The sequence below is a fragment of the Diabrotica virgifera genome, chromosome 6, assembly GCF_917563875.1.
Source record: "Diabrotica virgifera virgifera chromosome 6, PGI_DIABVI_V3a".
In the NCBI taxonomy this organism is placed as follows: Eukaryota; Metazoa; Arthropoda; class Insecta; order Coleoptera; family Chrysomelidae; genus Diabrotica; species Diabrotica virgifera.
In genome coordinates, this window is record NC_065448.1 from 98,781,442 (window position 1) to 98,897,476 (window position 116,035).

General features: G+C 33.5%; 1 protein-coding gene and 2 long non-coding RNA genes across 7 annotated transcripts; all 3 read left to right on the forward strand.

Moving 5' to 3' along the window:
• Positions 1–3,421: 3,421 nt before the first annotated feature.
• LOC126886650 (uncharacterized) lies at positions 3,422–5,320 on the forward strand. 2 transcript variants are annotated; one of them, XR_007698735.1, is made up of 3 exons: positions 3,422–3,499; positions 3,675–4,265; positions 5,139–5,320. It is a non-coding gene; the product is annotated as an uncharacterized LOC126886650 (long non-coding RNA). The 2 variants fall into 2 exon arrangements; XR_007698734.1 differs by having other exon boundaries at positions 3,675–5,320.
• A 4,610-nt stretch (positions 5,321–9,930) lies between these two features.
• Positions 9,931–13,712, forward strand: LOC126886648 (uncharacterized). 2 transcript variants are annotated; one of them, XR_007698733.1, is made up of 2 exons: positions 9,931–11,141; positions 13,431–13,712. It is a non-coding gene; the product is annotated as an uncharacterized LOC126886648 (long non-coding RNA). The 2 variants fall into 2 exon arrangements; XR_007698732.1 differs by having other exon boundaries at positions 9,931–10,202.
• A 2,647-nt stretch (positions 13,713–16,359) lies between these two features.
• On the forward strand, positions 16,360–77,510 carry LOC126886647 (zinc finger protein 234-like). Of its 3 annotated transcripts, none has more exons than XR_007698731.1 (3): positions 16,621–16,767; positions 17,152–17,308; positions 75,018–77,510. XR_007698731.1 is itself a non-coding variant. In XM_050653641.1 (3 exons), exon 3 carries the CDS (start codon positions 38,026–38,028, stop codon positions 39,661–39,663), a length of 1,638 nt encoding a protein of 545 aa, XP_050509598.1. In that variant the 5' UTR covers positions 16,621–16,767; positions 17,152–17,308; positions 37,997–38,025; the 3' UTR covers positions 39,664–43,126. The 3 variants fall into 3 exon arrangements, 2 of the variants coding, with proteins under 2 accessions (XP_050509597.1, XP_050509598.1); XM_050653641.1 differs by lacking the exon at positions 75,018–77,510 and adding an exon at positions 37,997–43,126; XM_050653640.1 differs by lacking the exons at positions 17,152–17,308; positions 75,018–77,510 and adding an exon at positions 37,997–43,124 and having other exon boundaries at positions 16,360–16,767.
• Positions 77,511–116,035: the final 38,525 nt, after the last annotated feature.

Below are 116,035 nucleotides of genomic sequence, written 5' to 3' on the forward strand. Positions count from 1 at the left end.
AGCCCACAAATGTGATTGGACAGTAATACACGACCTGGGCTTCAGTGACCACTACCCCACAAAACTAGTTATACAAAATTCCATAAACATTAATCCGGAAAACATCAATCGGAGAATGAAAAATTATAAAAGAGCCAACTGGGAAGAGTACCAGGACATATTAAACCGAACAGCAAATATAGAACAGCTGGAATATAGAGAGTTAATTCAAACAATGGAGAGAGCAGCCAATATGACTATTCCAATGAAAAATCGAACAAAGAGAAGAATAGGATGCATCTGGTGGGATCAGGAATGCTCACAAAAAATAAGAGACAGAAAAGAAGCAATTTTAAGGCTCAAGACACAATTCACAGTTGAAAACTATGTCCATGCCAAAAAAATGATAGCAGCAACAAAAAAGTTTCTAAGGGAGAAAAAAAGAGACAGTTTTAGAAAGTTCTGTGCAACGCTAAATAGAAACTCCGATATGAGCTACGTATGGAGTACAGTTAAAAAATTCTATAATTCACAACAGGGGTATAAAAAAAAACTACCCAACACACAAATCAGTGAAAGTATCTTAACAAATCTATCAGTATGCAACATAGATCCAGAATTTACGATAGTGGCAAACAACAGCATCCAGAATCCTTTCTCCATGAGTGAACTGAAACAAGGTATAAACAATAAAAAGGACACAGCAACGGGCATTGATGCAATCACTTATTCAATGATCAAATATTTACCAGAGGCAGCCTTAAAAAGCTTACTTCATATGTACAATAAGGCACTAGAGGGAAAAGAGATTCCTGAGAGCTGGAAAACACAAATAATACTCCCGTTTCTCAAACCTACCAGAAATCCGCAACTCGTAGATAGTTATAGAGCCATAGCCCTCTCATCATGTGTAGGCAAAATAATGGAACACTTTATTAAAAACAGACTGGAATGGATATTGGAAAATAACCATACATTCAACAGCTTCCAATCAGGGTTTAGAAAAGGTATAGGAATTCAGACTAATATTGCTTTTCTTACATCTAATATTCAGGCAGCATTTTCAGAGAATAAAAGTGTGTTGGGAATTTTCCTAGATATAAAAGCCGCCTATGATCATGTAAACATTTATATACTTTATAAAAAAATGTTAGATTTAAATCTCCCAATAGAACTAACTAACCTTACATTCAAGCTTCTTCATAACAGGAAAATATATGTCAAAGATGAGGAAGAAAATCTCATAGGTCCGACCTTTACAACACAAGGTTTAGCACAAGGATCACCACTCAGTCCGTTACTATTTAACATCTATATACATTCGATTTATGAAATAATACCAGAGGAATGCATTTTATTGTCATATGCAGATGATCTAGTTCTGCTAAACAAACATCAAAACCCAATCCAAGCAGCAATAGGATCAAATTTAATTCTTGCAGACATAAGTGAATGGCTAGCGAAACACAGCTTCTCTATTTCAGTAAACAAGAGTGAAGTAGTATGGTTTGCAAAAACTAGTAATAGCTACATATATCCAGAAATCGTTATGGATCAGCAGATCATCCCTCGTAAAAAAGAAATTAAATATTTAGGAGTCACCCTCACAGAAAACCTTAACTGGAACCCCCACATAGAAAACATAAGAAGTAAGGCTATTAAAGGTATTAACGTAATGAGGGCAATAGGGAAAGTTTGGTGGGGTGGGGACCCTGCCACTTTACTACTGGTATATTATGGTCTGGTGAGATCCCATTTGGACTTCGGCAGCATATTCATAAAACCATCAAACAAAAACACCTTGCGTAAGCTAGATACAGTACAATTTCAAGCCCTAAGGGTTATCCTCGGATGCATGAAGTCAACTCCTACAACAGCATTGCTGGCAGAAACTGCAGAGATGGCACTAGAATTTCGAAGAAAATGGTTGGCAACGAAATTTATGACAAAAATGTACAGCATTCAAGATAATCCGATTTTAAAGGTAATCAAAGATATTAAACAAGCGTGTACTTATAAGATAGGATATTGGAAACAAAGAGAGAGACCATACCTAGTGGAGGCACTTGACCAACTAGAACCATACAAAAGTATAATTCACACAGCAAATGTGATACCCTGCTTCTCGTTCAACATGGACATACAATACACACGACTTCCCACAGTGCAATTAAAAATCAGCAAGTCAGATCATCATCAAAATATGATATTCAAAGCAGCAACAGAGAAATTAAGTGAAAACTACCTATTTATCTATACTGATGCATCAAAAAGTGGGAATGCTAAGGAAGCAGAGACAGGCTACGGTGTATACATTCCCAATATCAACTATTCATACTCATCTAGATTACCATCAGCATTGAATATATGCACAGCAGAAATAGTGGCTATTGGCAAGGGGGTAAAGGAATGTCTGAATCGAGGTATTACTGATTGTATTGTCTTTACCGACTCCAGAAGTGCTATACAGAAACTAACAAAAGTTGGCATAAATGCAAATAATGATCATACCACATTAGAAACGAAACAGCTATTAGTAGAGGCAAACTCAGATAACAAAAAATATAAATTGTGCTGGATCCCCGGTCATTCAGGAATAGAGGGAAACGAATATGCTGATAAGTTGGCAAATATTGGGAGAGTACTTAATGTCCCACAAAGTATGAAAATAAACTACACAGATGTTTGGCCAATATTGAAAAGTAAAATAAGGAGGGAACATGACATATGCTGGAAATCACAGACACAGACTAAAGGGAGATGGTATTCTGGAATTCAACCCTCATTTCCAGATAAACCCTGGTTTAAAAAATTTCCCTATATAGACCGAAGACACCTGACTAATATAATAAGGATGAGGACAGGGCACTGTTGCACAGGATCACATCTATATCGACTAAAAATAAAAGATCATCCATTCTGTGAATGTGGAAGAGAGGAGAATATAGACCATATTCTTTTGCAATGTCCCATAAGAAAAGGTACACAGTTCGATCTTAGAGATGAACTAAAAAAACTAGGGGTCCCAGTTAGTTTTAATATACAAGATATTCTTTGCAATCTAACTTTTGATCAACTAAAATTAATTGTTACTCATTTAAATATTAACAAGGTCAATTTGTGAAATACAAACTCAATTGTCCCATATTTCTTTATCCTATCCTTTCCTGAGTTCTAGTCTAACCGAGGTAACATTTCGGGTTGTGAAAGCTCTGCCGTTACCCCGGAGCGAGAAGAGTTTTATCCCTATGTTGTTCTATTTGTCTAAACTAACATCTCTCATCACAGGGTATATTTCTATACGTATAAATTTGTTAGATATTATGAACGTCTAAAGCAATGATTTTAATATTTAAGAATAAAGAAACAGGAAATAAAATACTAAAATCCGTTAGCCGAAACATAACCTATCATATTAAGTAATTGTCAAAAAAAAGCGTAGAATAGGCCGTTCCAAGATGCTGTCAAAATTAAATCAATATGGCTACTGGAAGGCAAACATTGAATATTATTCTATCAGGTTCAGGGGCGTCATTTGGGCGTCCAGGGGGGGGGGCATTTGCCCCCCCCGGCCCTAAAAAATGACTGAAATTTACAAAAAATACATCAATATTCATCATAACATCATATATAATGTATTGTATATATAGTGCTTGCCCCCCCCAAACAAAATTTCAAATGACGCTCCTGATCAGGTTCTTATGGTTTTAGATCATTTTAGTTGTTGTACAAAGATTAATTTAACATTTTCTCTGGAAGTATTAATTTAGAAAGATAATATGCCTCATTGGTGTTGTGTTTTGAAGTGTGAAATGCAAAGTAATCGTGATAAAGTTAGCTTTTACCACTTACCATCAGTGCTACATTCTAAGCACAAAACTGAACCAATTTAACTAAATAAGTTATAGTTATCATCTGAGAGACAACAACAATGGTAAAATGCAATAAAATATAAAGATTTTACTAGCAAAATGGAAATTCCCCTGTAATCATCTTATATCTGGTAAGTTACAACATTTGAACATTAACGATTTTTGAAGATGTTAACAGTCTAATCTTGTAGGAAAACCAGCCGACTTAACTGATAATAACAATCCAGATTGGGTTCCTTCAATAAATATGGGGTATATAAACACAATGAAATGAGTTCCCCAAAATCTAAAATGGGAATTAAGGTACCAAAGGAGAATTAAAAGAAAAGGGTACCTACAAGAAAAAATTGCTTTTTTATTCCTCTTGAAATGATTTATAAGACACTGGACTGTCTTATATTCTACAAATACTAGGTAGGTCTATGATTTTACACATTTTTCATTAATGATACATTACTGTTACTTTAGTAGATTTAGAAACAGTGGATAGTTAGTGGTAGATAGTAGTTATTTGGTATAAAAGTTAGTTTAGTAGAAGACAAGATTTTGCCAAATAGTCAAACATATATTACAATGGAAAAATTAACAAATACATTTTATGTCATTAACATTAACACAGGATTTTAAATATCAGCTTAAGAAATTAGCTTTATCTTGTGAAAGTATAGAAAATGATGATGCCAAAACTAAAAATTATACTGGTTTAGCAAATTACAATGTTTTTAAAATAGCTTTAAAGTATATTACACCATTTATCAAATACCATCAAAATACTGTTTTGTCACCAAGTGATCAAGTATTGCTTACTTTAGCTAAACTAAGCTTAAACTTAGATTATAAAGATTTGAGATATAGGTTTAGTATTTCACCCTACCCGGTATCAACTTATTTCAAAAATACTTTGTATATAATGTGTCTTAGGTTAAAAAAATTTGTGTTCTGGCCTGATAGAGATATTTTAAAGAAAACTATGCAAAATTCACTTAAAGAATCTTTTCATGGAAATACTACAGGTATAATTGACTTTGGACGAATGTTTGTATGAAACGAATTATTTATTGTTCTGAAGCTAGTTATTTGAGGCATTTTTGTAATTAACTATTCTAATTGGGAAATAAGCCACAATTTAACTTAAAAAATAATTTTATTAATCTTTCGACTTCCAAATCAGACGTCATTGTCAAAATACAAAATATTATTATTTATGCATATTATTACCTGTAAATATTTCTTCTGATTGTTAATTGTAAAGGATTGAAAAATTACCATTTATTTTATTTTTTTTAGAATCAGCTGAGAGAAGTGGTCTACAAAAACCCAGGAAGGAAACGGAATATGTGGCTACGAAAGGCAAAAGAAAGGTTTACAAAGCAAATGTGACACATTTTTTTGAAATATTTAGGAATATCAGTAAATTGCATTAAAAAAATGTATGAAAAGATTTTGTTCAATAAAAATGTTTATATTTATCAAGGATGTATTAATTGGTATGGCCACATATCGTCAGTGATGTAATAATACATCCTATCTGTTTTTTCATGAGTTTCGTAAGAGAGACTAAAAACTTGTCTTAGGGTCACCTGTTTTCATATGATATTTTTTGACTTGTTTTGTAGTAAATTAAACTATCTATGAACTACAAAACAAGTCAAAACTTACATATGAACACAGGAGGTGACCTTAAAACATGTTTTTCCATCTCTCCTACAAAACTCATGAAAAAACAGATAGGAGGTATTGTCACATCAGCAAGGATGTACAGTGATGAGTGCCCTAATAACCGGCAAAATAGCACAAAAGACGGGCAACATATTTAGTTGTGAGATAAAAAGAAATGAAACTAGTCGAGCTGGGAAATTTAGCGAAATTAACCTTTAAATTTTATTTTATATTGATTGTTTCCCACCTTTACACATATCAGAGGAGTATGTCAACTAAAACTGTGACAGTGGTAGTTTCCAAACTCGTCTGATACGTCTGAAGGTGGTACACAATCAATACAATCTAAATGTATAAGTTAATATCGCTAAATTTCCCAGCTCGACTAGTTTCATTTCTTTTTATCTCACTACTTAATAATTTTCCATCTTTTGTGCTATTTTGCAGGTTATTAGAGCGCTCATCACTGTATTTCTGGTATATCCAGGGAATGTCTACAAAATATATTTTGAATGTCCAAAGAACATTCGTGGACATTCATGGAATGTTCCAATAAGACATTCAAGTAATGTTTAAAATGCTGACACAGGATTTTCCTGGGATGTTCAGGAAACGTGTTTTCGGGGATATTCCAGGAATTTTTCAATGTCTGTGTACCTTCATATGGAATATTTTGGTGTTATTAGCACCGCACTCCACTTGCGATTTGTAATCAGGAAGATTGAACACATTGTTTCAAATACAAGTCAATCCATTTGTAACTAAATAATCATGGATTGACTTCTATTTGAAAGAATGTGTTCAATATTCACGACTACAAATCGCAAGTGGAGTCCGCTTAGAGCTACTTCCTCTTCGGTATTATGTATTATACTACAGAAATTAGGAACTTTCCTTCTAAATATATGTATGCATCTTGGCCATCAAACATTTTTTTAAGGGGTTACATAGGTCTTAGGGGTAAAAAAAGTGACTTTTTAAAAAAATTATATCTCGAAAACTAAAATTTATTTTTATTTATAATTGGAACATGTAAAAGTATAGTACTTAAGGTAGTCTCAAAAAAAGTTTCAGCCAAAAATATTCATTTTTGTAGGTTTTTTTGCGGTGGACAGCAAAACTAAGTCCAGTCTCATTTGAAATCAAAAAGTTTCTTGTAGTTTATACCTCTGGCTAGTAAATGAACGAAGGAATTAAAAAAAATGAAATTTGAAGATTTTACATAAGTTTAAACACATTTTTGACCCCAATTTTTCTCATTTTTAAAGTAGTTTTTTTTGATAAAACAAAAATGACCTCATCTAATAAAAAAATCTTTGTTCATTCACTAACCAGAGGTATAAACTACAAGAAATTTCAGATGAGACTGGACTTGTTATGCTGCTCACCACAAAAAAGGGCTGTTGTCGAAAAATTGCAGTCAACTCTACAAAAATGAATATATTTGGCTGAAATTTTTTTGAGTGTACTATACTTTTACATGTTCCAATTATAAATAAAAATAATTTTTAGTTTCCAAGATATAATTTTTTTAAAAAGTCACTTTTTCTACCCGCAAGACCTATGTAACCCCTTAATAACTGCCTTTCCATGCTGTAGCAAACTTAACAAATTGTTGATTTCAAATTGTAACAGTTAAGTTTTGCAAAGTATGCTGCCCTCTTGTATCTTCTGTGTTATCTTCATCATACAATTACTTCATCTAAAAACTTTCTGCGATATATTCATTTTGTTGCTAAAATTATTTCCTGATCCATGGGTTGAATAAGCGCAGGAGCGTCATTTGAAATTTTATTTGGGGGGGGCAAGCACTATATATACAATACATTATATATGATGTTATGATGAATATTGATGTATTTTTTGTAAATTTCAGTCATTTTTTAGGGCCAGGGGGGGGGGGGAAATGCCCCCCCTGGACGCCCAAATGACGCCCCTGAATAAGCGATGTATTTTTTGGCAAAAACATACAACTAAAGTTGCCATGTTTTGATCATAGAATATTTTCAGAGGGATGAGCAGGAGCGTTGTCTAAAATCAAAAAACATTTCACCTCTTCCGGCAGATTCTCAGTTTCTTCTCTTGAAATTTTTTCACTGCAGGTACAGTCGGAGAAATGAAAGAGTACCCATGAACGATCACATATTATTAACATAATTAATCTATATCGTTTATTATTTATAGAAAAAGAACAGCAAATACAAAATATGTGATTGTACCTGTTTGACGTGACCGTTCATGGGTATTCTTTCATTTTTCCGACTGTACAAATTCTTTAAAAGGTCCATTTTTTAAGATATCTGGGGTGAACCACTATGATGAAATTATTTATTTTTATAGCTCCACAATTATATACAAATCCTACCTCAAAATATTTGTAAGAATTTAAACTCTTGAATGCCTTCATTTGTTGACCTGTGTAAAAACTATTACTAAGCTCCAAATACAAAAAAAAACTATGTCCATGTAAGTAACTATATTTGTCCATGTTGTCACCCTTGAAAAACTTTTTCTACTGTAGGTTAACTCATACCCCTTGAGGGAAAATGGATCTATATACCAAAAGCTTTTGAAAATATTTACTTATGTTTATTTATTCACTGCTTACAACTAAATACAGTCGTTAAAGTACTTCTACAGCTAGAAGCTACAGAAGTCAACAGCAAAATGTTCGGAAAATACAACTATAAAAAACTATTATACAACGATTAAACTATTATATAAAAACAATTATATAAACCACTATTTTATAACAACAATAACTATTTTATAAAAAAACTATTAAACGTAAAAAACTTAAGAAACTCAATGCGGTACAAATATAAATAATTTCAATGTTTGCCTTCCAGCTTTCAATGGACAGCCTAAGTCTTGACGTCACAAAATTGGGAGGAGCTTATATTTGGCTCCAAACAATTCTGTTTATAATGTTAAACACTCATAAAGAGCGCTTTACAGCTTGCAATTCTACATGCAAGACGCAAGAAAGTTGCCTAAAGGCATGCGCAGTATGTCGTCAGTTGACTATTGCATGCAACTTCTTGCAATTGCGCGATAATCGGTTTGGTGCCATTTTTTCTGCAAGTTTTCATGCAAGTCTAGGGGAATTTGATTTTTCCACAATATCAAATGTCATTGACGACACGGATTCACGAATACATGCCGATCAGCTGTTTTCTGTTTGTGAAATATATCAACGATGGAAATGAATGAATAATGAAATGGCACTTTCTGAGATTCTATAATTATTGTAAATTGTATATTAAGCTACGGAAGCTCTCTCTCCTCTAGCTAAGTACCTTAGGGTAATAATTAATTTGTGTTTCGCAGAAATAGTATTTCGAAATATAGATTTCTTTGTAATTGTTCAATTTTTCCCAAGGGTTTATTAAAATGTACATTCATTCCTAGAAAATTAGAGTCATTTTCATCATCTACTTGGATAAATTCTGTTGGAGATACATTATTACCCCTCTTCTTGTTCAACTAAGATCTTACTCACCAGCTCCGATCTCGGTGTTCTAAATTAGTGACTAAAAGGCTGGCTGCAGTAATAATAATACTTAAAGTTGCTGCTACCGCCTTTTTCCTTTTATATTTGGTTATTTCTGATAGTCTTGGCATTTCGAAATTTACCAAGTTAAATAAACAGCAATAAAGTAATTAAAAAAAAAACAAAAGTTTATAAGTTAGGTTAAGGGTAAAATTTCAAATTGCATGCAAGCCGGGTTGCAAGCTGTAAAAGACCATGCAATTGACATGCATGAAAGTCTTGCATGCAAGAGTATTGCAGCAAGTTTTCTTGCAAGCTGTAAAGCGGTCTTAAGGAATTTTTAATTTATTGTTTACGTGGTTTGTGTGACAAAATAAGACTTTTCATTTAGGTATTTAGTTAAAGAAACGTGCCAAAAAAGAGATTTTTATTCGTTTTTGCCCAGGTGAGTTAATTTAATGCAATGATTAGAATGTAAACAGTTTTGAGGTTATGTTTATTTTCAATCACTAAGGAATAAAAACCACCTGAGCAAAAACGAATAAAAATCTCTTAATTAACACGTTTCTTTAACGAAATACCTAAATGAAGTCTTATTTTGCCACACAAAGCACATAAATGAAAAATTCCTTATGACCATTTAAGGTTACAAACAAAATTGTTTGGAGCCAATATAAGCTCCTCCCAATTTTGTGACATTTGTGACGTCAGACTTAGGCTGTCCATTAGTGTCATAAACGTCAAAGTCTTGAAATGGCCTATCTTCTTGTTTGTCTTTAGAGTGCTGCAGTATTGCTAAGAGCAAGACAACTGCAACACGAAAGAAATGTGCTGGCAGATGCACTTGTATGCAAGCCAAAAAAAAAGAAGTGGAAGTGGAACTGGAAACAAAAGACACGGTTAAACACAGTATAGGTAATAGGTATTTAGTCCATTCCGAAGTTGTAGTTTGTTTTGACATTTCCGTTTTATTTAACCTAACCTATGTTTTGTGTTTTATTGTGTTGTATACAAGGAGTTGTATATTGAAATTGAATTGATTCTTGTTTCATTGAATATAGAGGAGTTGTTCTGTTGCAAGTTGTTCTAGTTTTGTTGTTTTAAAATCTGCGAAAAACTATTTATAGATAATGGTGAACTTAAACAAGAAATGGACATGCAGTTTGCTGATTACTTAATTGTGTACTCACAACACATAGGTACAGGCATTATGCAAATACATACCATTTAGAGGATACTTCATTCAAATTGGAGGACTCTGCGATATTGGGCTTCCTTAATAGTTTACCAGACGTAGACACTGTCTTTTTCTTGGTAGAAAATGACACCTGTTTCACCCTTTCTGAATTTTCTCAAGTCTCATATTTGGATCAACGTGAAATTTGTTGGCTTTCACAGCTTTAATTTGATTAACGGCTGTCATTAAAATATCTTCACTGTTGCATTTTTGACCTAATGCAATTACTTACAGTGCTGAGCAGATAGTATCTCATGTAATTTCTATCTATCCCTCGGTTTTTGATGTGTGCGTAGGTGCTGAAGACTCCAGTTCTTCCCAAATATCACTGCTTGGAACTTAATTATTTAGTGTGACTCATGTAATACAAAGGTAGTGAATGTGCTGGCAAATATTTGATTGAATTAAAGATTTGATTGAATTTAATAAAATAATCAAGGCAAGTACATGAGTAGGAATGGTAGCATATTTTACATAGTATGTAGCTGACAAGATAACATACATTAAACAGTTTCTCTGTAACAGTACATATTTTTGAGTTTGTTTTATTTTTAATTATCCATTTTTTAAATTCATCATTTCCTTCCACACTTTCAATATCAAATTTATAATTTGTGGCTACAATTAATGGCAGTCAATCAATCAGTCCTTTTTCCTGAAAGCCACAAAAATGTTGACAAAATTAAATCAAAACATATTTACAAACCTTTTGTTATCTGAATTAGTCTTTCCACTTGTTTATCTCGAGTGTAGTGTGTCAAATTATGCATGCTTTTATCTAGTTGTTTCACCTTTTTATAATACTGTGCATACTCTCCAAGTACATATTTGTATTTGTTAGTAATTCCTTTCTATAACAGTAGAACCCCGACTTAGTATTCAAACTATAATTTTTACTCAGGTACTCATAAAATTTAACAGTACCAGAATCATTCTCCAGTTGGAAAATTCAACAAATCTATTTAAAAGTTGTTAACTTCTAAAGTACTTTGTATAAATTTCAAGCACTTGTATACATACTTCCATTCTTTTTTCAACTACAGAAATTTTTGTTAGATTAGTTTTCCAGGCACAATCAATGTGCCAGGAACAAAATAATCGATTAGACACAGCTGTCACATTATCACTGCTGTCCATCCGTTATAAAAAGTTTCCATTATATCTCTCATAAACATATCTGTAGTGATATTATTAGGTAGAAATTGTAGTATTCATTCTATTTGAAATCATGTATGTCACAGCAACGCCTTCACCAATATTAGTTCCATAGGTACCATCAATACAAACAATTTTTTTTGCAAATGTCATGACAGCATAACGTTGTACATATATCATTCATAATGATAATGCAGAAATCTGAGCAATCTAAATTATGCTGACTATCCTCAGAGCCTTGAGGTCTGTAGTATAATACACTGGCTACACACTACGTTTTGCCTGAGACCATGTCTGCAGAGACTCATTTGCGCAGGTAAGAGCAGCAAGACGGTATCACATGTAAGCCTCCAAGCGCCGCCTGTACTCTCGTCAACATGCTGAAGATTTTACCTGTGCAGTTTTACTTGAAGTGTGGTCAGAAGTTCAGTCCGGCAAAAGTTTTCAAGGTGGACAGTCGAAATGAGTGATATTAGAAGCATTGCAAACCTATTCTTAATTGAAGAGTTGTACAAATTTTTGAGCTGGCATGCATTATGGAAGGTGAAAAGTAGAGAATGAAGCATACACTTTAATGATTGAAAAATTAAAAGAGGCAATATTTTATTTTTATATTTTTAGTTCATTCTAAAATAGAGAATTCTTTTAAATCATATAAATTTCTTTTACCATTTTAGTATTTAATTTTCCAATATTGGGGTACTACTGCCAAAAAAAATTTATATACTTATAATAATAGAATATAATAATTAATCAACTTATGTATTTCTGCTAAGTTCTGACACTGTTTTCTTGTGGCATATTTAATGTAGTATTATGTTCATATGGGATTGAGCCACTGTTGTAGGTGTAAAGAAAATTGCATTTCTTAATTTACTACTGATTGGTGTTTCAATTTCCACTCCGGAAGTCTTTCTACTCTCTACAAAAATTTAAGCAGAATTTTGGGCATGGATGCCAAATTTTTGTCGAAATAAAAGATGCTAATCGAATTTCTAACTGTCTAAGAAATTTCCTGCTATTTCTATTGTTGACACTTGACACACATATTTGTTGCATATTTGCGTTTGTGGAATAATCATATCTACCTGAAAAGGTATTTTGTAAGTTTCTATCAATTAAAAACCATGATTAATTTAAAAAAATTTCTTTATTAAACTATATCTACGTTCACAATATTTAGAACTTGAATTAAATTCTATAATTAAACTATATTATGAATTACACCATGGCTATTTTGGCATGGTACACTACCTTCATTATTGAAATACCATAAAAAAAGTTTATCCTTAGTTTGCTTGGCGTCTCTGGAAATACTTATATAATGTTATCTCTGCATATCAATGAGATTAGAATCTTCTGTTCTTAAACCATTCCTATTGTCAACGTCTAAGCTTCCAATGGGAGTATAGGTTGAAGCATATTTAATTCTCAAAAAGTTATGGAGTACACAATATGTCATGACAATGATATATACAGTTTTTAGATTTAAATTAATAGTGGTATGGAAAATTCAAAATCTGTTAGCTAAAATACCAAAGGCATTTTCTACAACTCGCCTTGTCCTTGACAGGCGGTAATTGAATATTTTGCGTTCATTTGTTAATTCTCTTTGATTAAACGGTTTTAAGAAATGTGGAGCTAAGGCAAAAGCTTCAACACCAATAAACACGTCACTAAGCATTTTATCTGAACCACTGAGGCGATCAAAGACTGGAATTTGTAATGTATTTTCTTTTAATTTGTTGTAAAATATTGTTTGCTCTATAACACCTCCATCACAAATTCTCCCATTCACGCCAAATTCGTATATTATGAACTCATAATTAGCATTTACAACTGCCATCAAAACCATACTATGAAATCCTTTATAGTTATAAAAATAGGAACCTTGCCCATTTGGTAGAATACTCTGCACATATTTGCCGTCAACGGCACCGAAGCAATGGGGAAAGTTCAATCTTGCTTCAAATTCCTTTGCTATATGTTTCCATTATTCTTGTGGCTTTGGAATCTAACAAAAATATTTTTTTAGGATTTCTCTGACACAGTTTCCAGTACAGAACTGCCACAGGAATCTCCAGTGGAGTTGCAACCGCTCTCACGGACGTCCACAAATCAAGTTACAAAACTGTTACATGACTCTATTGGAGTTGCAACCGCAATTGGATAAAAGTGAAATTCGAATAATGCCAGAAAGACTATAACCGTCCAAAGTGATAGTGTGAAATTAAAATCAAATGATTACGTATAAATCATATTTATAATAATTATAAATAGTAGCTGTATTTTTTAAATAAACAGATTTGATAAGTTATATTATTTTTCTACAGTTGGTATGTTTTAATAAATATATTTTAAGACTACTGACAGTATTGTTGGTACTTTGGATCTTTTATTTATAGTAGAGGATCCAATATAATGTCGATCTGCACCGATCTGTTTAATAATGGATTAAAATTATTGGATATGTAATTTAGTATGGTAACAATTATAAAAAACAAGGGGTGCCCGATATAATTTTGTTCTGACTATAATTAACATGCATACATAATCGAAAACCTCTTATACCCGAAGGTGTCGAGGTGTACAAGCTCTCTTAAATTTTTTTCTACAAATGTACACCACTCTTTTCTGTCTCTAGCTAGTTCCTTCGGCTCACTCTATGTCTTCCCTCTTTCTTTGAGAATCTTGCTTATCCTATTGTTCCATGTTTTTCTTGGTCGTCCTGTACAGTGTATGCCAGTAGTACAGTCTCATTTACGCATTCAGTATTATTTTCTGTCATCCATGGTTGAAATTTAGCGTATTCCTTGTCATAGATACGTTTATTTGGTAATAGATTCTCAGTCGCTTTATTGGCTTTTTTTCAGAAATATCGAATTTCTCTTGCATTCTGACTTTTTTGACAATTTCACATAGAAAAACTTTGTTTATGTTAATACCAAATTGCTAACCAACATCACTTTTCTACCAACAGTACTAAATACCTGCTGCGATACAGTATTTCTTCTAATTTATTATATTATAAAATTAAAACTTTAACTGACGCAATGAACCGCTATGACATAAAATTTTATATTCACCACATGCATAATTATGTAATTTATAAGCTTGTCGCCCTTAGGGTATAAACATCTATTTAATGCCCTTGATACATAAATAACTGTTTAATATATAAAAAAAGTAATTTTTTAATTATTCATTAATTATAGTCAAAACAAAATTATATCGGGCACCCTTTTTTTTATAATTTGTAAACATACTAAATTACATCAAATAATTTTAATCCATTAAACAGATCGGTGCAGATGGACCTTACATCATATCTCATTAGACTATTAAAAGGCTATTAGATTAAATTAGAGGAATTAGGGATGGTGCCAAAAGAATGTGCAGATAAAATTCGATTACGAAAACGTCAAGAATTACAGAAAATTGGATGCATATGCAGTAGTCATATAATATTAAAAGTAAATAATGTCACAAATGAGGTTTCTATGACATTTCAAAACACATTATTATGGCGTGTTTTGGGCATGATATAGTGTTGAAACATATAGACCATTAGCACTAAAAACATAGGAATAAATCGACTTTTAAATACAGCACCTAGAGACTTTAAACTTTTCGTGTCTAGAGACTTAAACATGTCTATGGTCACGTCACCTTCTGGATGCACTACCTGGTGCCCAAGATCACTGCTAAGACATGTTGTCTTCTGGAGTGTGGAGGATTTTTGAGCACCGGGGGTCATTTCCACCCATTTTTCTATAGTATACCTTTTTTCTGACACCATCCTAAACACAATACAAAAAGTTGCAAATCTCTAGGTGCTGTATTTAAAAATCGATTTATTTTGTGCTAAATGCCCTGCTCTAATATTCGCATTTGGAATTACTGCTAATAATATAATAAATCCCTTTTAATGCACCAATTTAAATAAGACTCCTATTATCATTATAACAAACATCACAAATTTTAAAACAACAAAGCTAGAACAACCTTGGACAGTTTAAAAGTCTCTCTATATTCAGTAAATAAATAAAACAAAAAATCAATTCACAAGTAAGTGTAAAGGCAAAAAAGGCATAATATGCCTGTATATAATATATTATATCGTCGCCTTAATACTATAACTTGATAACTCGAAATTAGTAGTTTTGAGATAAACGAGTTTAAAGATTTTAAGGATATTTGTGCTGCTACCATGATGTTGGTAAATACGGAATTCACTCTGCGGCTCTAAAATACTGTTCCTTAACTTTTTGGCAACTGATCTATTTAGAAATATGGTGTAAATTTGTTTTCCAATATGGAAAAAAACATGAAAAATTAAAGTTATCAACTTTTAGCACTACCATAATGTTAACATTTGGTAATGTCGCATGTTGTGCTAAGTCGCATATAAGTGAACGTTTTAACACAACTAATATTTTAAACATTATTTTGTTGAAAATTAGCCCTCTGCCATGGAGGTTGCCAGATCTGCTAACAATTCTCGAATTTTTGCATTAAAATGAACCGAATAAACACATAGCAATTATGTGGTAAGTTCAATGGTTTCAGAGAAACCCGTGCTAAAACTAGATAACTCGAGTTATCTAGTTATAGCATTCAGTGTATGTCGTATTCACGATTATTTCGATTAAATAATAGCTTGATAACTTATCTTGTCAAGTTTTAGCACTGAATATTAGTGGCATTTGAGTTTTATCAACTTTCGTCAATCATAAATAAATACTTAACCCGTTTGAAGTGAGCTATCAAGTTTTTACACAATATGGAGGCAAATAAAATACATCGTGTGAACTAGTTATCTCAAAAACGTCAATTTTGGAGTTATCAAGTTATAGTACTAAGGCGACGATATTATTTTATGATACACATATAGGTTATGTCAGAAGGGAAATGTCAAAACAAAACTACAACTTCGGAATGGACTAAATACCTATTACCTATACTGTGTTTAGCCGCGTCTGAAACAAAAAATCAATAAATCAAATTAATTCTAATTTCCACCAATTCCAATTTATTGGCAGATGCACGGGAGGATGGAATTTCTTTTTCCCTGATTTACTAAATTACCAGTCATATTATTGAAATACATAAACATACATAAAATCAAGTGCCAAAAATGGAAGTAAAACAAGAAGTTAAGGAGGAAGGGTGTAATGTAGAAGTAGAGAATAATGGCTGGGATGCTCTTTTGGATGGCTTTAAATGTGAAATTAAAGATGAATGCACTAGGCAAAGTACATATGACACATATTATGATTCTTTAGACTTAAAGGAATATCCTGTAAATACTGAAACTGAACAACATGGGAATACATTTGACTCATTTGAAAAAAACCCAAAAATTGAAGAAGGTTAGTATTAACAGTGTATTTAAGCCTTTCTCCTATAATTTTTAGGCTCATTTCGCACCAAGCGAGTCCAGTCCTGTCGAGTCAAGTGCAGTCAACTCAAGTCAGTCATTAACTTTCACACTGAATGCGTCTTGTGGAGTCATGAATGTAGAGATAGATGTAGTTGTTCAAACAGTAATATTACTTCGCCTTCAAAAAAGGAGAATGAGGCAATGAGGAAAATTATTTTGGGTTCATCCCATAAATACTAGATCTGCTTTTGGTTGATTCAGTCATATGTTTTCAGATTTACCTACTAGATGATCCTAAAAAGCTTTACAACTATTTTTGAATGCACATAGATTTCTTTTTTCATTTAATAAATGCTTTATTTCAATGTTTCAGGGTTTTGGGGATTATAAATTTCATCATTCTCTTGAACTAATAATATCAGTTTTTCAATTTCCACTTAAATGTGAACCTGAAAGTAAGGCTGATGTCAAAATTTGACCTGTAGAAGAGTATTGACTTGACGCTGTCAAGTCCTTTGTACTTAAAGGATGTAAGTATTTGTAATGAAGTAATACTAGATGTAAAAATACTTTATTTTAAAGAATTAAGCACATGGTTTCATTTTATTATCCAAGTATTAGGTATATGACAGCTGTCGTTTAGCTGACAGTAGTACCAACTTACATTCATGCATGGTTAATGGAGTTTTACACGAACATAACACCTCCTCCCTTGACCATGAATTACAAAAGTTAACCAAAAGCATTGATTAATAAGTACCTAGATACCTCACCTTTAGGTAAAACCGAATTCAGTGTTAAACTCCGCCCACATACACCTCTTTGCCCCTCAAGTCTAAGTACTAACTGGCTGGACGGTGGCGACATTTATTGAAATTTTTGCCAAGATTGAAAAATAAATTTGAGTCGCTTGGCTGGCGTAATAGACAACGATATAAGGGTAGTATTCAGCATTTTAACAAATAATTTTAACGCGATTGTAATCTCTATTTTGGAATTCCGATTTTACTTCAGATAAAACGCTAAAAATTGATTAATAAAAATAGTGAAGAGGTGTCTTAAAAATTATTTAATTATTAATACACTACAAAAAAACAACAAAATAGAAAATACATAATAAAATTAGCAGTGATAATTCACATGTAAATTATTTTTTGCACTTTGTAAAAGAATGATATTTTCAGAACTTATGCGAAATAAACTATTTGAAGTTGATATACAGAATTTCTTTCTAGATCTTACTCATTCACCCCAGGTAAAATATTGCAAAACCTCCGAATTTTAAAGAATCCATTAGATTGGCATGAAATTTGGTATACATATATCTTGATAAAATGACAGGGAATTTCCAACATATAAATAGTTGAGGGCCATCTGCCTAGGAACAATAGGTAAAAGCTGATAAACGGACAGGATTAGAAAGTTTAAAACATCACTAATTAGATCATATTTCAAAACAAAGTAAATAAGTATATTTGAATGTTAATTCTTTTCAAACTAAGATAGTAAAATTAAAATTTTAGGAAAAAAAGATATTTATTATTTCTTGTTCTCAAGAAGTACTTTCATTATTGACAATATCGAAACATTTTATTATTAAAACTCGAGAACAATTAAAAACCACGTTCATGTTTATATGAAAGTACTTTAAAAATGAAGGTATATTACTCTTGAGAAGAATTAATATTTTTTAACAAACTTGGTATACGACTCATAATATTTGACATCTGATTCTTTCATTTTGAGTTTTAGGACGTGCAAGTTTTTATCAATAATACATTTTTCCCTAAACTGAATAAAAACGTTTCCATATGATTCCAAGGTTTTAAGACATACTGACATTGTTTTCCTGATATTATAAAATACTTGTTAATAGGGCTTTTCATTCACAGTCATTTGTTTCGAGCTTCTGTCATGTGTCACATAATATTAATATATCTACGTCATACGTTATTGGTATATAACAATGATACAAACCAGAGACGTATGACGTAGACATATTAATATTATGTGACACATGACAGAAGCTCGAAACAAATGACAATCGATGAAAAGCCCTATATCTACTGTATATATAAACTAAAGCTAATAGTGTAGTTTAACATTCAATTGAGTCCACGATTATTTACCCGTGCGTCATTAATACCTGACGAGATAAAACACATACTTTTGATCTAGCATCATTCTCTTCCACGCATGAAACTAAAGACAAACCAGCAACCGCCTGTTATTAAGTAAAAACACATGTTTTTTATAAACGCACTAGACTAACTCTATTGCGCAAAATAGAGAAAAAATTTCTAGAGGATTTTGGTTCAGAAAAGATGTTAAAAGATATGACACATTATATTATTTTTGAAGTTCCTCCCACAAACATAAAACTGACAAAATGGTCCACTGAAAGCCGTGTAGACAGTGAATATTATTTCTCTCTTTTTGATTTTCAAAAACTTTAATTTTTTTAAAATATTCTAAACTTGCTTTTAAGTTTTCAGTTGACTTGCTTAAAGTTGACATTGGCTTTCTGTTTGGATTACTATGACTACAATATTTGCTGTTAAGACCATCAAAATATTATTTATAATTTTCAAAAATTCGGCAGTAAGAGAAGCCGTTTTGGTGTGTAACTGCCCTACAGATATTGCTGTTGATATTGCTGAGGCAATTGAGTTGGAAAAAATTTGTGCTGCTAATTTTATACGCATTTTTTGAAAATTATTAGGGTTTATATGAACGCTTGTCATTTTCACCATGCATTGTGCTCTCACACTGGTTCTATCGATGTTGTATGTGTATTCAATATCTTGCCACGATATTTGTTTAGAATCGGCAAAAAACGTCAACTTTTTGTTAAGAAAATTATTTCTTAGACTTTTTAATAAGTGGGGTGTATCGAACACAGTGAAAATCCTCTGATTTCCTATTTCTATTTCAGGCTGATCCTTACATGCGCCTAACAGCTTAAATAAAGCTCTATTATTAGATGCTTGATCACACAACACTTTTGGTATATACCCAATATTTTGTAATTTTGAAACAACTTCAACTACAATCTTTTTTAAGTTGTCGCTATGTATTGGACCACCTGTAGCAAGCCGCGTAGCCTTATGTAGCAAGCTGCGCATCATGAAAACCAGACCTGTGTTGGCAAGTTTGTTTGTTCTGTTCTTCCTAAAGCACCTAAATCTTGAAACCCTTCTATAATGTCATCTAATTTATTGTACTCCAATTGTTTTTTCAAAGAAATTTCATCAAACATTAACACACAAATTTTTTCCCACTCATCCATTGTCTCTACTTTTTTCTTCAACTTGTCAATTTATAACGATCAGATGGACACGAGGTCATGAAGGCTGAACCAGAAGGATCAGGACGATATTATCCTTGGATGGAATAAGGAATGACCGAAGATGGAAAGGTCCAATCGTTTACATTGACGAAACAAAGGCCACGTTGCTCAGTCGGAAGAGATGTGGGCGCGGTTCTTTGGGTTGGGCTTCTGTTACAATGAAAGATGTTAAATGAATAAATAATGGTATGCGAATAGGGCTAATGGAACGACGATAGACAAAAGATAAATAGATAACATTGACTGATGGTTTGACTCATGGACTCTAAGGAAACGAAATACTTAATACTCAAACGAAAATATAGGGCGCCAGGTATTTTGACCAAAAAATACTCAAAGGAACAATAATTAACGAAACATAACACAACAATAACAAATTAGCAAGAATGCTACGACAAGACATCAATGTACTAATCTTGAGCTGTAAAAAAATTAAATAAAATACGACATCGTAAGTTTCAATGTAACATTTATTAAAATACTCTACGAAATCTCAATATTTACACAATACGTACAGTGTATACGCAGTATAAGATCGCCAACAACAAAATTAAGAAACCAAAAAATACCTAAACCGTTAATCTATAAGACAAAAGTTGGCGACATAATAACAATCACTGCATATAAATTGGTGTATTCACCAACACAGTAATACTAAAAAAATGGAATGTAAGTGAACGAATATAACTATTAATTATTAACTCAAAAAAAAAATGAACTGTAGTTACTCGAAAAAATAAAATATCCATACTCTAAATAAAAACTAGAAATTTTACCGTTCACTTACAACAAAAAAAGAAAGAGCTCTTTGTTTATATTTATACCTATCTAACAATACTTAATAACACTCTAATAATGCTCAGAAAAATATCTACATAATGTAAATGTTTATAGTTTAAATGATCACCCATTTAAAAATAAAAAGATAATCATCAACTTCATACTAAAAGTATGACCTACTTTTCAGAATGTCACTATCACAAACTGGGCGAAAAATTTAGGTCATTGAACTTATTTCACGAAAGAACACAAAATTGTCCTTGCCCTGGACATAACAAAGGCGTTTCTACTAACTTCTTCAATAAGTAAAAGATGAGTGACTTACTTAAAACATCTATTAGAGGGTAGGATGGCCCTTTGTAAGCCGGCAGGCTCTCAAGGTGTGGAAGATGGCCATGAAGAAATTCAACTTTACGACACAGTCGAAAGAATAATAGTATTTAACAGTGTTCATAAAATAGCAGCTGGACAACATAATGCATAGGTGGAAGGTGAAAGGTGGACCCTGCCTAATCGGCGGGGCCCACAATACACGAACAAACTTGATCTCACATAATGACTATATTAACTCTACTCACAAATGATGCAGAATTTTAAGAATTTGTGGTTTTTATGAATCTTTGGCGTCCTTTGAGAGTGGTGGGGTTTTGACCAATCAAAATTATGGGAAACTGTGAGAGATATTCAAGAACAGATTTCCTTACCACTCGTAAAAGGGCTTAGCGAACCTAATACTTAAGATGAGTTATGGGATGCAAGGCCCATATCATTCACCAGAAAGCTATTAAAGTCTAACATTCGACTCTATCGATAGCACATATGTGTTTCTAAGAAAAACACGGCGCTAGAGATTCTGGAATCTACAGGGAAATAAGTTAAAATCCATGTAGCAATGAAAACTGAAATAAATTCTACACTGGGAAAACTTAAACGTTATACAGCTTCCCCCCACGATTTAAACCGTGGTGCAATACCACTGTTTACAATCGGAGTCTGCAGTAAGCACCATAAACAAAAGACTGACCATCAAGCAGTAGCCTGACACAGTTGGTAATGGTCTAGACACACTAAAATAGGTTTTGGTACTTGAGGTGCCTGAACACAAGTGACCAAATCGGAAACAGCTAATAAGCAATAAAACTCAAACACCAAACTAAAAAGGGTTATCTCTATGATAAACTAAACGCAAATAAAACACAAAAACTATCAACTATATATACAAGGACTACTCTAATTCTAAACGACTAAGTCAGCAAACACCTACAGTGTTGCTTAAATCCTTAACATAAAACTAAACATTCAACTCGAAAGTCGACTCAAAGTATGGTTCGTTGACTCGCAAGTACAACAACCAATGACAGATATCTACACCGATGGCTCTAGCCAAACTAAAAAGGTGGAACATACCAATGTTGAAGTTTTGGACGCGAAAATCAAAGTTGCTCCAGCTCAACAAAGGCGATTGGCCAACAAGGTGACGTAGGCAAACTTCGTTATGGTTGTCCCCTCAACCGGTAACTAGGTAAGCGTCAAGCTATGCTAAGATTTTGACTGCAAGATCAAAGCAAAAAAGTCTCGAAATTTTATGACAGGGAAAGAAAACAAGTTGGCCAAAAGTTCCGTAAAAATCTTGTGGGGTTAGCCACGGCGGAAAATTTCCAATCGAGAAACTAACAGAAAAAACGAGGAATGTAATCAGGACAAGATATGTCTGAATACATTATAAGATATTATTATAAATAACTTTAATAATATCTACTCAACTAAAATAAAATCAACTCCATTGGAACTGACTCAAAACCAAACGCAAAATTAGCACAAGCAAACTCAACACAAAAATATTTGTCATAGTGCGTCCACTAACAACAAACAAACTCGAGTTCTAACAAACTCGACTATACGCATAGGTGCCTTGGAGTCTCTCATCCAGGACTTTATTAGGCAAACTCAAAAATTGTCACGGAGTCTTGCATCCGGGACTTCATGAGCTAAACTCAAAAATTGCCACGGAGTCTTGCATCCGGGACTTCATAAGCTAGACTCAAAAATTGCCACGAAATCTTTCATTCGGGACTTCACTAATAAACTACGCACTAGTTATAGCTAGTGGTTTGCTTATTTGATTTCACTTTGCCAGTGTCTAGGACAAAGCATTTCGCAATCAACCGTTCTCAAAATAAGTATAATGTTCACAGAACACTAACTCAAAAAAATTACTGCTATCCCGACAACATGTAGGTACCGGAAGAGCCTAAACACATAGAGAATACAAACGCAAATAAATACGAGTAATATATAAAATTACCAAAGCACAATTACTATCTCACGTAACAAATAAATTCGAACTCAAACAAAAGGGATAGAGGAGTTAGTAAAAGTTGCCAAGGAGTTCTCAACAAAGATATATAGAAGAAAATGAACAAAGGAAAGTTAAGATAATTGTCGAAATCTACCTTTAATTAGGACTGGAAGTAATTACGCATACTAGACGCCTTTCTATTAAAATATATATGATAATATATTATTATAAAGGTAATTTAGATCGTTAGGTTAAATCACAGGTAGCTCACAGGTAGGGAAGTGTCACAATTTAGTAGGGACTGATGTCCTAAATAGATACGACATTTTATCGAAATAGTATTTTATGTAAGCCGCAAGAATAAAATTTATTTTGCAAATACATCTGGGCCTAGTACGTGCCTGTGTTTAACAAAAAAATTCAATTCTTAATAGCCGACACAAAATTGCCAAAACGTTATCCTAATTCACCCAAACTATCGACAGAACTAACAATAATTACTCGAATTCTTTTCCTCTAAACAAAAAATATTCGCGTTATCTACTAACTAAACATCGAAAGTTTATATTCACGAGTCAAACTACTTGTGAGATATAAACAAGCAATAAGATGCTACTTTTTACATCTCATTAATACCTAAAATAGGGTCATAGCCCTTTAAAAATATCTACTATCAAAATAAGTGTATCTACAAGCTTTTGCGGTTGCAACATATGCTAAATAAAAGCTAATAAAAACATTACATCTCTTTATCTGAAATTAGGGTCAAAAGACACACTTAAATACCTCTAGCCCTGACAGATGTTATTGGGGGTGGGACAAGAATTTTGAAATGTCAACCACCTTATCGTAGGCTAGTCGAAAAATATTAAGATTACGTAACGGTAAACGAAGACTCTACACTGAAAAAAGGAATATTTTCTGGACTGGAAGTAGTTTTGTACCGAATAGATTTTAGAATGCTGATATTGGAATGGTAAAACATAATTTCTCAAACATATTTCACAACAGCATGCGCCGAGGTCTTTCACTCGCGACTAATAGCTAATTGTAAAAAAACAATTCCTGGAATGGACAGCTTAACTTCTTTCATTTAAGACTTAAATCACAAACCTAAAACAATATCATGACGGGAAGCTGCAGGACTCTTTCATTCTCCAGACTAACACCACGCCATGACTAAAAACTCTCTAAAACCACTCAAAACATTCTGGTACTGAAAAACATACGATATCAACTAAATAGGATATCATCAAAAATACATAACCACATAAAAATCCAAAAATATACTGCACAGAAATCATTACAACAATACTATTCTACGAGGTCAGAAAAGATTGGTCATAAAACCAGACAGAACAATATCGTTGAACGACGAAGAAGCATGTACCCGAAAATTTAGAAGACAACGCAATCATAATAGTGATAATTGCTACTTCTGAAAACAGTTACAAAGCATTTCATAACTCAAAAACGGTACCTAAATGCAATAAAATAAACGCAATACAGTAGAAAAAAATTAATATACCGCAACACAATACATATACCAAAATATAAAAAGTAAAATGCACAATAAAACGATATAAAGCAAACTACAATAAATCACAAAAGTTGCAAAGTACGGCACAAAATAAACGTAAAAATCAAAAAGTTAAACAATTACAACTTCTTCGTGATTTGCTACAAAAAATACACAGCTCAAGATCTAGATACCTTTACCTTAATTAGATACATAACAAAAGACGTATCCATTTGGCATAAGGGAAAGTAAAAAAAATGCTCAAATTTACTCAACTAACAATATATCTAAAGAAAAAAGATCGATACTATACTATATACTTCAAAGAATGATACTCTAGAATGCGAAAAGGCAGGAATGAAAGTGTAAGGTACTACACTGACATTTAAATACTAAAAACGGAAATAAACAAACTAAAATGTGTCAAACTATTATTATCTATTAGCGAAAAAATAACACAAAAATATATTATCAATAAAAATAGCTACAAATTAGCCAAACTTGAACAAAAAAAGAAAATCAGGTCTAATAGGAACATGATAAAAAAGAAAATCATGCTTCACGCATAGACAAGAAAATATATATAGCCCGTGAAAAGGCAATTGACAAAGCTCTACGAAATTATGTATAAGGCAACCATAGGTAACAGAAGAAGTCCCACGTAATTTGTATAAGGCTCCACGAGAGGGGCGCCAATTTGTATAACGATCAGATGGACACGAGGTCATGAAGGCTGAACCAGAAGGATCAGGACGATATTATCCTTGGATGGAATAAGGAATGACCGAAGATGGAAAGGTCCAATCGTTTACATTGACGAAACAAAGGCCACGTTGCTCAGTCGGAAGAGATGTGGGCGCGGTTCTTTGGGTTGGGCTTCTGTTACAATGAAAGATGTTAAATGAATAAATAATGGTATGCGAATAGGGCTAATGGAACGACGATAGACAAAAGATAAATAGATAACATTGACTGATGGTTTGACTCATGGACTCTAAGGAAACGAAATACTTAATACTCAAACGAAAATATAGGGCGCCAGGTATTTTGACCAAAAAATACTCAAAGGAACAATAATTAACGAAACATAACACAACAATAACAAATTAGCAAGAATGCTACGACAAGACATCAATGTACTAATCTTGAGCTGTAAAAAAATTAAATAAAATACGACATCGTAAGTTTCAATGTAACATTTATTAAAATACTCTACGAAATCTCAATATTTACACAATACGTACAGTGTATACGCAGTATAAGATCGCCAACAACAAAATTAAGAAACCAAAAAATACCTAAACCGTTAATCTATAAGACAAAAGTTGGCGACATAATAACAATCACTGCATATAAATTGGTGTATTCACCAACACAGTAATACTAAAAAAATGGAATGTAAGTGAACGAATATAACTATTAATTATTAACTCAAAAAAAAATGAACTGTAGTTACTCGAAAAAATAAAATATCCATACTCTAAATAAAAACTAGAAATTTTACCGTTCACTTACAACAAAAAAAGAAAGAGCTCTTTGTTTATATTTATACCTATCTAACAATACTTAATAACACTCTAATAATGCTCAGAAAAATATCTACATAATGTAAATGTTTATAGTTTAAATGATCACCCATTTAAAAATAAAAAGATAATCATCAACTTCATACTAAAAGTATGACCTACTTTTCAGAATGTCACTATCACAAACTGGGCGAAAAATTTAGGTCATTGAACTTATTTCACGAAAGAACACAAAATTGTCCTTGCCCTGGACATAACAAAGGCGTTTCTACTAACTTCTTCAATAAGTAAAAGATGAGTGACTTACTTAAAACATCTATTAGAGGGTAGGATGGCCCTTTGTAAGCCGGCAGGCTCTCAAGGTGTGGAAGATGGCCATGAAGAAATTCAACTTTACGACACAGTCGAAAGAATAATAGTATTTAACAGTGTTCATAAAATAGCAGCTGGACAACATAATGCATAGGTGGAAGGTGAAAGGTGGACCCTGCCTAATCGGCGGGGCCCACAATACACGAACAAACTTGATCTCACATAATGACTATATTAACTCTACTCACAAATGATGCAGAATTTTAAGAATTTGTGGTTTTTATGAATCTTTGGCGTCCTTTGAGAGTGGTGGGGTTTTGACCAATCAAAATTATGGGAAACTGTGAGAGATATTCAAGAACAGATTTCCTTTCCACTCGTAAAAGGGCTTAGCGAACCTAATACTTAAGATGAGTTATGGGATGCAAGGCCCATATCATTCACCAGAAAGCTATTAAAGTCTAACATTCGACTCTATCGATAGCACATATGTGTTTCTAAGAAAAACACGGCGCTAGAGATTCTGGAATCTACAGGGAAATAAGTTAAAATCCATGTAGCAATGAAAACTGAAATAAATTCTACACTGGGAAAACTTAAACGTTATAAATTAAGGAAATGTTTAAACCAGTTCTTAATTTTATGACACGCAACCAAGTTTGAATTGTTTTTAGTGAAGGTAAGGTTAAGTTAAGAGATCTAATTACAAATTTTTAACAACTAGGAGACTTATAATAAATGGCCAGAGCTAAATCCTTTTCATTGTGACTCCATTGTGAACGAGTTTTGTGTGAAAACTGCATATTAACAAAAGTGTGCACGTATATGCTTTTATTTTCTAACAGTACCTCTATCATGAATTTGGTTGCAGATTTTCTGTTTTTTGTTGTTCTTCTACAACGCTGACTGTTCTTCTGATGGCACTTCTTCTTTAAAGCATTTACTTGATACTCCAATTTTTTTACCTTCTCCGTCAATTCAGTTTTAAGTTTTGTGGGCAAATTAATATCAAAACTGGAAATATCACTGAGACTACTACTTGATCTCTTAGGCGATAGAGTTGACCTAACCATACAATCGCCACTTGTAGATTTTTTACGTTTCGTACCGCAATAAACGTATGTCGAGCATAATGCTGGTGGGGTATCACCTAAAATAGGTAATGATTGAAATGTATGTGTAATAATTTTAATTAAAGCAAAACAAGCATCTTCGTTATTTCTGGAGTGATACTAACAACGCATTCATATTTAAAAAAAATCTCTTTTGATTTAATTGTATAAAAAATATATAAATCACTCAATATCAACTGATTTTACATAAAATATATTTTAATAGTATTATTCTCATTGGCAAAGAGCATTAGGCAAACATAAAAATATTTCCAAAGTTGAGTACTCACCTAAATCAGTTGCTAACTGTGCAAATTTTAGAGGAACAGCATTTTTCCTTAATAACTTTGTTTGGCCACTTTGGTAAATATGTTCCACTGCATAATGATGCTGGCAAATTACCCTCTGTTTCAGGTCACTGATATCCATCAATATAATATCAATATTTCCGCAGTTTTTTTGCCAAATTTTTGTGCGCTCTACTAGTACGTTCTTTAACGGTAAAATATTGCAAAACCTCTAAATTTTAAAGAACCGCTTGGATTGACATGAAATTTGGCATACACATAGCTAACAAGTCAAAGAAAAAAAGTGATATTGTGCCGATATGTGCTTTTGCCCTGGGGGTGGTTTTCACCCCCTCTTATGGGTGAAAAAATATTCGTCCAAAGAAAGTCAGGAAATGGATAAACTGGCTAATTTTAAGTAACTTTTGTTCTATAGAGTTTTTTCACTAAGTCAATACTTTTCGAGTTATTTGGCAGTGACTATGTTCATTTTTTCAACAAAATAATCGCACGCTTTTAGACGGTTTTTCGCAAATAACTCAAATAGTAAGTATTTTGTCGAAAAAACATTCTTAGCAAAAATATAGCCTGTAAAAAATTTTAAAAAAATGGTGTATATATCACCTCTCTACACCTAGTAGAAGCAGAGTTATAGCTAATGAAAAATAGGTTCATATTCGTCAAATTCAAAATGGAATATTTTAACGTGAAATAACCAAAAATGAAGCATATTTCGGGGAAAACTCATTACAACTTATTTAAAGTGTTTAAAAATCTTCATTTTTGCTTTATAAAAAAAATTCTAGCACCAAAATTAAACAAGTTACGCTCAAAATAAAGTTAGTCCCTTTTGGTTTTGGTAAAAAAATCGAGAAAATCACCCCCTAATTAGCATCTTAAATGAACTTAATCGTTACGACTTCACAAGTTTCTTGACCTGTGTATATATTGTTTATATGATCTGTAAGTTTCATCGGTTCAAAGTCCTTATTATTGAAAGGGCTGTAGTTAAAAGGGGTTGAACGAGTCACTGATCACGAATGTATGCAAATTTAGAAACACCAAATCTTAATCAATTTTTGTCTAACAGTAAAACAAAAAAATACATGATATTCAGAAAAGCAAATCTGACTATTTTTGTTTTTCGAGATTTTTGGTATCTCTAACAATTTTTAAGTTATTTTGAAAAAAAGTATATTTTTCAAAATTTAAATTTTTAAAAATTTTACTTTACAGATCATATAAACACAACATAAGTAAAATAATTTTTGGAGCGGTGACGATTAATTTCATTTAAGTTGCTAATTAGGGGGTGGTCTTCCCGATTTTTTTTTTGCAAAAACACAAGGGACCAACTTTATTTTGAGCGTAACTTGCTGAAATTTAATGTTAGAAACTTTTTGTAAAAACAAAAATAAAGCTTTTTTTAAACACTTTAAAAAAGTTATAATGGGTTTTCCCCAAGAAGTGCTTAATTTTTTGGATATTTCTCGTCAAAATATTCTATTTGAAATTTGGTGAATATGAATCCATTTTTCATTGGCTATAACTCTAGTTCTACGAGATCCAGAGACCCAACGCGTACAACATTTTTTTTACTTTTTTATAGGCTATATTTTTGCTAAGAACGTTTTTTCGACAAAATACTTATAGGTCTGGATCCCGCGTATGAAAAAAAAGTTGATTAATAGCAAGCTGAAAATTTGTTAATAGCTTAAGGGTGTCTAGTCGGACAAACTTTGATATATGGGAACACTGGAACAGGGGCAGTTTTAATTGTGGAACAGCTTAAAAATTTGGAACGGTCAGACCACGAAAACGGCACATTTATTTTGTCCGACAGAACAGACTTAAACTCTCCGAACAGAGATTAAACTCTCATGCAAAAATCAGACTGCTATTTATCACCTGTCATAATTCTCTAATAGAACTAATAGAATAATAAAGCTCTATAGAACAAAAGTTACTTAAAATTAGTCAGTTTACTCATTTCCGGACTTATTTTGGACATATATCCTTTCACTCAAAAGAGGGGGTGAAAGTCACCCCCAGGGAAAAAGCACACATCGGCACAATATCACTTTTTCTCTTTGACATGTAAGCTATACGTATGCCAAATTTCATGTCAATCCAAGCGGTTCTTTAAAATTTAGACCAAAAACCGTGAAAGAATGGACTATACGTCTTTCAGGGGAAATTTAAAGAAAGATATATTATTATTTGTTCCATCGTTTCTTTCAAAACATCCCGCGTAAACACACTTATGCGTTACAGAGTCCATTTTATCTAAAATGTGAGTCCTTTTTTTTTAATTTTGCTATAACTTGTCACAACACTTGTCACAGATAATACACCTATAGGGTAAGTTCGGCCCTGACACTACTCCTACCTCCTCGCAAGTCAGAGAGGGAATGAGAAATCTCGATACGGTTTTCGAGTAGCGCCATCTAGTTGTTGATACGTCTTTCGGTTACCAAGAGGTGAGCTATCTAGAGGAATATTTATAATCAATGCCAAAAGTAAAAGTACTTACAAATTCAATCTTGTAACAGGTTTTCTTACTCTAGTGGAACACCTTAAAATGGGTTCCTCAGTTTCAGTTTGAGCCCCAGGTACACTATTCGAACTTTCCATATTGTTTGAAATTTCTGATTCATCAGTAATCACTTCGGTAGGTGGTGGTGAGACACTGTGCTCTGGAATTGATGCCTCCCTCGCAACCAAATTGTGAGTAATGGTATCCGGAATGTAACATGTCGGATTATTTTGAGATGGAGTATATTCCTCAATTTGCCATATTTGGTCTACATGACGTTTCCATGTTCTACCATCATCTAACTGAATTAAATAATGCAATAACCCTAATCTGAGTACAATAATGCCAAATTGCCATTTAGAATGAAAATAATCTCTCACGGAAACCCTAGGTCCTTTTCTGAAGTTTCCATGCTTGCTGCAATTTCTACGGCTGGGTCCAAGTCCAATCCCTTTTTTTCTAATAGCCTGGCTTGAATCCTCTTTGACTGTAAACCAAAAACAAACTGATTTTGTATAGCACTTTTTAATTATGTGGAAAAGTTGCAGTTTATGGCAAGTTTCTGTAGAGAATGTAGGTATTCTTGTATACTTTCGCCTTCTGCCTGTTTTTTGATTGAAACCTAAATATTTCGGCAATTTCAAGTGGTGCAGGGTTGTAAAAACTATCCATTAACTTAACTGTATCCTCATATGACTTGTCTTCAGTCAGGGACCTCTGGAGCTAGTTTATCACACAGTGTATCGTATGCTTCCGACCCCATGTAATGTAGTAAATAGGGCAGTTTCATTTCCTCTGGAATTTTAAAAACTTTGTATGCTCCTTCCAATCGTTTTACCCACCTGGACCATTTTGTGGCTGTCTGGTTAAAATGTTCAACGGAAAACTGGAATGTAGAAAATTGTGTAGACATTATTGGAGCTGTAGCAGGTGCAACTATCATTGTAGTTGTAGTCGAGGAACTCGTGGCTGTACCTGTACCGGCTGTAGTTGGAAGCGTTGTAGTTGATGTAGTGTCTGTAGTATTTGTATCCATTACCCTCGTCGCCAAATGTCAAGTCCTTTGTACTTAAAGGACGTAAGTATTTGTAATGAAGTAATACTCGATGTAAAAATACTTTATTTTAAAAAATTAAGCACATGGTTTCATTTTATTATCCAAGTATTAAGTATATGACAGCTGTCGTTCAGCTGACAGTAGTACCAACTTACATTCATGGTTAAGGGAGTTTTACACGAACATAACAGATGCCATTAGACTCGACTGGATGTGATTGGGTCAGTGTGAAACCAAACAAATGAATTTGCTTTATTTTCGTATTAACACAGCTGGATGAATCTTATAACATCTGACTGGATTGGATGTGACTGGACTCGACTTGTTTGGTGTGAAATGAGCCTTAGAAGTATTATAAATAGGAATAACTTTTTGACCAGCTTAAAAATTTTGATCCTAAACAGGATTTAAGGAGGTAATTTACAAATTAAGGACTTAGTTAAATGATTGTTAACAAACGAAGAAATGGCAACCACAGAAAAAGACAAATCTAATTTTCTTAAAATAATGCATGAAATTCAATTTACAGATAACAAGCACACTCTAATGTGGTCCAGTAAGGAATCTCTCTTTTCTATTCTCACTTTGATTTACCTTTACAACAAAATTTCAGTTAGTGAAGCAAGCTTGCAACATTGCAAAGGTATTTAATAGATACAGTATTTTTAAAAAATAAACGGAGTTTTTGTAAAAAAACCAAGTTTTTTTTCAATTTTAGTTGTTTACTGACTAGGTACTTACTTTTCACACTTACTGTTGAAAAGCACTCCTGTAAAATTGGCATTGCTTGTACCTACATTAGATGTTTTGGACGAGCACATTCAAAGAGTTTATTACCAAATTCAAATTTGGCTAGATGATAAAGCTCTAAATTGGGGATGGGATAATACTAAAGGATATTTGATAAATCACCAGGACCTCGATTTTTGACCCTTCGCTTCGTTATCAAACGTATTCACTTCGTATCTGTTTAGGGTACAAATAGCGAATGATCGATAACGAAGCAAAGAGTCAAAAATCGAGGTCTTGTGCCGCAGGAATTACTAGAAATACTTTTTTGCACCTGCAGAAAGATCAGGCTTTTTTGTAACACTACATGTGGAGAATGTGCATGTGTTAACTGACCAAACTATATCCATATAATTACTCCAATCTATGACAAAGATGAGTAAGGAACGAACGACAGTCATGACAGTGATGTAGATTAGAATATAAGTTAGTGACATGGACATGACTGAGTAAGGCACGAATGACAGTAATGTAGATTAGAATACGTTAGTGACCAGGGCCGGATTTACATGTTGAACCCTACTAGAGCTCAAGAGTAAAGTACCTTTATATTTCATAATATGGAAAAGTGTTATTAACTAATATGCAATTATTTTCTTCTAATTGAAAAAAAAAATTCAAAATTTATTCAGTTGTTCAACCTCAAAAAATGGCTCCACATGCTAGCGAAGAACTAAAAGCAAGAATTGTAACGAATTTAGACGATGGTTGGTCACTATCTGCCGTAGCGAACCATTTTAACATAAGCAGAAGAACAGTTTTTAATATTAATAAAAGATGGAGAGAACAAGAAACTCTCGAAAGAAAGCAAGGTTCTGGAAGACCAAAAATATCTATCGCTCCTGAAGATCGTACGCTTTTGGAGAGATTAGAAGAGAATCCTTTTGAAGATGCGAAAACTGTAAGAATTATGTCTCAGTTTCCGGGAAGAAAGACAACTGGGCACAGAATTAAAACATTGCGTCTTATGTACTGAACTGCAGCATATTGTTGAGTTAAGTCATTTGTTTTATTCTTTAATAATAATAAAAATAATAACAACAACCCTATTTTATGTAAAAACTATCATTTATATACTCTTTATAAAATGCAGGAATTCAGAATAATATCAAAATTTAGAGCTTAATAATTATTACAATTTATGAATTAAAATATGTAACAAATATACTGCTCAAAATGATCAAATCTTACTATTGTTTGTTTTTTAACCAAAAGGAGTGATTCAAATTTACCGCGCCGTAATGCTTGTTTCTAATTGGTACAACCGCAGGCAAGTTTACTCCACTGTTATTAAATTTTGACATTTATGAAATTTTGGCACTTCTGTCATTTTATAGGTTAATTAAGTATATCGGCGATTTTTTGTGTTTTCTGCATTATTCCTTTAATTTTTAGATTTTTAGTTGACTTTTATGCTAATACAAATTCTCCATTTTCGACGAAGAAAAAGTAGAATGCCCTGAAAATTTAACTAAATATATCATATTTTGTCCCGCAATAGACCTTTTATTACATGACATTAAAAAAAATTTGGTTAAAATCGGTTAACAACTTCAAATTTTATAGAGGTGTTTCCAATCTAAATGGGTCACACTGTACATATAAAAACAGTTGTTTTTAGAACTTTTTAGCGATGTGTTAGTATAATATAATATGTATGGATTATCATCGAAAGGTGATATGATCAACGAAAAAAGAAGATGAATTTGGTGACTTTTCTAGTAACTTTATTGGGTGTGAATTTGTCTTTTTAGTTTACTCCTCTTGGTTAAAAAATCAACTATAATGGCCGGTTTCACCAACAAGAAATAGAAGTTTATTCTATGAATAAAGTTATTCGACCAATAAACTGACATTTCTCCATTTTACTAACGTCAAAGATGATGAGGCTGGTAAATAGACCCCGTTTTAATGAAATTGTTCCAATCTCAGGTTCTATAGGTGCTGGTTCGCTGAGAAAGGTAATTACAGTAGGAAAAATGAAATAATACCCATGAAGGAACATATAAAACACGCTGTATTTTCCTGTCACCGTGTCACACAAAAAATTGGCCAGCGCAAGTACATGTAATAATTATTATTACATGTACTTGCGCTTGACCTTTGTAGAATGCTTCTATGCAATCTAGTAAACATAGAGGTCAATATTAGTTGGCTTTGTCTGGATTTTGAAAATATTATGAGTTTCGTCAATTTCTAATGTTTCTTTTAACTAAATGCCATAATTTCGGATTGGTCGTTCTTTTAGTAGTACATTATTTCAAAAAATAGAATCATTCTGGTACAGTCTAAAAATTTTGAACTGGGTCATTCCTCTAATTCCGGTTTAAAAAGGTGACTCATAGAAATTACACAGTCATCGTCGAAGTTTTCTGAGAACCACTTTGTTAAAACAGAACAAGCATGTTTTTTTTTGTTATTTTTTAAACCATGTAGATTTAAGCACCTAATTATTGTATATTATAATTGCAAAAAAGAGAAAAAAAAGGAAAAAAAATAGGAAAAGATCTAAGATGTAAATCTCCGAGATGTTGAATCGGTTTATGTCTTAGCGTAGTAAAAAAAAACAATTAAGAAAAAACAAATTAAAAATATAATTAAATAAAACAAAAAAAACCAAAGAAAAAACAATTAAGAAAAAACAAATTAAAAATATAATTAAATAAAACAAAAAAGGTACAACCAAAACGGTGAATTATTTACATAATAATTGTAGTATGTTAGTTATGTAGTATTTAGAATACTGAAAAATTCCTCTGATTAAAAAAATTGTTTGTTTTTAAAATAAGAAAATGTCTGGCTAGTTTCTAAAACATATTTTTGTATCCTTGAGTACACTTCAGCTGTCTTTTTATTAACCTTTAAGAGGGGTATGGTTTGAAATATTATTTTTTTTAATACATATTTTGTAATAAAAGTGCATAATTTCAAAGTTTCAAGAATATTCTCTGAAAATTTCATATTAATGTAAAATTACTCCGTAATTAAAATTACTGTAATTACACAACTGCAGATTTAGTCAACATCGTGAAGTGTCATCGTAAAATTGAAGAACGAAGAAGAATATCCTGGCTTGCTAACCAGAGAGCATGGTATAGAAAGACCTCAACACAACTATTCCGTGTAGCAACCAACAAAGTTATCATAGCCAGAATGATCGCTAGCGTTCGGAACGGACAGGCACCCTAAGAAGAAGAAAAAATTACTAAAGATACAGCATGTTGAATATTCTTACCTTCGACTCGCTTTGCCGCGGTTTCGTGCCAGTACGCTTGAGCGTAGTGAGAAACGTTCAACAAATGTTGGCCTTGTCCGATGTGCATCACTTTACGATTTGACAGACAAATAAGAAGTCGTCGAAACTTTCAACGTGTTTTTCTCAAAACTGCCTTTTCAAATGCGGTGGACATTGTAACTCAAAAACTACTTGACCGATCCACCTGAAATTTTGCATATTTTCTTCAGGCATTACGTGAGGTAACGCTGTCGAGATATATTTCAGTGGTCGTTTGCCAAAAGCTGATATCTCAATTTTTGGTACTTTTCAGGAGAGCAAATTCAAATTTCTACAACATTACAGTTTTTTCATAATGTCAACTCACATAAATAGCTGTATAAACATTAAACTCAAAACCCAATAATATATTTCTAAAACTGTGATGTTATGGACATCGTGGACATTTGAATTTGCTCTTCTGAAAAATATCGAAAGTGGACATATCGGCTTTTGGCAAACGGCCACTCATTTGTTTTATGCTTATTTTTTGTTTAGAAACAATAAATATGTTGATTTTCACTCTTTTGTTACAAATCATTTCGTTTTTTACTTCCGAGTGATACGAAGAACTCAAAACTCGTTATAAATAAAAAAAACTCGACAGCATTATCTTGAGAAACTCATAAGCTAATAAAATCTTTTTGAATTTTTTGTTTCACATAAGCCAGTGACGAGTTCTGATGTCCATCGCAAAATGCATTTTTTGGAATGTCTGTTAAAATTTGCCACTTTTGGATTATTTTTCAATATTTTTCCTTGAACATTTTTTGGATACTCTGTGAATTGTACTTAATATGCTTATTATTATCTTATGGGCTTATTAGCCCATCTTTTTTATCAGGTACTATAGATCCAAAATATCTACGTTACCATCTACTACGGTCTAATAGGCATCATCTAACACAAAAATTAATATCTTGCGTATTTGGAATAAATCGCAGTTTACAGCAGCGTGGTACAGTAAACACATTAATTTTAACTAAAGTTTATTCAGTTAATTACCAAAAACCAATACAGCAAATGGACTTAAGTCGACATGTACAATTTTATTCAATATTAAGGTATAAAATTGACATTAAAATGTAATAGTCCTTTTGATCTCGACGTACCTAGTGTTGTTGGATCCAGTAACTGTGCAACAATGTCACTTTTCTGAATAACGTCTACGTCTTGACTTTTTAGAAACATGTAGGTTGTCGTTTCCTTTCTTGTTAGGAAATTAACAGTGTAATTAGATTCCACAATTTTTTGTACTTTACCAATAAAATACCTGGTGCTGTTTTCAGGTGTTCTCTGTTGATCAATTGTTAACTCTGTTGCCTTTGGTTTGGGAGTAGTTTGTCCGTGTTGGAGTAAAGGCATTGACTCCGTAATTGTTGTGGTGCGCTTCGCAGTAACTCTACTTGGTTCCGCCGCTGGCGAACTTCTATTATCAACAAAGATAAGCGGTGTAGACCAATATCCGTTTTCCTCTTTTTGTTTCTCACCATATTTTTCTAAAACAGTTTATATAAAACACTGGAATTCTCTGCTGCAGTGGTACTGGTACAGCGGTCACTCCTCCCACTATGAGAAATTAGTGACCACGTACCCCTTTTATCAGGGTACAGTGGATTTTTACAGGGATTTTTTTGTAAAAATACAGGGAAAACGAAGTATTGGAAGAAGACGCATCTTCTGGCTAAACAATCTGAGAAAGTGGTATAATTGCAGTTCCATCGACGTGTTCAGAACTGCAGTCTCAAAAGTGAAAATAGCTGTGATGATTACCAACCTCCTTGAGAGAACGGTACCTAAAGAAGAAGTGTACCCCTTTTTGAAATAACCACTGTGCCCCAAAGTACAACTGTGTTTTAACTGTTTATATATTCAAATAAAAAGGTTACTCTTTATATTTTTATGGGGCAGTAGAATATTAATACATGCAACAATAAACTACATAAAAAAATAAACTTACTTTAATCTTATCCCTAAGAAATTCTACAAATTTTGGAGACCGAAAAGTTACTTGACGCTTACAAATATGAGGTTAGGATTTTTATCGGAAATCTGTTTTATTGTTCTTCCACTCTAACTTTTCCCATGCGTCACGATGTATTTTCAAAGAAATTAAGTCAAAATTACATTTTGTATACTGTATACTCTGGCTACTACAGGTAGCCAAAGTAGTAAGGCACTCCATTTAAAAGATATTTTAAGCCCCTATGTCCACTGTACCCCGGTATTCCCTACCATAGTTTCAAAAAAATATTACAAAAATGTGCTTGACATGTTGATTTCAAACCATACCTCCCCTTAATTTGATTATTCTTTTGTCTTTAAATTTATTTTTGCTTGTACTCAAATATTTATATTATAGTCAGTTTGGCTTTTAGATTATCTCCAAGACAACAAAATTGAAATTATGGGGGCACAAACTGAACATTTATCTCAGAAAGGAAATTATATGAATCCACATGCTGAAGGACCAACATTAGACAAAAACGTGAAAGTTATGACTGGAAAAAGACCTTACAAGTGTGATATTTGTTTTAAGCAGTTTACTTCACCAAGTTCTTTGAAAATACATTTGAGAGTGCACTCTGGGGAAAAACCTTACACGTGTGACATTTGTTTAAAGCAGTTCGCTCAAAAATGTAATTTCATAACACATTTGAGTGTGCACACTGGGGAAAAACCGTACAAGTGTGAAATATGTTTTAAACAGTTTACTTCAAAAAGTAATTTGAAAAAACATTTGAGAGTGCACACTGAGGAAAAACCTTATAAGTGTGAAATTTGTTTTAAGCAATTTACTCAAGTAAGTCATTTGAACACACATTTGAGAGGCCACACTGGGGAAAAGCCTCACAAATGTGAAATATGTCTTAAGCAGTTTAATACAAAAAGTGATTTGAAAAAACATTTGAGAGTGCACACTGGGGAAAAACCTCATAAGTGTGAAATTTGTTTTAAGCAGTTTACTGCAGCAAGTTCTGTGAAAAAACATTTGAGAATATTTCACACTTGTGAGGAAAAACCTCACAAGTGTGAAATATGTTTTAAGCAGTTCACTACAGAAAGTTCTTGGACAAAACATTTGAGAGTGCACACTGGAGAAAAACCTCACAAGGATGAAATAGGTTTTAAGCAGTTGCCTCGAACAGATATTTTGAAAAATCATTTGAGAGTGCATACTGGAGAAATGCCTTACATGTGTAAAATTTGTTTCAAGCGATTTAGTCAAACAAGTATTTTGAAAACACATTTGAGAGTGCACACTGGGGAAAAACCTCACAAGTGTGAAATATGTTTTAAGCAGTTTCTTCGAGCAGATGTTTTGAAAAATCATTTGAGAGTGCACACTAAGGAAAAACCTCATAAGTGTGAAATTTGTTTTAAGCAGTTTAGTGCGGCAATTTCTTTGAAAATACATTTAAGAGTGCACACTGGAGAGAAACCTCACAAGTGTGAAATATGTTTGAAGCAGTTTTTTCGAGCAGATGTTTTGAAAAATCATTTGAGAGTGCACACTGGAGAAACGCCTTACAAGTGTGAAATTTGTTTCAAGCGATTTAATCAAAAAAGTACTTTGAAAACACATTTGAGAGTGCACTCTGGAGAAAAACCTCACGAATGTGAAATTTGTTTGAAGCAGTTTACTACAGTAAGTCATTTGAAAATACATTTGAGAGTGCACACTGGAGAAAAACCTTACAAGTGTAAAATTTGTTTTCAACACTTTACTACAGCAACTCAACTGAAAACACATTTTCACACAGTGCACATTGAAGAAAAACCTCATAAGTGTGAAATTTGTCTTAAGCAGTTTAGTAAAGCGTATAATTTAGAAATACATTCTAGAGTACACACTGGGGTAAAACCTCACAAGTGTGAAATATGTTTTAAGAAGTTTATTTCAACAAGTGATTTGAAAAAACATTTCAGAGTACATACTAGAGAAAAACCATATAAGTGTGAAATCTGTTTTAAGCTGTTTTCTTATACTCTTACTTTGAAACGGCATTTGAAAGTACACGCAAGAAAAGATCTTAATGTGTAAAATTTCCTTAATAGGTTTTCTCTCAGAGATGAAAATACTTCGACGAATATCAGGGAAAAGTCTGTTGGATAGGGAGAGAAGCGAAAACATAAGAGAAGAGCATGCAATGTAGAAGACATAAATGGATGGGTGACAAAACGGAAACAGGAGTGGAACGAACACATCAGTAGAATGGCATAGGATAGGATAGTACGAATATCACGAGATATATATATATATATATATATATATATATATATATATATATATATATATATATACACCGTTTTTTAGGCGTCAACGCCCTTCCGGTAGGGATCTATGGAGGAGTGTCACCGAGCCGCAAGCCCTTATCTCTTGCCGTACTGCTCCTCCATAGGCCGATCAGACACCAGCTTATTCCAGACCAAGTCGTAGATTCTTTTTAGAATTTTAGACTACGACGTCAGCCTTTTTATTTTCTATTCACCGGCTGGGGCACGAACCTCGATCGCCTCGACCGCATATCCACTATAGATTTGTCAATCGTGCGCCTCAGTCCGCTTGGCTAATCTGATCGACGAGATAAGTCACCAAATAGACGAAGAAGTATTGGCAGACCAAGAAAAAGATTGTGCGATAATTTAAACAATTTAGGAGGCTAATATTGAAGATGAAACAGGCTTTGAAGCCTGCGTATAAGAAGGAAGAAGAGGGTTTTCTCTCAAATTGAATTTAACTCTCCAAAGACTGACCTTATGATTAAATTTTTAGGTTGCATGCTTTTTCTAAATGAAAAACAACTTACAGTAGTTGTCCACCTATACAAAGAGAATCCACCTATACACCAATAAAAGGAGAATAACCTTTGTTGTTATTCGCTCACTGTTAACCACGATTTTTTACCAAACCACGTATTACAGAATGTTCTCTTTCTCTTACCATCTGGTTGAGAAACCATTAGAGAGTGCACACTCGAGAAATGGCTTACAAGTGTGAAATTTGTTTCAAGCGATTTAATCAAAAACGTACTTTGAAAACACATTTGAAAACGACATGAGAAAAACGTCACGAATGTGAAATTTGTTTTAAACGCTTTACTACAGCAACTCAATTGAAAACACATTTTTACACAGTGCACATTGAAAAAAAAACCTCATAAGTGTGAAATTTGTTTTAAACAGTTTAGTAAAGCGTATAATTTAGAAATACAGTCTAGAGTGCACACTTTGGTAAAACCACACAAATGTGAAATATGTTTTAAGAAGTTTATTTCAACAAGCTCTACCACAGGCTCTAGGTCAAAACTATTCCTGCGACAATATAGTTAATTATCTAAAATCCATAAACATTCTGTACAACCTGTAGTTGTTTACTTTTGTTATTTATATTTTGTTCCGTCGCTAATAACCTTTTGGTGGATGCGACTTCTTTTTCTAATAAAAAAAAAATTTTTCTCTCAAATTGAATTTAACTCTCTAAAGACTGACCTTATGATGAAATTTTTAGGTTGCATGCTTTTTCTAAATGAAAGACAACGTACAGTTGTCCGCAACTCTTGATCGCGAAACAATAAACAATAAAAACAGAATAACCTTTGTTTTTCTTCACTCACTGTCAACCACGATTTTTTACCAAACCACGTATTATATGTTCCCTTTCTCTTACCATCTAGTTGTGTAAATGTTGATGCGCATATAGTATAAATCATTTGGTTGATGCGCACTTAATCGTTTAATTTCATTCTTTTCCTCTATCATTAACGTATTAAAAGGACTTTGTAACAAATAGTCTACCTTGTTCATTTTAAATTATGGTTGTCACACCGAAACAGCATATTAACTACACAGACTGGCCCCGTAAACAGTTTAAAGTTTAAAGCCTGATTTATGTTATAACGGGAACCTGGACGGGACGAAGCACCTTGAAGGATCGTCAGATATGAAAAACATTGGCTAATTTATCTTACGACGGAACGGGGCGGGACCGGAAAGTGCCGAGGACGTGCGATTTCTATTTTTCTGCGCTCCGTGCCGTCCACGTCCCGGTGTAACATAATCAGCCTTAACTGCCTGTCTGATTATTGCTGACAGCGGAAAAACATAAGCAATGCGATACAGCCGATAAGTGATTACAACGACGTTGTCAAGAAAATACTGTTAGGCGGGTTGACTCCTCGCACTTCTTTTATTAATAAAAGGTCATCAGCGCTTGTAAAACGCAGCCTTTTCGCTTTTTTTAGTATATCCGTGTTCACAGTTGATATTGATAAAAATATAATTTTTTTTAACATCCAATGTTTATTGCCATCTGTCTCATTACAAGCAATATATATATAATTATTGAAAAATAACATAGAGGGAAGCCGCCCAGTGGCGAGCACCCAGTAAGACACATAAGATTATAATTTTAAAATAAGACATAACAATTACTTGGAACATAATACAAAGATAAAATTTAGTATAGTGGACAATTCAGACAATAAATATGATTATTAAAAGTCTAAAAAACATGAATAAAAATACGAAAAAAAGTTTTAAAATCACTGAAACTAAAACTGATTATTTCACCGTACTATGACACTGCACTCTGTTTCTCCAGATGTACTAGAGGTCCAAACCCAGATAACATGTAAACTTGTGGCAAGTTTGATTCTTCTTTGATTTTAAATTACTGCGTCAAATATGACGAGTCAAGTTTGCTGCAATATTGTTATGACAAAGATGATGATTCACGTTTGTAGCAACTTTGCTGCAAGCGTACAGTTGCAAAGCCACGTCACGCGTGCCATCTATTTGGTTGACTTACACGTTACGGTCGGTTCGGTTCGGTTTCGTTCGTTACCCTGACTGATGTCACGCCCACGAAAACGAGAGTGTTGCCACCGGTGGTAAATTTCCCTCTCTGCGAGAATTTTCAACATAAAAGGGAATAAGTTAACTTATAAGGTAATCTTTGCTCCAGTCCAAATTGTAAAATATTTATAAAAATCAATATATCTGAAAATAATTCAACATATTTTCACAGATTTTTTAAATAGGAGCATAGGAGGGAATTTTATCATAAAAGTGGGAATTTTTAAGGTACGTTGAGGAAAAAGCTTACTCACTCGACAGCTGGCAACAAGGGAAAAGTAACCTGCCATCCTGCCAAGCGGTGATAATTTGTGGTTAGGTATGTCCTATCCTATGTTGATATTTTTCTTTGATTTTTATACAACATTTACCGTACAATTCTCTGAGACTATTACTTTAATTACTAAGCTGAAGCTTGTTTTCTTCAGTTTTTCATAGACCCACCTGCTTGTGGTCATTAGGTACAAATTGGTATTCTTTTTGCTTTAGTGAAATTGAGGTAAGTTTTTTTATGTTTTTCGTAGCTTCTAACTGTATTTACATACATTCTATCTAAAATAAACATATTATAATATATTATTTATAGTATAACTATATACTTATACAGGGTGTCCCGAAAAGATTGGTCATAAATTATACCACACATTCTGGGGTCAAAAATAGTCCGATTGAACCTAACTTACCTTAGTACAAATGTACTCATAAAAAAAGTTACAGCCCTTTGAAGGTACAAAATGAAAATCGATTGTTTTCAATATATCGAAAACTATTAAAGATTTTTTATTGAAAATGTACATGTATCATTCTTATGGCAGGAACATCTTAAAACAAAATTATAGTGAAATTTGTCCACCCCATAAAAAATTTATGGGGATTTTGTTCCCTTAAACCCCCCAAACTTTTGTGTACGTTCCAATTAATTCATTATTGTGGTACCATTAGTCAAACACAACGTTTTTAAAACTTTTTTCCCTCCTAGTATTTTTTCGATAAGCTAGTTTTTATCGAGATGCGGCTTCTTTTTCAATATATTTACGTAACATTTTTATGGGGGTTTTGTCCCTTTAAACCCCCCCAAATGTTTGTGTACGTTCCAATTAAACTATTATTGCGGTACCGTTAGTTAAACACAGTGCTTTTAAGACTTTTGTCTCTTAGTCTTTTTTTTATAAGTCACCTTTTATCGAGATGTAGCTTCTTTTTCAAAATATACCTAAAAATGTAAATTATAAATAAATTTTCAAATTATTAACAGGTCTCTATAACCGTACTTAACCATATACAAATATGTGGTGGATTCGACAAATATTCAAAATATCTCGATAAACACTGACTTATCGAAAAAGTACTAAGAGGCAAAACAGTTTTAGAAGCATTGTGTTTAACTAATGGTTTGGGGGGTTTAAGGGAACAAAACCCCATAAAATTTTTATGGGGTGCACAAATTTCACATTAATTTTTTTGTAAGATGTTGCTGCCATAAAGATGCCACATGTCCATTTTCAATAAAAAATCTCTGAGAGTTTTCGATATATGAAAAAAAAACGATTTTCATTTTGTAACTTCAAAGGGCTGTAACTTTTTTGTGTGCACTATTGTATATAGGTAAGTGAGGTTCAATCAATCTATTTTTGACTCCAGAATCTGTGGTATAATTTATGACCAATCTTTTCGGGACACCCTGTATATTACTAGTATTTATAGTATACTATAAATAAGTTTTAGGTTTTATTGTAAAATTGTTACTTTAACATGTGTTTATCTCTTTTAATAGCAAATATTAATTCTGTTCACACAACAAGACTATATAACAATTTCTTTTATTTGTTTCAGAGCTGAGACAAAACTGAGCATCGGATTCTGAAGCTAGTGGGTTTAATGTAAGTTCCAATAAATAATTTTAGACAATAGATTGTATTTTAGTTGAGTGATTACTGAATAAATAGTTATATAAAATGGTATTGTATTTTTTATTCACATTGTTTTATTCAAATTGTGGCTAGACGTATGTCAAAACAAACCTTAAGCAAGTTTGTATCAAGTTTGAAAAAACAAACTTCATGCAACAAAACAAAAACAAACCTTCAGCAAGTTTATTATATCAAGTTTGGAAAAACAAACTTCATGCAAGTTTGTCACACTCAAACTAGCAAGTTTGATTTAAACTTGCTGCAAGCTTGCGAAGTTGCCATGGCAAACCTGCAGCAAGCTTTCATGTTTGATGTATCAAACTTGTTGCAAGTTTGAAACAAGTTTATATTGCTATCTACTAACTCCTATTTCATCTACAATTGGTGGAGGAGTTAGTCAACCAATGGGTTTTGTAACGGTTCACGTTACGAAATTAGCTCTTTAATTCATCATCATCATTCTCTTTGCCTTATCCCTATGCGGGGCCGGCTTCCCTCTAATTGCATTTCTCCACACAATTCTATCCTGGGTCATATCAATATTAATCCCCTTTACCAACATGTCCTGCCTAATCGTCTCCCCCCACGTCTTCTTTGGTCTTCCTCTCCTACTCCTTCCAGGAATCTGCACTTCAGCTACTCTTCGTATTGGATGATTAACGTCACGACGTTGAACATGACCAAACCATCTCAACCTATGCTTTCTCATTTTGGCATCAATTGGTGCCACATCTAGACTTCCCCTAATATATTCATTTTTAATTTTATCCTTTCTTGTCACTCCACTCATCCATCTAAGCATTCTCATCTCCGCCACATGCATTCGTTGTTCCTCTTTTTTTTTTCACTGCCCAACATTCAGTTCCGTACATCATAGCCGGTCTTATGTCTGTTTTATAGAATTTTTCTTTCAGCTTCATTGGAACTTTTCTGTCACACAACACGCTTCCTTCCACTTCATCCATCCAGCCCTAATTCTACTGCATGCTTCTCCATCTATTTCTCCATTACTCTGTAATATCGATCCCAGGTACTTAAAACTATTGCTTTTTACAATCAGTTCACCATCCAAAGATACCATTTTATTTGTAGTAACTCCATCTTTAAATCAGCATTCCAAATACTCTGCCTTTGTCCTACTAAGTTTTAAACCTTTTTCCTCCAGAGCTCGTGTCCACTGTTCCAGTTTTTGTTTTAAGTCTCTTTCACTATTTCCTACTAACACGGCATCATCAGCATACATTAAGCACCATGAAATGTTACCCTGTAGTTTCGCTGTTATCTGGTCCAAAATTAATGAGAATAAATACGGATTAAGCACCGAGACTTGGTGCAATCCTACTTTCACATGAAATTTATCAGTCTCCCACACCTGTCCTAACTTTAGTCGTTACTCCCTCATACATATCCCTCACAATCTTTACATATGCACCAGGGACTCCTTTCTTATTGAGTGCCCACCACATAATCTCTCGAGGAACTTTATCATATGCTTTCTCAAGATCAATGAATACCATATGAGCGTTTGTTTCTTTACTCCTGTATTTTTCCATCAACTGCCTTATAATGAAAATTGCGTCTGTTGTTGATCTGCCCTGCATAAAGCCAAATTGATTCTCGGATATGTCGGTCTTTTCACGTATCCGTCTATCAATTACTCTCTCCCATATTTTAATGGTGTGGCTAAGCAGTTTTATAGCCCTGTAGTTTGTACACTCCTGTATATCTCCCTTGTTTTTGTAGACAGGTACTAATATACTGCCCAGGCAACCAAACGACGTTTTTATAACGTAGATAACACGTCATAAAAATGACCAATTGACGTGTTTCTATGACGTAGTACTGACGTTGAAAATCACGTGTATTTGTCTCATCGATTTGACGTCATAATTGTGACGATTTTAAAACGTAATCGTATCTACGTTTTTTTCACGTCGGTAAAACCACGTCTTTAATACTTTCAAAAAGTGACCTCTTTCAGATGTTTCAAAATAGTATAAAAAATAGGTACATAACATAAAACCTATAGGCCTACGTCCCATGTGTCGAAGATATAAGTACTATCACTTGTTTAAGATCGCTTGTGCGCTAACCTTGAAGCATCATTGATTCTGCCTGATTGTACCAACCTCACATTATAGAATTTTCACTAGTTATATACAGTAATCCCTCGTTATCCGCGGACTCATCAACCGCGGATTCACTTATCCGCGGTTGTAATATCTGTTGAATCTTTAATGAGAATATTTTATTATTTTTATATATTTTTTAAAATTTGACCAGTCGCGTTAAATTACTCATGATACGCCTCTGGCGCTTGTTATTAGTAGTAAGACTATGGCAATTAGTTTATAATTCGGAAGGTTTAAAACGCCGTCTACACTCTCGCTGAAGTCAATCGAGGTTCAAGAAGTAGGAGAGTGTAGATGGCCACCTTGTGCAATTTGCCTCGCTTCGTTCTACTTCCGTTCTCTGTCTGTCTCGAGCGTCCAAGTCAAAGGGATCTTTGTCGGTATCGCACCACTTGAATGTGTTCCTCGCGAAGTAGAACGAGTGTGTAGTGAGGTACTTCGGACAACTTTGGCGAAGTAACTTCGCCGAGAGTGTGGTGCGCGCATATAAAATACCGGCGAATTAGACGCTGATCTCAGCGTCTTTATTTTTATTGATATGATAATACTATTTCACAGATATGCAATTTCATCATATTTCTTTCTATGTACATACAAATATATGTACATACGTATCCAAATTGGGATTATGTCACATTCTTGTTTGGATCGTGGATCCCTCGCCAACCACGGTTTCACCAACCACACCTTTCTCTTCGGAACGTAACCCCCGCGGTTGAAGAGGGATTACTGTACGTACTTACTGTGTCAAAACTGAAACAACATATATATGAAACTAATAAATAATTTATTAACAAATTATCCAGCATACTAATATTTTAATTTAACGCTGTCTTAATATCTTCATTTAACGCTTAATTAAAAACAAATAAACATAACCTCAAATAGTTGTCAAGAAGAATTACTGCATTAAACTAACTCACTGAGAAAAAACACATAAAAATCTCTTAATTTACACGTTTCTTCAACTAAATATCTAAATTAAAAGTCTTATTTTATCACACAAGACACAAACCACGTAAACAATAAATGAGAAATTTCTTACGAACATTTAACGTTATCTATACCTAAACGAAATTGTTTAGAGTCAATACAAACAAGCAAGCTCCTCCCAATTTTGTGACGTCAGACTTAGGCTGTCTGAAATTAAAACGTTTTTTAAACGTAATTTTAACGTCATTAATCTTACGTATTTAAAAACGCCTACAAAAGACGTCTATATGACGTAATGTTCAAACACGTGTTATACTCAACCAAAAACTGACGTTTCCTCAACGTTATATGACGTCACTTGGTTGCCTGGGTGCTTCTCCATTCGTCTGGCATTTGTCCAACTTCCATAATTCTATCAAATAAACCTGCTAGCCTCCCAATTATTTCCATACTTCCCCAGGAATATCATGTGGTCCTACCGCTTTTCCTTTCTTTATTTTTTGAAGCGCTTGAGCCACTTCCTCGTTTGTTATTTTGGTGACCATTGCTGCTACTGTCTCCGTTGACTCCACAGGCTGTCTGTCAAATTCTTCATTTAATAAGCTGTCAAAGAACTTTCTCCATCTCTTTTTGACATCCTTTTCGTGAACTAGTATTTTATTATTTTCATCTCGGATACATCTAATCTGATTAAAATCTTTTGCTTTCTTTGCTCTCTGTTTGGCTATTTTATATATCTTCGTTTCGCCTTCCCTGGTATCAAGTTGATCGTATAGGTTTGAATACGCTTCTGCTTTAGCTTTTGCTACTGCTACTTTCGCTTCCTTTTTCGCGACCATATAGTTTTGAAGATCTGTGTTGGATCTGGTTTCTTGCCACTTTTTATATAATTTTCCCTTCTCTTTTGTTTTTCCTTGAACTTCGTTTGACCACCACCAAGTCTCTTTATAAACTTTTTTCCTGACGTTTTCCCCAGTATTTCAATAGCAGTCTCTCTAAGACTACTGGCCATTTTTCTTCAAATTGTAGTAGGGCTTCCTTTCATGTTCCAACATATTTTCTCTACTATTCTTTCCCTGAATAGACCTTCTTTCTCATCTTTTAGCATCCACCACTTGATTTTTTGTGGTCCTCTCCGATATTTTGGTTTAGTTTCACTTTTTACTTCGATGTCCAGAACAAGCAGCTTATGTTGTTGGCTTACTGTCTCACTAACTATTACCTTGCAGTCTTTGCATTCACGTATGTCTTCTTTCCTTATCATGAAATAGTCTATTTGGGATTGATGTTGTCCACTTTTGTACGTAATAAGTTGAATTTCTCTCTTTTTAAAGAATGTGTTAACAATCGCCATATCTAGTGCTGTTGCTAATTCAAGCATATCATCTCCAGCTTCATTTGTAGTTCCAAAGCCTAATCCCCCATGTATTGCTTCGTATTCTGCCTTGGCTTGGCCCACATGTGCATTGAAATCACCTCCTATTATAACTTTCTCCTCTGACGGAATATCACTCAGGACGTCTCCTAATTGGTCATAGAAAGCTCTTCTTTCATTCTCACACACACAAAGCATACACACACACAAACACACACACACACACACACACACACACACACACACACACACACACACACACACACACACACACACACACACACACACACACACACACACACACACACACACACACACACACACACACACACACACACACACACACACACACACACACACACACACACACACACACACACACACACACACACACACACACACACACACACACACACACACACACACACACACACACACACACACACACACACACACACACACACACACACACACACACACACACACACACACACACACACACACACACACACACACACACACACACACACACACACACACACACACACACACACACACACACACACACACACACACACACACACACACACACACACACACACACACACACACACACACACACACACACACACACACACACACACACACACACACACACACACACACACACACACACACACACACACACACACACACACACACACACACACACACACACACACACACACACACACACACACACACACACACACACACACACACACACACACACACACACACACACACACACACACACACACACACACACACACACACACACACACACACACACACACACACACACACACACACACACACACACACACACACACACACACACACACACACACACACACACACACACACACACACACACACACACACACACACACACACACACACACACACACACACACACACACACACACACACACACACACACACACACACACACACACACACACACACACACACACACACACACACACACACACACACACACACACACACACACACACACACACACACACACACACACACACACACACACACACACACACACACACACACACACACACACACACACACACACACACACACACACACACACACACACACACACACACACACACACACACACACACACACACACACACACACACACACACACACACACACACACACACACACACACACACACACACACACACACACACACACACACACACACACACACACACACACACACACACACACACACACACACACACACACACACACACACACACACACACACACACACACACACACACACACACACACACACACACACACACACACACACACACACACACACACACACACACACACACACACACACACACACACACACACACACACACACACACACACACACACACACACACACACACACACACACACACACACACACACACACACACACACACACACACACACACACACACACACACACACACACACACACACACACACACACACACACACACACACACACACACACACACACACACACACACACACACACACACACACACACACACACACACACACACACACACACACACACATACACGGCGCCGCATTTGTTGTGGCATCTGTGCTTCAGACTGCAAAGTGGCATCATCAAGTCTACGTACGTTAGGTTGATTCTAATTAGATGTGGATCAGTAATATATTTCTAATTTTGTTATACCCTCCTTCTAAACAAAACTACAGGGAAAACTATGATAACATTACTTGTGGCATCAGATGCCACATGTACCTTGAGATGTCATAAATACCACACTTGACACACCATGACTTAATACTTGAATTATGCCCGACATTTTTGGGATAATAAAAAACTAATAAATTACAGAACAAATTCTTGTTTTTTTAACTTTGTCAGTTATTTGCAAACAATTTGCATAAAATCTATGTTATTAATTTATTGTCATTATTATTTATTAGTCGCTTATTGCGGCTCTAATAGTTTTTCAAATAAAAGTTTATATCCGTAAATTTTCTCATTTCTAATACTGGGTATTTTGATTTGCCTATTCACATTTTTGTTTTCCTGGTAGTACTTCCTTCTTCAAATCAAATTTAAAGAAAGCCATTACGGATTTTATTTGTTCGGGCATCCATGGGGGTTTTGAGGTGTTTTAAGAGTTTTTACTGACTGCATTTCTTTTTTTCTTTTTTTTTTAACATGTGTTTCTTTTTTTGCAGATATTTATTTCTACAATTTTGTTTAATCTATTATTATTTTTTTTAATTCATATCACTCACACCTCTTCTATTGCCGATGATTTTCTCTTTTCTTGATTCTTGGACACCTGCTCTTTAATGTTTGACAATTGAACTAAAAGGTGATGCGAAAAAACTTACTTCTTTACTTACTTAATCAGTAGACTCATTGATACCTTTCGGTGTTGGGCCATTCATTCAATCTTAATCAGTGTCTTAATCTTCTGAGGTGTCGGGAGTTTCGTCTAACTCTCAATGAACTTCCTCCATTCTTTCCTATTGGTGGCCATTTGTGTTGCTTCTTGCCAAGTTTTTCTCTTACTTTCTAGTATCTGCTAGATGTGACTATTCCATTCTTTAATGCTTCGTCGTCTTCTGTTCTTCGCTATTGGTTTTGCTTGCCACATTCTTGATGCCACACTCAAAGAGTACCCATGAACGATCACATCAATCACTTTCCTTGTATTTGCTGTCCTTGTCTATAACAAACGTTTGTTATTTATAGAAAAAGACAGCAAATACAAAATAAGTGCTTGATGTGATCGTTCATGGGTATTCTTTCATTTTTCCGACTGTATGTATTATACATAAGAAACACATGTTCGGATTATCCGTGCTTCTCAATTATCCGTGCTTTTCAATTATACGTGCCACCTCCGGTCCCAAGGAGCACGGATAATAGGGATTCTACTGTAATTACTGCATTTGTCTATTGTCTGGGTATTACTTTTATTTTCCATATTAGGTTCTATATGCATAGTAATTTTTTATGAAAACAAATTAAACAAATTATAAAAATTAATTTTTTTTACTTCTATATATTTCATCATTTCTGGTGCTACTTCATCGCTTCCTGGTACTTCTCTAATCTTTATCTTTCTTATTGCTTCTTCCAGTTCTTCTTTTTCTAAAGTTTCTTGATTTTCCGTGTTTCTCATGGACCCTCGATTGATCTGGCTTTCTTTTTCTATTGTATTCCCTTGCTTTCCATTCAGTATCAGCTCGAAGTGTTCCCTCCATCTTTCCATTATTTTCTTATCGTTTATTATTGTTCCTTCCTTGTTCATGATTTTTTTCACCATTGTTTCTTTGTTGCTTTTTAGGTTCTTCAGTGTTCTATAAAATAACTTTACAGTTTCTGTGCTGTTTTCTTCCATTTTTTTTCCGAATTTTTCCCAACTTTTCTTTTCCTCTTCCTTCACTATCTCTTTCATTTTTGTTCTTTGCCTCTTATAATTTTCATATTTTTTTGTGTTTTGTCTTGTACGTATTGTTTTTATAATTTCTTCTTTTCTTTTATTTATCTTTTCACTTCATCATTCCACCAAGATGTTAGTTTCTCTCTGTTATTGTTTCTTGTAGTCCCACATATTGCATTAGCTGATTTTATCATCGCATTTTTAAATCTTTCCCATTCTTCTTCTATTATTTCTGTTGTTTCGTGTTCATTTTCCACCTCTTTCTCTAGCTCCTCTGTGTATATTATTTTCGTTGATTCGTTGATTCTTCCCTTGTTTATAATTTTTTTATTATTTCTTTGTGTTTTCTGTTTATGCTCTCATTCCTTTTTATTTCTTTTCTTTTGCTTTTGAATGTGGTTTCCAGTATATAGTGGTCGCTGCCAATTTCATAACACCTTTTCACCCTTACGTCTCTTATCCAGTTCTTCTGCCTTTTCCACTATAGTATAGTCCATAATTGATTGTTCTTCTCTTGATTTGACTTCTCTTGTGATCTTGTGTATACTTTTATGCCGGAAGTGTGTGTTCATAATCACCAGGCTATTGTCTAGACCTAGACAGAATTTGAGTGGTAATTTCCAGTTTTGTTTATTTTTTCCTCCCCATAAGGTCCAATGACATTGCTCCCTTTTTCTGCTTCTTTTCCCACTCTACTGTTCATGTCTCCTGTGATCATAATTTTCTCTGTAGGTACAAATATTTATCACTTCTGGGAACTTATCCCAGAACTCATTATTTTCGTTTTTGTTGCGTCTTCATCTGGTCCATAGCATATGATTAGTTTTGTATTGGTTTCCTCTGTATCCATATCTACGTCTACTCTTAGTATATGTTCGTTGTAATATATCCAATTTTTTACTTTGTTGATAATATTCATCTTTATTATGCACGCTACTCTTGCCTGAGCTCTCTTCGTTTCTACCACTTTACTGTATATTAGTAACATTCCTTTTTCTAATATTATTGATCCTCTTCCTTCCTTCTTTGTCTCTGTTAAAGCTACTGCTTCAATGTTCTTATTTCTAGTTTCTAGGTTCTATTGCCTTTCCATTTATACCTCTTACTTTCCATGATGCCATTTTCAGAATTGTTTTGTTTTTTTCTGTGCTTAACTTGTACTTTGTTTTTCCTTCCGTTTGTGTTATTATCTTTAGATCTGTTCATGTCCCTGTACTGTGCCTGTTTTGTTTCTCGTTCCGTCTTTGTGTTTTCTTCGGTTCCATGACATCTCGTAACGCGACAGTTCGTAACCGGACAAATGGTAACGGACAATTCGTAATAGCGACAGTTCGTATCGGCGACACTTCATAACGGCGACAGTTCGTAACTATACAAATTTGTAACGTCCAAATTGAATTATTCTGCTTATTTTTGTTAACGTTGAAACTAACTGTTAAACAGTTATAAATGAAATTATGTTTATCAAAGGTAATACCACGAGTCCTCTAAATTTTATCGATATTTTTTTTTGTTTTCACGAAAACTTCTTTATTTGGTAAAATTACGAAAACAAACCGAATGATAATTTTATCCATTTCGGTTTGTTTGAGTGATTTTACTCTAAATAAAGAAGTTTAAGTATGAAAACGAAAAAATTTATCAAGCAAAATTTAGAGGACGAGTGGTATTTGAAAACATTATTTTGTGAACCAATATGTATTATTAGTAAATACGGGCATCTGTGAAATATTTTTAAGACAACTAAGATCAATGTCTTAAGTAGGTTATAGATAAATTATTTTATGAAATAAAAATGAACCAATTTATTTATTATATTGTTAATACATAAAAAACTGTTTAAATCGAAAATGAACAATTATTAAAAACACAATTTTTATAACTAATATGAGATTTTCCAATGTCGTTCGTAATTAAGGTATGTACGTGTTATGTGAAATTTAGGGTACCTTAAGTTTTATTAGGGAAGAGACTGTTTTATCAAAGAAGAGGATGTTTTATCAGTATTACACTCAATGATTGGCTAGAAAGACGCGTGGTGATTGGCTGAAAAAGCAAAAACGTCAGAATTTAACGGGTGAAAAAAATAATCAATTTAATAAATCAGTATCAGAATAAACATTTTTAAAATTGAAGCGTTTATTTGAAAAACAATACATGTCCATTTTAAGAAAATTCGATTTTATGTATTCTTCTCATAGAATAGTAGTTTCTTTATCCATCCGACACATTTAGTTTTGTAAAAATCTATGATGTCCGGAGTAAACTACATAGAACATTTGGATGTTTCTATAGAAAACAACAGATGTCTGGGAAGTTTTTCTTGATTTGCCAAAATTTTAATTTTTGGACAAGTGTTGTTTTTCACAGTATCTTAATGGACAGGGTACAAAGAACGAGTGAAGAAAGAGGACTTGACCTCAACATAAATAAAACAAAATGGATGCTGGTCAGCCAAATTCAAAAACCTGCCAGAAAATTAAAAATAGAAAACCAACTAATTAAACACGTTGACTCGTATATATACCTTGGAACAGTCGTCAACTCCAAATGGGATCAAACAACCGAAATACGATCTAAAATTGAAATGCCAGAGCAACATTTAACAACATTAATAATATATTCACCCGATCCGACATATCTCTCCTACTAAAAATATGGCTGCAAAAGTGCTATTTATTTCCAGTCTTGCTGTATGGCGCAGAGGCATGGACACTGACGGAAACATTAATGAGAAAGCTGGAGGCATTCGAAATGTGGGTGTATCGACGTATCCTCAAAATATCCTGGACGACTCATACCACAAACGTAGAGGTACTGCACCGAATGGGAAAACAAAAAGAAATCTCTTTCACAATTAAGAAACAGAAACTTGAATACCTCGGTCATATTGTGAGACATGATAAATATTATATACTCCAACTAATAATACAGGGTAAAATAGAAAGCAAACGCGGACCCGGAAGAAGAAGACACTCATGACTTCAAAACTTACACCAATGGTATGGACTAACATCGATCGAGTTATTCAGAAACGCCGCAAACAAAATTAAAATTGCTATGATGATAGCCAACGTCCGCAACGGACAAGGCAAGTGAAGAAGAAGAAAAGTTGTTTTCCTTTACAAAATGTTTACTTAAAAAGTTGGGAATGTCTAAAGACGGTTGCCGGCTTAAAGATTTCATTAATTACTTCATTAGTCCTTTGTCTAGGTATATGTAAATTTAAGGAACAATGAGAGGGATAAACTTTTAAAAATATTGTTAAAAGTTTGTATGTATTTAAATATTTGTTTGTTATTAAGGACTTTTAATATATTATTCTGAAACACGAAATATAAAATGTATTAAACATGTTCATCCTGATTCATTAAATTGATAAACATTCAATTATAACTGTAATAACAGTTAGTTTTCACGTTAACAAACATAAACAGAATAATTCAATTTGGACGTTTACGAATTGTCCGTTACGATCTTGTATAGTTACGAACTGTCGCCGTTATGAAGTGTCGCTGTTACGAACTGTCGCCGTTACGAGTTGTCCGTTACCACTTGTCCGGTTACGAATTGTCGCGTTACGAGATGTCTGGTCACGGTTTTCTTCAGCTAGTTTTATGAACTAGCTGGTTCTGCATTGTTTGTTACTTTTTCTATTCTGCTTGTTTTTTGGTTCCATTTCCATTTAATGCCTTCAATAACTATGAAACCATAGCCAATTTTTGTCCTTTTTCCATTAGTCTTTCATTTGTTGCTATCTTCCTAAGGTTTCTTTGTACTTAGGTATTTCTATATTTTTTACTGTTAGGTCACATTCTAAAATTAAATTCTCTATGTTGCGTGTAGTTCATTAGTTTACCCTTGGCTTTCAGTATTTTCATTTTATATTTCATTTATTTCAAAGTTATCAAAAATAAGATATTAAAAATAATACAATAAAGGTTAGGATATCTCGAAAACTTGACGTGACACAACAATTTTGACCCCAGATTCACATTCAGTGCACCAACCACCAAAAACCTTCGAGCTTCAGTTGCCCCTGGTTGACCTGTGATATTTTTGAAGTTTACGTACATTGTCATGATAACATCACACACACTACATTATCTTTATAACGGCCACAACAACACCAACAAAAAACTAACAAAGTATAAATCGATATAATTCCGCAAATTAGGTACACACCACTCGCTTCTGATAGCTCGTACCTAATGGCATCATGTTCCAAAGGAGTGTAAATTATTTCATGCACATATTATTTTAATCGTAGGGGGCAGCACTATATACGCAGCGAGAATGATGCCATAACAAATACATGTGTGTGAATGTACAACGATATCATCTTATGGCGTCATACACACCAAAACATTACAAAATATTAAAATGACGCCATCTGTGACAATATAATGCCGTAGATGCTAAAAATCGACTTAAAATTTTATGGCATCGCGTGTATGATGCCACAAAGCTCGCAGATGCCATAACGTAGCAAAATGCACACACATGATGCCATAATAAATGTAATACAAACACACACACACACACACACACACACACACACACACACACACACACACACACACACACACACACACACACACACACACACACACACACACACACACACACACACACACACACACACACACACACACACACACACACACACACACACACACACACACACACACACACACACACACACACACACACACACACACACACACACACACACACACACACACACACACACACACACACACACACACACACACACACACACACACACACACACACACACACACACACACACACACACACACACACACACACACACACACACACACACACACACACACACACACACACACACACACACACACACACACACACACACACACACACACACACACACACACACACACACACACACACACACACACACACACACACACACACACACACACACACACACACACACACACACACACACACACACACACACACACACACACACACACACACACACACACACACACACACACACACACACACACACACACACACACACACACACACACACACACACACACACACACACACACACACACACACACACACACACACACACACACACACACACACACACACACACACACACACACACACACACACACACACACACACACACACACACACACACACACACACACACACACACACACACACACACACACACACACACACACACACACACACACACACACACACACACACACACACACACACACACACACACACACACACACACACACACACACACACACACACACACACACACACACACACACACACACACACACACACACACACACACACACACACACACACACACACACACACACACACACACACACACACACACACACACACACACACACACACACACACACACACACACACACACACACACACACACACACACACACACACACACACACACACACACACACACACACACACACACACACACACACACACACACACACACACACACACACACACACAACATTCAATACCACTGTATCAATTACAAATGTCACTGACATCATTCTATCACTCGTTCTTACAACTTCCACTACGTTATATTTCATTTCACTATCAGCAATTATACCAACTCCATTTCTAGTGTTACTACTCCCTGCATACCACAATTTGTATCCTTCACCTAGTTCTTTTGCCCTTTGTCCTTTCCACCTAGTTTCTTGAATGCAAGCAATTTGAACTCTCCTTCGTTTGAGCGCATCCACTAACTCCAGACTCTTACCTGTAAGACTACCAAGATTCCATGACCCTATCCTGATTTTTCTAACCTGCAATGGTGTTCCCCCTGAGGTAGTCCTCACCCGGAAATCCGAACGGAAGCTCATTTTACTTCCGGCACATTTTACCTCAGGAGATGCCATCATTTCAGTATAAGTTTTTTTATATCATTGGAGAAGGTCTTTTCATTATTATGGCCTGAACAGATTTTGTTTGGATATTTGATGCCTGAATGCCTTTTCTATCAGCACCATACACTGCCCTGCACGTTTAGCCAATACACCACCAATGCAACCAAAGTGCAGTATTGCCCCACACCCGCCTGCATTTTTCTGTATAGGCCAGGATCCCTACTGTAAGGACTGCCCTATAAGCCAATGTATTGTTGCCCGTATCCCGCCGCTAGGAGGCACGCACTTTATTCGGGACACTGTAACGAATTAAGAAGTTGTAACGAATAAAGTGTGATGTAACAGAATAGATATAAGCTTTGAAGGGGTAGTATACTTAGTTGTGGAAGTTTATGAAGCTAGGCTAGCTGGATATTTAAGAGACTTTATCAAGGGGACTCGGGAGAAGATCAGGCCGTATTTGCACGCCCGAAATAAGACGGTACATAATGAAGTACTGGAGTGTTAAAGAAAATAAATTAAAATAAGAAAAGAAATGAAAAGGAAAAGAACTACTGACCAAGAAGATATTCAGAAGAACGGTTTTGGGGCGCCAGGGAAGTATTTAATGAATGCTTCGCCGAGTGACTTATACTGCTGCCTGCACTTAATTATTACTATTATATTACTATTACTTTTATATAGATATTAGAAATTATAGGAAATAAAACATATATGTATTTACAACCAAATTTAATAAAAAAAATACCTATAAACCCTATATACAATTTTATACACTAGCTAACTACCCAACGTACTAGGCTAGTACGCTCCTGTCGATAACGCAGGTTTTACAATATGAAAAAAAATATGTAATGAATTTATTATATTAGACAGTTCATTGACCTAAAGATGTGTGTACAAACTTATTATTAATGAGGAATACAATATTGGCTGACAATCTCACATCTGATCGGAAGTAACAAACCTGAAAATACCTGACCAATGAAATAAATATTATTAAATAGGTTATAAACCGAGATACTGTGCACAGGACCTTCCCAGATAGTTTATAATCCTCAGACTATTTTAATTAAATGATATAACGGTGAAATATAAAATGTGTTTGTTAACAATTGAGTTAACCAAGTGTCCAAAAATCTTGAAAAGATCTTGGATTAGAGATGTACAAGCACAGGTGCAGGATCGTAAATAGAAGAGCTATTGCATTAATATCAAAATATCAATATTGTGCCTAAAAAGAAATACTGTAGATGGCAAAGGTACTAAAGAGAAAAATGAGCTGACATATAATTCCACTAAAGCTAAAGATAAATTAAAAAGAACGTATAACTAGGACAATTGTATATTGTAAATAAGAAAAACAAAATAATAGTAAACAAGAGTACAAAAAATATATAGTTAAATGAAAAAAACCTGAAAACCCTATTCTAGCTGAACTTTAGAAATAAATATAACAATAACTTAACTTACAGAGATGTTGTGAATAGTCCGTGACATAAACTTATACGAATAAACGCAAAAAATGTTCGTCTTTGGATCACAAAGGGTGGAGGCTGAGGTTGTCTGCTGGTAGCACAAAGTATTGTGTTATCTGGAGTACAAAATGTGAGAACAAGGTATTGCTTCTCACAGTCAGTGCAAAAAACTATATTCAACGCAAAGTATTGCGTAAAACTTGGAGGAACAAGGTACTGTTTCTTGAGGGAAAAACTATCTTGACTTTTACACAAAGTATTGCGTAAAATTATGTCTGAGAGGTATTGCTTCTTAAAAAAAGGGAAAAATTCAATTGACTTTTCTACTTGAAGTTTTTTTGTGACAGTCCAGAGCACGGTGAATTGTTTTCATTTTCTTACACATTGTCACTTATTGCTAATCTTAAACTATACATACAAATATATTATAATGACAAATTGACATTAAAGAAAATGGAACTTGACGAAATATTTTAAATTATTTCGTATATTTAAATGAAATTTAAACATACTCCCCACCGCCGAGAAGAGAAGAAGAAAACAAAAAACTAAATGTTAGCAATGTATTTTCAAGACATAACTGCTACTACTATTTAATCGTACCCTGTATCGATAGGGAGACGGGCGATCTTACGAATTGAGCGAGTATAATATTTGTCTCTAGATTTTAATCTAACATTTCGAACTAATCCATCTTTACTAAGAATTAATTCTGTAATGAGAGCGATATTCCATTTAAGTGGAGGGAAAAAATCGTCTCTGACTAAAACAACATCCCCAACTTAAGGTGTGTCTGTGATTTTTTGCCATTTTGGGCGATTTTGAAGTAAATTGAGATAATAAATTGACCATCTCTTCCAGAATAGCTGTTGTATCTGAGAAATTCTTTGATACATCGATAACTTGTTTGTTGGTGAATCTGTGACGTCTACTTCTTAAGGTGCCATGAGTGGTTTGCCTATAAGAAGGTGACCTGGCGTTAAACAACTAGGGTCAGATGGATCAGATGGCAGTTTGGTGATTGGACGGGAATTTAATATTCCTCATTTGGCACAAAATTGTATAGAAAGATTTAAAAGTAAGAATCTCCTTCCCTATGAGTCGTTTAATATGATATTTTGCAGATTGGATTCCCCGTTCGTGAAGTCCGAACTGTTCTGGGTGCAAAGGGGTACCAAATTTAAAATCTATATAATTACTTGTGCAAAAATCTCTGATTTCATCTGAAACATCTTGTTTTAGAAATAATTTGTATAATTCATGCAACTCGTTCTTGGCTCCGTAAAAGTTTGTGGCGTTGTCTGACCAAATGCATGATGGTGCAGAACGTCGAGCTATGAATCTTTTGAGACATAGTATATAAGCTTCAGCAGTAAGACCAGTCACCAACTCTAAATGAACACATTTGGAAGTGGTACATATGAAAAATACAATATAAACTTTATATACGGGAGCTTTACGAAGGTGAGAGGATTTCACATGCAAATATCCTCCATAATCTACCGAAACATACTGGAACGGACGTGTACCAATCACACGATTATAATGCAGATCTGCCATAAGCTGCGTGGAAGGTTTCGTGGAGAATCTGTGACACTTGACACAGTTGTGAATGACCTGTTTGACTTGACGAAGTCCATTCAAAGGCCAGTATTTCAGTCTGAAGTGTGAAAGAGTTGATTGAGCACCAATATGCCCTAATGAGATGTGTGTATTTTGAAGCATTAGAGAGACTATATAATTTTTTCCTGGAAGTAAAATGGGATGTTTTTGGTCAAAACAAATATTTGCATTCTCAAGGCGACCGTCTACTCTTAGGATAGAATCCGACGGGTTATAAAAGGGGTTCAAAGATCTGAAATTTTTATTCGTAAGTGGTTTATTGTTTTTCAGTTCTGAAATTTCCTTAGAGAATGCCTTAAGTTGTAAGTATTGAATAATAGTGAGTGTGGATTTATGGATCTCTTCGACAGACAAGGGTCCAACAATTAGAGCTGTTGACAATCTTCTATTTTTAAGATTAGTTATGAACCTCAATATTTGTGCCAAAACACGTTGCATTCTTATGAATGTTGAATAGCGAGAGAAAATCTGTTTAAGTATATCATTTTCGAGATCCTTGTTTACGATATTAGCTAATGAGGTTTGTGTTGTACGTAATTCAGGTACATTCACTGTGAGAGGAATTAATTTAAAGGAAGAATAATCAATTTCTGGATTTCTTAGAAAATCTGGACCAGTCGTCCACATTTTAAAGAGGTCTAGGTCATTTACTAGATTTTTACATCTTGTGGGAATATCAGCGGGGGTTATCCGAAGAGCCAATGTGATGAATGAATGTATCATTGATAGATCGTATTTTATTTACCCTGTTCTGAACATAAGGCGTATAAGAGAATTTTTTTAGAGAGCGACCATGTGAGAGCTATCAAACTATCTGAGTATATATGGGTACTTGAAATAGTGAATCTATTGTGTAAGATCTGAAGAACGTTTTGTGTCAGAGTAACACCTAACAAAATTGCATTTAATTCCAGGCGCGGAATTGTTAATTTTTGTTTTATTGGAGCAATTCTACTTTTTGATGTTATCAAATGAGATGATACTGACTGATCATTATAGAGTATTCTGAGATATATACAAGTGGCGAATATGACCTTTGAGCTGTCGCAAAATGTATGCAACTGAAAACTTACAACGTCCGTATCTAAAACTAAGCAACGTGGAAAACTCAGTTGTTGAATTGAACTAAAATTTTCAACTAATTTGTCTCACCCTTTCATTAAAGTAGAGTCGTTTATAGGCTCATCCCATGAGAGAGTTGCAATCCAAAGCTTCTGCAACAATAATTTTGCAGCTGACAGACATGGTGAGATTAGTCCCAAGGGATCAAAACATCGTGCAATCACACTTAAGATTTTTCTTTTCGTGAGTGGTGGCTCAAAATCCATACACGGGGGAGAGAAAGAAAATGTGTCTTCTTTCGAAGACCATTTAATACCTAATACTTTAGAAGATGAATTTTCCAAATTTAAATTCACTTCAGAGTGTGGATTTAGGTTGTGTCGATTTACAAATTCTACATTGTTAGAATGTATTTTATGCAAAGAGAAATTATGCCTTTGTAACAATGAAGAAAGTTGTGAAAAGAGTATCTCCAGCTCATTTGGTGTGTCTGCGCCGCTGAGAAGGTCGTCGACATAAATGGAGCTAGTGGAGCATAAAATAGTTTGTGATGCGAGTGATGCATCTGAGTTGTTTTCTGCAATATGCTTTAAAACACGTGTTGCGATAAAAGGAGAGCAGTTTAATCCAAAAGGGAATCGAGTCAATTGGTAACATTTTAGAGAATCTCGTTGATTATCACGCCACAGGAAATTGAGCAAATGTCTATCCTTTTCAGAAACACTAACTTGCATGTACATAGCCTTTATGTCGCAGGTTAGTGATTGGCGGAAGGTACGAAATCTAACGAGAATTTGAAACAGATCTGGTTGGCAAACAAAACCTTTGTCTAATACTTTATTTAGAGAGAAATTTGTAGAACTAGAACTATTGGGATCAAATACTACTCGAATACTAGAGGAATTGTCTTTGAGTACTGGAAAGTGTGGGAGAAAATAATTTTCCTTATTTTGAGGAGTTCTAATAGCCAATGGAACTTGTTGAATTTGATTATTTGTTAAATAATCATCAATAATTTTTTTATACCCTTCAAATAGACCAGGGTTCGAGTGGAGTTTTTTTTCTAATTGAAAAAATCTACTTTTTGCTACAGAGAGAGAATTACCGACGTTTCAGTCATCGACTATTTCTTTAAAGTTTAGAGACACTTGATATCTACCTGAATCAAGAAATTTTACTGACTGTAAGAAGTTAGTTTCTGCAGGATGAATTGAGCTATTAGAGATGGAAAGTGGGATTTCTTCAGATTCCCAAAAGGATTCAAGCAATTGCGATAAGTTTTCTTCTTCCGAAAAGTCTTTGTTTGCATGACACGTAATTAAGTGATTTTCATACATGTTATGAGAGGGTTTCTTCATTATACACGAATTTGGTATGCGACCACTTAGGGGAGAGTTGGACAAAACGGGATACCATTCTTGTTTACTTTTACCACGGAAAATATGTTAAAGAAATTATCATATTATTATTTTTTATAGGTATAACATTCATTGCAGCACACAAAACACATATCTTTAGCTATTTTTAATAACTGGAAAATAGTAAAAAAAATATTTATTAAAGTCCTACACATCCCGTTTTATCCAACCACGGTTAGATAAAACGGGATAGGTTTATAATATTTAATTTTTTGTATAAAATTATCTAAAACTTAATTTATGTCTAAATTAAGTAGACATTAAATTGTATAGTAAAATTTACTCTTGAAAGAATAATATCTTCAGTAGTCAAATACTTAAAAATAGGCGTTTTTTATAATTTATGGCAAAATGAGAAATAAGATCTTTTATTTAGGACTAGGTTCGTATATTAGAACAAAAGTCACATAAAAAATGTAGTTCTTCTCTGCGGTATGATAAAACGCTTCATATCTCTATTTAAAAAAATAATATGCCAACAAATAAATAGGTAGATAAAACGGGACATAAGAAACTGTATCCCATTTTATCCAACTTATAAGTGTCCCGTTTTGTCCAACTCAGACATTTTTCAAAACAAAAGTGGCTGCTGCCTAAATGTGAAAGTAAAATTAGGTAGACTACACATGAGAATATTCGTTAATGACTGCTAATTAAATGTAATAGTCACCACAATTATATTTTTATATATGTAGGCAGTATAATATAGAAAACAACGCACTTAAAAGTACAAAGTATCAAAAAAATAGAGTCAAACAATTCTAAACACAACAACTTTTCATCAAATAGTGGCATCGAGGTAAAACGAACTGAGAATGTTAAAATGACGACTGATAACAAGTTTTCGTCGTTGTCCGATTGATAGCACCACTAGTTGGGTCTCTAGGCTAGGTATCCCGTTTTATCCAACTCTCCCCTACAATAAAACCAAAGGTAGAATCTTGCAATATAGGTAAATTTTTACCGAGATGAATAACCTTATCTAAAAGTATGTCTCTGACATATTCTGCGCTTAAAAGTATATCAATTTCTGAAGGAGTGCAAAAACTACTGTCGGCAAGTTTTATTTCGGGAGAGATATTCAGTTCATTTGCATTAATGGTTACTTGAGGAAGTTTGCATGTGATCTGATCCAAAACCAAACAACAAACATCCAAATATGACTTAGAAGATACCGAATTTATGCGAACTGTGGTGTCCTGGTTGAAGTCACTAGACAAACAGCCAATTCCACGAACCTTTACTATGTGTTGTTGTGAAGGAATATTTAAAATTTTTAACAGTGAGCTTCTAATAAAAGATATTTGAGAGGCTGAATCAAGCAATTCCTTCACAAATACTTTTTTCCCGTTCGAAGAATTTATGTAAGCTTCTAATGTACCCAATAATATAATAGAATCCCTACTATTGACCTTAGAAGTAGCTAAACTTATTGAATCTTTTTGTTTCGAAGTAGAGGGTCTATTTTGCGATGGAGAATCGGAACGTGGTTCATTACGAATCGGAGCGACATGTTCTTGAGAGAGTGACTGATTCTTTTTGTTCTGCAATGTTTACGTTAGGTCTATGAGGTCGAGGATCTTTATTACCCGGTTTATTAGAATCAAAATGTAGAAGAGTGTGGTGTTTATGTCCACAATGAAAACAGGTTCTCTTAGAAACGCAATCCTTGATAGTGTTTACTGCCCAGGCAATTAAAACAAAGTGAATGTTGTTTGGCAAAATTTCTACGAATGTTAACACGCTCAGCTTTAAAATCGTTACATGAATAAATTGAGTGATATTTTCTTTTACAATAACTACAAGAATTGTTAAGGCCGCGTCCCACCATCAAATAATTTGATCAAACTGGTTTGAGCAAACTGAAAGTGACAGTTAGTGACGTCACATCCTGAGTGTTCATTGTGGATAATAATGAAAAATTTTAATTTTAAATAAAGTACAAACAAGTTAGACAACTCAATACAAAAAAAATGATCAAACTAGACTGATAGTGAGAGCACAGATTTTTAGAATTTCAAAAAAACTGCAATTGTGACGTCACTTTGACGTACTTCCGGAGTTTGCTCAAACTGTTTGATCAAATTATTTGATGGTGGGACGCGGCCTTTAGAGTTAGAATGAGTCGATGAACTGCTTTGTTTATCATCAAAGCTAGTGTGTAGAGAATGCTTTACATGTTTTGGCGAATGAGAGTTTAAGTGTAAGTTTTTCAAATGCTTGGCACGAACATTAATATTTTCTAAGAATTTACTGAAGTCATCCATTTGATCACCTTCTGAGGTAAATTCAAATTGTCTAAGAGTATTAGAGTCTAACTTATTAGAGACCAGATATATCAAAATTAAATTTAACAATTTTTCAGGTGAGAGGTTCAGGTTCAAAAGAGAGTTGTATGCATTTGATACATAGATCTCGCAATTGTGAAAAATGGGCATTGTTTTGTAAACTTTGACAATCAATGATCTTAGAAAGCTAATTCTTAATAATCAATTTGTTATTTGAGTATCTATTAACTAATGTGGTGAGAGCTAACTGATAGTTAGTTGCAACAAGTGGCAAGTTTTCTATTAGCTTGTATGGTTCGCCCTGTAACAGCGACCGCAAATAGACAAATTTTTCAATAGTTGACAGAGAAGAGTCTGAATCAATTATACTTAAAAAAATTTGATGAAACGTTTGAAAATTGTTAATGTCGCCATTAAAAGAATTTATTTTTAGTTCGGGAAGTTTTACTGTTTTATGAGAAATACTAGAGTTGTGACCTACTGATTCGGAACTTAAATTGTGTGATTCATTACTTGAGGGTGATTGAAAATTTTGTAGCTTATCTTGCAAAGTTGAGATTATAGAAAAATATAAATTATCAATAACATCCGAATCTTCTGAGGAATTGTCATAATCTTCCTCAGAGTCCAGCAAATCTTGTGAAGAGGTATACAGAGTGTAGGCCTCCTTTAAATGAACAATTCGTTCTTTAACAGAGTGAATATTTAAATCATCCACATTCTTTGTCAACCAATTGCTTATTTTGGTAATTTTAATCTTAGCTAAACGCCGTGACTTTGACGATTTTTCAAGATCCATTTTCCGTTTGGTTTAAACCCAACAATTAAATCTAGTATACAATTGTCCCACTATATTTGAAAACCTGGAACGCTAATAAGGGAGTCTAGCAAGAAATTTGTGAGTTGGAACAAGATTATCGTTATTGTGGTGCTTGGGTGGTGTTGTCAGATGATTTAGGATTTCAGAGGTACTAGAGAAAACGTTTGAGGACGATTTTAGTGGAATTTTTGAACTTTTCACAAAGTGGAAATTTCGGGGTTTGTGCAATAAATTGAGAACAATGATTAGAGCAGAATAGAGCCTTTAAGATCCGGCTCGAAGGACCAAACAACTTATGTTAACAATTGAGTTAACCAAGTGTCCAAAAATCTTGAAAATATCTTGGATTAGAGATGTACAAGCACAGGTGCAGGATCGTAAAATACACTCACCGGCAGAGAAAACGGGCACCCCAAAAAATGGGTCATTTTTAATCTCTTGTATTTCCTAAACCTGATGTCCGATTTAAGTAATTTTTTTAATATGGTATAGCCTTATTCTTTATCAATATCGCTGTAATAATATTGTTGCTAGACAGGTACATTGTCATTGTATACAGGGTGTACGAATCAAACTGTGTTTTTTTCTCAAACTTTGGAACACCCTGTGGAATGTTCTAGCTTTTATAAAATACAAAAATTAAAACCCAACTATAGCCACAGATTTTCTTAACATTCTGTTTTTTTATTCATTCGCTTATGTTGGATAATAAAAAAGTTAGGCACTTTAACAACTACCCCTGTTTTTCGTCAATACAGGGTGTTTTTCAATAAGTACGGCAAGCTTTAAGGGGTAATTCTGCATGATAAAATAATGACAGTTTGCTTTATAAACTTATGCCCGCAAATACTTCGTTTCTGAGGTAGGGGGTGTTGAAATTGTTCTTACAAACGGACGATTTATTTATTGCTCTAAAATGGTTTGTGATATGCAAATGAAATTTGGTGGATTTTAAGAGCTAGTTATTGCGCATTTTTGGCATACAATTGAGAATTTTATATTCACCATTGGCGTGCATACGGGATATATCTAAAATATTTATACCCGTATGCACGCCAATGGTGAATATAAAATTCTTAATTGTATGCCAAAAAATTCGCAATAACTACCTCTTAAAATCTACCAAATTTCATTTGCATATCACAAACCGTTTTAGAGAAATAAATAAATCGTCAGTTTGTAAGAACAATTTCAACACCCCCTATCTCGGAAACGAAGCATTTGCGGGCATACGTTTATAAAGCAAACTGTCATTATTTTATCATGCAGAATTACCCCTTAAAGTTTGCCGTACTTATTTAAAAACACTCTGTATTAACGAAAAACAGGGGTACTTGTTAAAGTGCTTAACTTTTTTATTATCCAACATAAGCGAATGAATCAAAAAACAGAATGTTAAGAAAACCTGAGGCTATAGTTTGGTTATAATTTCAGTATTTTCAGTATTTCCACAGGGTGTTCCAAAGTTTGAGAAAAAAACACAGTTTGATTCGTACACGCTGTATACAATGACAATGTACCTGTCTAGCAACAATATTATTACAGCGATATTGATAAAGAATAAGGCTATAACATATTAAAAAATTACTTAAATCGGACATCAGGTTTAGGAAATACAAGACATTAAAAATGACCCATTTTTTGGGGTGCCCGTTTTCTCTGCCGGTGAGTGTAGAAGAGCTCTTTTTTTTTCGAGGTGGGAATCTTCTTAAGACCGTCTGGGAAGGTGTCCCAGGTGTGTCGGATTCGGCCCGCCCTCTCTGTATCACGAGCCGCCTACCGACTAAACCCACCTCCTCTTTCTCCAGCCGACGGGTCTGGAACCGCTCTTAACGAGCATATCTGACCCATCGACCTTACTCATAGCTCCCCTCCGGCACTTCTAGCGTGCATTCCATGGATTGGTTGGCCGCTCGGCCGCCCCCCGCGCACGCTTCGCACCAGACAGGCCGGTGAAGCGACCGCCTAGCTCAACCCGTGCGCGGGTAGGTCGACCGGGGTGTCCCCAGCCCAGGATGGAACGAACCAGAGAATGTCAGTTGGCAGTTACGAGCAACTCCAGTCATTCATACTTTCATCTATCCACGCTGTCTCATCCACCCATTCATACTTTCTTTCATTTAACCCCAAACATTCCTTACTTTCATCTATGCACACTTACTCGTCCACCCATTCATTCTGACATTTAGATGGGACAGTCTGTGTAGGTTGGATGTAAAAAGTCCTTCCCCACTGACTGCCCAAAACGATACAAAACATGGTATAACATACAAAGAAAGAACTAGAGTAAAAGGACATGGAAAGAGAAAGTGGAGATAGAATTAGAGAAGAGAGAAGAAAGAGAAAAGAAGAATAGGAAAGAAGCAAAAGAGAAAAGAAAAAGTAAAGATAGAGAACATAAACAGGAAATAGAAAGATAAAATTGATCAAAAGACGATTACTTGTATAGATAAAATTAAGTAAATAAATAAAACTACAATAAAATAAATAAATAAAACTATGTAAGAATAAAAATAGACAGTCAGTGTGGTTTGGATGTAAAGGGTCCTCCCCCCTCTGACTGCCCGCCACGACACAAACACATTTTTTAAATAAATAAATATAGTGGTCATCCCGTCTGCAGACGCCTCTCCTTCTCTTCCTTGTGTTTCATTGTTTTGGTGACAAAAGCAATGCCCAGGTCGAAGTCTCTCTTGCTATTAATGGCTTTGTCCATTAGCTCGTGTGGCTCACCTAGAGGGGATCCCAGACCCAGCTGCAGCTCGGCACGCCCCGCATGGTACGCAGGGCACACGAACACGACATGCCGCGCGTCATCAACCACCCCACACTCGGGACACAGATCGTCAGCGGTCTTCCCTATACGGTGGGTATATTTTCTGAACGATCCATGCCCCGTCAAAAACTGTGTGAAGTAGTAGTTGACGCGCCGATGCCGACACCCGCACCACCTCACCACATCCGGGATCAAGGATCTCGTCCAGACCGCCTTCTCGACTTCGGCTGCCCATTCCCTCTGCCACAACTCTATACTTCTCTTTCTTTCTAATGGTCCTGAACCTATTGCCCCGTTGGTACATTCGGACTCTCTCTCCAGCCAGGATGTGCACCGGCACAGAACCAGCCACCACCTGTAACGCAATGGTTGATACGGTTCTGTACGCGCTGCACACCCTGATCAGAGGTTTCCTTTGTGCCCTGAGAAGCATGTCTTTATATTTTTTCATCCGGAGGACCTCGTACCATACCGGGGCCCCGTATAATACTATCGATAGAATGGATTGTAACATAACTGTTCTTTTCTGTGATCCTGGGCCCCCTATGTTTGGCATTAACTTGTTTAGTACCGAGGTCCTTTTTTCAGCCTTTCGACATGCTTCCTGAACGTGTTGTCCGAATGCTAGTCTATCGTCTAACGTGATGCCTAAGTATTTCACGGTCTTTTGGGGTCTTATTTCGGAGCCATTGTACTCGAATATTATGTTGTTTCTGTATCTCGGTCCCCTCAAGATTATCGCTTCAGTTTTCTCTACTGCAAGTTTTAAATCGTTTTCTTCTATCCATTCCGCGGTTCTCTTTATTGCTTGGTTTACTTTTTCTATTATGCCCCAATCGCCTTCGACTAGTAAGGCCAGATCGTCCGCGTATGCAATCGCTTTTACTCCTCTCTCTTTGTTTATTTCTAGTACCCCGTTATATAATATATTCCATAGTGAGGGTCCCAGGACTGACCCCTGGGGTACTCCCGCGGTCATTTTCATCTTCTTTTTCTTTGATATGCATACGGTTCTTTCAGATAGGTAGTCCTTTATTATGTTGGACAAATATTCCGGAGCTCCACATTCGACTATTCTGTCTACAATGAGGCCCCAGTTTGCTGAGTTAAAAGCGTTTTTTATGTCCAACAGAACAAGGACTACCCACCTTTTCTTGCTTGCCTTTGCCGAGTCCTTTATCCAGGTTGCGGCATCTACTGTCGATCTGCCTTTCCGGAATCCGTACTGTTGATTAGATAACGCTCTCTCATCTTCCAACATGACTTCCAGTCTCTTCTTGATAAGTCTTTCATAGAACTTACCAAGGCAGTCCAGGAGGCATATTGACCGATAAGAGGCTGCCGAATCGGGGGGCTTCCCAGGCTTCAGGAGTAGAACTAAGTTCGCTTCCTTTAAGTCCCTGGGAAACTCTTGCTTCTGCAGTAGGTCATTACATAGAAGAGCTCTTGCTTTAATATCGAAATATCAATATTGTGCCTCAAAAGAAATACTGTAGATGGCAAAGGTACTAAAGAGAAAAATGAGCTGACATATAATTCCACTAAAGCTAAAGATAAATTAAAAAGAACGTATAACTAGGACAATTGTATATTGTAAATGAGAAAAACAAAATAATAGTAAACAAGAGTACAAATAATATATAGTTAAATGAAAAAACCTGAAAACCCTATTCTAGCTGAACTTTAGAAATAAATATAACAATAACTTAACTTACAAACTTACAGACATGTTGTGAATAGTCCGTGACACAAACTTATACGAATAAACGCAAAAAATGTTCGTCTTTGGATCACAAAGGGTGGAGGCTGAGGTTGTCTGCTGGTAGCACAAAGTATTGTGTTATCTGGAGTACAAAATGTGAGAACAAGGTATTGCTTCTCACAGTCAGTGCAAAAAACTATATTCAACGCAAAGTATTGCGTAAAACTTGGAGGAACAAGGTACTGTTTCTTGAGGGAAAAACTATCTTGACTTTTACACAAAGTATTGCGTAAAATTATGTCTGAGAGGTATTGCTTCTTAAAAAAAGGCAAAAATTCAACTTTTCTACTTGAAGTTTTTTTTTGTGACAGTCCAGAGCACGGTGAATTGTTTTCATTTTCTTACACATTGTCACTTATTGCTAATCTTAAACTATACATACAAATATATTATACGCTCTGAGCTTCGCTGGTGGCGCTCCTAGCGGATTACTAATTCAACTTTCACCGGTAATTTTTAAATTTATTATTTAATTGTTATCGCTTAACATTTACAACGCAAAAAAGTAATTAAATTGTAATCGATTTGTTTAAGATTTTGCTAATCATTTTGACTTTCTATTGATAAAATATGAATTTCTTACTTCGGATACTTTCACAATTATCGTGTAGATGGCGCTAAGATTTTTAGATTAAATTATAATTACTTATTACGGAGCATTAAAAAATCTTAAATTCAGTATTTAAAACGTAAGTATATTTAAGGTAAAAATATATACCACAGCTTTGACCAACTAATATTTTTTATAATTAATGTTTTTAATTTTAAATTAATCACTTTGACATATATGTCAAATTTCCGGTAAACGTTTACAGACTTGCCACTACTGGCGCTCGTGAATTTGTAAATATCCCCTCTACGTACGAACTCACAGCGTATAATGACACATTGACATTAAAGAAAATGGAACTTGACGAAATATTTTAAATTATTTCGTATGTTTAAATGAAATTTAAACAGTGTTGAAAAATTATTGAATATTATATGTTAATTATGTTTAAGGAAAAATGAAGGTATATTATTATTAGAATTATTTAAAAGTTATTGATACAAACATAGGCAAAGGTGAAAAATATTATTAAACAAATTGACATGCAAATTTAATTATAAAAACCTGTCGCTTCTACAAAGTGACGATGGGTTTCTTCTCCAACTCCTTCAAGGGTGATGATTGGAGGCCCACGCAAGATATCTTCCGGTGTTCCCCAACCTTAGGAGGGTGGCAGACTTGTCACCAACTAGGAGGTACTCAGTACAGGCAAATCAACTAATCCATAAAAACACAAACAAAAAAAAACCATTCCATAAGACACCAAAATTTCCATAAATCCCCAAAATTATTTTTGTATTCCATATCCAACAACTTAATCAGTTTTTCTGACTTAATCTTCTTCCTCCTCCAGCGACTAAAAGAAAACAAAAATCCTTCAGTCATCTTACTTCTTTTGAGTAACTTGAAACAGGACATGTAGGAAGATAAAAACTTATAAAAAGTTGAATTACTAAGGTATATATGCGAAGTGTCATTGACCTTGATTTTTGAGGCATGTGAAGAAATATTTTTGAACAACTAATAATATGGATAAAGATTACTTGTTACAAAGTATGATTTTAAAATATGGATGTTACAATAAGGATTTCTTTACAGACGTAGATACTAAAAGAAAGGAAAATGTCATTAATTCAGAAATCATTTTGAACTAGAAATATAATTTTTAAAGAATTTTTCTCAGTAGGGGACATAAATTTGATATTGATATGGACTATTTAAGACCTAATGGTTATAGAATAACAATTTTATTGATATGAGTATGATATTGAAAGGGAGAAAATGGTCATTTTTTCCTTGACAAGAACAAAAAAAAAATGGCTTACCCACTGTCCAGAATATTCCAATATGGAAACTAAAACGTCACTTTCATCAACAATTTCAACATAAACCAAAAACTTCCTTCCCACTTAAATTTCTTGAATCTCCAACTAAATAATAATTTCAGAAATAAAACAAAATGGCTTCGGACAATGATCGCTGGAGGGTCAAGTCATGAGCGGATGATGGTAGAAGCTTAAGTGACTATCAATCGTTGTGCTGTCTCCTGCCCCCTCACGAGGCGGAAACGGTCATTGACACATGAACCAACCGATAAAATTCGAATTCACTAAACATACTACCAACAAATCCTTATAATTGGTCCCAAATTTAGGTAACCCTTTCTGCGACTGGACGTATACCTGGTTGCATACTATTAAGTCCTATCTGATTAATATTTTGACATGCATATTTCGTAACGATATTTCAAACGCTTATCGTCCTTTAATTATTTTTATAATTATTTTCTCTTGATCTCTTAATTAATTTCTCTAATTTTCGGGTAATTAACCATTTCTAATTATTATCTTTTATATTTAAAATTTCGTGCAACGATGCCACACCTAAGTATGTTGGTATCACTTGTTGATTTGTAATATACGCACCTAGCGGAGAATTTGATTTCGTGTTCCGAGTCTTAATTTTGGAGAACAGAGAAATTCCGTGTCACTTGTGGTTGGAGATTCAACTAGTAGGGGTGGCGTGTGACAAAATTAGGTCAAATTTAGAGGTTAGACCTCGTTTTAGTTAAAATGTGTGAATTTCGAAGTATGGATCACCAAACTTCTTCAGAAGTCTTTGGAAGGAATCAATACAATGGGATTTCTGCATAAAATCATCGTTTCACACGGTAACTAGCGATATCTGTTTTTATAATAATTTTTTATAACTGTCAGTAGCCATTTCATGGTGACATATAATTTTTCCAATTAAATCATACCTATGTGTAAATTTATTCAGTGAATTTAGTAGATATCTTTTAATTATTTCAAAATATTTAAGTAATATTCCTTCAGAGAAAATCCTAACCTTAATTTTTAGCTATTTATCTGTATCTTTTATCTTTGAATTATTCCATCATTAAGAAATATCCTATAATTAGTTTAAAGAAAGCATATTTATTCTGTATTTAAATCCCAAATCCACGTCTGTAATTTGAACTTATCACATAAATTCTTGAAGGTCATATTTTGTCATGTATTCAGTAAATTTTTTGTGTTTAACTAATGGCCTTTTTACATTACTCTCTATCCTAAAAACACTTTCCGAGTTTTTCTTCTTTCCTTTCTTTAATTTGTCGTACAGTGGGAAATTGAAGGCCGCATCCCACCATCAAATAATTTGATCAAACTGGTTTGAGCAAACTGAAAGTGACGTCACATCCTTAATGTTCATTGTGGATGATAATGAAAAATTTTAATTTTAAATAAAGTACAAACAAGTTAGAGAACTCAATACAAAAAATTTGATCCAACTAGACTGATAGTGAGAGCACAGATTTTTAGAATTTCAAAAAAACTGCAATTGTGACGTCACTTTGACGTACTTCCGGAGTTTGCTCAAACTGTTTGATCAAATTGTTTGATGGTGAGACGAGGCCTTGAAATAAACGGGAATTATGTTTTTTCTAGCCACCTATGTGAAAACTTAAAACCACCTCAAACCACCGAGAGGCCAATCTCCAACCAATAGTCACTTTGGGGAACAAGCTTTTTGGGGACATTCCGGCTCCTTTCCTTTTTGTCTTCGCACCTGGGTCTACAGGAGTTATGGTTTTTGAAACCATCCTGGTGCTCATTTCCGGAGATGCAGCAGCAACCTCTTTAGGAGTCGTTCGGGTTTGGTTGGGAACAATCAGTGTGGTGATATGAGTATCTATTGTGGTTTATATTGCAGACATTTGGTTGATGTATTATGTTAATAATTGTTTTTTTTTTTCAGATTTAGCTTGCATTTATTTGTTTTTTTATATACATAAAAGTTAAGTACGTTCCCAAACTCATGTATAAACCTGCGGTATCGTATGTTGAGCTCGGCATATTTGCCAAAAATGTATTAGGTTTTTATATTTTATTGGTAATTTAGTCGATTTCATGTCATTTTGTAAATTTAGGTTGTATTATTTGCTTGTTTCCCAAGTATTTCGTCGTTACTTTATTTCATTGCATTTGCTCGGTTAATTTAAGTCGTTGTATATTTACCTAACTTCATTTCTTTAGCGTTCATTCATTAACTTTGATTAATTCATTATAGTATTTTCTCGTAGTCAGGCTTATGCCTATTTATTTATATTATTTTCATCTTTGTCGGTGTCAATTTAGTGGTACGTAGTAAGCGTACTATAACCATTTGCTAGAAATCTCATGTGAGTTGTACCCTATGTATAAGTAAGAGGTATATCTTTTTGTACATACATATAACAGGACTGTTGTTATATTATATATCATGTTGAACGATAACTTTTGTCATGTTAGAGTCACATTATATTCAATTTGATTTAACTCAGAGATTGTTAAAAATCTAGTAGTTATTTTTTATAAATGTTGATTCATTTTGTATATCATTTATTTTTATTATTCCTTTATATTTACATTTACTTATATATTTAATATTTGACAGCAGTGTAAGATACCTGGGAGAGTGATCGAAGATCATTTTCTTGGCGCCCATAATTTGTTAGTGTTATTTAATTTGTTCTTCTTTAGCAATTATTCTCCTTTATTTATTTTCAGAACATTATTCTTATCTTACTATATATCTTTTCTAGTCATCATTATCTACTTTGAGCTACTGTTCTTCGACAGGCATGCAAACGAGCCGGATCCATCTGTCTCTTCATACTTCTACTTCTATCTAAGGGAGGGGTCCATGGGGTCTGGACCCCTCCCAAAACTACCTCGGCTTTTGTACCAAGGCAGCAAGTTTATCCATAAGTTATTAACATTTTTGAAAAAGTGAACGTAATTATTATTATTTTTGACTAGGGTCAGGTCTTTTCAATCTTCTTTCATGCAAAATGTTGAGCAGGTCCGTGGCGAGCGGGTTTGGATGTCAGGATAGTCTGGTCTTATATGTGGAATTTACAGCGGATATTGCTTCGCTAACAGTTGGTAGCTGCAGGTCGTGGTGTAATCTGTGGTTCGTAACATACCAAGGGGCATTGCAGATCTGGCGCAATACTTTTGATTGGAATCGTTGAAGTTTTTGAATGTTAGTTTTACTTGCTGTTCCCCATATTTGTGCTGCATATAGCCATATTGGTTTTAAAATACATTTATAAATCAAAAGTTTGTTTTCCAGGCTGAGATTTGATTTTCGACTCATGTACAGCTGGTTCCAAAAAAACTGATACGACTCTTAAAACGTATTTTGTAGAAAATTGAGCAGTGTACTTTCTTCTTCCTCTTCTTTTTGTTTTTGGTCTCGCTGCAAGGCAATTACCAGCACGATTTATAGGCGATCTTGATGTAGTATGTCTCTAAGCCATATCAAAATCGCTGACTATGTTCTTGTAAAAAGCTTTTGATGAGGTGTGATATAATGAATATGAGTTTAATTATATTTAATTTATTATATTTTGAAGGATAAATACTTATTATTTACATACTGTCACTGTTACTACCAAATCTTAAAATTGGTCAGATAACTTCAACCTCAAAAAATGGCTGTTTGTTTGTTTATTTTATTATTTGTCTGTCATAATAAATATAATATAATGTCAGACCAATCATACACTGCTCAAAATGATCAAATCTTACTAAGAGTCGTATCAGTTTTTTTAGGAACCAGCTGTATCAATACATTTTCCTGTAGATTAAGCTGAGTTGAAGACGTTTCTTCCAGATGTGGGTGCCCCAATTAAGTTTATTGTCTAAATGAATTCCCAGGTATTTTACGACGGTATTGACTGGTAGTGGAGCGTTATTTATAGAAACCGGTAGCCCGACACCTTTTAAAGTAAATGTTATCTGTGTTGATTTTAAACTGTTGACTTGGACTCGCCACAGTTTAAGCCAGTTCTCTAGTTTAAAAAAATGATTTTGCAATACCTCGAATGCTTCTGTTGCTACAGAATTTGAAGACATGATAACTGTGTCATCCGCATATCGTCGCCTCAAAGCAACAGTAGGATATGTAAAATAATGTAGTTTCGAGAAAAACGCAATTGAAAATGTTACGAAACTTCAGTAATAACTTTTTTATATTTGAATGGATTTACATGGAATTTTGTTTGAGTATTTAACTTTACATGCGTCACTTATCAATTTATATTAATTCATAAAAAAGTGAAAAATAATTGGAAAAAAAGGTTAGTTGTCCTACTGTTGCCCTCAAAGATAATCTATTTTTTAACGATATCCGTAAATTTCTGTTTTATATTGCACTAAAGTTTTGTTTAAAATTTTACACATTTCAATACAAAAAACAAAACAATTTTGTTGTTCAAACATGTTATTACATAAATTATAACATGAACGTACTTGTTTTCCAAAAATTTGACAAGATAATATGAAAAAATCATCAGAATCAGTTTTGGTAATAGCGGATGCTGAAAGTTATGATAGTAAAAACTTATTCCAACTTCTTAAATCAGCCCGAAATTTCTAAAGGGGAATTTATTATGAATTGAACTTACCTTTTTCCTGTGCTTGATAAATTCCAGATAACAACTCAGAATCAGTATTATTTTTGTTCGCTAAATACACTAAATACTAACTTCTTCTAGATACACATAATTTTTACAATTTAAATTGGCTGAATTATTCATTTTTACTCTTAACATTTTTAATATCAGTGTAATAGAACTATTGCTTAAATTACTGAAGATAAAATTGTGACCGCAAGCTGGATGATATAAACACAGACATAAACGCAACTCAGCAATAACTACATAGCAACAGTAGGATATGTGCGTAAGATAACTTAGTGTTGCATTAATATTGATGACCAAAATGGGTAAACGACAAAATATAAAATATAATGGTATGATATGTATGTTGTCTTAGTGTTGCATTATAGAATTTGGGCTAAAAGGAATTAAGCTACACAAGGATATGTAATATTACGAAAAAAGTATTTCACTTTTTATTTATCTTAGTGTTACACTCAACAGAAGGGTTTATTTCGAATCATTTGTCATGGATATTACAAAAGTCATTTTTTTTACATATCCTACTCTTGCTTTGATGTGTGATTGAAATACCTATATGTGTTACAGCCCAGTAAATCAACGTGAAATATTGCGATACCGTGTAATTTTCAGTGTCACCACCGAAGTGGTCAACTCAAGACTTTTCGAGTTCTTTATGAGTAAAAAGTTTATTGTTCAACAAAAAAACCACGTTTTTAGGCGATTATTCGCAAATAGTTCAGAGTAAGTATTCTATCGAAAAGAATATTGTTAGCAAAAATGTGTCTAGCTTTTAAAAAAAAAATGAAACCAAAATGAAGTCTTTCGACTCAGTAAAAGAAAACTTGGAGATCATGAAAAGTTTGTCTTATTCGTCAAATTCCAAATCGAATATTTCAACGTGAAATAACCAAAAAATGAAATACTATTCGGGGAAACTCATTAGAACTTTTTTAAAGTGTTTAAAAGAAGCTTCATTTTTTACAATAGTTTCTAGCATCAAAACTAAGCCAGTTACGCTTAAAATACAGTTAATCCCATTTTTTGGTAAAAAATTGTGAAAATCTCCCCGTATTTAGCACCCCAAATGAAACTAATCATTATCGACTTACAAATTACCTAACTTTTTTATACGACCTGTAAGTTTCACCGGTTCAAAGTGCTTATTTTTAAAAGGGTTCTAGTTGAAGGGCTTTAACGAGTCACTAATCACGAGTATATGAAAATTTTAAACAGCCATGTCTTAACCAATTTTTATCTCACAGAAAAACAAAATAAAGCCAAAATATTTATAAAAGCAAGACCTACCTACATTTCTTTACTCTTTGAGATTTTTCGTATCACTAATAATTTTTAAGTAATTTTGAAAAAAGGCATTTTTCCAAAATAAAAAACTTTTAAATTTTTTCAAAATTAAGAACTCCGAATCGGTCAAACTTACAGATCATATAAACAATAAATATTTAAAGTAAATGGTAAAGCGCTAATGATAAATTTTATTTGGGGTGCGAAATAGGGGCAGATTTTCACGATTTTTTTTACCAAAAAAGAGACCAACTTTATTTTGAGTGTAACTCGTATCGTTTTGGTGCTAGAATCTTTTATAAAAAATAAAGCTTTTTTTTGAAACATTTAAAAAAAGTTTAAGCGTTTTTCCCGAAAATTGCTTCATTTTTTGGTTATTTCAGATTGAAATATTCGATTTAAAATTGGACAAATAAGAATCATTTTTCTTGAGCTTTAACTGTGTCGATAGACTTCATGAATAAGTACACTTTTTTCTGTATCTTATATAAGCTACATTTTTGCTACAAATAGTTTTTCGATATCTAATATTTAATTCTATAAATACTTATTTTTGAGTTATTTGCGAAAAACCCGTCTGAAAACGTTGTTTTTTTTTTAAATAAAAATTTTCACTCGCAAATGACTTGAAAAGTATTAGCATAGATAAATAAACTCTATAGAAAAACAAAAGTTGCTTATAATTAGTCAATTTATACATTTCCAGACTTATTTTATACGTATGTTTTTCACCCCAAGGAGGAGTGTCACCCCCGGAAGTAAAAGCAACCAACGGGATAAATCCAACTTTGAAGTGGAGTGTAACTAGAACCTAAATCCAAATTGTCAAGCAAATACGTCCGTCGTGATGCTGATAATTTCACTCCAAAACTGTCATTTACTGAGCTATTGGTTTATTCATGCATTGTTTATGACGACTTACATTTTTCATCTTTATTGGTAGGTATAGAATGAAATAGAACAAAAATTACTAAATGATTACATTAGTATTATTCTATGAGATGAACAACTTTCTTCGTGCACTATCTACTATCAGCGAATATATCTACAATTTTATTAATTCGGATGGACAACTTCATTTTCAATACTGCACTGCTTAAAAACGTAGGTATGCAAATATTATAACAACACATTTTTACATAAATTAGACAACAAAATGGGACCCTTGACATATTTGGGCCCCCGTAAGCTTCATGCTGCGGGGGCCTCTGTTACGCCTCTGGATAATTGTATCGAAATACTAAACGTAGGTAAAGATCAAAGAGAAAACCCATTTCTAGATTTAGAAATATTGTTCTAAAATTCGGCAAATTACAATTCTAAAATCTTTCAATAGTCACGTACAAAGCATTATAGTTTATTGTCGTTACCATAAAATTTCGGTAAGCCGGAAGGGATTAAGTTTCTAGATAGTATGAGATGATTCACTTGGCAAATCCGTCTATTTAGAAAATTACGTTTTTAATTTTAAACACAAAACGTAAAATAATATAACAATAACAGATTTTTACAGAATAGCAGATGGCAAGATGTGGCCCCTAAGCGAGTGCCCCCCCCGCAAGCTTCACGCTGCGGGGGCCTCTGTTACGCCCCTGAACAAAGCTATATAAGCGAATAATTGGGGCTCTCGATGAAGTGGTTATATACGAGTTGGAGCGTATAGGACATGCGCGTGACGTTTGACAAGTTTAAGGTTTTAGGTCTTTGGACGGCGCCCTTCTCAGAAGCATCTTTCAGTGCGTTACAGTTTTTCGATTTCTTTCCAACACATTAAGTTGGAAGTGGCCGAAAAAAAGGTACGTCCGTGATTACAGTCATTTATAACATTTATTCTAGTTGTTGATAGATGGCACTATAATCGAAAAAAAAAATTAATACGAATTATATATATATATATATATATATATATATATATATATATTATTGTTAATATGTAATGACTGTTGGAATGTAATAAAAATTTTTTTGGGGAATGCAGTCAATAAATTTTTGGGCTATTCAGTGAAACACTTTGAACTTATTAGTCGAGCTTTCGAAAATTTTATTTTCTTTATCAAGACTATCTACAAATAAAAATGTTTAAATTTAGATAAAACTCAAAACAAAACTTAACTTACTGCTCGTGGTTACAAATTAATAATTATACAACTTATATAAAAACATGAAAATTTCTTAAAAGTAATATGTAAACGTAAAAATTTTGATAGTATGTCAATTCGACATCACTCAAAAAAATGTCGTTGGACTACTATAATATGAAATATAATATATATAAATATAATATAGAAATGGTTTGGATAAAAAAATCAAATTGCATTAATAAGAGATCTGACATTGATAAATTAAGTATCATTTATAATAACATTTTGTCTTATTAAAATTTGTTAAAATATTACTAATAATTCTACCTAAAAATTTTTTTTTTATTTCTATCATAAATTACAACAAATTATGTCATTAATTTCTTTCCCAACCTATCGAATTATTATAGTAGTCCAACGAGATTTTTTTGAGTGATGTCGAATTGACATACTATCAAAATTTTTACGTTTACATATTACTTTTAAGAAATTTTCATGTTTTTATATAAGTTGTATAATTATTAATTTGTAACCACGAGCAGTAAGTTAAGTTTTGTTTTGAGTTTTATCTAAATTTAAACATTTTTATTTGTAGATAGTCTTGATAAAGAAAATAAAATTTTCGAAAGCTCGACTAATAAGTTCAAAGTGTTTCACTGAATAGCCCAAAAATTTATTGACTGCATTCCCCAAAAAAAAATTTTTATATATATATATATATATATATATATATATATATATATATATATATATATATATATATATATATATATATATATATATATATATATTAAAAACATGAGATGTAGATGGTGGATGTGTGAATTGTTCGTAAGGGGATTTTTCCACATTCTCTATTTCATCTGTTTTATATATATATATATATATATATATATATATATGCTTTCTGTTGTTTTCCGGGTTTGACTCCGCGTTGAATAATTTTGGTTTTGATAAAAACCATTATTTTGCCGACGTTTCGGCAAGATCTCACTTGCCATTGTCAAGTCAGGTAGTTCCGCTTCTCGCTGCTGCTTGAAGTAAACTGAATTTTTACTCACGATACCGTCGCTTATGTAGTTGATCCTGATGCTGCTTGCCCTGCGCGAACTCTGGCTCTTGTTATTGGTCCGGTGTAGGTTGCAGTCGTCGGCGGGATGTTACGCGTGGATGTTGCGGCCTGATTTATTTTGGTCTTTTTCTTCAATACCGTTTTCCAAGTTGTAGGAAGCCGTTGCGCATCATCTCTTTGGTTTAAGCCGTTGGGATTTCTTTCAATTTCTATCGATTCTCTGATTTCCCGTTTTCTTTTTATTTCGATATTAGCTAACATCGTTGTTTGGTTCAGGTTTATTGTGTGTCCTGTATTTGCGACATGTTGAGCCAGGGATGACGTGGTTTCTCTCCTTTCGATAGCATTTCGGTGTTCTTCTCGTCTTACCTGGATTCTTCGGTTGGTCTGTCCAATGTACGACTTTCCACAATCCCCACACGGAATCTCGTATACACCTTGGCTTTCTAACGATATTTTGGTCTTTGGTGTTGGTAAAATAGTTGAGATCTTTCTGTCCGTATTAAATATCGTTTCTATGTTGTGTTTTCTCAGCACTCTCCCTATTTTCTCTGTCGTACCCTTCACATATGGCAGAATGGTTTTGCTGATCGGCTTATTGTCTTCTGTAGGGTCCTTATCTCTTCTTCGAGCATTTTGAGCTTTTTCGATGTTGTATGTTGAGAAGCCGTTTTTTCTTAACGCTGTTTTCACGTTATGCATTTCTTCATTTTGATGTTCTTGGTCTGTCAGTCTTTCGGATCTTGTAATCAAGGTTTTGATGACTGAATGCAATTGTGCAGGATGGTGGTGTGAAGCAGCATTTAGATATCTATCGGTATGTGTCGGTTTCCGATACACTGTATGGCCTATGTGTCCGTCTTGTTTCTTTATTATTAACACATCTAAGAATGGAATTTGATCGTTTTCTTCCAGTTCCATGGTAAACTGAATTTTATGGTGGATATTGTTGATGTGTTCTAAAAAAGCCTTTAGTTTTTCTTCTCCGTGGGTCCAGATAATAAAAGTGTCATCCACGTATCTAAGCCACAGTTTGGGTTTGTATTCAGCTGTTTCTATTGCCCGCTGTTCTATTTCCTTCATAAACAAGTTCGCTATTACTGGTGACAGTGGAGAACCCATCGGTGCTCCCTCAATTTGTTTATATCTTTGTTCCTTATAGATGAAATAAGTGTTATTTAAACAGTGTTTGGTTAGGTTTAGTGTATCCGGTGATATTGGATACTTTTTGCTTATGATGTCCAGTGATTCATCTATAGGAACATTCGTGATAAGTGAGACAACATCGAAGCTGACTAGCAAATGTCCCGGCTCAAGAGTCACACCTTTTATACGCTCGATGAAGTGGCTCGCGTTCTTGACGTAAGACTCCGCTTCTTCCGCGTATGGTTGCAGCTGTTGGGCCAGAAATTTCGCCAGCGGTTGTAAGGGAGATCCGATGGAACTCACAATTGGTCGCAGTGGTAATCCTGCCTTGTGTACCTTGGGTAGGCCGTAAAATTTTGGGCATCTAGATGACTTCTCTCTAGGTATGAGATGGACCTGTTGTTCTTTATTGATATTTGAGGCTTTGATCTTGGCTTTTGTTATTTTCTCTAGATAGGTTGTCGGGTCTGACGAGATGCTTTGATATGTTGTATCATTTAAGATGTCGTTTATTTTTGTTTCGTAGTCTTGAATATTCATCACTACCGTAGCGTTGCCTTTGTCAGCTGGAAGCACGATGATTTCTTTGTTGTTCTTCAAATTATGTAAGGCTTCTTTCTCTTCCCGTGTTAAATTTCTTTTTGGTGGTTTAGCTGTTCTTAATATTTTTGATACGTCTTGGCGTATGATCTCGGCTGTTTCTGCTGGGAGATTAGTAATTGTAGTCTCTACCTCAGTAATGATGTTTTGTACGGGAATGTATGTAGGTGCAACAGCAAAATTGAAACCTTTTGCAAGAACACTATTCGTGGCTTCATCCAGTGTCAGATTTGAAAAGTTATATACTAAATTGTTTGTTTCTATTTGTGGATTTTCTTTCTTTTTTGGCCGCTGTTGTAGTAACAAATTTTCAAACTTTTTAATTTTTTTTGGTCTTAGTGAGATCAGCATCTGTTTCTGCTCGAAAGTTTGTCAGTTGTTCAAAGAAATTCCATAATGTTGGATGGATTGTGTTACTTAGTTTAAGATGCAGCTGTAATGATTCTGCATTCATTTTGTCGATGTCTCGTCTGGTATCATGGATTGCCTCTCTAATAAGCGCCAGGCTTGCTCTTCTTAAGATGTTTTTAGTTTTATAGTTGTTTTTGTGAAAAGTGAGCTTCATACAAGTCGGTATAATGCTTTCGTCACGGCAGCGTTCTAAAAACGTAAGGTTGCATAACAACGTCCTTCGTTTCGATCGTAGTTTTTCGTATCTTCTGATGTCTGGTAGAATTTCCTCCCCGTAGAGGTTAATTATGTTACACTTGAAGTTTCCGCGGGAGCTATATGTGCTTTCTGTTGTTTTTCGGGTTTGACGGTTGTTTTCCGCGTTGAATAATTTTGGTTTTGATAAAAACCATTATTTTGACGACGTTTCGGCAAGATCTCACTTGCCATTGTCAAGTCAGGTAGTTCCGCTTCTCGCTGCTGCTTGAAGTAAACTGAATTTTTACTCACGATACCGTCGCTTATGTAGTTGATCCTGATGCTGCTTGCCCTGCGCGAACTCTGGCTCTTGTTATTGGTCCGGTGTAGGTTGCAGTCGTCGGCGGGATGTTACGCGTGGATGTTGCGGCCTGATTTATTTTGGGTCTTTTTCTTCAATACCGTTTTCCAAGTTGTAGGAAGCCGTTGCGCATCATCTCTTTGGTTTAAGCCGTTGGGATTTCTTTCAATTTCTATCGATTCTCTGATTTCCCGTTTTCTTTTTATTTCGATGTTAGCTAACATCGTTGTTTGGTTCAGGTTTATTGTGTGTCCTGTATTTGCGACATGTTGAGCCAGGGATGACGTGGTTTCTCCCCTTTCGATAGCATTTCGGTGTTCTTCTCGTCTTACCTGGATTCTTCGGTTGGTCTGTCCAATGTACGACTTTCCACAATCCCCACACGGAATCTCGTATACACCTTGGCTTTCTAACGATATTTTGGTCTTTGGTGTTGGTAAAATAGTTGAGATCTTTCTGTCCGTATTAAATATCGTTTCTATGTTGTGTTTTCTCAGCACTCTCCCTATTTTCTCTGTCGTACCCTTCACATATGGCAGAATGGTTTTGCCGATCGGCTTATTGTCTTCTGTAGGGTCCTTATCTCTTCTTCGAGCATTTTGAGCTTTTTCGATGTTGTATGTTGAGAAGCCGTTTTTTCTTAACGCTGTTTTCACGTTATGCATTTCTTCATTTTGATGTTCTTGGTCTGTCAGTCTTTCGGATCTTGTAATCAAGGTTTTGATGACTGAATGCAATTGTGCAGGATGGTGGTGTGAAGAAGCATTTAGATATCTATCGGTATGTGTCGGTTTCCGATACACTGTATGGCCTATGTGTCCGTCTTGTTTCTTTATTATTAACACATCTAAGAATAGAACAGCGGGCAATAGAAACAGCTGAATACAAACCCAAACTGTGGCTTAGATACGTGGATGACACTTTTATTATCTGGACCCACGGAGAAGAAAAACTAAAGGCTTTTTTAGAACACATCAACAATATCCACCATAAAATTCAGTTTACCATGGAACTGGAAGAAAACGATCAAATTCCATTCTTAGATGTGTTAATAATAAAGAAACAAGACGGACACATAGGCCATACAGTGTATCGGAAACCGACACATACCGATAGATATCTAAATGCTGCTTCACACCACCATCCTGCACAATTGCATTCAGTCATCAAAACCTTGATTACAAGATCCGAAAGACTGACAGACCAAGAACATCAAAATGAAGAAATGCATAACGTGAAAACAGCGTTAAGAAAAAACGGCTTCTCAACATACAACATCGAAAAAGCTCAAAATGCTCGAAGAAGAGATAAGGACCCTACAGAAGACAATAAGCCGATCGGCAAAACCATTCTGCCATATGTGAAGGGTACGACAGAGAAAATAGGGAGAGTGCTGAGAAAACACAACATAGAAACGATATTTAATACGGACAGAAAGATCTCAACTATTTTACCAACACCAAAGACCAAAATATCGTTAGAAAGCCAAGGTGTATACGAGATTCCGTGTGGGGATTGTGGAAAGTCGTACATTGGACAGACCAATCGAAGAATCCAGGTAAGACGAGAAGAACACCGAAATGCTATCGAAAGGGGAGAAACCACGTCATCCCTGGCTCAACATGTCGCAAATACAGGACACACAATAAACCTGAACCAAACAACGATGTTAGCTAACATCGAAATAAAAAGAAAACGGGAAATCAGAGAATCGATAGAAATTGAAAGAAATCCCAACGGCTTAAACCAAAGAGATGATGCGCAACGGCTTCCTACAACTTGGAAAACGGTATTGAAGAAAAAGACCAAAATAAATCAGGCCGCAACATCCACGCGTAACATCCCGCCGACGACTGCAACCTACACCGGACCAATAACAAGAGCCAGAGTTCGCGCAGGGCAAGCAGCATCAGGATCAACTACATAAGCGACGGTATCGTGAGTAAAAATTCAGTTTACTTCAAGCAGCAGCGAGAAGCGGAACTACCTGACTTGACAATGGCAAGTGAGATCTTGCCGAAACGTCGTCAAAATAATGGTTTTTATCAAAACCAAAATTATTCAACGCGGAGTCAAACCCGGAAAACAACAGAAAGCACATATAGCTCCCGCGGAAACTTCAAGTGTAACATATTATATATATATATATATATATATATATATATATATATATATATATATATATATATATATATATATATATATATATGTTATATCCGTTTTTACCAACTAACCTTAATAATGAAGTACCTACTTATTTCCCATCAGCAGATATCAGGTGTCAGCCATCTGAACTGACGCATCCAGTATCAATGTCAATGTCAGCGGAATAAACGACGTCCAAGCTTTCTCACAACCTCAGCATTTTGCTAATTGTATAAAACCATCTGTCGGCTTTAATTTGTTGTTCGTAATAATTTAGATTTAGTACATGTAACTTTAATTCTTGTATTTTCAAAATAAAATATTTTTTAAAAAGTCAAAAAAGTTTTAAGTGATATAATATATATATATATATATATATATATATATATATATATATATATATATATATATAAAGAAGTTTGGTATTATTGACTGACAATATGTAGACTTTAGTTTTTTATTGAGGTTGCAGTTGCTGCCCCTTAGAAATAAATGACTGCAACCTCAATAAAAAACTAAAGTCTATATATATATATATATATATATATATATATATATATATATATATATATTAATTAAACGAAAAGATTTCTCTGGTATACAGAAGAAATCTTTTCCGTAGCGGACGCGAAAATGTAAATTTCAAAGTCTTCATAAAAGACGATGAACGACAAAAGACACCTCTTTGTGTCACAGATTTGTCTACAAAGCCACGTTATTCGCTACACATTCGTCAATAACGGAGAAGAACCGTGATATGAAAGGAAACGGCAATTGCATTTTATTTCACTTCGACCACCACCGATATTCTACACGACGTGTTTCGAGCTCATGTCAAGCTCTCGTCAGGAACATCTAGGTGGATGGTCGAGGTGTAAGAAAATGCTTTTGGCCTTTCTGGTAATAATAAAATAACCAGACTTCAGTACACTTGGTACGAAACTTTGACAGACTTTGAAATTTACATTTTCGCGTCCGCTACGGAAAATATTTCTTCTGTATACCAGAGAAATCTTTTCGTTTAATTAATATAGATGTCGTACCAAGTGTACTGAAGTCTGGTTATTTTATTATTACCAGAAAGGCCAAAAGCATTTTCTTACACCTCGACCATCCACCTAGATGTTCCTGACGAGAGCTTGACATGAGCTCGAAACACGTCGTGTAGAATATCGGTGGTGGTCGAAGTGAAATAAAATGCAATTGCCGTTTCCTTTCATATATATATATATATATATATATATATATATATTAGAGCGGAGTAATTTATATGACAAAAAAAAAGTCATCGGGTCACAATCAGTTTCTGATTCTACAATGAATTCTGTGAAAAAAAAACATTACACCATAGGTATCTGATGAATTTCGAGGCGCCACTTTTTCATTTTAGTTTTGAGGTACATCAGAACTCGTCATTTTACGACTTCTGATGTACATTGAGGTTGATTGTGGACAAAATTTCAACTTTTTTTATTACGGAAAAGTTTATTTTAGTAGCTTTTGAGACGAGGAATCCATTTTTGATATCTATTTTTACCAAAATTACTCACCAGGGGGCGCTACAATGCAATTTTGTGAACGTCAGGAGTTGTCATTTTATGACTACTGATGTTCATTGCGGTTAATTGTGGATAAGTTTTAAACTTTGTTTACGGAAAAGTGAATTTTAGTATTTCTTGAGACGAGAAATTTAAATTTAATATGTTTTTCTGCCAAAAACACTCACTAGGGGGCGTTACAATACAATTATATGAATATTAGAAATTGTCATTTTATGACTTCTGATCTACATTCCAGTTGATTGTGGACAAATTTTAAACTTTTTTTTACGGAAAAGTGTATTTTAATAGCTTTTGAGACGAGGAATCCATTTTTGATATCTATTTGTACCAAAAACACCCACCAGGGGGCGCTACATTGAATTTTATGATTATCAGAAGTTGTCATTTTATGACTTCTGATGTACATAGCGTTTGATTGTGGACTTTTAAACATTTTTTACGCAAAAGTGTATTTTAGTAGTTTTTGAGACGAGCAATCCATTTTTGATATGTATTTCTACCAAAAACACTCATCAGGGGGCACTACAATGCAATTTTATGAACATCAGAAGTTGTCATTTTATGACTACTGATGTAGATTGCGGGTGATTGTGTACAAATTTTAAATATTTTTTTACGAAAAAGTGTATTTTAGTAGTTTTTGAGACGAGTAATCCATTTTTGATATGTATTTCTACCAAAAACACTCACCAGGGGGCGCTACAATGCAACTTTATGAACATCAGAAGTTGTCATTTTCTGACTACTGATGTAGATTGCGGGTGATTGTGTACAAATTTTAGACATTTTTTTACGAAAAAGTGTATTTTAGTAGTTTTTGAGACGAGGAATTCATTTTTTATCTATTTGTACCAAACATACTCACCAGGGGGAGCTACAGTGCAATTTGCGTCATTTTGTGAGTAAAACAATGTTAATATTATTATTTTTTCTTTTATTTTTATTTCGTAGATATTAATTCTGTTATTAAAAATATTTAACATTAACTTGATAATTATAAAATTTAAAAAAATTAATAATTCTGTTAATAAAATTAATTAAAATATAATAATTAACTAGACCTTAAGCAATTACTTTTATATTAGGTAGAGGAGCCCAAGCGGGGATTTCTGCAGTTTCTCGAGCACGTCAGAATATCACATGGGGAGAAACATTGTACCCTGTAAATGTACCCCTACCATATATGGACTCTAACTACAGGAGATTTCGTTAAGGAGGGTCCGAAAGAATTTATTATTAGAAAATCTCGAAATCATCAGATCAGTGGCGTACTGAGCATGGTTCCGCGGGACCAGGGCCCGGGCCCCTTGGGGGCCCGCTTTAATGCGCTTTTTGCTTCTTTTGTTTCTAATTTGATAGGGACATTTTGAACTACACAAGTACACAGATAAGAAATGTAACTGCTTAACAGATTTTCATTTTTGTGTAGGTACTTGTGTAGGTAAAAACGAACAATAATTATTGCTCAAAAATTTTGAAAACAAAATTTTTTATTGAAATACAGGGAATGCTGTTGTAAGGTTCCCTGCTGGTTCTTTTCAGAACCAGCCAAAGTCTCTCCACTTAGAAGCCGTAAGCAGTTAGAAGATAGCCATAGTTCTTAGTGTAAGGACTGTACTGAGTTCTACTCGATAGGAACTCAGTACAACTCTTCAGCGTAGCAATAGTTCCAGATAGTTTTATTTTAGGTTTATTTTTAATGTAAGAAAACTTGTATCGTGTTCTTTTTAGAACTCGATACACAATGCACTGGCCTTTGTTAAGGCCCATGGTGCAAAACCCAAACCCATGGCAAGTTGCCATTGCCTTAACCCAGGAGGGTTAGGGCCCAGCTGATGACCAGCGATGCCTTTCACAAGTATATGGACGAGGACCCAATAGGCCGGGGGTGAACTGAGTAGCCCCTTGCATGTCATAAGTCGGAGGCCCTTCTGGGGGACTTACGACTCCGACTTATTTCCCCTATTGAGGACAATATCTTATAACCAATTTTTGTCGTCAGGAAAACAAAAAGTCCAAAATATTCACAATAGCAAAAGCTATATTTTTTTATACTAGGTAGTTGAGATTTTTGAAGTTGAGTTATTTTGAAAAAACAATTTTTTTTTCAAAAGTATTAATTTTTTTGTTAATTTAAAGCCAAATTGTTTTTAAAATTGAGCACTTTGAAGCGGTAAAACTTACAGATCATATAAGCCAGGGGTCACTTGACATGTTAGCTTTGTGTATGCCAAATTGCATCTCAATCCGAGCAGTTCTTTAAAATTGACAGCAAAAACCGTGAGTAAATGGACTATAATTTAGTTTGAGTTTTTATGAAATATTTTATGATATATGATGATTTATATTGAATGTTTTGGGCGGGGACCCGCATCCCAGCTGGAACCAGGGCCCGCTGATCTATCAGTACGCCACTGCATCAGATTAAGATAAGGTAAGTTAAGTACATGCAGTATATTTAAAAAATCTTGCGATTTGAGCGGACCCGTAAGGAAATGGATGAGTCACAAAGTTTCACAACTTTGATCGTCGGAAATGAACGTCAGGTCGAAAAACTGAAAACTACGTGTTCAATATTTTTTAAAAATCTATCAAATGACATCAAACACGACCACCCTCGGTGGTGGGGTGGGGGGTTACTTTAAAACATTAAAATAGGATTCCCCATTTTTTTTATTGCAGATTTGGATTTCTTAGGTAAACATAAGTAACTTTTATTCGAGACATTTTTTCGAATTATGGATAGATGGCACTGTAATCGGAAAAAATGATTTTTGGAATTTAAAATAAAGAAATGGAAAGTATCCAGTAAAATGGAAAACTTAACTTAAGTTTTTTTGGTTTTCGGACTTAATTTTCACAATCCAATAGGTCTCCATAACGCTTGAGTAACTGCAAATTTAGCACACCTGTCTCCCCTACTAATACGAACGTATTACATCTGGTAGAGTCATATAACTCCAAGACAAAAAAGGTATAAAATCTTACAATTAAGATGAAGGCGGAAGTGTCTAGTCGGTGTCTAGTCGGACAAACTTTGATCTTTGGGAACACTGGAACAGGGGAAGTTTTAATTGGGGAACAGGTTAAAAATTTGGAACGTCAGACTACGAAAACGTCCCATATATTTTGTCAGGCAGAACTTCCAATTGATTTGTTACCCTTTCATTAAACACTCACACATTTGCGAAAATCAGACTGCTATTTATCACCAACTGGACATTTTAATAAGTCATAAGTCCGACACGTAGAACATGTCAAAGACAGGAATTATGCTTGGCAAAATATTGCCAAGATGATCAGCAAAATCGAAATATACAATATTTTGGGAATGGAGGAAAATGCAATGAACGGCATTCTAACGTTTTCTACACCAAAATTTGACCAAAACCGCGTTTTGAATCATATTAATTTGTTATAATGCCTTATAATGACATTTTTGAGTCCCTCGTATTAACACCTTATTTTTCCATTCATACTTTATGATAAAATGTACAAATTGAGAAAAAAGAAGAAGCCTGTTCGGGCTTAAATGCTTCAGCTTGAGCTTATTTTTACGTTCCTCAGAAGCTATACATCAAGTTTTAGAAAAATCGAAGATCCAAAATTTTTTTGATCCAAAATTGAGTGGTTTGGTTACTCAAAAACATCTAATTTATTATATTTCAAATAAATTTAATTAAGCAAAATATTGTTTAGTAAAGTTTATAATAAACTAATTAATATTACCTATTTTTTGTAACATAAACTCAGGGCCTATTAAATAAAAACGTTGAAAAAATAATACAAACACTGTTTTATCCAAAAAAAGTAGTCGTAAAATGACCAAAAAGGCACTGTAGTGCCCCCTGGTGAGTACTTTTGGGACCAATAGATATCAAAAACAAATTCCTTGTCTCAAAAGCTACTAAAATACACTTTTCCGTAAAAAAAAGTTTAAATATGTCCCCAGTGAACCGCAATGTACATCAGAAGTCATAAAATGACAAATTCTGATGTTCATAAAATTGCATTGTAGCGCCCCCTGGTGAGTGTTTTTGGTAGAAATACATATCAAAAATGGATTGCTCGTCTCAAAAGCTACAAAAATACACTTTTCCGTAATAAAAAAAGTTGAAATTTTGTCCACAATCAACCTCAATGTACATCAGAAGTCGTAAAATGACAAGGTCTGATGTACCTCAAAACTAAAATGAAAAATGTGGCGCCTCGAAATTCATCAGATAACTATGGTGTAATGTTTTTTTTTCACAGAATTCATTGTAGAATCAGAAACTGATTGTGACCCGATGACAAAAAAAATTACTCCGCTCTTATATATATATATATATATATATATATATATATATATATATATATATATATATATATATATATATATATATATATATATATATATATATATATTCAAAGTGATTATTTCGACCAAAAACAATAAATAAATCTGTAGGAAATATCAGGTATGTGGTCTATAATAAAAAATCTTTATTTTTTCTAAAAACTCAATATTTCGCACATTTTTTTGATGGCTTCTTCAGGAGTATACTGTAACAACAATTTTAACAACTTACAAAGACGTACAAACTAGATTTTAAAATACTTACAGAAAGTTAAAAGATTTCACAAATAAATAACATTGACATTAAAATAAAAATTGTTACTGTCATATATTAAAATGCATCTTAAAATTAATATAAGGAAAGGTCTGAAGCACGTTCGTTACAGTAATAAGACAAAACACATAAAATGACTCAAACGCAAAAAATAACAACAAAAGAACAATTAGAGGAATACTTTTACTTTAATTATTAAGGTTAGTTGTTTATTAAGGCGAGTGTTAACTTAATGATTACTGTAAATTTTATTCAATATATTACAATATATGTTACTTAACTGTCCAGTGTCTGTTTTGTAATTTAAAGTTTTTTTATTTTTGTTAATGTGATACATCTCCAGAAATAATCTACTTTTATAGTTATCAGACTGTGCCAAAATACGAGTATTATTATAGTCCAGCATATGACCGGTGTTTTCATAATGCTCAACTACTGCACACGTATTTTTTCTTAAGCGGCAATCACTTTTATGTTGTGTGATTCTTTGCTTTAACCATTGTGATGTTTGGCCAATGTAACTATTCTGACATCCTAGACATGGTATTTCATAAACAACATTACTTCTATACAAGGTTGGTACTGGGTCTTTAATTTTTGAGAATAATTGTTTGCTGTTCATAGTATTGTATTTGGCTATATTGATATTGGGAACATCTTTAAATATGGATATGACTGAATGTGTTAGACCATTAATAAAGGGGAGTTTTTTATATATAATTGACTTATTGTTGGAATCATGGACGGGACCATCGTAGAAATTACTGCTGTAAATAAGTTTTTTTAAAATATGTTTAGGATATCCATTGTTGCGAAAGATTTTGTATAATATGTCTAGATTTTTTTGTAAAAAAGTGTCATCAACAATGGACGTTATTCTGTTTTTCATGCCTAATACGGTATTGTATTTTTGGCGAGTGGTATGATTTGAAAAATAATTAATATACCTGCCTGATGCTGTCGGCTTTTGGTACCAATCCAATATTAAAATATTATTCTCAGTTCTTATTACCCTTGTATCTAAAAATGGTACACCAAGATCTGTCTCAGTTTCTATTGTAAACTGAAGATGTTTATTAAATGAATTAAAAATATTTAATGTAGTGTTGATGTGATACGATGGAACTGCACATATGATGTCATCGACATATTTATATAAAAACGGTAACTCAAACGGTAACTGTGTAATCACATTGTCTAAGAGATGATCAGTTACAATAGTCGCAAGGATTGGACTAATGGGGGAACCCATCGGTGTTCCAAAAATTTGGGAGTAAAATTTTCCATTAAAACTGAAGTAAGTGTTATTAAAAATAAATCTAAGAATTTTTAAAAAATTATCTTTCGATAATGTCGTGTGGTCTTTTATAAGGTTCCAATTTGATTCTATGATGTCCGTGACCATATTTAGTGGAATGTTTGTAAATAATGACACCACATCCAAAGAAATCAACACATAATCCTTTGGACTATTTTAACTGATCATCTCTTAGACAATGTGATTACACAGTTACCGTTTGAGTTACCGTTTTTATATAAATATGTCGATGACATCATATGTGCAGTTCCATCGTATCACATCAACACTACATTAAATATTTTTAATTCATTTAATAAACATCTTCAGTTTACAATAGAAACTGAGACAGATCTTGGTGTACCATTTTTAGATACAAGGGTAATAAGAACTTTTTTATTTTTTTTTTTTTTTTTTTTTTTATTTATTATTTATACATATGACCTGGCCTCTAGTGACTAATCCAGGTCGTTTTTTCCTGATGGGATTACAGATATTTTTTTTTTTATATTTTTACATTTTTTACTCAACTATTAAATCTATTTTTACAATAACAATTTGCCATAATCTATTAATTACGTATAACAAACAAATTTAAATAAACAATTTAAAATATTTTTGGTACTATCAACTCCCTTCTAAGTTATAAAGACAGTCCCTCTATTTTCAGAAGAGAGTTGGTAGTTTTTTTTTTTTTTTTTTTTTTATTTTTATGAATTATGTATTGAATTATTATTTTTATTTATTTATTTTATATTGAATTATTATTATTATAATTGTAAATATCTATTTTTGAATTTATATTTTATTTTATTTCCTTTAACTTTATCTTACTCAACTTCATCAGGGTTGGATTATTGGTTGTCTTCTTCTATTATTATAGATTTCTTGTTGTTTTTTAGATATTATTTGTGTGAGATTGTTTAATATTTCAAAATATTCTTCATTTTGTAATATATCTCTTATTTCAATTCTTTCTAATCTTCTTCTCATTTCTCTATGTTCTTCATTTTCTATAGTATTTTCACAATGTAACACTATATGTTCTGGTGTACCTAGTTCTCCACATTCACAATATGCATCATCTTTTAAGTTAAATCTTTCCAAATATGTTGGGTACGATCCATGTCCTGTTAAAAAGTGTATTAAACCTTGTTTTGGATTAAAATAATTTGGAATGTTTTCTAATATTGGTATAAAATTGTATAAACGTCTAGATTTTGTTGAATTTTCCCATTCATTTTGTCTTTTTCTATTTATTATTTCTTTTAATTCTCTTTTATTTCTTATATCTAATCCTATTATTTGTATTATTTTTTCATATTTTTCTTTTTTTAGCCAATAATTACATGCTCTTTTTTGTGTTTCTAAATGCATTGGCATTACTCCAGTTAAAACTGTGAGTGCCTGTGTTGCAGTTGTTCCAAATGCTCCCGTCATTCTTACAAGAAATCCTCTCTGAGCTCTATTTAATTTTTCTGCGTTTTTTTTATTTATTAATCTATGTGCCCATATACTTGAACCGTACCCTACAATTGATGCAAGTATTGTACTTAATAATAAGAACTGAGAATAATATTTTAATATTGGATTGGTACCAAAAGCCGACAGCATCAGGCAGGTATATTAATTATTTTTCAAATCATACCACTCGCCAAAAATACAATACCGTATTAGGCATGAAAAACAGAATAACGTCCATTGTTGATGACACTTTTTTACAAAAAAATCTAGACATATTATACAAAATCTTTCGCAACAATGGATATCCTAAACATATTTTAAAAAAACTTATTTACAGCAGTAATTTCTACGATGGTCCCGTCCATGATTCCAACAATAAGTCAATTATATATAAAAAACTCCCCTTTATTAATGGTCTAACACATTCAGTCATATCCATATTTAAAGATGTTCCCAATATCAATATAGCCAAATACAATACTATTAACAGCAAACAATTATTCTCAAAAATTAAAGACCCAGTACCAACCTTGTATAGAAGTAATGTTGTTTATGAAATACCATGTCTAGGATGTCAGAATAGTTACATTGGCCAAACATCACAATGGTTAAAGCAAAGAATCACACAACATAAAAGTGATTGCCGCTTAAGAAAAAATACGTGTGCAGTAGTTGAGCATTATGAAAACACCGGTCATGGACTATAATAATACTCGTATTTTGGCACAGTCTGATAACTATAAAAGTAGATTATTTCTGGAGATGTATCACATTAACAAAAATAAAAAAACTTTAAATTACAAAACAGACACTGGACAGTTAAGTAACATATATTGTAATATATTGAATAAAATTTACAGTAATCATTAAGTTAACACTCGCCTTAATAAACAACTAACCTTAATAATTAAAGTAATAGTATTCCTCTAATTGTTCTTTTGTTGTTATTTTTTGCGTTTGAGTCATTTTATGTGCTTTGTCTTATTACTGTAACGAACGTGCTTCAGACCTTTCCTTATATTAATTTTAAGATGCATTTTAATATATGACAGTAACAATTTTTATTTTAATGTCAATGTTATTTATTTGTGAAATCTTTTAACTTTCTGTAAGTATTTTAAAATCTAGTTTGTACGTCTTTGTAAGTTGTTAAAATTGTTGTTACAGTATACTCCTGAAGAAGCCATCAAAAAAAATGTGCGAAATATTGAGTTTTTAGAAAAAATAAAGATTTTTTATTATAGACCACATACCTGATATTTCCTACAGATTTATATATATATATATATATATATATATATATATATATATATATATATATATTTAAGATATTTAAGAGTTTACTATTTAACTTATCTGCAAAGATTAAATTTCTTTCTTTCTTCTTTTTATATACAGGGTGGTTCATCTTATTCGCCTCGGTCTCTGTACGGAAAACCACTTGATATTTTAAATAATTTTCTTCACAAAAATATACAGGGCCTTTAATACTACAACCTAAAAATAATGTGAATTATACAGGGTGTTCCAAAAAAGAGTGGTATATCAAAGTTATATTTTTTCTTATGGAATGCCCTATATCTGATGACATTATTGAATTGACCTTAAAAAATAAGCTATACTTTCATAAGGGTTCCCTATACCTAAATACAGGGTGTTTTGATTTATTTCGATTTTTATAAAAATGTAAGGTTTTAGAAAAAAATAAATATCTAAGAATCTAAGAAGCAGTAACAAATTCTTTCTTGGATCTTAATAATAAACTATTTAGCATACTTAAACAGATGCTTATTGCAACAAAATTTCTTACAGGGTGGTCAAAATATGAGATTGTTATATTAACAAATTCAAGCTGTAATAACTTACTTATTTTAAATGGAACACCCTGTATCTTACTAGTCTATCGCGTAGAAAATTTACTTAGCTTTCAATTTGTGTTAGGGTTTCCTATACCTATCTTTTTACAGGGTGGTCAAAATATTAGATTGTTCTATTAACAAATTCAAGCTGTAATATCTTACTTATTTTAAATGGAACACCCTGTATCTTACTAGTCTATCGAGTAGAAAATTTACTTAGCTTTCAATTCTTATTAAGGTTTCCTATACCTATCTAGCTGCATTTTTTAAATATTTAAAGATTTCCTAATTTGTAAGCTTTAAAAATTAGAATTAAGTACCTATGTCGTGGTTATGTACAACACATCACCAACACCGGCAATATACTTAAATATCTTAGTCAAGATAGTTTCATTAATAAAATTCACATTTTTATCATTTAATCACACAGAGTGTTCTTATTTTAAATGACATACTCGAGATTCTATTCTTTATAATGGAAGATATTTAAAATCTCTTCAATTCCATGTTAACATTCTCAATACACATGTTATTCTGTAAATATAAATTCCCATGTTATTCTGTAAATACCCATTTTTACATATTTTTGTACAATAGGCTCGTTTTCGTCAAAGTAGCCATTGCATTTAATTGTTTGTAATTGCGATTTAAAGATTCAAACAAAAAGTGGCGTTCTTAAATTTACTTAATAACCGTTGGGTTAAGATATGGAAAATACTTATACGGAATGAAATATCATTTAAATATCTTCCAGAATACGGCATCTAATATAGGGTATGCAGTTTAAAATAAACATATTATTCAATTTCACATGTAGGCCAAAATCAACTAAAATAATACAACACTCTGTGTGATTACATGATAACAATGAAAATTTTATTATTAATGACAGTATCTTGTCTAAGTATATTGCCGGTGTTGGTGATGTGTTGTACATAAACACGACATAGGTACTTATGTAATTCTAATTTTTAAAGCTTACAAATTAGGAAATCTTTAAATATTTAAAAAATGAAGGGAGATAGGTATAGGAAACCCTAATAAGAATTGAAAGCTAAGTAAACTTTCTACTCGATAGACTAGTAAGCTACAGGGTGTTCCATTTAAAATAAGTAAGTTATTACAGCTTGAATTTGTTAATAGAACAATCTAATATTTTGACCACCCTGTAAAAAGATAGGTATAGGAAACCCTAATACAAATTGAAAGCTAAGAAAATTTTCTACGCCATAGACTAGTAAGATACAGGGTGTTCCATTTAAAATAAGTAAGTTATTACAGCTTGAATTTGTTAATAGAACAATCTCATATTTTGACCACCCTGTAAGAAATTTTGTTGCAATAAGCATCTGTTTAAGTATGCTAAATAGTCTATTATTAAGATCCAAGAAAGAATTTGTTACTGCTTCTTAGATTCGTAGATATTTATTTTTTTCTAAAACCTTACATTTTTATAAAAATCGAAATAAATCAAAACACCCTGTATTTAGGTATAGGGAACCCTTATGAAAGTATAGCTTATTTTTTAAGGTCAATTCAATAATGTCATCAGATATAGGGCATTCCATAAGAAAAAATATAACTTTGATATACCACTCTTTTTTAGAACACCCTGTATAATTCACATTATTTTTAGGTTGTAGTATTAAAGGCCCTGTATATTTCTGTGAAGAATTTTTTTTAAAATATCAAGTGGTTTTCCGTACAGAGACCGAGGCGAATAAGATGAACCACCCTGTGTATATATATATATATATATATATATATATATATATATATATATATATATATATATATATAAACAAATGAAATAGAGAATGTGGAAAAATCCCCTTACGAATAACTCACACATCCACTATTTCTGGCTGGGAAAAATTTTTCGAATAGAATCAAAGATCCAAACACCAGTTCTTAGAAATGTGTTTCGCCCTCTTCAACCTCCGTGGGCTCATCGGTAAAGATGAGAGGTTGAATATCTTTAGACACATTCCATCAAAAAACAACATCCGAGACATAGACATAACAGGAGCGTAAATCTACGCCCAACCTGAAAATGACAGTCTCAAGTTTTAATTCCCTAATTACTTTAGAGTAAGTAAGATAATGTTTATGAAAAAACAAAAGATGTAGATCTTTGAAACACACTCAGTGATCAAAAGATCCACAGGTACTGGTTTAACGACCACTCGTACGAAATCAAACAAATGAAATAGAGAATGTGGAAAAATCCCCTTACGAATAACTCACACATCCACTATTTCTGGCTGGGAAAAATTTTTCGAATAGAATCAAAGATCCAAACACCAGTTCTTAGAAATGTGTTTCGCCCTCTTCATGAGTTATTCGTAAGGGGATTTTTCCACATTCTCTATTTCATTTGTTTGATTTCGTACGAGTGGTCGTTAAACCAGTACCTGTGGATCTTTTGATCACTGAGTGTGTTTCAAAGATCTACATCTTTTGTTTTTTCATAAACATTATCTTACTTACTCTAAAGTAATTAGGGAATTAAAACTTGAGACTGTCATTTTCAGGTTGGGCGTAGATTTACGCTCCTGTTATGTCTATGTCTCGGATGTTGTTTTTTGATGGAATGTGTCTAAAGATATTCAACCTCTCATCTTTACCGATGAGCCCACGGAGGTTGAAGAGGGCGAAACACATTTCTAAGAACTGGTGTTTGGATCTTTGATTCTATTCGAAAAATTTCTCCCAGCCAGAAATAGTGGATGTGTGAGTTATTCGTAAGGGGATTTTTCCACATTCTCTATTTCATTTGTTTGATTTCGTACGAGTGGTCGTTAAACCAGTACCTGTGGATCTTTTGATCACTGAGTGTGTTTCAAAGATCTACATCTTTTGTTTTATATATATATATATATATATATATATATATATATATATATATATATAAAAAGAATAATTTTGGGGAATGCAGTCAATGTGTTTTGGGCTGATTAGAAGTGAAACACTTTGAACTTTTGTCGAGCTTTCGGACAATTTATTTCCTTTATCAAGACAATCTAAAAATACAAATGTTTAAATTTAGATGAAAACTAGAAAAATAAAAATAAAAACTTACTGCTCGTGGTTTACAAAATAACTAACATAATTATAAAAAACATAAAAATTCTTTCTAAAAAATATAAATTGTAAACGTAAATTAATTTTGAAATATGTCAAAAAGACATTAATCAAATGTAGTTAGACTACTTTAATAACTCAATAGATTGGGAAAGAAGTTAGTTAACAGTGTATAAAATAATGATATAAAGATGTAAGTAAATTTGAAGTTATAATTATTAGTAAAAAAAAAACTGATAGTAATGTAAAACAAGTTGATTTAGAATGTTATAAATATTTTTCTTTTGATACTATTTAGTGAAATTTTAAAAATTAATAAGACCAAATTGTTTATAAAATGCATAAATTAGTAATATCAGATCTCAAAATTAAAGTCAAAGTTAGTAAAAATTACAGTCAAAGTTAGTTAGTCAAAGCCAAAATGTTATTATAAATAATACTTAGGTTATTGATATCAGATCTCTTATTAATACAATTTGATTTTTTTATCCAAACGATTTCTTTAAATTCTCTTTTACGTAAATTTACTTCTCTTTCCAAAAAATTTTTGGAAAGAGAAGTAAATTTACGTAAAAGAGAATTTAAAGAAATGGTTTGGATAAAAAAATCAAATTGTATTAATAAGAGATCTGATATCAATAACCTAAGTATTATTTATAATAACATTTTGGCTTTGACTAACTAACTTTGACTGTAATTTTTACTAACTTTGACTTTAATTTTGAGATCTGATATTACTAATTTATGCATTTTATAAACAATTTGGTCTTATTAATTTTTAAAATTTCACTAAATAGTATCAAAAGAAAAATATTTATAACATTCTAAATCAACTTGTTTTACATTACTATCAGTTTTTTTTTTACTAATAATTATAACTTCAAATTTACTTACATCTTTATATCATTATTTTATACACTGTTAACTAACTTCTTTCCCAATCTATTGAGTTATTAAAGTAGTCTAACTACATTTGATTAATGTCTTTTTGACATATTTCAAAATTAATTTACGTTTACAATTTATATTTTTTAGAAAGAATTTTTATGTTTTTTATAATTATGTTAGTTATTTTGTAAACCACGAGCAGTAAGTTTTTATTTTTATTTTTCTAGTTTTCATCTAAATTTAAACATTTGTATTTTTAGATTGTCTTGATAAAGGAAATAAATTGTCCGAAAGCTCGACAAAAGTTCAAAGTGTTTCACTTCTAATCAGCCCAAAACACATTGACTGCATTCCCCAAAATTATTCTTTTTGTATTATTAACAGTCACTACATATTAATATATATATATATATATATATATATATATATATATATATATATATATATATATATATATATGTAACAGGTATATAATCTTTGCTGAACAGTTAGGAAACAAGGTTGAAATTTCCCTGAAGATGATAATAAACATTATCGAAAGCTTGGAATTATTATAAAGAGTTTTCTTTGAGATTGCTGCTACCCCAATATTTCAATGTTGTTATATATATATATATATATATATATATATATATATATATATATATATATTGATGTGATCTTGATTATTGATATGAGATAATATTCTTATATGTCATTTAATTTAATCAATGCATTAATAATAATCTAATTAATTTATCAGATCACATATCAATATGTTTTCAATCTCAGGGCGAATTATAAAATTAATTACTTACTTACGTGGCTTCTAAGTATTTCTCAATGGTTCCTAATCGGGATAGGAAAGAAAAGAGTAAAATAATACACACATATGGGTTACAATTATAATCAAAATATTGTTTATTTTATTTAAATGGCAATCACTGCTTAATATTTGCTAATAACATTTACACATGGGAATCTTATTTCCTTTTGGTTTCCAATTGAAAGTTTTTATTAACATTTAACTATTATGATTTATTAGCAACAATTCTATTTAAGTTTGATGAAGCTTTTCTGATATTATTGATTATGTTCTTCAATTTTAAATGTGGTATTTAATACGAAAAACCCATACATTCATGTCCAAACAAATGAGACTGACCTTTTTCTGGTGAACTGAGAATGTCTTCACACAAGACCCGTTTCCTGCTATCCTTGGCTGCGATCAAAACCTCGTCCTGGCTTCCAGTAATGTTCTCCTTTGAAACTAGCTCGTATAGCTCTCCTTCCTGCTTCTGTCGTGATGCTGTGTTCTACCTTTTTCGAAACTGCAATCAGCTACCGGGAACTCTTGGCTCAAGGAGGTTCTTTACTCTCAACCTGGCCTACCTCTCGTTCCACGATAGATACTCCACACTCACGGAACTACACCGGCTTTCTCACTCTCCGTACACTACCGTCTACTACTGGACTTCACTTCTCGACCGCTCAAAACATTCTGATCTATATTTGTCATTCATTCCTCTACTTTCTAAATATCCCTTCCAGATTTACAAATCAACCTTCCACCACCAACTCTCATTCGCAGTATTCCTCAAAACCAATTTTTAATCTTTCTAAATATGCTTAATGGATTTCAAAAAAAAAATAGTTAATTCCCATTCTAAAATTACTTTCTACTATTTACAAAATTTAATGACCTATTATCTATTTCAACTGAGTCTTATTTAGCATAGGCTAATGATCGAACCTTCCGCGAACAACGATAATGACCTATTATCTATTTCAACTGAGTCTTATTTAGCATAGGCTAATGATCGAACCTTCCGCGAACAACGATAATGGTACGTGCCATTCACTTTGTTTATTCTAGGCGCATTGTCCCGAGTTTCGTAAGCTTCTTCTAATCACTTCTTAAAATTAAATATAACAATTTGTTGTATACAGGTTGTTCTAAATTTATATGCCCGTGGTTGAGAAAATTGAAAATATTTTATATTAAATTGAACCCTGCTTATAATTATCAAAATTTAATTTTCATATCAAATAGAAATATAACAAATCCCCGCCTTTGTATTCGATAAAATTTATCTGCATTTTTAAATAAATTTTCTCGAGGCAAACCAAACTCCCTGTATATTTCCTTACTTTAATCTACGTCTTATATCCTAACTTACTATCTACTTCATGTAATTCTGTCTTTTATTCGTGATATTTGTATACATCGTGAATATTATAAATTCCTCGGATCTTTTCCGAGTTCCTGTGCCTCAACTCATAACTATTTATCCCATTTTCATTATTCACGATGTACGGGCCTTCGAAAACAGGCATCAACTTTGCGCAAATGCCCCCAGGAAGATTTGATACTCGTAATGCCCTCACGAGTACTTTTTCACCCTTTTGGAAAGTCACTGGTCTTCTTTTTCTATTGTGTTCCTGTCTTTGGATATATTTTTCGTTGCTTCGCTGTAATCTTCTCTGTACGGTTTCAATCACCTGTTGATATTCTTTTGGCTCTTGGTCTTCCCATGGCCTTATCGGCAGTACACCCTTCATGATGTATTCTGGGGTCTCTTTTGTTACTGTGCTCGGAATTGTATTTAGATACCTTTCTATTTCCGCCATTTTCCTGTCCCAGTGGCGATGTTGACCATCTGTTGCAATGCGAAGAAATTTCGTCACTTCCTGTATGAATCGTTCCGAAGGATTACTTTGTGGATGCCTAATGCTGACAAAATTTGTCTCTATTCCTCGTTCTCGAAGTTGTCCCTTGAAACGATCATTTCGGAAATACGTTGCATTGTCCAGTAGAATCTTTTTTGGTGTTCCTACTATGGCTATAAAATTGTCGATTTTTCTTAATATTTCTTCCCCCTTTGTGGTGCGGCAACTATATAATTTTACGTATTTTGAAAACACATCCACCATTACCAGAATATGTTTGTTCCTTTTAGTGGTCATAATTAGATCGCTTAACATATCTATTGCTACAATGTCTAGTTTGTTTCGGGCTTCAATATTTTTGGCAACATTTTCGTTTTTGAGATTCCGACTCTTATATTTTTGACATATATCGCACTTCTGGGTAATTTCCTTTGCAATGCGGTAATCCTGTCGGCTGATGTAATTTTCCCTAAAAACGAGCCAAACTTTTCTGCTACCGATATGCCCATTGTCCTCATGTAATTTCTTTATTATTTTTTTGGCCAATGTCTGTGTCACTAAATATAGTTCCTTTCCGTCTATTCTCTTAAAATATATGTTATTTTCTACTTCCGCTCTTCTTTTCTCTCTTTCCTCTAGGTCTTCCTGGTTTGTCCTTATCTCATTTAACGAATATATCCCTTCTTCTTGTATTAATCTATTTAGTCCCACCTGTAGAGTAATTGTTTCCTTTTTTCCGGTGTCCTCATCCCGTGTTAGAGCGTCGGCTATTATGTTGTCTTTTCCTTTTATATATCGGAACTCAAAATCATACTCCTGTAATAATAGAATGCCTCTATGTATTCTATTATTTACTAATCTATTCTTCATGATATGTACTAAAGCTGCATGGTCTGTTTCGATTGTGAATTTTGCTCCCAATAAGTAAAACCTCAATTTGTTTACGCAATATAGTACACTGGCAAACTCCAATTCTGTAACACTATATTTTCTCTCATGTGTTTTAGTCACTCGAGATATAAAACATATCGGCACTTCTTGGTCGTTTTGTATTTGAGACAGAACTCCTGCAAATTTTTGTATGGACGCATCAGTTCGGAGTATAAAAGGTAAATTGTAAATGGGGTGGTATATTTTCGTTCCTTTTGCGAATTCTCGTTTTAATGTTTCGAAAGCTTCCTCCTGTTCTTCTTTCCAATTCCATTTTATTCCTTTTTTAAGCAATTTTATCAGAGGGATTTCCTTTTGGCTCAAATCGGGAATCAGCTTTTTAAAATAATTAATCGTGCCAAGAAAACCTCTCAATGTTTTCAAATTCGTTGGTCTTGGGTATTCATCTATGAGCTTGACTCTGTCTTCGGCTAATCTTACTGTTTTGGTGTCCAATTGAAAACCCAAATAAATGACTTCTTTTTGAAAAAATTGACATATTTCAATGTTTAATTTCAATCCCGCTGTGTCCAATTCTTCCAGAATTATTTCTATGTGTTCCAGATGACTCTGAGTATCTTGTGAAAAAATTAATAAATCATCGATATAATGAACTATGAAATCTTCATGGCGATTCAAAATGGTAAGTAGAGCTCGGACGAGTGCAGCACAAGCACTCTGCAATCCAAATGGCACTACCTTAAACCGGTAGACAATACCATCAATAGAAAAAGCGGTGTAGTTTCTACACTTTTCAGCTAACGGTATCAACCAAAAACTGTGTTTTAAGTCAATTTTCGAAAATATGTGTGACCCGGTGATTCTTCCAAAAATGGCCTCGATGTTTAGAGGTGATTCATATTGTGATACAGTGTGCTGGTTGATATTCCTGGCATCTAAACATAATCTCAATTCTCCATTGCTTTTCTTTACTATCACAATCGGGTTAACATACGGTGAATCACATCTTTCGATGATTTGATCTTCCAACATTTTATTTATTTCTTCTTTCACCTCTTGTCGATACTTGTATGGAATCGGGTAAGTCTTTGATCGAAAATTTCCCAAGTTTTTCACCTCAAATGAATGTTCGTACTTTTTAGCCACTCTGTTTTCCTCATTGATCAAATTTTCGTAGTTTCTTAACATCAACCGCAATTCTTTTTCTTTCCCTTCTCCACATATCAATTTTCTGTCTTTTTTCTCAGATTCTTCACACATGTTTACCGTGCATTCTGCATCCTCGTTTGCATATACCTCCTCTTCAAATACCACTGTTTCAATCATATTCTTTTCACTTTCATTTTTTAGCTTTATTTCTTCTTCTCCTGAGCTCGTCTCTTCTTTTGAGGAATCCCAGGTTTCCTTTGTTTCTGATACTCTCAAATTTTCTTCTTCTGGGCTCAACTCTTCTTTTGAGGAGCCACAGGTTTCATTTTCTTTTATCTTTTTCTGACCTTTTCTCCTTTTTTTTCTTTGTCCTTGCTTCGCTGCCAAATTCATTTCCACTGTTTGTTCTTTACCTGATTCGTCCGTATTTTGTTTCTCATGTTCCTTGTCCTGTTCTTTTTCTTTTTCTTCTGTTAGTTTCATCGTATTATTTTTAAAATCTATCACTACATGTTTTTCTGCCAATTCGTCAACTCCTACTATCATGTCATGTGACATGTTTGGCATTATTACACATTGTAGTGCATACATATTCTTACCCAGTCGTACCATTACTCGTATGCCTTCATTTATAGTTGCCAATGTCCGTTTGTTTGCGCCCACTAAATTTACCCTAGGTATTTTGTAAATTAAATTTGTTAAGTTAACTTCTTCTATTAGTTTTCTGTTGACCAATGTTATTTCAGATCCAGTGTCTATCATAATTTTAATTGGTTTCTCGTTGATAAATCCATCCACAAATTTTAAATTAACTCCATTTTTCTTTTCGTTGTTTCCTGCCAATTTAATAAACTCCTTGGGGTGACAAAAGATTCCTGTTTGATTTTTGGTTTTTAGTGAGCGCCGTCGTGAAAAGACGCCGGTTGCTCATCGTTGTTTATATTTTCGTCATAATGTCTCTCTCCGTCATATTCATCTGTCTGGGTATTATTTACTTCTCTTCTATTTTCTCTTGGTCTGTCGGATCTGTTTCGGTTTTCTCGATATCCCTGTTCATTTTGTCTACCATTATTTCTGTTTTCTTGATTTGAGCGTGTGGTGTTTCTATTCTGGTATTCTCGATTTCTGTCCTCATTCCATTGTCTATTTCTTTGTTCATAATTTCCTCTTCCGTTGTCTCTATTTTCGTTTTCCCTTCTGGGATTAAAATCTCGTCTTGTATAGTCCCTCCTATTTTGATTTCTATCTCTGTAATCTTGTGTTTCTCGGGGCCTGTAATCTTCTCCCGACCTTCTTGATTTTCTTTCTCTTAGACGTGATTCTCTTATTTGTAGGAATTGGCATAAACTATCTATGTCTTTGTAATTTTGCAATGTGATATGGTCTTCCAGCGTTTCCTCGAAATGTCTTGCAATCAGTTCGACTAATTGTTCCGATGAGTAATTATATTGTAAATGCTTTGCATTACTGTAAATTTGTAAAGCATATGTCCTTTCTGATACCCCCATCCTCTCATTGTATTTCCCATTTTGCAATTCCTTGTTAATTTCCAATTGTTGGATTTTTCCCCAGAAATAATTCAAAAATTTTTGTTCAAATTGTTGCCAATTGCCGAATTCTTCTTCTTTACTATCGAACCATAGGCTTGCTTCATATTTGAGATGGTTTCTGATAGTTTCTTTTGCTGTTTCGAAATTTCCGATGTGTTGTATTTTCTTTTTCAGGCTATTTATGAACGGCACTGGGTGTAATCTTCTTACATCCCCGCCAAACCTTATCTTCACGTCATCTGTGCTATGTATAACCATTTCTCTTCTTTCTCCTACATTTTGTTGCGTCCGGTTTTCGGTGACTTGTTTTTCTATTTCTGTGATTCTTTTTTCCACTTCTTCTCTGTCTACTTGAATAGCATTTTCCAACTTATTTTCCAAATTTTCTATTTCCTTTTTCTGGCAATTCGTTATTTCCTTTATTTTGCTTTTGATTTCTTTAATCTCTGTCTCTTGTTGTCCCATATCGTTCTTGATCATTGTCAAACATCCTTTTACTTCCTTTTCATACTTTCCTATGCGTTCCTCCATTTTCCTGTTGTTCTCTTCTATTGCTTGTTTCATTTTTTGTTGTGTTTCATCCATTTTTTGATCCAATTTTTGTTGTGTTTCATCCATTTTTTGTTGTGTTTCATCCATTTTTTGATCCACTTTATCCATTTTCTTTGATGCTTCATCCATTGCTTGTTTTGTTTCTCTTTGATTGTCATCCAGTTTTTGTGACTGGAGTTGCATCAGTTGTAATAGTTTATCTATTCCTGTTTCCATGATTGTTGTGTCTAAAATATCTTCTTGGTCTGAATTTTCCTCTTGATCTGAATGTTCTTTTTGTTTTTTATTGTCTTTGCTTTGGCTTCTTGTCACAGACATTTGTTTTCAAGAAGTACTGTCCCCGCCAAATATGAAATTTTACTAGTATGTTACCAAGACGACTTTTTCTCACCCAAATATTATAAATTGTCAATAAATATATCAAATGTAAATATCGTAAAATAAAATATTAAATCAGTTATGTAAAATTTGTACCTAAAGAGATCTAAAATTTTATGTTATCAAATGTAAGTATCTCACTTTTTACCACAGGCATATAAATTTTCAAATACCGGCTTTACTCTTTCTATCCTTCAAATTTGCCACTAGAAATACTTTTCAATGCTTTCCACGTTGGACGACAGTAGATGTGATCTTGATTATTGATATGAGATAATATTCTTATATGTCATTTAATTTAATCAATGCATTAATAATAATCTAATTAATTTATCAGATCACATATCAATATGTTTTCAATCTCAGGGCGAATTATAAAATTAATTACTTACTTACGTGGCTTCTAAGTATTTCTCAATGGTTCCTAATCGGGATAGGAAAGAAAAGAGTAAAATAATACACACATATGGGTTACAATTATAATCAAAATATTGTTTATTTTATTTAAATGGCAATCACTGCTTAATATTTGCTATATCTTATTATTCTTAAACATAACATTTACACATGGGAATCTTATTTCCTTTTGGTTTCCAATTGAAAGTTTTTATTAACATTTAACTATTATGATTTATTAGCAACAATTCTATTTAAGTTTGATGAAGCTTTTCTGATATTATTGATTATGTTCTTCAATTTTAAATGTGGTATTTAATACGAAAAACCCATACATTCATGTCCAAACAAATGAGACTGACCTTTTTCTGGTGAACTGAGAATGTCTTCACACAAGACCCGTTTCCTGCTATCCTTGGCTGCGATCAAAACCTCGTCCTGGCTTCCAGTAATGTTCTCCTTTGAAACTAGCTCGTATAGCTCTCGTTCCTGCTTCTGTCGTGATGCTGTGTTCTACCTTTTTCGAAACTGCAATCAGCTACCGGGAACTCTTGGCTCAAGGAGGTTCTTTACTCTCAACCTGGCCTACCTCTCGTTCCACGATAGATACTCCACACTCACGGAACTACACCGGCTTTCTCACTCTCCGTACACTACCGTCTACTACTGGACTTCACTTCTCGACCGCTCAAAACATTCTGATCTATATTTGTCATTCATTCCCCTACTTTCTAAATATCCCTTCCAGATTCACAAATCAACCTTCCACCACCAACTCTCATTCGCAGTATTCCTCAAAACCAATTTTTAATCTTTCTAAATATGCTTAATGGATTTCAAAAAAAAATAGTTAATTCCCATTCTAAAATTACTTTCTACTATTTACAAAATTTAATGACCTATTATCTATTTCAACTGAGTCTTATTTAGCATAGGCTAATGATCGAACCTTCCGCGAACAACGATAATGGTACGTGCCATTCACTTTGTTTATTCTAGGCGCATTGTCCCGAGTTTCGTAAGCTTCTTCTAATCACTTCTTAAAATTAAATATAACAATTTGTTGTATACAGGTTGTTCTAAATTTATATGCCCGTGGTTGAGAAAATTGAAAATATTTTATATTAAATTGAACCCTGCTTATAATTATCAAAATTTAATTTTCATATCAAATAGAAATATAACAATATATATATATATATATATATATATATATATATATATATATATATATATATATATATATATATATATATATAAAAAGAATAATTTTGGGGAATGCAGTCAATGTGTTTTGGGCTGATTAGAAGTGAAACACTTTGAACTTTTGTCGAGCTTTCGGACAATTTATTTCCTTTATCAAGACAATCTAAAAATACAAATGTTTAAATTTAGATGAAAACTAGAAAAATAAAAACTTACTGCTCGTGGTTTACAAAATAACTAACATAATTATAAAAAACATAAAAATTCTTTCTAAAAAATATAAATTGTAAACGTAAATTAATTTTGAAATATGTCAAAAAGACATTAATCAAATGTAGTTAGACTACTTTAATAACTCGATAGATTGGGAAAGAAGTTAGTTAACAGTGTATAAAATAATGATATAAAGATGTAAGTAAATTTGAAGTTATAATTATTAGTAAAAAAAAAACTGATAGTAATGTAAAACAAGTTGATTTAGAATGTTATAAATATTTTTCTTTTGATACTATTTAGTGAAATTTTAAAAATTAATAAGACCAAATTGTTTATAAAATGCATAAATTAGTAATATCAGATCTCAAAATTAAAGTCAAAGTTAGTAAAAATTACAGTCAAAGTTAGTTAGTCAAAGCCAAAATGTTATTATAAATAATGCTTAGATTATTGATATCAGATCTCTTATTAATACAATAAATATTTTGATAATAATAAAATTATTTTAATAAATAAATTAATACAATAAATATTTTAATAATAATAAAATACAAAAAATACTTTGACTAACTAACTTTGACTGTAATTTTTACTAACTTTGACTTTAATTTTGAGATCTGATATTACTAATTTATGCATTTTATAAACAATTTGGTCTTATTAATTTTTAAAATTTCACTAAATAGTATCAAAAGAAAAATATTTATAACATTCTAAATCAACTTGTTTTACATTACTATCAGTTTTTTTTTTTTACTAATAATTATAACTTCAAATTTACTTACATCTTTATATCATTATTTTATACACTGTTAACTAACTTCTTTCCCAATCTATCGAGTTATTAAAGTAGTCTAACTACATTTGATTAATGTCTTTTTGACATATTTCAAAATTAATTTACGTTTACAATTTATATTTTTTAGAAAGAATTTTTATGTTTTTTATAATTATGTTAGTTATTTTGTAAACCACGAGCAGTAAGTTTTTATTTTTCTAGTTTTCATCTAAATTTAAACATTTGTATTTTTAGATTGTCTTGATAAAGGAAATAAATTGTCCGAAAGCTCGACAAAAGTTCAAAGTGTTTCACTTCTAATCAGCCCAAAACACATTGACTGCATTCCCCAAAATATTCTTTTTGTATTATTAACAGTCACTACATATTAATAATTATATATATATATATATATATATATATATATATATATATATATATATATATATATATATATATATATATGAATTAAACGAAAAGATTTCTCTGATATACAGAAGAAATCTTTTCCGTAGCGGACGCGAAAATGTAAATTTCAAAGTCTTCATAAAAGACGATGAACGACAAAAGACACCTCTTTGTGTCACAGATTTGTCTACAAAGCCACGTTATTCGCTACACATTCGTCAATAACGGAGAAAAACCGTGATATGAAAGGAAACGGCGATTGCATTTTATTTCACCTCGACCACCACCGATATTCTACACGACGTGTTTCGAGCTCATGTCAAGCTCTCGTCAGGAACATCTAGGTGGATGGTCGAGGTGTAAGAAAATGCTTTTGGCCTTTCTGGTAATAATAAAATAACCAGACTTCAGTACACTTGGTACGACATCTATATGAATTAAACGAAAAGATTTCTCTGATATACAGAAGAAATATTTTCCGTAGCGGACGCGAAAATGTAAATTTCAAAGTCTTCATAAAAGACGATGAACGACAAAAGACACCTCTTTGTGTCACAGATTTGTCTACAAAGCCACGTTATTCGCTACACATTCGTCAATAACGGAGAAAAACCGTGATATGAAAGGAAACGGCGATTGCATTTTATTTCACCTCGACCACCACCGATATTCTACACGACGTGTTTCGAGCTCATGTCAAGCTCTCGTCAGGAACATCTAGGTGGATGGTCGAGGTGTAAGAAAATGCTTTTGGCCTTTCTGGTAATAATAAAATAACCAGACTTCAGTACACTTGGTACGACATCTATATGAATTAAACGAAAAGATTTCTCTGATATACAGAAGAAATCTTTTCCGTAGCGGACGCGAAAATGTAAATTTCAAAGTCTTCATAAAAGACGATGATATTCATATATTTGGCTGATTACGATTCTGACAACTGTCAGATTTCACTGAATAAATGTTATAAATTTAATGCGTATTATCACGGACTTACCTTTTTTCTGTCACTTGTGACGCACTGAAAAATGCCTCTGAGAAGGACCATAGCGCCTTTGTTAGGACATACCCAATGGCCTATACAACCTTTCATGGCAATAATTCAAAATCCAAACATTTGGCACTTAGCACCTTTGAAACTTCCACTCTTCAATTGTACTTGTCCATAAATACATATGATTTTTCTTTAATATTGTTTTCCTCAATTATGCATAAATATTAAGGTCACATAAAATTGATTGCACAGATTTTATTTTACCTGTCAGAGGGTACTTTATTTCTACACAACATTTTTCGGAAACAATTCCATTGACACTTAATTGCCAGCCAAACTTTGAGATATTTTTTCATACACATTTAAAGCAACTGATTGATACTTTTCTCCCACGGAACGCTAGAGTATTTCTTTTAGTTGGAATTATACAATTGGTTGACTTTAAGTGGCCAACTTGGGCTTTTATTTTTATTGTTAAGGATGTGGATCGAAATGTCAACGGCTATATTTAAAGAACTTTATTTCCTATAATATACATACTAATTACTTCTATTCTAGTTGCTATTGTTACATTGTGCAATATAATAACATGTTGCGATGTTAACCTCACGGAGTCTCAGATACTATTGACGCTTCCCGCGACCTTTAATCACTACGCCGCGCCGGTGTTCGGTGGTGCGACACTATACACACAACCTAAGGTAGAATATGTTCCGTACATACACACAACATAAATGTATTATATTCCTAACACGCTTCCTTACATTTATATTGTACTCACATCAATAATTTTCAAATCTAACATACATCGTAATCTTTCAAATTTTTCTCGGCAGAAGGACTTTGTAAAAATATTAGCAATATTATCATCAGAATCTACCTTAATTACATTAATAACATTTTCTTTAACATGCTCATGAACATATAATAAACTTCCTTGAATTGCTATGAACGTCCTTTGAATTATCTGTAAAATTTTCATATTTTGCAATTCTATGCTCTAGAATTATCTTAATAAATATCAATCGTCTTTTCTAGTGTTATATCAAAAAATATTAACAACTCTTTTACAAATATTAATTCACTTACTGCTTCCGACAATGCTACATACTCTGCAAATGTCGAAGCTTCCTAATAGCACAAGGACGTCCAACGAACGTTCATGGGAGTCTTTCACGGACTTTAGGCGTCCCTCGGACGTTCGTTTTAGTCCGAGAAACGTCCTATTTTGGCTCAAATGTCGCGCTACCGTACGCCCACCTAACGTCCGAGGGGACGCTCGGTGGACGTCCATCACGGACTTTGAGAACGTCCCTCGGACGTCCATTTTAGTCCGAGGAACGTCCCTTAGATGTCCTATTTTGGTCCAGATGTCGCGCTACCCTACGTCCACACATGATACTATAAATAATAAAGAGATAGTATTTTCCCGTAGCGCAAATACGTCCGAGCTCGCGCATTGATGATGTAACTGGAGACCGGAAGATGAATTTGAATTCTTGTTAAAGTTAAATGGGATTTGTATGCATTATGTGATGAAATTATTCAATTAGCAAAATAAAATTAAATTTTAATGTATTCGAAAAAAATTTAGTGTCGAGATTCCAGTCAAAATAACTGTCAAAGATAAAATATAAAATTCAACCGCGAACAATTCAAAGTAATCGGACATTACGAATGATTACGAACCATTACGAACTTGCCGGTCTCCAGTTAAGTCACGACTTCCGGATGTGCAATATATTGTCTTGTTATTTATAGTATCATGCGTCCACATAACGTCCGAGGGGACGTTCGGTGGACGTCAATTGAACGTCCCTCAAGGACTTTGAGGACGTCCGTTTTAGTCCCAGGAACGTCCCTTAGACGCACTAGTTTCGTTCGACGATAGTTAATCGAGGAATAAGTAACATAGACTGCTTCGGCCATTCAGAAAAACTCCAGGAACAGGAATCTTCAGGGAAGTTGATTAAAATGTTGGGCGTCTATGTCATAGGGGCACATAAAAATCCATTGGATGGACTTAAGCATTGATGCTCTAAATGACCCGATTAGGCGGTTGGACGCTGTGCTATGCTGTGAAACAGCGTCTTCATTTCTTTACATAATATGTAGTATATGTATAAGTACACTAAGCACCAAAATTAACGCACCACCTTAAAAATGGGACATTTTTGATGTCTTGTGTTTCCTAAACCTGTTGTCCGATTTGAGTGATTTTTTTAATATGTTATAGCTTTATTCTTCAAAAATATCGATGTAACAATATTGTTGCTAAACAGATGTCATTGTATACCGGGTGTAACAATGATAATGCATTTTTTCCTCAAAGTTTGGAACACCCTGTGGAATATTCTGGCGTATTAAAAATGTTGAAATTAAAACTAAACTGTACCCTTATGCTTTCGTAACATTATGCTTTTTGACTCATTAGCTTATGTTGGATAATAAAAAAGTTAGGTACTTTAACAACTAGCCATGTTCTTCATCAATACAGGGTGTTTCTAAATAAGTGCGACTAACTTTAAGCAGTAATTCTGCATGAAAAAATAATGACCGTTTGCTGTATAAACATATGTCCGCAAATGCCTCGTTTCCTAGATACGGGATGTTGAATTTTTTCTTACAAACTGACGATTTATTTATTGCTCTAAAACCGGTTACGATATGCAAATAAAATTTGGTAGGTTTTAAGAGGTAGTTATTGCGCATTTTTTGGCATACAATTAAGAATTTTATATTCACCATTGGCGTGCATACGGGTAATATGACCCGAATGCACGCCAA

Coding starts and splice junctions, on each gene's coding strand:
- LOC126886647 (XM_050653640.1), top strand. CDS start 16,533: ATGGAAGTAAAACAAGAAGTTAAGGAGGAAGGGTGTAATGTAGAAGTA. Junction 16,768..37,996: donor AAACCCAAAAATTGAAGAAG/GTTAGTATTAAC, acceptor TTTGGCTTTTAG/ATTATCTCCAAGACAACAAA.